The following is a 140,591-nucleotide window of genomic DNA, read 5'->3' on the forward strand; positions in this document are numbered from 1 at the left end:
CCCCTGTACCCAGTGAGGAGGAGCATCAATGGGACAGGCTGCAGGAGAGCTTCAAACAAGCAGCCGGCTGTGGCGAAGGAGTGTGAGCAGGTGGGACATGGCATGCGCTTTACCCCTTGCTGGCCCTGTATCTCCGTGCTCAGCAGTGAATGGTGCTTCCTGCAGGCCCAGAGCCCCCCGGCTCCAGGAAGGCCAGCCAAGTCAAGAGAAGAAGCTACACTGCTGCTCTGAGAGCTTCCCCCTTACCCCCGTTCTTTCATTTCCTTTTTTAAAAAATTAAAATACTCCTTTTTAGAGCAGTTTTAGGCTGGCTTACAGAGAGGTGATTGGGTACGGAGTTCCCACACACTGTTGCCTGCCCGGCGTACTCCCCATGCGGGGCTGCATTTGTTACAGTGAAGACCCTCAGGCTCTTAGCTTAGCTGACACAACATGACTGCACAAGTCCAGTCGACTCTAGGGTCCCCACTCGCATAGTGCAGTGGCACCCACCCACCCACCAATACAGTGTCACACAGAGCACAGGGTGTTTGTTTCCCCACCTGGTCAGTCCTCCTCCACTCTCTGCCTTTCCCAGATTGCTCATTGGATCGGCTCATACACTGCTCCCTTCCCACACTGCTTACGGTCACTCCTCCCAACAGTGTGGCCATTGCCAGGTCACAAATAAGGAAACCTAGTTGTAGTGAGGTGACACAGCCTGCCTGGGGTCACCCAGCTCGCAGGTGTTAGAGCTCGAGTCCAAGTCCTTTTTATTCGGCCCCTGCCTCTTTATTTTCCCTGGCCAGGAAACAGTGGAGGGTTCCCCAGGGTGCAGTCTTGGCTCTGTCTTCACAGCTTCTGGCTGCAAACACAAGACTCCATGAGGAAGCAAGAGGTGTGGACAGACAGAGAGACATGCTGGGCCAAGAATGCTGGCTCCCCAGCTGAGCAGGTGAAAACCCTTGTGGATCTGTTGGCTGGGAAGGGCAGTCAGCTGCTACAGGCCTGTAACAAAATGCCAGATTCCCCACTGGGATCTCAAAGCAATGGTAAGTCTTCCATGGAGGACGAGGGAGGCCGTCGGGGAAGTGCCTGAAACCTCTCACCTTGTCCTGTGCACCTCTCACTTTGCACCTTACCTCTTTTGTCCTGTGTCCTGCAGAGTCAAGGCTACAAAAGCACTGTGAGGCCCTGTTGAGCAGGGTGGGAAATGACCCAGAACCGGGCAGCCCCTCACACCAACCGGCCAGCCTCATTCTGGTAGAGGGTCTGACAGACCTACAGCTGAAGGAGCATGACTTCACACAGGTGGAGGCCGCACGTGGGGTCTGGCTCCCTGGCAGAGCCATCACCCTGGATAGGCTCTTCTTACCTCTGTCTCGGGTGTCTATCCCACCTCGGGTGTCTGTCACCATTGGAGTGGCTGGCGTGGGCAAGACCACGCTAGTGAGGCATTTTGTTCGTTGCTGGGCCAGAGGACAAGTGGGCAAGGGCTTCTCATGGGTTCTGCCCTTGACCTTTCGAGATCTGAACACCTATGAGAAACTGTCTGCAGACAAACTCATCTACTCTATCTTCTCAAACGCTGGGGAAGCTGGGGCGGTGGCAGCTCCAGACAGAGCCCTCCTGGTCCTGGATGGCTTGGATGAGTGTAAGACACCCCTGGAATTCTCCAATACCGTGGCCTGCACAGACCCAAAGAAGGAGATCCAGGTAGACCACCTGATCACTAACATTATCCGAGGCAACCTCTTTCCAGAAATTTCTGTCTGGATCACCTCCCGGCCCAGTGCTGCTGGTCAGATCCCCGGGGGCCTAGTGGACCGGATGACGGAGATTCGGGGTCTTACTGAGGAAGAGATCAAGGTGTGTCTGGAGCAGATGTTTCCTGAGGACCAGAACCTCTTAGGCCAGGTCCTGAGTCAAGTTCAGGCCAACAGAGCTCTGTATCTGATGTGCACCATACCAGCCTTTTGCAGGCTCACAGGGCTGGCCTTGGGTCACCTGTACCGCACCAGGCTGGCTGTCCAAGACGCAGAGCTGCCGTTGCCTCAGACCCTGTGTGAGCTCTACTCCTGGTACTTTAGGATGGCACTTGGTGGGGAGGGGCAGGATAAAGGGAAGGTAAGCCCTAGGATCGAGCAGGTGACCCAGGGCGCTCGCAAAATGGTGGGGACACTGGGCCGCCTGGCCTTCCATGGGCTGGTCAAGAAGAAATACGTGTTTTATGAGCAAGACATGAAGGCGTTTGGAGTGGACCTCGCCTTGCTACAGAGCAGCCTGTGCAGCTGGCTCCTGCAGCGGGAAGAGACCCTGGCCTCCTCAGTAGCTTACTGCTTCACTCACCTGTCTCTGCAAGAATTCATGGCGGCTACATACTACTACAGTGCGTCCAAGAGGGCCATCTTCGACCTCTTCACTGAGAGTGGCATGTCCTGGCCCAGGCTGGGCTTCCTCACCCACTTCAGATGTGCAGTGCAGCGGGCCACACAAGCCAAGGATGGGGGGCTGGATGTGTTCCTGCGCTTTCTCTCTGGCCTCTTGTCCCCAAGGGTCAATGCTCTGCTGGCCGGCTCCCTGCTGGCCCAAGGTGAGCACCAGAGCTACCGGAACCAGGTGGCCGAGGTCCTACAAGGCTTCCTGCATCCCGACACCGCAGTCTGCGCACGTGCCATCAACGTCTTGTACTGCCTGAGTGAGCTGCGGCACATGGACCTGGCCCGCAGTGTGGAGGAGGCCATGCGGAGTGGGACCTTGGCTGGGATGACCAGTCCGCCACACCGCACTGCCCTGGCCTACCTCCTGCAGATGTCTGATATCTGCTCCTGGGAGGCCGACTTCTCCCTGTGCCTCAGCCAGCGTGTCCTCCAGAGCCTGCTGCCTCAGCTGCTGTATTGTCAGAGCCTCAGGTGGGTGTGGGGTCCGCACAGGGAGTAAGGGCAAAGGAGAAAGACCCGGAGTGCGTCCTTGCTTCATCATGCCCCGGTAGCCTGCTGAGATTGCTAGAGTTCCACAGCTGGGCGCTAAACCGTCGTAGCAACTGGTCTAGTTCTAGAAGCCACAAGTCTGAGGTCAAGGCATGGGCAGTGCTCCCATGAAACCATGTCAGGAGGGCACATCCTGCTTCTGGAACACCTGTGGGCCAGCGATCTTTGCTGATCCCTACCTCTTCTGTCACGTGACCATCTGCCCCAGTGTCCTGTCCACACCCAGCACTTACTTTTTCTATATGGCCATTATCACACTAGATTATAGGTCTGCCCTATGTCGGTGTGATGTCCTCTTAGCTATTACATCTGCGGTGAGCTTACATCCATGTAAAGCTACATTCTTGAGACAGCAAGGTTAGAATGTCAACATGGAAATACAACCTGACTGAGGAGACCCTCTGAGTCCAGGCATTGTGACTCATACATGCAACCCCAGCAGTCAGGAGGCTGAGGTAGAAAGACTGCGGAGTTCTAGGACAGCCTGGGCTACACAGCAAGATTGTGTGTGTGTGTGTGTGTGTGTGTGTGTGTGTGTGTGTGTGTGTGTATGTGTAAAACAAAGACCGTGTGAGCCAGTCAGTGTTGACAGAAGTTTCACCCTCAATCATACTTGGAACCAATGTAGAGGAACAGATGTAGAAGGGTCAGTTAGGACCTGAGAGTCCTGAGAGTTGACACCCTCAGAAGTAAAGCTAGCCAACAGTGTTCCACACAGGTACATGGTGTACAGAACTGCCGTGACAACACACTGCAAGTTGCCACCTAAGAGGAACAATACAGCTCCCAGGAACCACCCCAGGCTACCTCAGGTTACCTTAGGTTACCCCACAGGGAAGTCTGGGCACCATGAGTGCGCGAGTCTATAGGTCTGAGCTGAAGCAGTAGGACAACAGTGGGGTTGAGAGGCGGCGGAGGTCTCGCCCTGCTCATGGGCTGCAGGACCACTCACTGTCACCGTTCCTCTGCCCAGGCTGGACAACAACCAGTTTCAGGACCCTGTGATGGAGTTGCTGGGCAGTGTGCTGAGTGGGAAGGACTGTCGCATTCAAAAGATCAGGTAACACAGCCCCCAGCGACCTACCTGCTGCATCGGCTTAGGGCATCTCATCCCTTTCTGCTCAGGTAACCAGGGGCACCCCAGGAACGGGTAGGTTTTAGTGCGTGGCTTAGAAGGCAGTCTGCCCTTTTCTCCCCCTTTTTGGAAGTGCCAAGGGATGGGGTGCCCGGCCTGTGAGAAGAGGGGAGTGACCAGGGAAGGCTGGGACTCTGTCAAGTCCTCAGTACGCTTTCCTGGCTCAGGTATCAGTTTCTGGATGCTTCTCTCAATATTTACTCTCTGATAATATTCTGAGCACAGGATTACATTGTAGGCAAGACTTTAAAAGCTTAAGGCTTAACTTTTAATTTAAATACATTTTAAGTTGAAATTTTAAACATGTTCTTAGGCTTATGTGTACGAGTGTTTGGCCTGCTTGTTCTTTGTGTCCACAGGCGTCAGAAGACAGTGTCAGCTCTCCTAGAAAGGGGAGTTGAGGATGGTTGTGAGCCATCGGGTGGATGCTGGGAATTGAACCCAGATCCTCTGCAAGAATAAATGCTCTCTCTTACTAGCTGAACCTTCTCTCCAGTCTCGAAATCTTTTTTCTTTTTTGACACAGGGTTTCTTGTAGTTCTCTTTGCTTCAAACTCACTACATAGGTAAGGTGATCTGGGCTTCAATCCTCCCGAGTGCTGGGGTTACAGGGAGGTCCCATCAGACCCAGTCTGCGCCATGCTGGGTGTGGAACCCAGGTGTCCTGCATGCCAGGCAAGCGCTTCACTTACTTGAGCTAATCCTCAGTCTGTTTTCAAAAACTTAAACGTAAAATGTTGTCTTTAACTGGGTGCGATGTACATGTCTATGATCCCAGCACTCTCGAGGCTGAGGCAGGAGGATTGCCTGGACTACACACAGTGAGGTCCTATCTCAAATAAAATCAAGTCGCATTGCTTACATTGTAATCAGAGAAAAGTCTGTATGCTGACTTAAATGCTTGTGAAATGTCTACACTTTCAGACCTAAGCAACGCTTGGGCTCATGGATAGGTCAATGTGGAGATGGTAGGAAGGTTCTGGAGAACTGTGGAATAATTTAGAGAAGAGGCTTAGGGAGTGAGGTCGGGGCTGGCTGTGTCCTGTGAGTGAACAATGAAAATGTAACTTCTGGGAGAGAGATGGCCTTGACGGCTTCTCACGCCGGTGCTGTGTCTTCCATAGGTAACTCTAGGCCCTCAGCACAGGACAAAATAGCCAACATTTAGTGCTGCTTAAAACGAGGCTCAGAAGTGACTCTGAAGGCAGCCAGGTGTCTCTTCTTTGCTTATGCTTTTTCCTCAGTGACATGCGTTTGCAACGTCCACGTCACTGCAGAGACACACGTAAGGCTGCTCGTGAGATACTATTTTTACAGGATATAAGTCCTGGGCCAACAAGAGTGCACTGGTCTTCAAACATTTTGATGGTGGAGGGCAGGGAAACGAGGCCTTCTGTAGTCCAGGCTGGCCTTGAACTCAAGGTCCCAACCCTCCAAGTTCTAGAATAGGTGTCTACTACTGCACTTGGCTAATTCAAATTTATTTATTTATTTATTTATTTATTTATTTATTTATTTATTGATGTATGTATGTATGTATGTATGTATTTATTTATTTATTTATTTATTTTTGGTGTCACTATGCAGTCCTGGCTGGCCTAGAACTCACGTGTAAACCAGGCTAGCCCACAGAGACAGGTCCGCCTCTGCTCTCCTGGTGTTGGGGTTAAAGGCGGGCACACTACGCCTGGCTCAGATTTATTTTTAAGTGGTGGAGTTCATTGAAAAGTAGCGAATAAAATGCACAAAGGGGGAACTGTTGGCACTCGGGGAGCTTGGTCCACTTAGCTTCCCTTCGCCTTCCTGGCGGCCCTAGTACCAGAATCTCAGACACTTTTGGAAGAGACTTGATGCAAACACTGCAGGGGTTGTCGTGGAGAGCTCTATCCTAGGCTGCTGCCCACAGAACTAAATGATCTCAATTCCTGCCCCACTTCTGACAGCGGACACGGGAAGCAAGCATCCACTGTGTGCCTCGGAAACCTTCCCAGGCACAGAAGGACGGACCTTTTTTAAGATTGAAAGTTAGTAATTCTGCCACGTGCCGTTTTGTCCTAGAGGAAGGCTAGTATCGATGGTCTGCTCAAACCAGGTTGTGCTAGGTTAAGGAAACTAGTTTGTGCTAGATTCTCAGCACTGTGCATTTTTCAGGAACTTCATAAATGGAGGATACCTGGAATTAGCCATGGCTTGGGGTATTTGAACCACAGAAACCTGCACCGGCATTCGATATTTTGTTTTTTCTTGAGGGCCACATGGACATTATGCCACTAGATAGGGTCTATATGGAAGAACTTTTTTTAATATCAGCAAATCCAGTATAAAAAATTTTACTGCCTTTATTGCACCCCTCTTTTTGTATCATTCAAACTGTTGTCTGTGCATCTGTAAAGGAGGCGTTACGCAGGGTGTCAGGCGGATCTCCTTTGGGCCCCTTTGTCAGGTGAAGGCCACCTGGCCCACTCTGAGTCCATCTTCCCAGGCTCAGGTCTTGCTGTTCCTGACTTTCTGCTCCACAGTCACCTCGCCTCTGCTTACATCCACGAGAGTGATGCTGGGAAAGCAAGGGTTAATCGAGAGCCTCATCCATAAAGAGGAGGCACTGGGTCGCAAACCTGAAATAGGCGCTCTCCCTCTTCTCCCGCAGCCTGGCTGAGAATCAGATCGGTAACAAAGGAGCCCGAGGTCTGGCCAGATCCCTCCTGGTCAACAGAAGCCTCGTCACACTGGAGTAAGTGGGACACTCAGGGCATAGAGTGAGGAAGTGGGGCGGGCACAGAGTTTTGATAAGGGAAGAGAGGGGAGAACCAGATGGAGGCGGAGAAGGACGATCCCAGATCCGTGTGGCCTTAAACAGCCGCAGGTAGTTATGATTATTTCTTAAGGGATGGATTTCATAGGTCAATGTATCTTATCTAGGTGGGCGGTTTATGTCATTATCAATTGGCTGTGAGTTTATTGTGTAGACGTTTTGTGGGGTTTGAATTTACTGATATAAATCTGGTTGCTTAAAAAAAAAAAAGAATTTTAAGCTGTTTCAAGCTGTCTCCCATCTATGGCATGTCTTGAATTTTCTCCCTCCTTTCTCCCACTCCACACTCCGCCCATTTAGAGCAGTCCGTGGCTGAGCTCTTCAGACCCGGTGCCTGAAGGACAGCCGAGAAAGTGAAAGTCACTGACGTCTCTTGGACTTCCTTTCACCAAACACTTGATTTCTGACCCTGACCTGGAATCGTCTTTGTCATCCCCACGCTTAGCTCACTAGACCGTCACATCCTGTTCCTTTCCCTCATCATGGGGGGCTACTTTGGGGAACACACACACACACACACACACACACACACACCATGGGCTTTTCTACCCACACCGAAGTTCCTGAAATAACGACACTGAGACTTATTATTTAGGAACAATTACCTAGGCCACAAGCTTGGGCTCATTCTCTGACTATCCCACAACTTAATTAGCTGTTTATTCTAGTCTAACTCCTGCCACGGTACCTACAACTGTCTCTTTCAGCATTCTGGGTAAAGCTTTCTGTACCTAACTCTATCCCAGAATTCCTCTCTCTCTCTGCTGGAATCCCCCACCTATTTCCTGCCTCAGCCAATAAACCAATGACTTTTTTATTGACAGGTGATGGTTCCACACAGCACACAAGAGATGCTCTCTACAGGATCTCTCTCGCTCTCACACATGCACGCACGCACGAACGCACACACACACGCCCATACATCATCTCTGCCATGGTTTCATCAAATGTGAAATCCTTAGTCCCAGTTCATTCCCTTTATGATTACAGACGTAACATGTCAGTGCCATGTTTATCGCTTTTCCCACCTCAGTAGTCTTTCCCCGTCTTGCTTCTGCAGCCTCCGGAGTAACAGCATTGGCCCACAGGGGGCTAAGGCTCTGGCAGACGCTCTGAAGATAAACAGAACTCTCACTTCTCTAAGGTAGGCGGCCCCCGCTCCTAAAGTGGGAGGCGATTGAAAATGGAGGCTTTGGGATGTCAGCAAGTGTCAGGTTCCAGATTCTCCCAATTCTGTGTGCTGTTGTAAGTCCCCAAGATTTCTTAGGGCAACAAAAAGCCTGCCCTCCAGAAGATGGCATTGGGTATGGCTTGCTATGTGCCTTTTAGGAGCCTGTGGATGTGTCTGTTTACTTGAGGTTATGTATACTACTCTTCTGTCTTCTTTTGTTTTGCTATTTATTCAAAGGAAAATTTCGTTGTTATTGTTTTAAAACAGGTCTGGCTAGGTAGCCTTGGCGGACTGTCCTGGAACTCACTCTGTTGACCAGGCTGGCCTTGAATGCAGAGATCCACTTGTCTCTGCCTCTCAAGTGCTGGGGTTAAAGGTGTGGGCCACCAATGCCTGGCAAAGTTGTTTTTATTTTTTATTGAAATTTAATTCTATGCAATTTCATCATTTTGAAGTATATAGTTCATTGGCACTTTGTGCATTTGCAATGTTGTGCGACCACTACTTCTGTCTAGTTTCATAATGTTTTCGACTGTTAATACTTGTTTTCTTTTTCCTTTTCTCCCAGCCCTTAGCAAGTTTTCTACTGATTTATTGGTTCTGGGCATTTCATATAAATAGAGTTATACAATAAGAGCTCTGTGCCTGTCTTCCTCAACTAGCATAATGTTTTCAAGGTTGTCAGTATTATAGTGTATTGATACTTTCTTGCATTTTGTAGCTGAATACTATTCTACCACATGGGTGGAGCGGTCTGCTTCTCCATTCCTGTGTGGATAGACATTCAGAGTGTCTTTTTTTCACACTCCTATTCAGCTTCTAGACTATTACGAGTAATACTGCCTGCAACATTTGTGTAGACGTATTTGCGTACCTGTCCTTAATTCTTTGGGGGATATATCTAGAAATGGAATTGGTAGGGCACACGCCAAGTCTCAGTTAAGAACTGCCAGAGTGTATTCCACCAGGCCTGAGCCTACTGACATTCTCCTCAGCAGCGTGAGGCTTCCGTTTTACCACATCTCCACTGCTGTTTGGGTACTGTGGCTCATGGTTGTAACGGGGACTACGGATGACCTCATCTTAATTGATGTCAATGGCATGGGCACTTTGTTTCTGGTTGGTGAGCAGCTACTTAAGAGACTCCACACAGGGCTAACAGTCTTTCCTGGCTGATGGACCGTGAGAAGGTCACATCATCACTGGTAAATCTCCTCACAGTCAATTGCTTCCCGTCTTAGGCCTCTAAGGCAGGTGTCCCCACTGGAGTATGAGTCTAGGCCACTGCCCGGTGTCTCTTGTTCTACTGCTAACTTACTCCCTCTTGCCTCTGTAGCCTTCAAAGCAACGTGATCAAGGATGATGGTGTCATGTGCATGGCTGAGGCCCTGGTCTCCAACCAGATCATCTCTACGCTACAGTGAGTGGACGTAACTCTCACTGCTCCCCCTTCCTTCTGCTGGCCTCTGCCTTGCTCCTGACAGAGAGAGCAGACGACCACCCGGAGGCTTCCCGACCTACCCATACAGTTCCCGACCTACCCATACAGTCCCTGACCTACCCATACAGTCCCTGACCTACCCATACAGTCCCTGACCTACCCATACAGTCCCTGACCTACCCATACAGTCCCTGACCTACCCATACAGTCCCTGACCTACCCATACAGTCCCTGACCTACCTACCCATACAAGCCCTGACCTACCCATACAGTCCCTGACCTACCCATACAGTCCCTGACCTACCCATACAGTCCCTGACCTACCCATACAGTCCCTGACCTACCCATACAGTCCCTGACCTACCCATACAGTCCCTGACCTACCCATACAGTCCCTGACCTACCCATACAGTCCCTGACCTACCCATACAGTCCCTGACCTACCCATACAGTCCCTGACCTACCCATACAGTCCCTGAAAAGCATGGTGTTACCTGCTTTTGCAGAGAATAGGTGTAGCTTTGGTTTTTCGAAACCTACTTTTTTTTAAATTTTATTTATTATTTTTTTCTTTTTTTATTCTTCAAAACCTACTTTTAATAAGGGTTCTCAAGTGCTTTAACCTCCCTTCTGGCCCTCTACCCACCAGAGGTAGTGGAAAAGGAAGGTTATTAGGATATGGGGGAAGTGGACCTGTTTAGAAATTGTTCTTTGCAAAAAAGGAGGAGGAGGAACAGGAGGAGGAGGAAGAAGAGGAAGAGGAGGAGGAAGAGGAAGAGGAGGATGAGGAGAAGGAGGAAGATAAGAAAGAAAAAAGAAAAAAAAGAAATAAAAAAGAAATTGTTCTTTCGAGCAAATCCTATCTACATTGTCAGGAATCAGCAGTTGAGTTCACAGGTTTCAGCAGTGCAGCTTGATCCACTTGCAAATACGTCACCAATAAATCAGCAGTCCATAGTGTCAGGATAGCAGGCATGAATCAGCAGTGTTGGCACAGCCCAGCAGAAACAGCCAGGCCTCTGCAGAATCAGCATGAGTCAGCAGGAGCTACCAAGACTGCCAGGGACGCCAGGAGTTCTGGGCCGTGCCTCTCTCCACAAAGCGAAGATCAGCGAAGAGGAGAGACTGAGAAGCGTTGCAAAGCTAGCTATGGGAGCCCCTGTCGCTGTCCATTGAGTCCTATCTGTGCTCCCTTCGAACATCACAAGTCCTCCGTGGGTCTTGCTTCACCGCAGGTCTTGCCTCAGCACATGAGTCTGTCTTAGCAAAACTCCACTTGAGTCTGTATCAGCTGGCATCACTCTGCCAATCGGTCAGAGTCCGAGGACACAGCAAGAAGCTGCCAGGACGTCACCAGAAGGTTTTTGTGCATTTCTTTCTATGGAGTCAGAGGAGCTCAGCCACGCAGTGTAAGGCGAACCAATGTGTGCTTTTCACTAGTGAGGGGTCCTTTACGATGTCGTCCTTTCACGTGCTTGCTTTAGCAAAACACCATCCAACACAACTGACTTTCCAAAGAAACCGTTAAGTTTCCACTTCAAATCGGTATGAAGAATTACTGAAAACAAAAAAAAACTCCTGCCAACCCTGAAAATCATCTCCATGGATGTGGGAAAAGAACACTGCACTCTTTTATTGAAAAGGCAGTGGTCTGACTATAAAAGCAACATCGTGGACAACTGCCGGTGAGGTTGCAAAGGCAGCTCCCACCCTCCATCAGCCCAGCAGAGGTGACTCCTTCCAGTGTGAGAGCTGGCAGCTTCACTCTTCAGCAACGCATCCTATGCTCAGCAGATGGGTGAGGAGAGGCCACGTGCCCCTTAATTGCTTTTGTCTCAGGAACAAAACTGCTCCTGCCTTTGTGACGATCAGGAACTTCACCACGTGGAACCAGGTGCCCATGGTGGTGGATACCTTTAGTCCAGGACTCAGGAGACACAGGCAGGTAGATCTCTCTGAGTTCAAGGCCAGCCTGGTCTACATAGTGAGTTCAAGGCTAGCCCAGGTTACATAGAGAGACCCTATCTCGAAAAACAAAGACTTCAAAACCCATACTCCTGGGCTGTGAAGCCAGAGGAGACTCTGCTTGTAAGAAGACAGCACACATCTCAAAGGGACAAAGTAAGGATTTACCATCCATGGTTTCAAGAAAATATTCCAGAAAAGGAAGATGCCTTTTCCTTTAAGAAAAGATGTGTGGGTTGGGGATTTAGCTCAGTGGTAGAGCGCTTGCCTAGCAAGCGCAAGGCCCTGGGTTCGGTCCCCAGCTCTGAAAAAAAAGAAAAGAAAAAAAAAAGATGTGTGGGTGTGTACAGGACAGGTGCAGTATTTTTGTTTCATTTATTTAATGTGTGTGTGCGTGGCGTACACACGTACACACCGTGACAGGAGTGTAGAGGTTAGGGGACGACTTGCAGGAGTCAGTTTTCTCTTCCCAGCACGTGCATCCTAGAGACTGAACACAGTTCTCCGGGCCTGGTGCAAGCACCTTTGTTTGCCGAGCCATCTCATGGGCCCGAATCCTTCCAACATGAGGAGGGCGTTCTAACTTTACGCAGGAGAGGTCCTTCCTCACCTGTCCTGTACCTCTTGCCAGGGAAGTTCCTCGAGGTGGGAGGCTGATGGGATTACATCCATCTTTCTGGCTGGCAGACTTGTGCATGGAAGTCTCTCATACGGGGGGCTGTTGAGGACTCAGCCTCTTGCTCCCAGGTGCACGTTCCCCTTAACTGTACCAACCAGATCCTTTGTGTACACTGAGTGGAAATGGGGATGGCCCCCTACTTGTCCTTGATCTCGGACCTACAACCCAGACCGGCTTTGGCCTGGGTGTGACTGTGGCCGGCTTTGCTGACAGACCCTTCTCACCTCCCACAGGCTACAGAAGAACCTAATTGGGCCCAGAGGAGCCCAGCAGATGGCAGATGCCCTGAAGAAGAACAGGAGTCTGAGAGAACTCATGTGAGAAAGGCCAATAGGCCAAGCTGGTATTCCCAGCATCACGCAGGAGGCCGCCCTCCCTTCATATTTGTGGGTGGGGGTGGATGGTGGAATGGATGATGGTGGGATGGATGGTGGGATGGATGGTGGGATGGATGATGGTGGGATGGATGGTGGGGTGGATGAAGGGGTGAGATGCAGGAGTGGTTGGTTGGATGGAGGAGTAGATGGATGCGTGGGTAGGTGGATGTATGAGTAGATGGATGGGTTGATGGCTAAATGGGTAGAAACAGGGATACGAGGGTTTAGAGAAACTGATGGCTGGTTAGCTGGCTCAGCTGGATGGGCCTCAGACCCCACAGGCATCCGTTCATTACTGCTCCCCTGTTCTCAGAAGGAAACATCATCTCTTGGCCATCTTCACACAGAGTCCCAGACGTAGCTCTAAGGGCGAACCCTTAGTTCTTTCCAGAGTTCCAAAAGGGGTCACCTGCAGCGACTACAGATGAGCACAACTGAGGCCGAGCTGCACTGGACACCCTTGAGACAGAGGTCGTCTCCCCTGAGCTCTGACGCCGAGGCGTGGCCCACCGTTATTTGTCTCTTGCAGGTTTTCCAGTAATACAATTGGGGACAGAGGTGCCATGGCCCTGGCTGAGGCCCTGAAGGTGAACCAGGGCCTGGAGAACCTGGAGTGAGTCTGCCTGGGAACCACCCTTGCCTGAGCCCATTTCCATGAGAGAGCCCTACCAACCCTAGCCCCACCACTGTGCTGTTTCTGCCCCTCCATCCACCTTTTGCCCTATTCAGCCTACAGCTCTATTTCTCGGCAATTTTTAGGATGATAAGGTCTAAATGCCTTGTCCTAAGTGAGCACCAGTGGCTGAAGTAAAGCTTTGGAAGGTAGGGTGGGACTGGCTGCCACATTAGGATGATTTTGCCACTTTACTCTCTCCGGAGTGTGGCAAACATGTTTGCAGCCCCAGGTCAAGGCAGCTTAAACCTCAGGGCTTATCTCCCTAAGGAGATAAGGCAGGCTAAACCTCCCTGGCAGGAGCTAGAAAGTGGTGATGGGAGAGGAAGGAAGGATGAGGAGGACAGTTCTTAGGTCCCCAACTCCCTGTTGAACCCCATGGACATGGTTCAGGCTGGATCAGACAGCCCCCTCCAGGTCCCAGGACAGCCACATCAACAGTACCTTGTCCTGTGTCTGCAGCCTACAGAGCAATGCCATCAGTAACACGGGAGTGGCAGTGCTGATGCGAGCCCTCTGCACTAACCAGACACTCTCCAGTCTCAAGTAAGCCTTGACCCCAGTCCTCGAAACCAGGATGCTGTCCCTTTAACAGGTGGGAATATAAGGCCTCTGGGACTTGGAGAGAAAACTGGAGAAATCTGTGGTTGGTACAGGCGTGGTTCTAGAACGTTCCTTTTCCTACTTGTCAGTTGTGGCACCAGAGGGTTGCTTCTGGAAGTGTAAGTCCTTCAGGTGCTATTTGCTCCTCCTAATTCAGACCCTGTGTTTTTCCTCCCCTGTGCTCTACACTGTTGGTAGTCCCGAGTAGGACTGAAACAGGTTCCTTCATATTTTGTCCCAGGAGGCCCAGGGTCTGTCTGTGGTTTCCTGGGATGTGAAAAACCTAATCGCCTGGGCTTGCTCTGTCAGAAGACTGAATGCTCAGAGTCTTATGTTTCCTCAGCTTAAGAGAAAACTCCATCAGCCCAGAGGCAGCCCAGGCCCTCGCTCAAGCTCTCTGCAGGAACACCACTCTGAAGCACTTGGAGTACGTGGTAGGGTCTGGAGGGATGGAGGACAAGGGGAGATGTGCTTCTTCACCTACCCAGCTCACCATTATGATGGGTCAGACCCTTGGCATGGTCACAGTTTACAATTTGGACAAGGGCTTGATTTGGGAAGGGCCAGCAAGGAGATCTACTGGCAACCCTGATATAAGAACTCTCCAGCCTTACTCCTGGAGAGGGATATGCACATGGGAGAGGACCCTAAAGAGTTGGTATGGGACCATGCCAATAGGCAGTAAGTCCTATTCTTAGTTATGCGTGTCCTGGTTGCATAACCTGTGCCCATACAGAGTATATTTGGCACACCAGAGTTCTCCATAAGCATGAACCACACAAACTCAGTATCAGTGCTGACTGTGTTTTGGGGAAGATAGGGAACTGGACCCCTAGTGACCAGGATGGGGGTGGTTCATGGTAGCCCCTTACTAGCTCCTGTTCCCTTTTGCCAGCCTGACAGCTAATCTCCTCCATGACCAAGGTGCCCAGGCCATTGCCACAGCAGTGGGAGAAAACTGCTCCCTCACACACCTTCAGTAAGTCTACCCTCCCTCGTCTCCATTCTCCTCAGCTGAGGGCTACTCAAAGTACAGTAGACGGAACCTGGATTCAGGACAGGTATCCTTATACTGGGTTTAGATTCCTGAGGTTATCCTCAGATAGACCTAGATTATGAGGCAAGTGTCATGGCTGTGACCCATGTTTCATGGAGATTATCTGAGCTTGTCCCCATGGCCACACTTGGGAAAACACTGGCCCTCTGGGGGTTGAGCCTGAAGGGAACTTCAGGAGTCCCCCTGCCATACCCTACATAGAGTCACCCGGCCACCAGAGTCACCCACTCTCCTGGATCCCCCAGAGTCTCTCTAGTCTATTCTTGTGCCATGTGGTCATGAATCTGTGTCTTTCCAGCCTGCAGTGGAATTTCATCCAGGCTGGTGCAGCCAGGGCCCTGGGACAAGCACTCCAGCTGAACAGGACCCTGACTACCTTAGAGTAAGTGTGGCCTATGGGGATGAGGGGCGGTCTCCAGGCATAGGGCTGGCCTGATGATCTTTAAAAATAGTCTCCTTTACCATAAGACCACAGACCTGTTTCAGTCCTCACTTGGAGGAAGAGGGGAGGTGGTGTTCATCTTTAATCCCAGTACTTGGGAGGCAGAGGCAAGTGGATCTGTGAATTTGAGGCCAGCCTGGTCTATAGAGTGACCAGGACATCCAGGGCTACACAGAGAAACAAAACAAAAAGTGTGTGTGTGTGTGTATATACTTGCCCTGACATATGCATGGAGATCAGAGGATTCAGGAGCCAATTCTTTCCTACTCTATGAGTAGGAGACTCAAACTCAGGTCATCAAGCACCGTGACCTGTTGAGCCATCTCACTAGTCCTCACCTAAAAAAAAAACAACTTTGTATATGTGTTGGCCCTTGCTTTCAACCTTGTTTGAGACAGTTTTTCCCCCTTGCTACACATGCCAGGCGATCTGGCTGTAAGCTTCTGGGGTTTCTCATTTTGCTTCCAATCTCCCTGTAGGAGAGCAGGGGTTACAGACATGTGCTACTGCATCCATGTGGGCTCTGGGCATCTTAGCTCAGGACCTTCTGCTTACAGGGCGAGCCTTTTACCCAGAGCCACCACCCCAGCCCAAGGCTCAGGTGTCTGGGCCTTCTTTGCATCACCCTGTGGTTTCTTCTCCATCTTTCTTTCTTTTTTTTTTTTTTCTTTTTTTTCGGAGCTGGGGACCGAACCCAGGGCCTTACGCTTGCTAGGCAAGCGCTCTACCACTGAGCTAAATCCCCAACCCTTCTCCATCTTTCTTACATCTTCTCTAGCTGGTATCTCTCATTCTTTCCTACTGTTTTACTGTTTGACACTGGTGCTCCTCAGGGTTCCAACTGCTCAACTCCTGATGACTCCCACATCACCAGCTAGGTGGTTTGAATGAGAATAGCCCCCATGGGCTTTTATATTTAAAGTTGGTGGCCACTGGGGGTGGACTGTGAGGTTTCAAAAACGTAAGCTATTCCCAGTTAGTTCTCCCTGTCTTACGCCTGTGGATCCAGATGTAAGCTCTTAGCTACTGTTCCAGCACCATGTCTGTCAGTTGCCTGCTGCCATGTTCTCCACTATAATGGTGGTGCTAGCCTCTCATCCTCTGAAACTGTAGGCCCCCAACAAACTCATTCTTCTCTAAGCTGCCTTGGTCATGTGCTGTCAAAGTGATAGGAAAGTAACTCAGAAACTAACCCAGCGGTGTCTCCTCAACTCCAGCACAGGAATCTACGCCCAGGTTGCCTTGTGCTCTCAGTGTCACAGGCATTGCAAGTGGCTGCATCCTCTTGCACACAGGCCTGCTTCTTAGTTCTCCCTCTGACTACTGGGAGCAATCATTGTGCAAGCTTGAGGCACGAGCTGGGCTCCCACCCCCTCCCAGCTCATCTGTAGGTCCTGCTGACCTCTTCTCCACTGCCCCTCCCACAGCTTCTGTCAACTGCCACCATCCAGGCTATGTCACCACTCACCTGCCACACTGTGTGACCTCCATCCACAGCTGGGCAATTCCCTTCATGCTGCTCGTCAGAGAGCTTTCCAAAATATCCATCTGTCTTCATTATGAGTGAGCTCTTTGCCTGTACCTGTGGAGTGAGGTGTAACCCCGAAGCCTGGATTCCAAGGTCTGCCTCCTCATTCTTCCAAGCTCCTGCCCTCATCACTCTGTGAACTCAGCTGTCTCCCAGGTTTCTTTGGATGTTCCAGCTTTCTTTGTCTCTCGGTCCCTGATTTGGCTTAGTTTATCTCTTCGGGGTACCACACTGGGGCAGGGACTCTGCTGGTCTCCCTTGCAGCTTGGACCTGACCTATCAATTGCTCATTTAATAGTGCTTTCCCAGCTGGGAATTAATCCCCATTAATTGTTAATTAATAATTAACATTAATAAGGCATTAATAAGTTACTTGTCTGTTGCTGTAATAAAATATTATGACAAAGAGTGACTTGGAAAGGAAAGGATTTATTTCACCTTACAGTTTGTAAGTCAGTCCGTCACTGAGGGAAGCTAGGACAGGAACAGGACAGAAAGTGGAGCGGAGACCACCCAGGAGTGCTGGTCACTGGCTTGTCTTCTTGGCCTGCTCAGTTTATCTTCTTATATGCCCCAGGACCACCTACTCATGGTCAGTATCACCCACAGTGCAATGGATCCTCCACTTCAACAATTAATACATAAATCGGCCACAGGCATAGAGGCGTTTTCTCAGTTCCTGGTCCCTTGTCTCGCAGGACTCTAGCTTGGGTCAACTTGACAAAACCTAGCCAGCACGGGGCAGCGTGGTGCTTGTTGTTTTGGACCCCCCCCAGCACCCGGCACACACGCAAACTGCTTCCTGACACATGGCAATGTCCATTTGTCCCAAACTCATTTATTGTCCCAGAATTTGCTTTTTTCTTCCAACTGGAAGTAGGAGAAAAGATGCATAAAGCCAGCAAGAACGGCACGGAGCAGGGTGGTGCTGGCACTCAGAGGGCAGAGGGAGGAAGATCTCTGGATTTGAGGACAGCCAGGGCTACACAGAAAAATTCTGTATCAATCCCCACCCCCACCATACCCCCCACCCCCGGCCGCCAAGAAGAGTGGACTTCAGGTTAATCTTCCTTTTGTTCTCAATCCTGTTGATGACAAGTCCCATGTCTCTTCTCTTGTCTGCCTTGGGCACTTTGCTCAGATACACGCAGACTCTCTAGGTTCCTGTGCATTAACTATGAGGCCAAGGGCACAGTGGCTGCCCGACAGGACAATAATCTAAGGTGACTTGATGTAGTGAGTGTAAAGGCCCCAACCCCATGGGCCTTGCCCAGAGTCGTCTTGTGCTCCTTTTATACTAATAGGTCACACCGTTTAGCTTACAGGAGAACGCCATAGGGGATGAGGGAGCTTGCTCAGTGGCCGGCGCGCTGAAGGTGAACACAACCCTCACCGCTCTCTAGTAAGTCCTGTGGGTGTGGGCTCAGTAGATCACCCCCTTCACCACCCCCTCATGCCACAGCCATCTTTATCAGTCTAAGAAAGCTGTTTGGCTTTTCGAGTATCAGTGATTGGGTAATCAAACCTGTAGGAAGGGCTGCAGGTACCACAGCTCTTCCAGAGACTTCCCTGTCTCCCATCCACATCCAGACCTTGCTCTTAGGTGTCAGAACAGAGCTGGGAGATGCCGTGTTCTTGGAAGGATCACAGGAAACCATCCTTAGTGCTGTTTCTCAACGTTTAGCCCTAAGGGGTACAGAGTATGGAAGGGAGGCCTGGCGCAGGGCATGGAGGGACCAGGAGCACAGGAGGCCCGCTTACCCACACTGATTGCACCCCTCCTATATATAGCCTACAGGTGGCCTCCATTGGTAGTCAAGGGGCCCAGGCACTTGGGGAGGCCCTGGCTGTGAACAGAACCTTGGAGATTCTTGAGTGAGTATTCCTGGCGCTGTTGACAGTTATTTGCTGAAAAAAAAAAGAATGACTGTCTTCTCCATTCCCACTCTGTCTTTCCCTGCAGTCACTATGGCACTCTCCCCTGGGTTGGGCCTGTACCAGACAGACAGGTCCAAAGGCTCTATTTAGTGGAATCACCCCAAACCCCACACCCTAGGAGTCAGCAGCCAGTTCCTGGCGTGGGTGTGGGTCAAGCTCTGCGGGTCTTCCTGCCTTTGTCACTGCTCTCCAGGAGCCCTGTGACCGCAGTACACTGTACCTCTGGATGGAGAGTCAGCGCTCCCATCTCAGCCTAGGTCCTCCTTCTCTGGAGTACAAAGACAGCTTCCATTAAGTGCTTAGGAAGAAGCCACCCCCAGTTCCTAACTGGTAATGTCCAGATAAGCCTGTACCCATCTGGAGGGACATTAGTGTCACCCCACAGCCCATCCCTGCACCTCAGGCTTCTTGCTTGCCCTGACAGCTTACGAGGAAACGATGTTGGGGTAGCTGGAGCCAAGGCCTTGGCAAATGGTCTGAAGTTAAACTCCAGTCTCCGAAGACTCAAGTAAGTGATCATGTGACCCCACACCAGCCAAAGCAGCCAACTTCTGCCAGCACTTCTCAGATGAAGCACACGATTTCCTTTAGTTGCTTTCTAATACATATTAACTGACCGCAATGTTCTGACCATTGCTGACCACATCCACCGAAGGTGGCTTTGTTCATTCTCCTTAAATAACTTACTTAGAATACAAAGTAATGGTCTTGGGTAGAGTACCTGGCTACAGTTTAGCAGTTGCTATGGTGCCTGTGGACAATCACCCTCAGAACCACTCATGCCACCCTCCTCTCAACAAGGCATTGCTGCCTCCTACGTCTTTTCTGTCCTGGTGGCTCACCATCCGTCTGTCTGTCTCTTCTCTGTCCAGTCTCCAAGAGAACTCACTGGGGATGGACGGGGCCATATATGTTGCCACTGCACTCTCTGAGAACCGTGGTCTGCATCATATTAAGTGAGTACACTCATCTTTTCCAGCGACTTTTTTTTCTTTTTTTCTTTCTTTTTTTTCCCCCGGAGCTGAGGACTGAACCCAGGGCCTTGCGCTTGCTAGGCAAGCGCTCTACCACTGAGCTAAATCCCCAACCCCTTTTTCCAGTGACTTTTGCTGAGCCCCAAAACTGCTCCCAGACCAGATTCTGCCTTTTGTCCAGTTCTGGGAGTGAGGTGATCTGAAGAGACTCCGACAACTCCATGGGGAGACGAGGTCTAAGAAGGATCATGCCAGAGTGGCGTGTCTAGGAGGGATCCCAGAAGGGCAAATTCAATAGGGTCCTGAATTCATTACAATGACAGTCGCACTACTGAAGACAACTGTAGATGCTGAGGTGCCCTAACTCTTCTGTCCTAGTCTCCAGGGAAATCCCATTGGGGAATCTGGTGCCAGGATGATCACACAGGCTATCGAGAAGAACGCTCCCACATGCACCGTGGAAATGTAAGGAGAGCAAGTTCCTGGAGGACCATGCAAGAGACTCAACTGGAAGCTTCCGATGGAGGACCTCTGGTCTCTGCAAATCTTCCTGGAATTGGAAATGCTGCCGGGCCAGCTCTCAAGCTGGTCTCCATAGAGGAAGGGAGGGCACTCCAACAGAGTCCACAGGCACCTTTCCTGCCCAGGGTCAGTCAGAGGAAAGTTGGCTACTGTGATGGGATAGAGAAGGGAAGGCCCTGCCACCAAGGGGCACTCAGGGGCAAAGTCTCAAAGCTCCACAAAATAGGAGGCTGGTCCTGGCTGGTCCTGGCTGGTCCTGGCTGGTCCTGGCTGGTCCAGGGCCTTCGCCATGCCCCAACTTAAAAGAACAAAAGGAAACAAAACAACGATAGCAGTGTTCCTGCCCTGCACACTCACATGGCTGGCATCAGCCTCTGCAGTGTTCCTGCCCTGTGCACTAACATGGCTGGCATCAGCCTCCACAGTCTTCAAGCCCACTAAGCACATTAGCTTGCCAAAGGTGACAAGGGGTCCACTTTTCCCTTTCTCAAGAGAAGAAAGTTTGGGGTGTGACCATTAGATACATATGGAGAAATATGAGAAATCTGGGAAGATAAACAAAGGTTAATGCTAAGACTCTGGAGTCAGAGGTAAGTCTCCAGGCAAGGCTCTGTGCTCTTCTGTAAGATCTGTCAGACATCTACCATGCCCTGCTGCAGTTGGAGTCCAGCACACTGGTTGCCAATGAGAATTAACTGTTGATACCTTGATGCCATTATCCTGAATTTAAGCTTTCAAAACCTCTACAGTGGCTGTAGCCTCTCCATGGAGACAAATGAGCTGTGCTTCCCTGTGGCAAATTCCTTCCATTGTCTGATTGAAACAGGAAAACCTACATGAACTTCACAGGTCTCAACTAAGGCTCTGAGATAAATGCTTATAGAGACCACAGGGAAGGCCAGGTGTGGGGGTGCAGACCTGCAATCTCAGCACTTGGGAGGCAGAGGCAGAGAGGCATCTGCGAGTCTGTGAGTTTGAGGCCAGCCTGGTCTACATAGTAAATTCCAAGATAGCCAAAACTACATAGTGAGATCCCGTCTTTAAAAAAAATAAGTGTGCAGAAGCTGGACACGTAGCACACACCTGCAATTCTAGTGCTTGAGAGGCCAAGAAAAGAGAATCATAAATTTGAGGCCGGCTTAAACTACATAGTGAGTTTTAAAACAAAAACATAAAATCACATACTCAGAAGAGTTGTCATGGCAGTTGACAGTTGATGGTGAGAGTGATGCTGTTTATGTAGGAAAAGAGGCAACATAGCAAGGCAAATGTGGCCTTGACAGAGATTGGACTTGAGTCAGGAATAGCCTGCAATCCCAGCGCTCGGCGGAGGCAGGAGGGAGGACCAGGAGCTCAATGCTGTCTTCGGATGCACAATGAATTCAAGACCAGTTCGTGCGACATGAAACCCCATCTCAGGAAACAAAGGAAAACAAGTGACTAAGTTGGGACAAGTGAACACCATGTGTGACCGTGGGCCACAGCACTGACGGAGTATTTCTGCCAAAAATGTCTACCTAAGCCTACTTGTAGCTGTATGGCTGCACAAAATTCAAACGCAAGGGCCGTCTACAAAGTGGGCCTGCCTACAGGAAGATGTTATAGCAGTTTGGAGATTGTTTCAAATTAAACAGTTGAAAAAGACCTAACAATGAAATACGAGATCCTTAATTGTCTCCCAGGCTGGAGCAAAAATACAGCCTTCAAAGGACATTACTTGGGAATGGAAAGTGTGTTCATTTTGGTTTCGAAGGGTACTGTATCTGGGTATAGGATTTATCTTTCTTTTGGTATTTTTGTGATGTTGCTCTCAGCCTGGGGCTCCGTCTGGCTCAGTGGAGTAGCCTGGGTTCCTTCTCCTGCTCTGCCAAGAGCAGCAGCCACATGCTGCTCTACTCTTCTGACTTACATTGTTTCTGGCTGAAGCTTTCAGGACAGCAGTCAGCCAGCAATCAAATGCCAGGCAAGCTGTACCATATAGAGGCCTGGTATGTTGGTGTGAGGGCCAAACATTGTAAGGAAAAAGGGTGCTTGCTCTCTAAGGATCCTGAGAGCAAGTCCCACCACACCTAGAAGGGCCCCCTTTCCAGAAGTCTGTCCAGAGTCTGCTATTGAGGCTTCCCAGATGTCTGGCTGGCAAGGTCTAGCTGCATCACAAGCCAAAGTGTGAGTCTGGACTGAGGTAAACTGCTGACTGGGACAGTGGTTTGGCTTTCTTCCTACTCATTTTGTTTGATTTATTCTGGACACTTTCTGTTGCTGTCTTCTGCCTTCCCCCTGCAGCACATCCTCTGCTAAGTGCATGTTACTACTTTGCATCTCAGACTTCTTTCCACACCACTGAACAACCTGTCATTCACTCTGGTCTCTGCTGTGGTCCTCGATGGCCTCCTGTGTTTACCCACTATAAAAATTTTCTCCGCTTCCTCCTCCCCGCTTCTCTTCATTCTTCCCTCTGTCTCCCTTCCTCCCTCTGGTTTTACCAGAATTCCACACATAGATAAGTGTCCATAGGTTTATCTGGAGCGCTCCCATGGTTGTGCATTTGTCAGTCATGACTAGACATATATACTATACATGTGTCACTACTTCCAGTGTCCCCAACACTTGCTATTTGTACCTCCTGATTGGTTGAGGTACTCAACTCGGATGCCTCACAGAGCTCTAAGCACTTTTCAGTACAACCTTCCCATAATGAGTAGTCCCCAGAGCCTTTTTATCCTCCCAGTATCCCTTTAGACACTTGAATATAGTTGAAGGCCATCACCTGAGCTCTTCCTATAACACTAAGCCTTGATGGCCCAGAGCTTTCTGTGCAGACCAGACTGGCCTTGAGCTCGCCTGGCCCTGTCTTCAGAGTGCTGGGATTAAAGGTGTGCAGTATCATGCTCAGCCCAGTGATCTTTTCTTTTCCTTCCTTTCTTTCTGTGGTGGTTTGAATGTTTGGCCCAGGGAAAGGCACTATTAGGTGTGACCTTGTTGAAGGAAGTGTGTCACCGTGGGGGTGGGCTTTCAGATCCCCCTCCTAGCTGCCTGAAAGCAGTCTCCTTCCGCTCTCTTTAGATGAAGATGTAGAGCTCTCAGCTCCTTCTCTAGCACCATGTCTATCTGCACACTGCCATGCTTCCTGATGTGACTGTAGGCTTGCCCCAGTAAAAATGTTTGCCTTTATGTCTCTCTTCATCAATAAAACCCTAACCAAGACTTGACTTTCCCTTTTTGCTTCTCAAGATAGGTTTTCTGTGTGGCCCTAGCTTCCTGGAACTTAATCTGTAGACCAGGCTGGCCTTGAACTCAGAGGTCTGCCTGCCTATGCCTCCTAGTGCTAAGATTAAAGGCGTGAGCCACTGCCGCCCAGGCTGAGTGATTTTTTTTTCCTCCCTATCTCTTGAGGTTGCCACTCTTGAGCAAAACCCAGCCAATTCCTTAGCAAAACACAGGAAGCCCATTTTGCTGTTCCCTTATTACATACCAAGCATTTCAGTCTATGTGCCTGTCATTTCAGCCCTTGGACACCTCTATGTTGTTCTGATTTGTGCATCTGTGTGAGGGTACAAGCTTGTGAGTACAGGTGCCCAAGGAAGCTACCAGAATGTACCAGAGGCCCTGGAACTGGAGCTAATAGTTGGCTGTGGGTCACCTCGTGTGGTGGGCACTGAGCTTAGCATGCTTCCTCAGCCTTGGAGCCATCTCTCCAGCTCCAGTGTTTTGTTTTGTCAGGCCTAGAAGAACTCTCTGAGCTTTTCGTACATGTTTACAATGAACTATGATCATGTACACTGCCTCCCTTTTCTGCTCTCCCCCAAAATACTCCTGCCCTAACTTTGTGTCTTTTTTGTTTGATAATCTACTAAATCCAGTTAGTGTAGTCCAAGGGAGAAGCAGATGGATCTATGTGAGTTCAAGGCCAGCCTGGTCTGCATAGGAGTTCTTGGCTAGCCACTAGTTACATAGTGAGACCCTGTCTCAAAAATGAAACAAAATAAAATGCCAATTTGGGCTGAGAATACAATTCAGCTGACATAGTCTGTCAAGCAAGCATAAGGGTCTGAGTGCTGTCTCCAAAACCCTCCTGCAAACCCTTAGTGTGCACTTGTAATCCCTGGGAAGCGGGAGATAAGGCTGGAGTTGACCGTCTAGTCAGTCTAGGATAACTGATGAGCTCCCAGGCCCCAGTAAAAGACCCATCCCTACACCCTCCAAAAGGTGGGCAGTTCTTGAGGAACAAGCACAGAGGTTATCCTCTGGTCTTCACACATACATGTCTACCAGCACAAACAAGTACCTGCTCACATTAGAACATGTGCACATATAACATACAAATGCATGCTTGTGCACACACACACACACACACACACACACACACACACACACACACACACACACACACACACACACACGGATCCCTTCTGGCAGGAGTAGGTAACAGTAGACATTGGAGCTGCATTTGTTGAGGGAGCCAGGCTGGGGAACTATGATGGTGGCATGTAATTTGAAGTGAATCCCAGAACAACACTCTGGGAGTAGAACCTCTGAGAGAAAACAAAACATTCATAGTCTGGAGCCTCTCTGTGGCCTGATCATCAAGGAAAACTAATTTAATAATAACAGCAGCCAAGACTTACATGGTGTCAAGTCTGTATTTCTCCTCAGGGGCTTTTCTTACAGATTGAATTACTTGGAACACAAGTATGGGGATCCCAAGCGTTAGGAGATATACAAAGAAAATCTCTGTTGGAGTCAGTATGGATAAGCCCAGATGGTGTAGTGAACAAAACACGTTACCTTTCCAGCCTGCTGAGTCCCTGTTTACCTATACATCTGACGCTCTTAAGCTGTCTGGGTCTCTTGGCAAGAAGGTCAGAAGTCATTGTCACTCTCGTCCAAGGGCTCGGGTTTCCGGACCCTTCGACTGGGTTTAGCTGGTGAGAGAGCAATGCTCTCATCTTCCAAATCATCGTCATCTTCTTCATCATCTTCCATGTCAATTTCGCTGTCCTCTGAGTCTTCCTGAAGCAAAGAGATGGCAACTGTAACTGAGGTGCTGGCTCACCATGACATCTTGTCCTTAGAGACCCCACCTTACCCTTGCCAGGGCAATGACCAGCCACCCCACGTGGTGGAGGGTTGTGGGAACACAGCACACTGCCTGTTGAACGAGTCCACTCGAGAGGCTATAACCAGTAACTCTTTACCAGGGCTACTGAACAGGGGTTGGCTGTATGTGGCAGTCTCAGGAACGCCCTTAACATGTGCTGAGGAACCTAGATCTGCATGGCTCCTACTGTCCAGAGACCCAGTAGACAGGCAGACAGCAGGGGAAGGGGAGGCCTATTCCTGCTGGAGGTGGAGAGCGGTACAGATGTGGGAAAGAAGGCAAGGCGGTGGTGCCCAGCTCCTTTATGGTCTGGATCCAGGGAGCACCAGAGGCTGTCATTCTTACAGCAAGTCCTGTGTTCCATGGGTATCTGCCAAGATGGCTGGCTACCCAGTCTACTCCCGAGTAGTCGTATGTGTTAACATTTTCTTTTTTAGAGAACTACCACCTCCTCCAGCCACCCTGCTCTGTCTGCTTCTTTCTAGCAGAAATCCTTGAGAAGGCCAGACCTACTGTGGTACCACACTTGATCTTAGCCAAATGCTGAGAAGCAATTCCTATTGTGGCACAAGCCTCCAATTTCAGCATTGCAGAGGCTAAGGCAGGAAGGAGGATGACTGAATTTGAGGCCAGCCTGAGCTACATAGAAAGACCTTGTCTCACAGTGAAAAAAAGAAAGGATAAACTCCCCGGGTAAATTCCTGTACTCCAGCGTTCCCGTGTTACCCCGCCATTGCCTAAGCACAGCAATCTACCCCATAGCCCAAGACCACTGTTATGAAGACGGCAAAGGATATCCAGTGGGGATACGACTGTTTCTTAAATTCCAAACTCTAATTTCAACTGGCTGCTGCACGTGGAACATGGATGTCTAATAGGCCACACACTTGAGAATGTCTAAAACCAAATTCCTGATTCACCTTTTCAGCCTCTCCTCCCCCAACTCATCTGTCTCAGGAAGTTAAAACCTTGCGCTTTTAGTCAGTTACACACAACCAAAGCAGTCTGCATGCTCTTCTGTTCATCACACTGGTGCAGTCAACTAAGGAAACAAGATGGGTCTGACTTCAGAAACACCCAGAAGTTCAGCATGTCTCAACAGCACTGTCCTCACCTCCTCAGGCTACAGCACCCTCGCCTCCAGCCTACACAGCTGCCCCTGCTGCCGTCTCTCCTGGGCTGACAACTGCACATCTATCTTACAAGGGAGGGGCTCATCAAATCCCATGCAGGTCCACTGCCTGTGCCACCTCTCATCATTCTCAGCCCAGTTCCTCTACCCTGCCACTGCCTAGGCACTGGAGGTGTTCACCGTCCCTGGGCCCAGGGGCTCTGTCCACCCTAACATGGCTCACCCTGTCCCTTATTCAGAGAGGCCTTGCCTGACCATGAGGGAAAAAAAAATCCTGTGTCTCTGTCATTTCTCGCCTCCTGAACTAATTTTATTTCTTCCCTAGTAACCGTGGCCATGGTATGCCTGCTAGATTGTTCCTAGAACACATGTGTCCCAAAGGCGAGGCCTGTTTTTATTCCCTGCTGCATTCAAGACCCGGCATTGACAGGACTCAACAGATTCATGCTGGACAAACATAAAGCTGTGACAGAGGGGCTGTGTGAACACAGCCTGCATGAGATAAACAAACGGGAAGACCCAGGCCATTGAGGATGTATCCATTCTGAAAGCATGCAAGCAAGTAAAACAAGCCAGGCACTTTCCAGGAGGCACAGGCTCTCTAGGCCAGACCTGTGTGTCAGCCTCGGGGGCTGGGGGTGGGTAGAGGGAGCTCCCTTATCATAGGCACCCTTTGTGTGTCAGCTCAGATGGGGGGAGCAGATGGCAGCTACCTTATCATATGCATCCTTGGGATTAAAAAGAAAGTCACAGCTGAGTGACTTCCCTGACTCTCTAGTGACTGTCCTAGGAATTCAAGGTGAATTCAGGACACGTGTCTCTGTGTCCTGCTCAGCCAGACTAGGTGCTAGCTTGCTCCTGTGACTCTAAGTAATACCACACTGTAGTAAGCCAGGCACCATACAAGAGCATAAGTTCCTGTTTTGTCCCAGTGAAGGTGCTGGTGCCAGACCCTAGACACAGGCCCATACTTTACAAACTGACCTTGGATTGGTGTCTCTCCAGTACCTTTGGGCCCAGAAGCATGGCCAGGGACTGCAAGAACAGGGCTCAGAGAGCCTGGCAGTGCAGAGTCAGCCTGCCATTTTGAGAACCCAGAGTTCCCTTTTTGGTTAAGTTCTCTAACCATTTATCTATGTGGTGGAGTTCAAGGCACCAGCATCCTGGTCTCAGCCTCCTGTCGGGTGTCTCCAAGGCTCTGGTCTAGGAAAAATATCTTTTCTGTGTTCCTGCTCCAGAACTGCAGAGGGTGCCGAGGACAGGCTGGTTTGAAACTAGGTTGAAACTCAGAGTTGATGACTGCACACGTCTTTCTCACCTTTGGTCTTGGTGTTTGACCCTGTTTAGTATGGTAATGCAAGAGGATCTATTCCCTTCCTCTCTTGCAATGGGATCTATTCTGAGGGCTTCCTGCCCAACAGAGGAAGCATCACCACAGAGGAGAGGGTCTGCTAGCCCTGAGCAGGCCAACACACAGCAACAAACAGATGAGGCAAAGAGACCAACCTGCGTCCTGGAGCTGGAGGTCCTGCATTTACCTAAGAGGGCTGGTGCTGCTTGCGTCTTTGAAAGTGAGAATGGAAAGAACTGTGAGAAGGTGACAAAGCAAAGAAGGGCGAAGGGTGTGCATGTTTGTGTGAAGCGAGAAACAAGCTCCTGAGAAGCGAGGGAGAGCCAGCCCTTCCCAGATCGAGCTCCAGCACTGTCACGCCATGTGCTGAGTACGAGCAGTGCCCTGACCTGGGCAGCACCTGAGCTAAGCTATGCGCCCGGCCCCAGCCCCAGGCCGGGAGGCACAGGAGGCACAGGAGCGTCGGGAAGGCATGGACTCACGTCTTCATCGGAGTCTCCACCGTGCATTGTGCCCACGATGCGTTTGCTGGGCCTTCCTGAGGAAACAAACCACAAAAATGGTGAGATCCTTGGAAAATATGGCAGGTGATGGCATTTAAAACTTGTCCTGGGGAAATGCCAACATACACACTAACATATGTACTCAAGTGAGCGCCAGCTAATTAGAACTGTCAACAAATCATAGGTGCAGTCCTGTGTCTCCCTTCTCTCTACTCTGAGAGAAACTCACTGTACAGTCGAGCTGGCCTCAGCCTTTAGAGTGCTGGGACTACAGGTGAGAGCCACCATGCTGGAGCTCTGTACTTTGAAAATTGAGACAAAGGCAGTAAAACACACCAGGGTCTGATAACACACCTGCGATCTCAGCACTCAGGAGACTGAAGTAGGAGAATCACTTCGAGCTCAAAGCTAGCTTGAGCTCCACAGTGAGAATGTCACAACCACCACCACCACCACCACCACCACCACCACCACCACCACCACCACCACCACCACCACCACCACCACCACCACCACCACCACCAAAACAATAAAATTAAAATGTGGGCTTGGCAAGACGGTTCAGTAGGTAAGGGTGCTGGCTACAAGCCTAATTATCGGAGTTCAATCTCCAGAATCTACATGGTAGAAGGAAAAAACTGAGTCTCAAAAGTTACCTTTGAATACGTGCCCAGGTGTGCACGTGTGTACACACATTAATTGAATACACACACACACACATTTTACATGAAAGCTGGGGGCATAGATTAGTGGTGGAGAATTTATCTATATGTTTAAGGCCGTGGTTTTAATTTCCAGCACCACAAAACAACCATGAAAAGAATCATGAGTATTTGAAAACCATAGCCTCTGTTTCCCTGGCAATGGGCAGAGGGACCCCTTGTTGGTGGTGCTCTTATACCAGTCAGGGGCAGAGCACACAACATTCCTTTGTTCATCCTGGCTTGATGCCTGGCTTGGTGGCCAGATCTGTCATCATATGCCTAGGACCCATAAAAATCCAATCCAATCCAGGCAGCACAGCATGGGAGGAGGAAGGCAGACTTGTGGACAGCCATGTCACCTACAGACCTGCCCTCCAGTGCATGACAGACACCTGCCTGCCACCATGCCACACAGCACAGATGGAGGATGTCACCCAGGGGCCTGCCGGCCACGTGGACAGCCTGCAGTGGGAGCCACCACAATGTGCGAGTATGTGGTGGTCAGATGGGAGAGAGACGTGGAGCAGCTTGAGCGTTATGAAGAGACATGGAAGTAGAGACTCCAGGGTGGAGGGTGGGGCCTGTTGTGAGCGGGCAGAGCTGCCACTGAGGGCCATGTCGAGTCCATGGCTACACTGAGGCAGGGGTCCATGTTGGTGTCTGTGGATCATATTACCACTAGAGAACATGGGCAGCTGCTGGAAATGTCCAGGGCTGAGCATGACTGGCCTACCTCTCACTGGATGTGGTGCTCTGGAGAGCTGGTCCCACCTCTCAGAGGCAGCACTTGGGAGAGCTGGGTTGCCCTTGGCCCCCAGGCAGCACAGTAGATAGAGTTGGACCTGGCAGCAGGTGTGTGGATGCGCCTGCCCCAGGGGCATGAGTATGGGAGAGCTGATCCTGTCACTTGTCTGCCTTGGGGTGGCACAGCCAGAGGGAATACATCCACCCCCAATGCTGACTGCATGGTCATGACCCTACCAACAACAACATTCAGGACAATAGGCACTGCATGTCACCTGCATGTGAGCCAGCCTGGAGGTCGAGAACTTGGGAGAGCTGGCCCTGCCATTTCTCTGCCATGAAGTAGCATAGGTGCCTTGCCCCCTTTGCAACTCACCATGTGTGGCAGTCAGGAGAGCTGGCCCTGCCCCTACCAGGTGAAGCACTTGGGGAAGCTGGCCCTGCACCCCACCCAAGCAGCATAGTAGTGCTGGCCCTGGTTGTGGGGGAGTGGGTGAGCAAGCCCCATAGACAGTGATGAGATCTGGCCCAGCCACTAGCCCTCTGCCCCTTCCCCCTCTTGCCACTTAAGGCAGTGAGGGGTGCCAGCCCTGGGGTTATGAGGGAAGGTGAACTGGCTCTGCTCCTTGCTGGTTACAGCATTCTCAAGAATGGGTCCTGCATCTTGCCTGGGCAGCACAGTGGAGCTGGCTCTGAAGGCATGGGAGCAGGTGAGCCAGAGCTGGCCCCTAGGGCATGAGAGCAGGACAGCTGACCCTGTCTCTTGTTGACGGCCACCGTTGATATGGGCTCACCCTGGTGTGGGGATAAGGGGAGCAGGGGGCTGACCAGCTCAGCTGCCACCCAGGCCAGACCCAGGGCTGAGCTGGCCCATCTCGAAATCTGTATGAACTGTGAATGGTCAGATGCGTGAAAGAACTGGTCCTGCAAATCCCAAGCTTCAGGATCTCCGTAACCCAGGGCAACAACAGGATAACCAGGAGGAGAGGTGTGTGGACACAGGGATAGACTGTAGGACATACTGACACTACAGCTTCCATGACGAGGTGTTTCCTATGCTTTGTTTTTTTCTTTGTGTGTGTGTTTTATTTGGGGGGAGGTTGCAAGGGTGAAGGGCGGATATGAGGGGACAGGGAGATGAGTGGGATTGGGGTGCACAATGTGAAACTCATGAAGAATCAATGAAAAGTTAAAAAGAAAAGCACATCTTCTCAGTATTTGGAGAGGAAATATCCCTGAGCTCCATTGTTAGTTCACACGCAGAGAACTTCATTACTCTGCCTAGGCCTCACAGTGCAGGAGGAGCGCTGCTCAGGGCAGGCCCAGAACTGTTTGCAGAGGCCCTTTTCTTGCTTAGACAAGTGCAAAATCGTATGGCATTTGAAGGCCCTAGCTGTAGACTCTGGAATTGGGCTACACGATTTTACTCTGCAAGTACTTACGCACGATTTGAAAGGCTAACATTGAGTAAGTTACACAGCTTTTTCTAGTGTTGGTTCCCATCCATCAATTGAGTTTTGTAAGAGGTACTTTCTGTGGTAATTCCTTGGTCATAAGAGATGTAACTGTACTGACAAAAATGAATAAAGCCCAGAGCTCAGCTACAGAGGCCATTTCTGAGTTATCTGTGGGAAATATGAAACCACGAATGTGAGTCAGTTATTCCCAGGGACACAGATAAGAATATTACATGTGTGAGACAAGGTGGTGTATCCTGTCATTCCCATGCCTAGGAAGAAGCAGAGGGATCAGGTTCAAAGTTCAAGGTCATCCTGAGGTACACAGTGAATTCAATACCAGCTTAGCTACATGAGTGCAAGCAAAAGGACTACTAGAGGCAATGATTTCCCATGAGCAGTTTGAGAGACAGAGCCTGAAGAACAGACTGAGGCAGGGACCCCTCACTGTGCACTGTGCCTTGTAATACTAAGCCGCTCTCATCCATGCCCTTGGAGTTCTGAGAGACAGGCGCAAGGAGCTGGGTGACACGAGTTACACTACCTTGCATGAGCACCTCCATGGCTGTCCGAGGCTTAGACAGCCGTCTGTCCTCCAGCTCGCTGTCCGATTCATCGTCCTCTTGAATGTCTATGTCCGAGTCGTCATTGCCTGGCAGGATACCACAAGGCAGAGTGAAAGAGGAAGCCTTCCATCATAGTCGGCATCTGCCTACTATGGCTTCAGTGCAAAAGCATCTGCCTTTCTTAACCCTCTTTTTATCCATTAGATTGTATGAGACTCCCTGGATTTGTTCAGGTACTTAGCAAAGTGTTAATGCAGACCATAATATGCTGTATTTGCTTTGAGCAATTTTTTCAAAGTAAAAGAACATGGGCCAGGTGTCTTAGAAGCATTATGACCACTTGAAACTTTTACGAAATTGAGTTAACTTGGTTAACGGGGGAGAACTCCACTCTGTTCTTTGTCAGGCTGTGTTACTAACTCAAGCCTTGACCCTAACAAAGACAGAAGTGGATGAGAAAGAACAAAGCAGGGTGGGGGCGAGGAGGGAGCCAGGCTTAGGCTGCAAAGAAAGTGCTGAAATGACATTCTTACTGGGGAAAATTCTGGAATGAAGGCATACACTGGTGGGGTTGTGGCTCAGCGGTAAAGCATGTGCTTTTTTTCTTTTTCCTTTCTTTTCTTTTTTTGCAAAGCTCTGGGTCCAATCTCTAATACCACATACCCAGACAATAAATACTTTTCTTTTAGAAAATTTGTTTTTTTAAAAAATAAATTTTATTTATTGTGGGAGGCATTCAGGCATACACTTTATAAAAGGCTATTTTCAGTGCTATCATTTAAGAAATATTAAGTGTGTGTGTGCGTGTGTGTGCGTGCGTATGTGTGTGTGTGTATACATGCACATGCACTCAGTCTCCCAGAGTTAGAATGAAGACAGCTGTGGGCTACCTGATATGGGTGCTGGGAACTGAACTAGGAAATTCTAGAAGAGCAGCAGTGTTCTTAATCACGGAGTCATCATCTCCAGCCCCCATCACTCTGTATACATTTCTTGAATGGTTGTTGTCTTTGCACCTGAAGCTAAGCATTTCTTAGACAGAACCATCAGAGACTATAACGGGAAGGAAAAGCTCTCTGCCTAGTGCCTCACTGCACCCAGGGAGTGACGGTTTGGGAAGGAGGGTCTTGGAAGGGTTTGTAGCTGCTGGTCTGACACTGACTTAGGAGTCAGCCAAGAAATCCAGCACTTGTTGGTCTTCCAAAAGGCCGTGCCTGGTGCCTGCATGTGAAGGTGATGTCAAGGTGTAACTGGGTATTAAGGGACGGTCACTTGCTTTCTTTAGCCAAAAGAAGCAGAGCTGTGTTCTTCAGCTCAGGACGCAAGCCTTAGTGACACAGTAGTGTCACTAAGAACATCCTTCAGGGGGTTGGGGATTTAGCTCAGTGGTAGAGCGCTTGCCTAGGAAGCGCAAGGCCCTGGGTTCGATCCCCAACTCCGGAAAAAAAAAAAAAAAAAAAAAAGAACATCCTTCAGGACTACCAACACAATTTGAAAACTACATCTTCTAAAAGTCTTTCTACAGAAAATGAATCCATATTAACATAATTTAAAATCACTACTCAGTTTAGTTTCTCTCCAACCTCATCCATGAAAATTATGATATTAAATGCTTATTCCAGGAAATATAGAGGCCACTGCCCCACCTAGTCTCTGTCTTGACTGACCCAGCACTATCCACAGGAGCCTGCTTCGCTGCAGACACCATTCAGGCTTTCTAATCCTGCTCTTAGAGGACTCCTAGCAGCTCTCTCTAGAGCTCTCTGAGAACAGGTACAACAGGAAACAGACAAAGGGAACAGGTAGGCGCCCAGGTGTACTGTTTTGCCCAGGAGAATGAAGACATTTCATCATGAGAACAGCTGAGTGACAGAAGTATGGTGGAGCAGGAGGACCACACACCACCTCAGTTCCTTGTGTGCAACTGCTGCCTCGGTGTCATCCTGGTGCGCAATGACGGCTCATCATGGAGAGCACTCCCTCCAGAGTCTAGGCCTGCGTTCAGTCTTTTTCTACAGGTGGAGGCCTTGTTGAGCACTCGGATGAATGTGGGAACTGCGAGTGGGCGAGTGCCTTCACTAACACTGCATGCAACAGCACGTTTTTCAGGCCGCCCTAAAATATGGGGCCTTCCAAACTAGTAGGGATAATTTTCTTTCATAATTATTTATTACCTAGAGTTCAAGCTAACTGTGGCATTTAAACAAACACAAATGCCATAAGTATCATAAGAAATGAATGTTAGCTAGATGCTGTGTAATTGGAAGCAAACTTTATCATTATTATTATTATTATTATTATCATTATTATTAAAATAGATTCTTCTCTCATATACTACATCCCAACCAGTTTCAGTTCCCTCCACTTCTGTTAGCTGCCACCATCTCTCTCCTCTCCCCCAGATCCATTCCCACTTTGTTTCCTCTTTGGAAAGGAACAGGCCTCCAAGAAAGGACAGCCACGTAGGACAAACAAGATACAATAGAACAAAGCAAAAGCCCTTATACTGGGGCTGGACAAGGCAACTTACTAGGAGGAAGAGTCTTAGACAGACCCACTTCCATGGTTAGGAGTCCACAGAAACACCAAGCTAAGGGCCATAACCTTGAGGTAGAAGACCTGGTGCAGGCCCATGCAGGCCCCATGCTTGCCATTTCAGTCTCTATGAGAAGCAAGCTTTCTGAGTAAACTCAAATGGCACTTAGTATAAAAGCTGTGAGAAAATTGCTCTCTGAAAATATTCTAGTACTTCTAGTCAACAATGACAGATTTATTAATAAGAGGGCAGATATCTATTGTTCCTACCACAATTAAAAAATAAATATTAAGGGGTTGGGGATTTAGCTCAGTGGTAGAGCGCTTGCCTAGGAAGCGCAAGGCCCTGGGTTCAGTCCCCAGCCCCGAAAAAAAGAAAAAAAACAAACAAACAAACAAAAATATTAATAAATATTTTTAAAACTGTAAGTAACTCTACTAGAGAAATGTAAATAACTCGTTGCATACCTGTCATGCAGAGCTGTTGGCCTGAGTTTGACCTCAGAACTCATGAAAATGTGGAAGGAAGGAGAGAGGACCAACCAGAAAGCTGTCTTCAGGCACACTCACATCAGCACCTATACATGCCTACCAAATGCACACACACGAGCACGTGAACACACATACACATCTGCACACACACAGACACACGCATGGACATACACATGCACGCATACACAGTCTCCCTGTCTTCCTCTCCCTCTCTCTCCCTTCCCCTCCCTCTCTCTCCCTCTGAATGAAAACCCTGAACACACAGTGGCTCTCACAGCTGCACACCCCAGTCAGGACAGAGCCTTACTTCCGCTCTTGAGCAGTCTCTTCTCCTCTTCCTTCAGCTTATTCTGCATCAGACGCAGAGTATTCTCAGCTTCCTGGAGGAGGAAAAACCAGATTCAGAATGATGACCTTTAGTGGATGATCTGATTCTTCACCACTGTGTGAATACAGAAGTGTGTGTCATCGACAGCAAAATCCACAACACAACAAAACAAACAAAAACCCTAGGAAGTTGTTTAAAGGGCAGAATCGCTCAGTGGTTTGGGTCACCAGCTGCTCTTCCAGAGGACCCTGGTTCAATTCCTAGCACCCACACGGTGGCTCGCAACCATCTAAACAGCAATTCAAGAGATCGGATGCCCAGTTTTGGCTTCTGAGGGCACTGCATGCACACGGCACACAGACATACATTCAAGCAAAATACAAGTATACAAAATAGACGTACATAAGTCTTTTTAAAAAAATTCAAGAGAGGAGGAGGAGAGGCCCAGAAGCCGTGGCAGGACAATGGAGGCTGACGTAAAGATTCTGCTCTGTGTATTTACAGGTTATCAATGTTCTTAAGGGATGGATGGTACTGGGCTTTGTATGTTTAGGTGGGCAATTATATCTTATCAATTGAATCTAAGGTTATTGTGTTGTGTATTCTCTTATGTGATGATTTGAGTGTAGCCAAGTGTGTGGTGGCAGGAGACACTGGGCTGCCGAGGAGTTGGGATGTGTTTCTGCCAAGATATCTAGCAGACATCTTGGGGCACGGTGCCAGACCTAGAGAGGTAAAAGACAACTGTGCCTTTATTTTTTATATTTTACAACAACAGATGGCGAACCAATGATGGGCAAGAATCCAGTAGTAATCCTAAAACTTGAGAGAAAGTTTTTATTTTCTAAGAGGAGGCCATCGCCATGTTAAGTCATGTGATCTCTCAAGGGCGGGGAATTTAACAAGAAACAGGGAAGTAGCCTGGGCTGGCAGGCTGTAGGTCCCAGGCTGTGTGATAAGTAATGGCAGCTCAGAGAGTTAGAGATTAAAAGCTGCTTTTTAAAGAAAATCTTTTAGGGGTTGGGGATTTAGCTCAGTGGTAGAGCTTGCCTAGCAAGCACAAGGCCCTAGGTTGGTCCCCAGTTCCAAAAAAAAAAAAAAAAAAAAAGGAAAAAAAAAAAAAAAAGAAAATCTTTTAGAAAGTCTTTCAGGATACTCACATTCTTTTTAACGTGGGCTCCACGGGAATTTTGAGTTGAAATCCTAGTTAGACAAGCTACTTCTTAATTACAGGTATTATTAAAAGGTGATTAAGTTTGTTTTTAGAAAGAAGAGAGTAAAGGGATTACCCAAATCACGTGGAGATTTTCATCTATGGTTCGGAACTTAGATAGGGAAAAATTGGTCACTAACTCCAAGTAGAGACTTGTGATAAATGTCTGTAACACCAGGGAGAGTGAATGCAGACATATAGAAGTTATTAAGGTTAAATAAAAATCTGTGGCTCTGGGTAGCGAGCTTAACAGATGGATATATTTTGGGCTAAAGTCCTGGTTTGATATGTTGCTTATTGATATTGGAATTGATAGAAGGTATTTGGTTTGTTTTATGAATTACCCCGCTAAAGGCCATATGGCTCGTTGATGCCGGCTAGCGAGGGTTTGTGGTTACTTTTGATATTTACCACAACAGGAAGCTCAGATTCTCTTAACATGGGCTACATAGGAATTTTGAGTTAATTTCCTGATATCACAGAGTACAAAAGCCTATCAGTCTCATTGTTTAGCTTACTTTCTTTTTCTTTTTTTTTTTTGCTTACATTCTTTTTTAAAAAAATTGTTTAATCTTCATAATGGGTGTGACTTTGAGTTTTATGGTTATATTATTACTCTGGGAGAGAGTGCAAGATACAAGCTTTTCTGGTTTCAGACTAAGGAACACAGTATTTTGGGAGAAAGATTTTTGTCTTTGTGTTTTTAAAAAGTGTGATTAGGCTCTGGAAACCTCACAGAGTCATACTGATCAGATTTGACAGAGGTAGACCGCCTGAAAAATTTATTCAGGAGAATCAAACAAAAAGATATCTCGATTCTAAACTTTTGTCTTGACAGTTGTATTTTACAGAGTGTGCCTACTTGGAATCCTGGTCTCAAGGACTTTCAGCTGGGTCCAGTCAGGACACATCGGCTACAGCATTTGCTTCATTCTTCCTACCCCCTACCCCCAAGGATATCTCAACGCCCATGTACAGCTTGAAGAAATTATAGAGGAGTTGTCGCCCCAATTCCCTGGATTTTGTGGGGCTGGAAATGGTTATTCTAAAGTTGTTTTTATGAGGAATTTAAAATTGGTTGTAATTTAACAGGAGGAATTAGCTAGATTGAGTTATACAGTCACAATCTCATTTGTTAACTAAGCTAAAATCATATCTTTGCTTAGATATAGAATTTATTTGTTAAAAGTTTAAAAGTACAAGGTCTAGAGCCAGTCCTTCTATTGATGTCATTACAAACTTCTGAGTTGATTACACATGTGAGTTAAGGGTCAAATAGCAAACATATTGCTGACTTTGTGAGAGTACTTTCAAGATATTATTAAGATATAAAGACAATAGTACTGATTGTCTTATATAGGTAGATAGTTTTCAAAAATGTCAGAAATCCACAAAATTTGAGATTTAAAGTTATTTATCTTTTGTTGAGACATATCTGCTCCTAACAGTTCCCCTTTGGTGGATTTAACGAAGAATTTGAACATCTCTACCTCCAGATGAGACAATACTTTGTGGCTAGGCAGCCACTGGAGTAGCCTGTTTTATCTGCAGACTAATACTGTCCAGAAAAGGACAAATTATGTAGTATAGTTGATTGATAAACTCTGCCAAGACAGGGTTATCAGTCCTTCAAAATCTGCATTTCAAGAGTCTGTCAGTTGATTTTGGGCCAGAAGGCTGAAGACTTGCACTCACATGTTGCTAACAGGGGACTGTGCTAGTAGAGATTTGTCTCTACAACCTCTCAGTTCTGGAAGCCATGTTAGGCTTCCTATGTGTATAGATATTTGGTCATTCTCAGATTCCTGACACGGTTGAAGACTGATTATAGTCTCATAGCCTATCAGGCTGTTTAACTCTGAATATGCATATTTTATTAGTTATCAGATAGTATACAAACTAGCCAAGATATAATATAGATTTTAAGCCTTTCTTAAGCTGGAACGGATAACTAAATGCTCTGTTTAACTGATATAGTGATGGACTGGGTGTTAGATATATTTTATGCTTTTAATTACAAAATGATAATAGTTGTGCTCAGCTTATATTTGAGAGAAAAGTTGTTTTTCTTTTTAATTAACAAAAGGGGTGAAATGTGGGATGATGTCACAGGTGAGGCAGGCACAAGATAGAAGGAGGCCTGTCATTGGACGAGAAGGAAGGATGGGCGGGAGAAAAGTTTGAAGGAAGAGGAGACTGGAATGAAGAGAGAGGAGGAGAGGAGGAGGAGAGGGAGAGAAGCTGTGGCAGGACACTGGAGGCTGACGCAAAGATTCCGCTCTGTGTATTTACAGGTTATCAATGTTCTTAAGGGATGGATGGTACTGGGCTTTGTATGTTTAAGTGGGCAATTATATCTTATCAATTGAATCTAAAAAAAAAATCAAAAGAGTTTGTTTGAGCAACCTATGAGGCCCCTAAACCTGTGCTCTTCCTCGGCTGTCTCCCAAGCAGCCTGTGGGAGTGACCCTGACATTTGATGCTCTGGCTCCGTGCCTTCCTCCCATTTCCACCACAAGAGAAGCCAGCGTGTGTGCCGCGAGGACAGTGGACACAGGAAATGTGTCTGGTGCAGATAGCCACAGCTCTCCTGCTCACAACCAAAGAAAGCAAAAGTATGTCCATGTTTCTGCCATACGGCTTCACCACTCATACTGGAGATGCTTACAGAGAGGCCAGGATGGTAAGATAATGAGGGAATCCTGGCCACACTTCCTGGTGTAGGGCCAGGAGGAGGTAGTATGTCAGGCGTGTTGGCAAACGGAGCCCTGACTAAGCTGGGTATGGCAGTATGTATCTTATAGTCCCTGTGCGTGGAGGCTGAAGCTACAGGCTGGTCTGGGTGACACTGAGACACTGGCCCGCTCATCCCCTAAAATACACAGGAAACAGCCCTGATTACTGCCCGACCACAGTGAGGATCTGGGGAGGTGCCGCAGGCATCGAGTGCTTGCTGCTCAAGGTGAGCCACACAGCTCAGGTCCCCACAGCCCACGCAAATGCTGAGCACACATGCGGCTCTCCTGTCACCTTGGCACGGGTGAGCAGCCCAAGCACTTACTTCAAACCGCTCCTGCTCCATCCTGTGATGGTCCTCAAGCTGCTGCTCCAGGTAAGCCAGGTTCCGGAACTTCTCCAGGTAGACGTCATACTGCTTTTGCAGCTCTTCCTCAACCTTCTCATACTCATCCATAAAGGCTGGCCTAAGATGAGCAAAGGAAAGAAGAGTGAAAGTAGTCACTCCACAGTAGTTTGACATTTGTATTTAAGACTCCCAACTTGCATCATGCACCTGAAAACTGCTTAAAAACAATTCATCTTTACCCCTCGCTACCCATCAAATGAACAGGTTTTTTTTTTTTTTTTTTTTTTAATATATAAGTTTTATTGTCCCCAAAGAGCCCAGATCCCACTTGTGATCAGGATCTTGTTTCTGGAGCTGGGAAACTGAGTCTCACTCGTCAGCCTGCTGCACAGTTCCCTTCCCAGACACACGGATGCCATCCCCAAACTTCCTGATACTGTTTTAACTGTTGTTGGCTGAATCAGAGCCAATCCTTTTCTTCAAGGATTAGTTCATCCTTCTGGGCTTGAGAGACAGAACAGGCAATACCTGTCCTCATCTGAATCCTGTGGATGTATTTCTCATCCAAGGAATTTCAGATTTCAACCACAGACCTGCTCTCCTGAATAACGACATTGATGGGAAGGGAGCATCCACAGACCTCATCTTGTAATGGACACCCAGCATTACACCCTTGATCATGTTCTGAACATGACTGCACATGGTTCTGACAGTGGCCAGTTCCTTCCTGTTACCCCACCATTTGTCAACCCAGAGCTTCTTCTTTCCAAGGAGACTCAGCTCTACATTGACGTGATTGAAGTCCCTCCGCAGAGTTCCCCTGGGACCCTTCACAATGGCTGTGCGCCCCTTCAGGGTGACATCAACAGTCTGACTGCTCAGAATGGTCTTCATTCTCACAGTAGATGGGGCAAAAAGTGAACATAATTATCTTTTTTTTAAAAAAATTATCTTTAACCAATATAAAAAGCTAGAAAAAAAACTCCCTGAAAACAGGAGAATTAAGTAAAAAATTATGTATACATTACCAACTACATGCATTGGATGTAACCTGCATCTTCCCAGTTTTTTAGTAGGGTCTAATGTAGCCTAGACTGTCCTTGGTGAATTCCTGATCAGCCTCCTGAGTGCTGGGTTTCATATGTGTGCCATCATGCTAAGCCCCTAGATATAGGTACAGATAGGAATGAGTGTGTATGTGTATTTTTTTGAGACAGAGTTTTACTATGTAGCCCTGACTTAGTCTGGAACTCACTATGTAGGCCAAGCTGGCCTTGAACTCACAAAGATCTGTCTACCTCTGTCTTCCGAGTACTGGTATTAAAGGTGTATATCATTACATCCAACCAGGAATGTATATTTTTAATAAAAATTAAATTGTACTTGGGAGGGTGGGTCCTGCACAGTAGAGCTGGCCCTGGTGACGCCGGTTCAGGTGAGCCGCCCCAAGGGCAGGAGAGCTGCCTCTGCCCCTTGCCAGCTGTGGCACTGGGTGAACCAGGCAAGGCAGTGCTGGAGAACTTACCCTGATGGTGTGTTCAGCCATGTTGAAGACATATTAAAAGCAGTATGCAGTGAGAGCGCGCAGCAGTCTGCTTTTAGGACAGGCAGCAAAGAAACTGTGGCATGTGGTCTCTGCTTTTTGATGTCTTAACTTCCCTTCCTCCAACCTAATGACCGCCGTCCACATACACTCTAGTCACTCTACCTGACACTCTGCAGGGTCTGCAATCGCTTCCGATTTCTTTCCAGCTCCAATTTTCTCTTTTCAATTTTGGCTTCTAAATTGGCTTCGTCAGAGGCCACGTTGTTGAGCAGGTCTTTAGTCTTCTGAACCTGTGCCTACAGTGAGCAGGGAACAGTGAACTGAGGTGCCAGGGACGGCTGTCGCCTGCCTCTGAGCACAGAGCTGCTTAACACTTTGTGTAAAGCAGCATCACACAAACCACGCACGAGGGCAACCAACAAACCCTCCTCCACTGTAACTTATTAACCAAGTATTTTCAGTGACAGGAGTGGAAGGAGGGCATGAGGACAGGAACGGGTACCATTCTTGTCATGAAAAGTGCGTGTTTCTGTCCATGGAAGCAGGCAAAAGTGGAGAGAAGAATGTCTCGGAAGGACAGAGGTCATAGGGTCTGTGTCCAGCCCGCTGGGTTAGGACTGGGCCCTGGTCCATCACTTTGAGCTATTAACCTTCACTTGGGCTATTCCCTGGTTACAAAATACCAACCCAGGGAGTGGGGACACACACACGCACGCACGCACGCACGCACGCACAGAGATATGCACACACACATACACACACACAGATACATAGTTACACATACAGTCACAGATACAGAGACATGACACATACGCACACACGAATACAGATACACGTACACACATAAGACAGATACACATACACATGCACAAGACAGACAGACACACACATGTACAGACACACATACTTATGGCACACACACAGATGCATACACAGTTACACAGACACAGACAGATATACAGAGTCACAGATATAGACACACACACATATACAGATACACATACATACATAAGAGATACACATACACATGCACCAGACAGACAGACAGACACACACACATACACATACACACATAAGACAGATACACATACACATGCACCAGACAGACAGACAGACATACACACAAATATACACACACACAAAACAGGCCTAGGTACAATGGGACAGAAGCTCTGGGCTGTTGGCACTACAGGGAGTCAAAGACCCCTGGCTACATCCACAGACATTCCTCTCTTTCTAAGAGCATATTTGCTTGAAGTGGGCATGGTAAGAGCAAATGTGCTAGCTTCATATTCATGCTATGAGAAGCTGGCTGTTGGGAGCCTCGTGGTTCAGAGCACCGAATGAGCTACACCAGAACCGGGAGCACAACCCGGGTGTGTATGAACCTCTTCCCTATGTTGTGACTGTCTAATCCTGCATGAAGTTCTTAACGGCAAGGTAGGATTCCTCTCTGGTGCTCTGCATGTATGTTAATACACCATAAGGGCTTTTCTGGTTGTTTAGCTGCAGGTCTCTGCAAAGCCATGGGATCCACAAAGAAATTACTTTGCAAGAGTAGATACTTGCCAAGATTCTCAGAGACAGGGCATCTTTTAAAACTACAATTATTGTCAGTGAATTTATGGCCATGAGTGAGTGACTCTGTGTGTGTGTGTGTGTGTGTGTGTGTGTGTGTGTGTGTGTGTGTGTGTGTGTGTATGTGTGTGTGTAAGCAAAACCAATCATTTCTGTGGAATTTTTGTGTGTGCCAAGGGATCAATCTCAAAGCTTTACAGACGCTAGATAAATAACTGTATAGTGAGCTGTAGCTCCAGTACAGACACTACTTTTCTGATTCTTCCTTTAGAAAGCACTAAGGAGCCAGGCATGGTGGTGCTTGCATTTACTCTTAGCACTCAGAAGGCAAGGGCACGCAGATCTCCAGTTTGAGACTAAAGTGTTCTACAGAGTGAATTCCAGGTCGGCTACAGCTACATTGTACGCTCTATCTTAAAAAAGAAAAAACAAATAAACAACAAAAACACCCAAGTGACAAGAGCAAACATGAAAATCTTAAAAATATATATTCATACATTCATTTATTGCAAATGCATTAAAAATTCTAATACAAGTGTAAATGCATTCCAACAGGAAGGTGGTGGGTCCTAACTCAACAACTCTTTTTTTTAGATTAAAAAAAAAAAGATATACATTGTATATGTATAAGTCTATTTGCATGTGTGCAGTGCCCACAGAGGACAGAATAGAGTATCGGCTCCTCTGGAATCCGAGTTTCAGAAGGTTGTGAGCTGGCTAATGGGTGCTGAGAACTGAACTTAGGTCTCTGGAAGACAAGTGCTCCTAACTATGAAGCCATCTCAATAAATAACCCTTGCTGATAATGAATATTTTCTGATTAAGTCACATTAGAGCTTAGGGACTTTATCTGACCTGAACCTACAACCAGGCAGGAGCACAGCACATGGCCACTGTCATGTACTCTCAGGGTCATTGCTGTCTCCCTGTCTATCCTAGGGACATTTCTGTAGCCAGCAGGAGCAGCAGGCAGTGCTGTGTGGCTCTGGGTCTTCTTCAGTCTGGAATACTTGCCAGCTCTCCTTGCATTGCATGACCTCACATTTTGGTGTCAGTCAGCTAACTGACAGAATGCTTCTAGTTTGTCTGATTCAGATTATACATCTCTGTCAAGAATACCACAGAAAGACTTCATCCTGTAAGCTTTCGTAATGTCAAATTATGTAATTATGACACCTTATATCTTCCCTTGATTGAGGGGTGATGCTAGAATTGCACTTGCTCTCTTTCTCTTTGTAATAAGTATTGTATTGGTAGTGTCCTTGACACATTTTTTTTTCATTTGATAACTGTTTCCTATCTCATTGACCCATACTATAAAACTGACTGCTGTAATTCATTTATTTTGAGGTTACGTTCCTCCTAACCAGCTCTGGCATGAGCCGTGTTTCCTGGGTGCTCTGGCTCGCACTGGTAAAGAATGGCATTTAAAAGCCAAGGCCCAGGTGCTCTCTACACTCAGAACTTAAGAAAGCATGATGGTAGCTCCATATATGTGGACATCCATGAAGAAACGGTGCACCTACATGTGTGCATCTTAACAAACTTAACTGACAGTGGGCGAGTGGGAAAAGATGGTGACCATACTACCTGTTACAGGGAGGTTTAGAGTTAAGGGTTGGGGTATAGCTCAGTGGTAAAGTGTCTAGCATATACAAGGTCCTGAGTTCTAACCCTTCTTCATACAGAGACAAAAAAGGAAGCCTGGACTTGTTTAAATGCCTAACAGTGAGTAATTGGCTAAACAAAATAGGATAATACTTACCAAATATCAAAATAAGAACGGCTTTAAAATTACTTTAAAACTGGTGCATGGGGGGGGGGTGTTGAGAGAGTATCTCTGTGTAGCCCTGGCTGTCCTGGAACTGGCTTTGCACACTAGGCTGGCCTCGGACTCAGAGATCCACCTGTCTCTGCCTCCTGAATCCTGGGATCAAAGGAGTACACCACTACTGCCTGGCAAAAACTGGTGACTGTTTAATAACTTGAGAAAGTGCTTTTACCTGTGACAGGAAAGTAATCTTCATAACGTAGGAATCCTAAACACCCTCTAAGTTCCTGCAGTTTCTCTTGTTTCTAGTCCCTCTTACTCTATCTGGTGCACACAGAAAATCATATAAAAGCAATGTAATCTTACCAAAATATCTTTGATTGCAATTCTCATCACCTTTTCAGTCTCGTTTATTTCTAGAGGTCTAGCAATGGCTTCCGTTCTCAGTTCCTAGGAGAAATAAAATCACGTATACATTTTGAGACAGAGAGTTTAGTTTTTGATTTCTATTAGTCGCCAATTTAGAGCCTGGTGTTTCCTAACTTGAACCTTTAGCCATCTCCCATCCTCAGACTCCCGAGCTGCTGGGATTGTGGATGTTCCCTTCATGCCCAGTGACGTATGTGATATATATGTCACACTAATCCTCCAAGTTTAACTCAGTGGTGGAGACTATGGCTCAGCGAGTGTGATACCTGGACTTCAATCTCTGACACCATAAGAAATTAAAAAAACAATGTTTACAACAGAGCATACTTCTGTGCAAAACATTTCCTATAAATGTCCTCCAATGCTACCCGGGCTCTCCTGAGACTTAAGGTATTCATTTTCAGCTCAAGGCCCCATGTGCCCCTGGCAGACCTTAAATTAATATCCATTACTTTACTCCTGAACTTCATGTGTGAACCACATGATCACTCAGCACAGGACAGTCTGCTGTCTGTGTGCCCACGGACCCTGTAACCAAGCCTTGTGTTTCCGCTTGTCCTTAGAATAGAACGAAAGTTAGGTATTACAATGGAACAGTGCAACGGGAGAGCATTGGACAGTGACACACTTGAAAGACAGCAAGGAAATACAATCTGTTACAGTAATAACTGTTACACCAAAGTGCATGCTTTAAACCCCTTCCTTCCGTGTGTACACGTCAGGATTCAATAGTTCTCTTCTTTTTAACCTAGTGCTTTCCAAACTGCTGTTTTATCAAGACCCTGATGTTGCCTGTGGCATTAAAGCAGCCTGGGTATGGAGGAAGTCCAACGTTTAGCAAAGTTGGGAACCATGCTTAAACAGCCGCTTTAAATGGGATGGGTGGAGCACACTGTGTAACTGCACTGGACGGCAGGCTTCCTAACAACGTCTTCCTCCAACTACCTGGAAGTGCTACCTAGATCACTGGTCACATTTATGTTATCTCATCTGGTAAAACTTTGAAACTCCCAATGCTTAGATCATACTCCATATCAGTGACATTAACATGACAGCTGGCTTAATAACGACGTCTAGGAAGTCTGGGGGGCAGTGAGTTCTGGGAGCCATGAACTGGAGGTACACTATTGATAGCAATGCAGGGTAGAGGCAAGGGAGAGTTCACAGCCTCAGGCTGTACATCTGCCAATCCTGAACTATAAGTTGATGATATTAACCACCACGGTGCAAAGCCCCATTCCTAACCAAGGGGCCATTTGCGATTGATAGCTGCTAGGGGAAGGGAAATCAGTTTCCTTCAATGGAATGACACCTAGTTATTAATAACCACATGGTAGGCAGGCAGGCTTATGCTCATGAGTGGTTGGCCAACACAGAATGAACTCCATGCTTTTTTCTTTTGATTGTCTTTTATTTTTTAGAGAGAAAAAAACCATGGAGTTGGGTATGTAAGGGAGGGAAGATCTGGGAAAAGTTGGAGGGGAAAGAATATGATTAAAAGATATTGTATGAAAAGAACTTTTAATTAAAAATGAGTAACACCAGTGGGTAGTGTCCACTAGGAGCAGAAAAGGATTCATGCTCTCCACCAGTTTCCCACACATTAGCCCACTCAATCAGGAACAGTTGAATATAAGTTGGAGGAAGGTCAGGGCAGGCAGTAAGAGAGGCTTTTCATTCCTAGACTGAACACTACTTACCCTCAGCTCAACCTCTTTGCCCAGCAAGTCATACAGAGAAGCTCCTTTAGCAGTGATTTCAGAAGCAAGTTGTCTGGCTGCTTTCAAATCTGCAATCTGGACAGAAAATTGCACATACAGAACCCTCATTCTTCAACAGGCATTCAGCTCCCGTTCTGCTAGCGCCCAGGCAGTCATGTAACTCGGAGCACACGTCTCAGCAGCCCTTCTTACTGCTGCAGGACAGAGCTCCTGGACACCACCTTAGGAACACTGACAACACTCAAATGTGACCAAATCCAGGACACCTCTGTCTCAGAAACCCAGCTGTAATGCCAAACTGAATTCACAACTAGAGGTATGAGCAACGGAAAGCAGACAAGCCTCCTATCTGGACTAGGTCACTACTAGTAAAATGACCACAGGGGCAATCTGAGGGACATGCGTTCCACGGCCAGCACCTTAAACTTTCCTCCGAAGAGCTGCTAGACCAAGCCCACTAAGCACTTAGACTCTCCCGGGCTCCCACAGGCCGGTGCCAACAGCTCTGATGAGGACTCAGCACTGAGACTTTCTTGGGCTTTGCACCCCTCTTCCTTCAGTAAGTTAAATCGCCAAGGAGTGCAAACACACTCACAGGCATCCCCGTTCCCTCTCCTCTTGGAGTAACACTTACCTTCTCTCTTTACTTTCAGCCTACCAGCAGCACTTATCTCAATCTCAGCAGATTCTCTCTCCTCCTCTTCCTTCCTCCCCCACTCCCTCTGCCCACTCTGTGCTCCTATTACAGTTCCAGCTTCTCCTCTTGAGGCCCAGGGTTCCACTCTCCAGTTCTACGTGCTTTTCCTGCCTGACTGGAGCAAGTACCCATTTCTCTCTAAGACTCACCTCGCTGCTTCCGTTTCTGTACAGATCAGTCTCTGGCCTCTCTTTTCTGACTCTTCCTTCTCACCCGTGGTTTTAGTCCCCTGCGTGCTGGCGCCCTCTAACTGTCAGCCTTAGCATCACATGCAAATGCTTCCCGGGCTTCTCTACTTCCACATCCAAAACCTTAACAATGTCTGCGCTGAAACTCAGAACAAGTGTTCACTAGCCACAGTGGTTATTTCTATGTTCAGATTATTTAAAAATTAAATATTAGAGCCTACTTCCTTGATTATGCTAGCCACCTTAACCAGTGGCTTCTGCAGACTGCAGCCCAGATGCAGCTCTCGCGCACCACTGATTAAGTCTGGCAACACGACTTGAGGATTTCATGTGGTCTCCTCTTCCCACTCATTCATACCCACACCCACACAATCTATCATCCACGTACAACTGGGTCTGGGCTGGGGAGACGCCTCACACAGTAAAAGGTGCCTGCGGCCAAACCGATGATGGGGACCTACATGGTAGGAGAAACAGTTCCCACAATGGCCTCTGACCTCCTTGCCCACTGTGACGCCGTGTGCCTATACACAGACATTAACTTTGAACTCTGAACCTCACTCGTGACCTCTGGCTCCTGGTGTGTGCCTCTCAGGTAAGCATGATGACCACAGTGCTTTCTCTGGGGCCTCAGAGGAAGGAGCAGCCCTGGCATCAGGCTCATGTGTGTTCTTATCTGGGGCTTTTTCATTCCTCCGTGCCGCTGGGCTGAGAACCTCTTTAGTTGCTTCTGCTGAGACCCTTTAATGGCATTATATGAGAAAACCCTGAAGATACCTTCCCACCTAACACAGTGACCTGGTCATTCTCCATTCTTTTGTTTGTTTTTTCAATACAGGGTTTCTCTGTGTGGCCCTGGCTCTCCTGGAACACAGTCTGCTGAAAACTCCATTTTCTACCCCAGAGTAAAAGCCAAAGGCTTCTCTGAGGCCAGAGGGTTTACTGTATTTACCCCTCTAGCTTCCATCAGAGGGCTTCCTCTGCTTTTCTCAAATGAACAACACGCACTATCATCCACTCTCACCTTCATGGCCTAATGGCCTGTCCCTTTCCTCTCACTTCTGCTAAGAGGCCATGTATACACGGAGGCCTCCGATGGCCCTGCTTATGATAACAACCCCGACCCTCAGCACACTCCATTCCCAGCCAGGACACTGACTGTATCAGATCTTCCACACCTCTGTCACTGTTGTTCATATTCTAATTCCTCCGACTAAGCAGCAGGAACCCAGAATACACACACACACACACACACACACACACACACACACACACACACACACACACGAATATATATCCATCTCCTCAGTGCCTGCACAATCTGATGAAACTAGGCTGTGCACTAACTGGATTTCTTGTGGCCTGCTTTCATCCCAACACTAATGAGGATTGAAGAACCACCCTCAGTCAGCCGGCAAGGAAAGACAGTGCTGCAGAGTTCACGTCCTCTACTGCTACATTTGAGATGACATCTGCGAGCCACAGTCGTCGTTGTCCTTACCTTGGAGCCCAGATCAAACTTGAATTTGCTGATGTCTTCCTCTCCGACATTGGAGCCCTCCATGCCTTTGGTCTTCATGGCGTTATAAAGAACGGATGTGATCTTCAGCAGCTCCTTCACTGCATACCCGTCCGCTTGATAGAGTTTCTTGGTGTTGAGTTTTATATGTGCCTTTGTGGCCTGTTTTGGGACAGACAAAGCTCTGCCTGCTTCCTTCCTTCAGACAGGGTCTTACTATATAACCCAGGCTGGCCTGAATCTCACGGTGCAGCTGCTCAGGTTAGATTCAAACTCTCAGCTCTCTGTCTTGTCCTTGTAAGCACTGGCATGCAAGAGTACACAGCCATACCCTGCCTCAGACATTCTCAGGTCTAGTCTACACCCACGTAGGAGACTTGAAAGTGTCTCTGCCAGCAACTGTGACACAACTCTTGCTGAGTTGTTTGTTGGTTTTGTTTCTTTCAAGACAGGATAAAACATGTTGTAAGTATCTCATATTGTGATAAAGAGCAATTTGGCAAAAGACCCCAAAATTACGGATGCATGTATCTTTGGCCCAGTAACTCCAGCTCTAAGAACTACCCTAAGCATAGACTCACATTCAATGAAGACCATAGGCCATTCAATACAGCATTGTTTCAATAACACAGGTGTAAAGGACCTAAATACTCATGTAAATAACATAATTGTGGATATTTATGTAAACAATATTAACTCAAGTGTAAGAGGAAACTCTACACGCATTTGGAAAGTTCTCTAAACTATTCCATGGAGTGAAGAAAGCGGACACTATACAGCATATGTGAAAGAGAATGCATATATGTTATTTACATGTTATTAGCTTAAATATGCATAAACAAACTTTGGGACCAATCTGAAATAGTGGATATTATGACTGTAACTCAGCCCAGGGAAGATGTGGCAGAAAATCATTTTATACTGTATAAGTTCGTGATCTAAAACTTTTCAACCATCAAACATATTACTTATCCAAAAATAAACAAAGAAAAGCATACAAGTAATAAGTCAAAAACCAAATAAACATTTTGGTGACACAGTTCCAGAGACGCCTGGCAGTGGGATGGTTCTAGAAAATAATAATAATTCAAAAACAGTCGCACCAGGAGTCATCTGTTTCTTACTTGTTAGTGCTGTAAGATAAATGTGAACTAACCATGAACTGGGCAATTGCCTTAATGAAGAAAACTCGGTCTTGTTCCGTCTCAGTGTCAGAAGGGATGTCGGTCTGCGGCTCATATCTATCAGAAAGAGAAAAGCGTGAGCTGATCCAATAGGAAGTCCCTTCAAGTCAGCTGTAGTGGTGCACTTGGGAAGAAGCAGAGGCAGGCGGAGGCAGGCAGATCTCGGTGAGTTCCAGGACAGCCTGGTCTATAGAGTGAAATTCTATCTAAAATATAACAAAGTGTAGCAAAACCACCAAACAAACAAAACAAAACCAAAACCAAGAAGGTGCACTGAAGAGAAAGCAGATGATTGACTACTGATAATGTGAGGTTCTCCAGACCTCGTCCACGGCAATACCACTAAGCACAAACTTCAGGAGCAAACAAAATACCCAGGGAGCAAATTCCAACCTACACGCGAGGTTCAGTGACCGGGAGCACGGCGGCTCAATGGGTGAACAGGTCTTCTATCAGACCTGGTGCTCAGGATTCAACCTCCAGGACTTACAGAATGCAAGAGGCGAACCAACTACCAGTTGTTCTTGAGCCTCCATGTGTATGCTGTGGCCAGCATGAATCCATACGTGTATGTGTATATATGCATGCTTGGCAGGTAAAGGGGCTTGCTCTCTAAGTCTGGAAACCTGAGTTCAATCCCCAGAACCTGTATGAAGGTGGAAGGAGAGAATCAACTCGCTACTGTCCTCTGATCTCCACATGTGTGTATATGCACACTCCCACAGTAACAGTAAAGTGTAAACAAGCCAAGTACAGGACCCAGATCACAAACTAAATCTAGCTCAGATTTCTAGCATTTGTGAAAATAACCAAGACTGTGTCTCAAGCTGATAGCCCTTGGCCCAAGAGGGCCTTTACTTTAAGAAGTGGCAGAGTTGTTGAAATTACTTTGCTTTACTGACAGTTCAGCAAGGCTCAGAAGACTGAGCCTCTTACCAGTGTATCTGTACAGTCCGAAGGGTAAAAACAGATTTTACATTTTAAAAGCAAAGAAAAGGGTTAGGAGAGTCAGCTCAGTGGTTCTTCCGCAGGACCTGTGTTCAGTTCCTAGCACCAGGGTCAGACGGCTAACTCCTCCCTGTAACTGCAGGATGTTCACAGACATCTCAGCCTGAGTTCTAAGTGTAACAACTCATACAACATTTACTCTCTGGTTCTTAACACAAAAGGCTGCCAATCCTAATACAAGACTTTTAACACAATGGAAAAAAAAATTATGTCTTGTTTTAGGTTTTTAGTTTAACTTTAATTATGCGTATGTATGGGTCTGTGTGTAAGAATGTGCACATGGCTACCAGTGCCCAGTGAGGTCGGAGGTCTAAGGTCCTTCTGGAGCTGGAGTTATACACACCTTGACTCATCCAACACGAGTGCTTAGAGTCAAACTCGGGTCCTCCTCGAGAACTCATAACCTCTGAACCAGCTCTCCGGCCGTGGTTATATCTGGTCAGAATGTCCTGAGTGTGCAGGCAGGTCGCTGGGACCGTGTGAGGGGCTGACATGGACGCTGTACCAGCACTCTAATGAGGACAGTCACCTCCTCCATGTTCTTTGAACTCTCATGATTTCTTTCATTTCTTACAAATTTGAGACATAGTCTCTCACTGGCTGGCCTGGAACTTGCTATGTAGGCCAGGCTGACCCTGAACTAAGACCACGCACACTCATGCCTGGCCTTTTTACGAGTTTCTGCTAAGTCCGCCCTTCGCAGACTGCACTGCAGTTTCCTTCCCAGTTAGCCACTGAGTGAAACAACGATCCGCACTGAGGCGTGAATAAAGCGCGTTCTAACCTTTTCACAAGCCACAGAAGCACTTCAGAGACAAGCCCGAAGTTGGGTGTGCGGAAATTCTCCATAGAAATGTGGCGTGGGTACCCCAAGGCTCTCATCATCTCTGTGAAATCTGTCCAATATAAAACATAGTTCAGTCAGTCCTTGTCAAATAACACCTCTCTTTGGAAAGTAGCTCATCTTAACGCTTTCCCTTCTGATCGGGTCTTCCCAACTTAGTGACATCGATTCTAGAGTGGGGAAAGGAAAGGGGAGAAATGGAACAGTATCTAATCTATCACCGGAAAAACACCCACGTTCAATGGTAGTGGATTTTCTTCAGAGAAATGGGGCCTAGTTATTAGCTAGGGCTTTAGTTTCTCTGATAGCTGCCTCTTTGCTATCCAAACTAAAAACTACCTAGCCTCATAAAACACCCCGAGAAAGCACACTGACAGGTCAAGACTGTACATTGTCTTATCTTCTCCAGTGACCATATATGATTTTCATGACAAATTTTAATGATCAATTACTTCATATTCAGAGAAAATTTAAGAGAACGGTTAAACTATATGCAGTATTTAGATTTGCCCTAAAAAAAAAAAGGTTGGCAAACAGTAATATCATAAGATGTGAACCCCTGAAAAAGCCATACTGCTTGAAAGGGGAAAACAGAACACTAGAGCGAGACTTAGAGAGGAACGCAACCAAGCCTGGTGTCGTGGTGCACTCCTTTAACCCAGTGCTCAGGAGGCAAAGGCGGGCAGATCTCTGTGATCTTGATGCTAACCTGGCCTACAAAAAAAGTTCCGGGTCATTTAGGACTGTTGTTCAAGACAGGAAAAAAACCTTGTCTCGAAAAACAACTAAACAAAAAGAAAGCAAGAAAACAACCGACATTTCTGAGTTCTCACAATATGCTGCGATCTTGAACATGTGTCCTGGCTGTGTAATGTCTATTCACGCTTATTAAAGACAGGTATTCAAAATGTGCTATTGAGCACTCCAAATAATCTATCCAGGCCACACAGCAGGGCAGACTGTGTTGGATCATGGGAGAGAGAGATGGTAGAAAAATAGGTAGCAGCCTTCCTTCATTTTTTTCCCTTTACACACACACGTGTGCGCGCGCACACACACACATGCACACATACACACATACACACAGTGCACACACCCATGCACACACACCCATGTACACACATGTGCACACACACACACACACACACACACACACACACACCTCCCTTATATAAGAGCTTTCCCTTACACCCCTATGAAAGGAGTCAGGCTTTGCTGAAACACTCCCTTTAGCTAAGTAGTAGCTGTCAAGTTCTCTACTGCTCAATGGGGACAGTCTCATAAATTACAAGATTATATAGTACTTATTTAAGGTACACATTCTGAACCACTCTTTTTAAATACTCTTTCCAGTACAATGATAGCTATTCAATGACCCAGCAAAGTGCTTGCCTCATCAAAAACAATGTGGGACAGTCATAATCACACTGTTTCAAAGACCCTTAAACCCCAGATAAGACTCTACCAGCTGCTACACTTCTGTAAGTCACACGGCCTCAGCACTCCTCCTAGCTGTGTGAACCAGGGGTAGTTATACTACTTAACTTGCAGTTAAAACTAGGAACAATAACAGCCGGCCACAAAAAATGATGCTTCCCCCAAGGAGTAGTAACAAAAAAGAGTATCCCATTTTTTTGTTACTCTCCGGCAAAGTTCTCTGCTCGGTATTTAGTGTTCAGGCAACCTGGATTCAAACTCTAAAGCCACTCATTCTATACATTACTTGTCCAAATTACTTTGACCTCTTGCTGCCCGTTTCATCGCTAAACCAGGGCACAAGAACTGGCTAGGAGTAAATGAAATGCCGCCCACATCGAGAACAGCATTGACAGATTGTAACATACAAAACAACAAACCCTCAAAAATTAACAACAACAACAACAACAACAACACCTAGCAGCAATAGCCAATCCATCCAGTCACTTCCTCGGTTATTGGTTCTTGCTACAAACTCTAGCACAGAAAAGGCCTCCATTTCTCCATGACCTTTCTACCGCGGCTGCGAATGTGGCTGTGACCAGAAATAAAATGAGGTAAAATTAAACATTCAATTCTTCAGCCGCTCGAGACACATTCCCAGTGTTCTAGCTACACGTGGCCAGTGACGGACAGAACTTTCCAAAGGTGCTGTAAAGTTCTGTCAGCCCGGGGCTGGCCTAGGGACCACCGGCCTGCCTGAGCCTACCGCTCTAGCAGAGGTCCTGCAGGAGAGCCTCGAGTCCCTGGGAAGCCCACTGGGAAGCCCACGGGAAAGCCCGGTGCAGCCTTACTGCGGAGGTCGCGGAAAGACATGGCGCTGTGGTCCCCAAGAGTCCACTGAGGCGTCGCTGCTCGTCTCTTTAGAGTTCGCAGGCCTAGCGCTCTCCGGTCTCTATAGCAACACTCAGAGGCCCTGGACAGCGTGCGGTCCAGGCCAAACAAGACAGGAAGCGAAGCGGTGAGGTGCGCGCAAGCGCAAGACACAGACCAGCAGGTGGCGTTCGCACCTTACAAGCTGCGCAGTGTCATAGCCATTCGTTGAGCACTTTTGGCTCCGGTCCCGTTGTAACTCTCATTGACTCACTAATATATAGAGAGCACTATCACCTTTTGTGACTGAGTCTCCTTTGTATTTGTAAAAGCGTAGCTAGACTCCGGAGTCGAAGCCGCATAAAGTATGCACAGAATGACAGGAACGAAGATACCCTACCCTGGGCAGAATTCGAGAATTGTACCCGGAAGGATTTCATGCACGCACAGCTGGTCAGTATTCACGACAAGCCGGAAATTGGCGCCCAGACTCGCGCGCCAGAGGTTGCCCCGGAAACGGTGGTTAGTTCTGAGCCCGGAGCCGTAGTGTTGGCGCACTACGCCTTGGTGCTGGGGTCAGCCCAGGCTCAGAAGTGAACCCTCCTTGGTGACTGTTACGATTCGAGGACAACCGCGACAAGGAAGGGCTGGGGAGAGGAGAGATGAGCTGAGCCAAGAAGGGTGGGCGAAGAGGAAGGAAAATGGGTAGGCACAGGATGTAAAGGTGCTCTTGGCTAGGACAATGTGGTACAGACAAGAGTAGATATTTAAGGACTTAAAAGTATGTGGAGTAGGGCCATACATTTGTGGCTAGTCTAACATGGGAGACGGTGCATTTGGATAGTCTTTGCAACAAAAGGTTTTGAAAAACGAGCAAATAAATGAAACTCTATTAGCATCTATGTACAAAAACAATGGTTCATAAACCTAGCTGTAAAACCTAGAACTAAATTTTCTATAATGAAGCATAAAATGCTTGTGACAGAGTTAAGATTCTAAAGTACCTGTAGTTTTGTATTTCTACCAGCAGAACAATTGTTCGTTTGTCCACATGCACAGGGGAAAAAAAATCAGCATTATTATGTATTGCTTAACAACCAATGAGAAAATGGATAATTAGATAAGTGTCACCCAGAACCATCTTCTCAGCATGATTCAGATCTCTCCAGGTTTGTTCTTGAAACTCTCAATCTCCCAACCACAGATGAGGAGGTCAAAGCCCCTAAAAGGTCATCCTAGAGAACAACTTTCCAGCATACCAAAGCCAAATTTGTCTTATGTGGCTTCCTCTGAATCTGAGGATCAGTGGATTTACCCTGGATTCTGGTCCCTTCCCTTGCCCTCTTCCCACCTGACCAGATACCATCGTCTCCCAAACTAGGAGGTCCAGGGAGACTAGAGTCATTACTGTGACATCATAAGGACCAGTTGCTATGGGAGACCTGCAGACCCAGCCCCTAGGCAGGGGAGAGCAGGCTCTACTGCACAGAAGGCCTGGCCACTCCTCCCCCACCATACTGGCCCTCCATGGAAGCCTTGGTCTGTGCATTCTCTGAGCTTCGAATAAGAGAAGGTGCCTGGCTGCAGGGAGGAGCAGCAGCAGAGATGCCACACTGTCCCAACCTGGGCCCAAAGCTACTGGGGAGATCCTAGGGACGTGCATGCTTGGGAAGGGAGTAACTCCTCATCTAGGCTATATGACTGGGCCAGTCATGTCCTCTTGAACCCACTGTGCTTATACTGGTGCCAGCATACTCTTTCTGGAGTAAAGAACACAAAAAGGGCTTTAAGTGCTCAGTGGGATCTCAGTGCCAAAGTCCTGGGCTGCTTAGGTCCCTTTGTTAAGGGGAGCAAAGAAGAGTAGTGGGAATAGACAGGAACTGAGGCTGGGTAGCCTGGGGGTGGAGGCCAACATATGAGCTGGTACTTGCATTTCCCCCAGATGCTGGGCCTACTGGCCATCACCCTCCTGCTCTCTCTCTTCTTGCAGATGCAGTGAGCTGGGCCCCAGGACGCCCCAGCCACCCTGACACACCACCTAACATCTATGAGGGAGGGTTGGGGGCCCAGCAGCAGCAGGGCCCCAGTGCCCAGGGAAGCAAGCCCAAGAACTTCCGATTGCGACACCTCCGGAGCCTGGCTCTCTACCTGCCAGGCCACATGCAGCCTGCCGGCCAATGCGGAAGCCACTGGCTAGGCCGGCTCATGGCTGGGGGCAGCCTGACACGGCCTGAAGGCTCGCCCTGGCCCCTGGACCTGCCACAGGGGACCCTGGGTCCAGGTAACGGCCATTGCTCAGCCCTCCTGGAAGCCCGCCTGCCCAGGGACAGCCTGGGAAACACAGGTGAGCTCTGTTAAGGCAGGACCGGAGACATGAGAGACTGAAGGGAATTCAAGTGGGCCTTTCATTTCCTAGCTTTCTGCCAAGAACTAGGAAAGGACGCAGTGGCCAGGACACACTAAAATAATGTCATGCTACAGGGGCCAAGATCTTGTTTAATTTTTTTTTAAATTCGTGTGCCCCACTATCGATTCAGAACATCCATGTACACACTGAGTCCTGTGAAATCTCAGGGATAGTAATATACAAGTGGACTGCAGCAAAAGCCTGTTGGGGTGTTAAGGCAGAGATCTAAGAGTAGGAGTTCTGGGTTCCTATCCTCAATCTGGATTTTGATAGACCTTGGACAACTTTGTCTCAGTTCCTTCATTTTACAAATGAAGGACTCATGACATTTCAGCTCAACCCCCGACATCTCTTCCTCACCCTCACGGAAATAGTGCCAAGCCCTTCAATTGTCTTGAAGGTTATAAGGGCCGAGGACCCCAAGGTAGTGTGTTAGATTGGGTCCCTCTGAGTGACTTCTCTTTCCTTTTTCCTCAGCTTCCAGTTCCAGCATGGACCCAGCCAAGGGTGTCCCCTCCCAGTCTGGTCCCCCCGAGGGCTTGGGACTCAGGCCCAAGAGGTCCTGGAGAGCCTTGGAGGAGACCATGTGTCCCTTGTGCAAGAGAACCCGCTCTGGGGCCTTGGAGAGGACATAGGAGGCAAAGGGCCAGGGCTGGGGAACAGTAGGGGAAGGACGGCCGAGGAGGAGGAGGCCAGGGTTACTGAGGAAGGGTTCAGTCCCAGCGGCAGCCCTCCCCACTGAGATGGCCCCCAGAGTTGCCTAGCACCAGACCTGGGCTAGTCTGGGGAAAGCATGAGGAGGGAGGGAGGGAGGAAGAAGATCCATGAGAGGGACAGAAGAAATGGAAGCATGTCAGTGCCCTTGCAGCCTGCCCAAACTCCGGTCAGCCATTTGTACCTGGGAGGTCAGGCCGAGCAGAGAATCGGGTTCCTGAGAGGCCAGGGAGTCCTCAGGTCTAATCTCAGTAAAAGCCAAGGCCTGCACCTTCTTGTCTGTTTGTCATTAAGCCAACCCAGTCAACATCCTGCATCCATTCCAGGGGTTACATGGAGAGTCAGGAGCCAGGTCCGGGGAGGCTTTGTGGATGAGAAGCTGCTGAATGTGACAGCTCTAGAAGGCAAGCAGAGTCTCAGTCCAAACACAGGGCGAAGGGATGAAGCGTGGGCTTAGTTTAAAAACGGAGCCAGGACACCAACCAATGCAGGCACGTTGGCTTGGACTCCAACTGCCCCCATCAAGGGTTTAGATGAGTCTATGGCCCCATAGGAGCCCATCAGACTGGCACAAGTATTCTTCCAGCTGGACTAGAGTTCAGGTACTGGGACCAAGTCTTTGTTGTGATGTTCTGCAGCCTCCCAGTAATGCCTTCCCCCAGGCTGTGACCACCTAAATTAATTGTCTGCAGACAACGTCAACATCCACCAGGGACATTCCCACACTGGTTGTGAACATGACCAAGGCCTCTGCTGACCACGTGACTTCATTACCCTTGAAGCCTTCCCTAAGCTTTACCAGCAGGCGGAGGACAGGGGGGTTGGAGAAGAGAAATATAAAGTTGCTCATGTGGACCAGGCTCTAACTCCAAGCTGAAAGCTGCCAGTGCTGGTGCCAGTGCTAAGGACCTTTAAGAAATGGGCCAGTTAATGCTTTCAGCAGCAGAAGCCTTCAAGTTCACAGTCCTAAGCAGGACAGTTGCCTGCATGCTGAGCCGTCAAGACAGCAGCAAGCTCCCAACCCTCAGCCCTAGCCCACAAGGGCAAAGCACAGTGTGGAGAGCCAACAACTAGAAACAGGATGAGACTAGTGAAAGACTATTTATTTGTAATGAGACTACACACTACAATTTGTTCAACACTGGGCTGGACACTGCAATAATTATGGGACTGAAGGGAGACAGGTCGAGAGGCCTTTGAGTTGGATTTATGAATGCCCAAGTCAGAACCTTCTGGAAGACTCTTCCTTGACTACACAGGGCAGAAATGAAAATCACATGATCACCATTGACTGAAAAGGGAGAGGATGCGGGGCTGGGGCCTCAGCACACAACCCAAACCAGTCAGGACTGGCCACCTGCTGGCTAGTTTTCTTGAGGAAGGGGGGTACTTAACTGCCTTGGCCTTCCTTGTGGGGGCCCTTTCCTCTCTGAGGCCAGGCAGCCTTTGGCTGGCTCTACAGCCTGAGAGGCCTGAGCCAGGAGACGCTGAGGGAGGGAAGCACTCAGTAATGAGGCCTGTCAATAAAGCTGTTCTTCCTCAGTCTGGCACAGTGAGGGGCTGTGAGGAGACCCGGCAAGGGATCCTGTAACACTGCAGCAATTCTGGGCAGGACTCTGACAGCAAACACATGGGGGCACAAGGGAAGGGATGCTGGAAACTTGAGATGTCTGCTGCAAGCACAATTCGTGGTGCTGACAAAGTCTCTGCCTCAGAGGCTGAAGGCCCAAAGGCAGCAGCTGCCCTCTGCTCCCAAGGCCAGGTGCCATGGGTCCACAGTAGCAGAGATGCCAATACAGAGCTGAGCTTCCTCCTGTCTGCATAGGCCCAGGCCTTGAAGTTTCAGCTTCTATAAGATAAGCAGGGAAGGAACCCAGAAGCCAATAGCTACCAGTCCTTAGCCCAGCTCCCAGTGTAGGTCAGCTACGTGGAACATGCCAGGATTCAACAAGCAGGATGATCCTTCTGGACAGGAAGAAGTGGACAGTAGAACACTGGGAACAGGGGACTGTCCATCTGTCCATGGAGAGGACTGATTCCTGAAGTTTTTAAGTTCTTGTGAAGGGCCAGCCCCTCTTTCTCTTTCCCCAGTTTCCAGCCTTTCATGGAGGAGTAAGAACCGTTTCCATCATCTAAGCTTCTTTAGGGCACTCCTAAACAAAAACTGACATTCTCCTTGCTGTGCCTCTTTATTCTAAGGTTCCTGTGTCTTCAGGGTCAAAAATGTCCACGTTTTCAGCAAAGTTCAGTCCATCTTGTAGGAAGGAGCTAAAGGAGCAGGAGACAGAGGAGAAGCCTGGCAAGCCCTTTCCCAGTGATGTAGACACCCCTGCCAGGCCATTGGGCGGTGCCAGGGCATGGAGGCAGGGCAAGGACTCCAGGTGGAAGGAGAGCCTGAGGGGAAGAGAGCATGGCACGTGAAGGCACTGCAGAATGCTTACCCACCTCTCTATCTGGCCTATGGGATTTAGCTGAGCCGGGGTATACCAGAACATGAGGATTTCTCCGGCCCACCAGGTTCCCCTGCGACTTTATACAAATGCGATCCCTGTCAAGATTCACATCTGGATGTGCATCAACCCTCTGTGGATGGCCAATGGTGTGGATGCTGCCACACCCACATCTCTTCCAGATCTGCAATTCTGTTCTCTTGGCCTGGGATTCCAGCTCTCAGCAACCAAAATGGTTGCATCCAAGCACAATCTTCATTTAAAAGCTGTCAGACTGGGAAGCCCACTCAGGACTTTGGAGAAGGTCACTTGGAGATGCACTGATGTCAGAGTGGAAGTCTAGGTGGAATCTGAGGAGCAGCAGGCACGAATCAGATCAATGGGTGCCTCTTGTAAGATGAAGCTGAGTAACTGGGGCCTCTAGTAGGAGTTACTTGGTCTTTCTGTACCTTTCCAATGTTTGAATCATGTAAATCCATTTTAACAACAACAACAACAACAACAACAAAACCCCCCAAAACAAACAAAACAAAAACAAGAAAGGAAAAAGAAAAACCTTTGTCGAGGGCCTGGGGAGATGGCTCAGTGGTTATGACCATTTGTTGCTTTTTCCAGAGGACTTGGGTCACACTGCATCTACATGGTACAACTGTCTATTTCTCTAGTTCCAGAGGATCCAATGCCCTCAAATTCTCAAAAGATATTTAAAAACATTTCTTCTTAAAAACAAAAAAACAAAGAGCCACTCGTGCTGGAGAGATTGCTCAGTCAGGTGACTGTAAACATGCAAGACACGAGGATCTCTCAGGCTCACTAGCTGGCCCAGTTAAACCAGTGAGCCTCAAGTTCCAGGAGAAGCCCTGTCTCAAAATTAAGGTTGAGGAAGTAATTGAGGAAGATACACCAAGTTGAGCTCTACGCTCCACAAATGTGCACATGTGTATGCATGTGTACACGAACACACAAGTCCAGGGAGAAAAAGAATTCTGGCAAGTGCTTTGAGGTCTTTGGTCCCTCACTCTTCAGAAAGCTTCTGGATGCACTGTGAACTGTTCATGGTGCCTAGAGACCTCTTGGTGCTGCAAGAATCAGACTCCCCAGGCCCTCCCGGTTCCTCCCGGTTCCTACCTGTTGACGACCTACCCGACCAGTGTACATTCTGCTCCTGAGCCAGCATAGCACCGGGCCTGCAGCTGAGGCAGCCAGCATAGCACCGGGCCTGCAGCTGAGGCAGGCTGATGGGCCGGCAGGTGGCCACCAGCTCCTCGAAAAGGACAGCAGAAGTCAGACAGACAGGAAAATAGGCTCCACAAAGTGCTGAGGACAGAGGCCTGGTGGAGGCTGCCCCAACGGCATTACATGGTACGGCTGTATTCAATGCCACCTTTGCTGGAAATGCTGGACCACGGCAGAAAGCTGCAAAGCAGGCTGTGGGCCTGGCGGTAGATCCTGTGTGGGATGGAGCAGGGGCTCAGGTTGGCTAGTGCTGAGCCCAGGTGCTGGATGTAGTCTGTGGGCTCTGTCAAGGAAGATATGCCATGTGCCCCATCTGCCTTGCCTGCATGCAGTGTCCTTGGATCTGATCAATGACTACAGCACTGTACCCATATGGCACAATGTACTCAACTGGAGGCCAAGGGCCTATTAAACCCTAGAGAATACTAGGAAGGCTCTTTAAATAGACCATCAATTTGGGAACTAGTGCACAGTGGAACCATACAGGGCAAGCATCATGAGGTAATTGACAAAGACTGGGGTAGGATCTATAAGTGTGTCTAGCCCACCCCAACAAGATGTTTCAGTACTAACCCTGCATGCCTATTTGTGCCTGACTTCATGTGAACAGGGCCTATGAAGCTTTGGGTCACCTCTTTCCTGTTTTACTTTCCTCTAAAACGAGTCATTTCTACAACACAGATACAGACACATGTGGTATATTTCAGGCTATTACCCTTTGACTGTTGGGACATCTGATTTCCTTCCCCGCTAACAAGGACATCATTAGCGGGAAGGATGGGGATACACCTTGGATCACGCAACTCTAAGGTCTGAACTTGTGATCTTCTGCCATTGTTTCCTTTCTTCTCTGCAGCACAGGCTGCACAGGGGATGCTTGTATCTTCTAGGTTTACTGCTGACCTCTAGAACAGGGCATTTTCCATACTGAGTGGATGAATTAATCCTGGGCCCAGAGAGTTAAAGCTTAACCTCCCTGCTGGGCTCTAGCTGCCAGGGACTGCCAGCTTTCCGAATGTATGTAACCAGTCAGTACACCCCACCTGCCCACAATGTGAACTAATCAAGGAACAATGCTGCAAGCTAAGCCAGTGACTGTCACCCAAAGGTGGTCACAGTTCCAGCTGACTCTCTAGCCCTCTAGACAGCAAATCACAAAGCCTTCTCCTGCTCCCTTCCAGCAGTAAAGGATATAAGATGGTCCAGGGAGGGTGGCCGCCATTGATGTAGAGGACATAGGTGAAGCCATCTTTGAGGACCCCTCGGATGGAGTAGTAATAGGGCAGATAGTGATGCTGCCTAAAGTCTCTGTTTTCATAGAAGTTTATTGCTGTGTTGTTGGTGGTGAGAACGTGCAGGTAGATGGCTTTGCAGTGGTCCTGGGCGGTGGTTGAAATATGATCCTTTAAACTTTCTAATAAGAGGGAACCTGGGGAAGGAGATGAAGGTCCCACAGCAGGGCAGTTAAGAGAACAGAGAAGTAGCCAAGCTTCTGCAGAAGCCTAGAGGGCTACACTCCCAGATCTGAAACCAGCCTCTGGTTACCTCCCACTGTTAAAGATCCTAGCCAGACCGAGCCCATGAAATGCATGCAACTGTGGGCCACAGATGTATCCTGGAGGTGCTCTGGGACCACAGTGGACATTTACCAACCTTTCAAACAGCAAAAAGTGTAAACCAGAACCCAGAGAGTGTGGGAAAGGCAGGCCTGGGTAAGAGGACTGCTGTTCCCTGCTGCGTGCTCTATAGAGCAGACAGGAATCTGATGACTGATGAATGTGGCAGAGTGCTGAGACTTTTTATGTTTGTTTTTTTGAACTGAGAAAGTTTGCCAATACACATGACTATGTGTGGCAACAGGAGAGGTAAGGGAGGTCTACTCCCTCCTGAGGCTGTCCTAAGGAGAGACACTGGGAGGACAGGAGGACAGGATCTGTCCCCAAACAGGGATAAGGAAGAAGAGACTGAGGGTCCTCTAAGCTGAAGACCTCAGAAAAAGTGATTGGCTTGGGTTACAAGGGTGTTAACTGGCTAGGGGAGGGGTGGTTTAACCGTGAACTCTCTGCTTCTTACCTATGCCGTGTTTCCTGAACTCTTTCACCACTCCCAGACTGAGGATGTATGCAACTTGTGTATCCACAGAGAAGCTGGAGGCTAGAATATCTCCATCCTAAAGAGAAATTATGAGAAAATCAGGGCAACGCGGTACACAGGCTCAAGGCAGACCCTATAAGGGTTCTACGAGTCCACTCTGCATATCCTGAGATCTGAAGCCACAAGGTGGGCAGGGGAGAACAAAGAGGCAAGGACAGTCCCACCGACCTACAGAACAGTTGAGTTCAGAAGGCTGCTACATACAGTACGTATACCTATGAGGAGCATCTCAGCGATGGTGAACTGGAGCTTTATGCCAGAACCACTCATTACAACAGGCTAAAAGATAATGGCTGGGAGTGGGGACGTAGCCTAACAGAGCAAATGTCTGGCATACATAAGGTCATTGGTCTGATCCTAGCACCCCAAGAGAGAAACAAAAAAGAGTATGATTGTCCAGAGTGGTCACACATAGTCTGTCAACAAGAGTGCCAGCCACCACTGTGAGACGTGGACTAGTGGAGAGTTGTGTGACATTTATCTGTGAGTCGGGGAGAGGGCACAGGTGCAGCCCCACTCAGAAGACGACCACAGAAGTTGGTTCTCTTCCTCCTCCATGTGGGTGCTGGGAGTTGAACTCAGCTTGTCTGGTTTTTACTGCCGAACCATCTTGCCAGACTAGGTGCAAAGCTTTAAAGGTCTATAAAGAAAAATATGCTGTCCCTGGTGCCCATGCTGGGTAGAGCAGCACAATGAGATACACTACAGCATGGTGCTCCAGGAATCTCTCGTTCTGGACAAAAAATGTCTCCTGAGAGTCATGACTCTGCCCATGAGTTTCTCGTGTTATTCCCACCTCTTAAGAATGTGAAAAACTTCGCATTATAAGGCTTTCCCTTCCAAGAAAGGACACGGGCACCTGGCTTCTCTGCTCCCCATTTATCAAGTAGCTCCTGTGTGTTAGGCATGGGCTGGGCCAGGACCTGCTCCCTGCTCCCTGTTCCCCGCCTAGAACTCTATGCTACAGTGAACCTGGACAGAGCAAGTGTTGGGAGGGGGTAAATTTACTTCTCTAGTTAACAGAAGGCCTGGCTAATGATGGAAGCCAAAACAGAGAGACGGGGAAGGGTCCCCCCAAGTCTGTGGAAAGGGTAAACACAGCCTAGAGACCCTCAGGCAGTGTGCATGGTGAGGCAGGCAACCTCTAGGAAAAAGCCTCAGGGAGGGATCATGAGGAAACAAGGTGTGGGCAAGCGAGACAGCATCTAATACAGGGAGAGTCAAGGGATACGGCCTGTGTGTACGTGCACTGTTCAGCAGTGAACACTGGGAGGCAGTGGCTCAGGAACAGGCTGGGCTAGACCAAAACACCCAAGAACCAACTCCTCCAACCAAACGGTGTGCCAAGACATAAGTACATGCATGGGGTCACCTTCAGTGGTCTGGGTTCTTAGGAAGACATGGCTCTTCCTCTTCCTGTGGGAATGGGACTCAGGGCCTTCTGTGTATTAGACAAGTACTCTGCCCCCAAGCTGCTGCTTCAAACTCACTTCCTGCACTTCTAAAGAAACAACCCCAAGCAGCCCGGGTGTGGGTGCACAACCTCGGATTCCAGCACTTGAGAGGCAGAGGCAGGCGGGTCTGAGTTTCAGGCCAGCTAGGACACAGTGAATCCCTGTCTAGAAAGATAGGAAGGAAGAAAGAGAGGGAAGAAAGGAGGGAGGAAGGAAGTGGGGGGGGACAAACAAGAATAACCTTAAGCCATACAAAACCATTTGCTGATTGGTTGCATTTCCTATCCTGGGTAAAGTAAACACTGATCCATTGCTGTGACCAAAATCCACAGGACACTCCCCACTGTAATCAACACAAAGAACAGAGCCTTTTAGCTGCACTTAAAGTAGCTGCCCAAACCATTAAGGGTTCTGAGGTGGGTAAGTCTTTGAGTAGTTCACAAAATTGAGCAAAAAGAAATACATTTTCACCAATCCCTGACTGAAACCTAGCATATTCCTCAACAAACTACAGCTTTATTGGGGCTCATGAAACAGTACCAAAGTACAAACCACAGGCAGGCCACACAGCAGTGGGCAGGTTCCCAACACATCTGTCCCTTCTGCTTGTTCTCACTTCAACATGCCATCTTTATTAAGTCCACTATCGCTCTTACTCATTATATTACTGCATGAACAAAACACATGCCCTTGGGCTGGAGAGAGCTCAGCAGTTACGATCACGCTCTTGCAGAGGACCCGAGTCTAACAGTGGCGTCTTACAACCACTACAATCCTAGCTCCTGGGGTCCTCCGTGGTTTCTGTGATTATGCACCCCATACAGACATACTCTGACTCCTCTGGTCACAAGCTGCTTAGAACAGAGGCCAGAGCTGCAATGTGACCCCATTGCAACACCCCTTTCAGTCACCACAAGGGCCAAGCCTCTGATACAGACATACCTCTTTATGTATTTTGGTCCTATTCTTTATTTCAGCTACTATCATTCCCACAATGGCACCTCTGTAGGTTGCAGCAAGGGAGAAGAACTTCTTGTTGGATGTGATATCACGATACCATGAGTCTGGGTACCTGAGGGAGAGAGCACACTCAGGTGAGTCATAGGCTACCCTGCCTATCACTTATAGTCTCAAAGAAGCTACCTGTCCACATGGGAGGTTTTTATGTAAAAGATGTATGAAAGGGGGGAACCCTCCAATAAAATTATCTCTGTAGAATAGTTCCTGGAGGGACAGCACACAGCAGTGTAAGCTGAAACCTTAGGGCCTCAGTGACCTGTGAACTCTTGGGTGGTCTGTGAGGAATTCTATGAGGGCTGGTGAGATGGTTCAGCAGGTACAGGTGTTTGCAGCCACAACTTCAATTGAGTTCAATACCCAGGACCTGTGTGGTGGAAGGAGAGAGATGACTACTGCAAGTGGTCTCTGTGAGTCTTTCTAGCCCTGAAGACTAGGCCAGGTGATTCAAGGAAGAGTCAAAGTTCGTGGGTGTGTAGACTAGGGCTTAAAATACCTTACTAGACACGGGTGGGGATGGGACACATGGCTAAGTAATAGGAAGGGCTGGCACTTGAGAGGTGTACAGGCCTACAACTCAGTGCAGATCCACACACCTCAGCCGTCCCTCAGCAGGGCCTCATTTCTGTGCTTATTGCACTCGTATTATTTCCTGGGATTACTTTTTAGGAGTGGGTTTGCTAACACACACACACACACACACACACACTCTCTCTCTCTCTCTCTCTCTCTCTCTCTCTCTCTCTCTCTCTCTCTCTCGGTAGCAGTCTTCAGACAGCAGAAGAGGGCGTCAGAGTCCATTACAGATGGTTGTGAGCCACCCTGTGGTTGCTGGGGATTGAACTCAGAACCTCTGGAAGAGCAGTCGGTGCTCTTAACCACTGAGCCATCTCTCCAGCCCAGGATTGCTAACTTGAAGGATAGTTTATGTTTTATCTTATAGAACACTGTTAGCTCACATTCTTCAGAAGCTGGCAATTTATATTTCAACATAGATGCAGAATGTGGGTGTGTAACCCTACTTTTCTGCTGGCACAGAGAAACAAGTGCGAGGCTAGGACTCATGAAAAATGGACAATTTAAATACAGGACCTTGCCTGGCCTTGATATTTTAAAGGTCATGTCTGTTTTTCCTCACAAACAAAACAAAACCCAAACCTGTATTTTCAATATCATAATCTAGAAATAAGGCAAGTAAAAATGGAGGAACCGACAGGTATTAATAATCCACTCCACTTAAACTGCTGACAGTAATTAATTTGGTAATATTTTGAGGGCTAGTTAATGATCCCCACCCAAAGTGAAGGTCCAGAGGGAAATCTCTCAGAGCTCCTGCCTCTTGTTTCTCATTCTCTCCCGAGGTAAGGCATGTAACCTAGAATTCTTCTACTCCAATATGGACCACAGGAAACAGAAGAATCCCTTTCCTCTAAAGCCAATCTGATTCTCTGCATAGGAAGAGGTAGCCATGAAAAAATTCTCTGTCCTGTCTTGTCTATCTGACAGTAGCTCTAATACCACTGTTAATCTTGAGGGTCAGCTTGCTTAAACTGAGAAGTGCCCATGAATTTCATTCCTGGGTGTGTCTGTGAAGGCACTGACAGTTTCACAGTCTGCATTGGGAACTGCAGGCTCCCCGGAAGTGTAGAACCACGGAAGGTGGGGCTTGGCTAGAGGAAGTGAGTCACTGAGGGTGTTCCCTTAGGGGCAACAGTTTGCTTGTGGCCCTCTCTGTTACTACTCCCCTCTACTCCCTGTCCACTGTAATGTGAGCTGCTCTCTCTGTCACAATGTCCTGAAACCTCTGAAACTGTGGGAAATAACCCTTGTCATCCCTAAGTTGTTTCCAGCAGGTATTTTGGTCACAGCAATTACAAAACTAACACAATCCTCATTCCAGAAGGGTCCTACCCAGTGCCAGGAAGAGGGACTGCTGCAGAGTCCACGAGGAATCTAAGCAGACGGGCCTCACTGTGCCTTCCACCTTCAATCCATCAGGAGAAGATAATACTCTCTGTCAGACCATCTCTATACTACAGTTCGCACTTCAGGGAACCCAATTCACCATGGGCGTTTCCATCCCGAATCTGAAGGCTTCCGTGACAGAAGACCCAGGTCAAATAAAATTGTTATTCTCTTCTCCTGCTAACCCTGTCTCTTATTAAAGCAGTATCAGCCATGGTTCTCATGAAGGGCAGGATCCTTCCCCTTCTTGTACAGTATATAGAGGTTTTCATCCTCTAGATGATATTTTACCCTCTTTTATGAGGTTTTTTAATGAACCAGAATACGGCAAGCACTGTTCTCTAGTCGGCTTTCATTTTATACTGAGTAAGAGAAAGAGAAAGGAAAGGGAGGAATTCTCTGTCAGTAAATACACTTCTTTAACAGATTTTTGTTCTGGATAACTAACAACCCTATTTAAAGATGGGGTCTCTCTTGCACAGCCTAAGCTGACTTCAAGCTCACTATGTAGCTCAGGTTTGAACTCCTGACCTTTTTCTGCTTCCACTTCCTGACTTCTAGTCCTCTAGGCATAGGTCACCTCATTAGCAGCACTGCACTTGTACATGGACATATCCTAATACAGCTAACTGACTGCTTACACTGATGTTGTTCCTAATTTCCTGATTACAAGCAACAGTGACATCTTTGAAAGTGAAATTTCTCACAGAACCTCTTAAGGAAGGTGAGCAGCAGACAAACAAAGAGGCCTGAGGTCACTGCCTAGCTGACCAACTTTGGACAGCAACTTGGGACCATTATGGTCTGCCAGGCCCAGCCTTGCTCCTTCCAGTCTCAGGAATGACAGATCTGTGTGTGCAGCCTCTGGGAACACGACGCCCGGCACTCACTCAATGGGGAACCAGTCGCCACACAGGTGCTTCACAGTGTCTATGTCATCGTGGCAGAGGAGGCGCAGGCTGACCTCGCTGAGGGCGCTGGAAGGCACCACCTCTGTCATTCACACCTGTGGGGAGAGGAGACAGCATCACCTGGAGGCCTGCTTACCCGTTCCTCTAAACCAACCCAGGAAGTGGGTGAAGGGAGATGGCTAGTGGCTTCTGGTGCCTGAGAGAATGCTCTCCTTGTGGGCCTTCACTGCAGATGGAGAGGAGCTGGCTGCCTCTGGTCCATGCCTCTCTCCTCTCCACTGGAGCAGCACTCATTCTTCAGCTTTCTCCCAGGAGTGACCACCTCCTGCCTGCCTGGTCTTTTATTTCTTAACTGCTGTTCCTTCACTTGCAGGAGGCAAAGGATTCAAAGAAAGACCTGGACACAGCAGCCCGCTTCAAGCAGCCTGCTGGGTGGAAGCCAGTAAATGATCAGCTATTCAGGGCAAACAGCACTGGCTACACCACCGGAGGGCAGGTCACACAATGCTTCTCCTCCCTGTGTAGCAAGAGAAACTTGGTGACACTGAAAATAACCAGATGCTAATGAGCATCGGGAGAAGGGAGGGCTGAAGCTCACACCCACAGGCCTCATGCATGCTCAGGCAAGCACTCTATCACCACGCCATGCTCCCAGTCACCTCAGTTTGAGACAAGGTCTCCCTGAGTTTCTCAGGCTGGTCTGGAACTCACTCTCTAGGTCAGGTCTGGGGAAGACAAGAGCTGAGCTCTACCAAAAGGGCAACCTGCCATTCTTTTTCTTTTAAGTTGGAAGCAGGTCATTTAAAGGAAAAGGACTTTACATTTAATTCTAGCTTTCTGGGAGGAGCTGTGCTGTCCATCTCCAATGGCTGAGATGAAGGACTTTTTTTTTTTTCTTTTCTTTTTTTCCGGAGCTGGGGACCGAACCCAGGGCCTTGTGCTTGCTAGGCAAGCGCTCTACCACTGAGCTAAATCCCCAACCCGATGAAGGACTTTTTTACAGAATCACCACTATGTAAAAGTAAAAACGTTGACAGACTCAGTGTCATAACTGTGGACTCTCAAGAGGAAACCTCCAAGTCCAGAAAGACTCCTCAAAGAGTAAGAGACCAGCAGGAGAGGGCTGCGGCAGACAGGTGTAAGGCCCAGACGTAAAGTACTTAGCACCCAGGACTTAGCCTGTGCAAACACGGAGACTTCTACCATCAGGCTGGCCTCTCCAGTACCTGTGCCTCCAGCTATGGCAAGTGAGAGAGCCCAAACTTTTGGGAGTTCTTCCAAAACCTGCTAGGCCCGGACCTAACCACAGCCTTTAGACATGGCTTTCTGGTTGCAGAGGGTCCTGAACATATAGCAGTAAGGGAAGTGGCATCGACAGACGGACATGGAACCTTTTACATCCGGGCTCTCCAAAAGAGCAATCACATTAAAGACACAAAACAAGTGAGAGAAAAAAAGACAAACAAAATGGAGAGACAAGGAGATCTAGAACCAAACGTAATGCCTAAACCTATACATGAAAATAGAATGAAACATTAGTGAAACTACACCGCAGGCTGGCTAGTACATGGAAGGTACGAAATAGCTGTTAATTTCCTTGCAGATGGAGGCCCTCGGGTCCAGGTCTTCTTCAGGAGATGCATGCTGAAACCTTTTGGAGTGAGGTGTTCTGGTTTGTACTTTAAGCCAGGTTTGTTTATTTTGTTTTGAAGTGTAGTGGAGTCACAGCACTCCTAGTCAACATGGCATCCCTAAGCCTCAGGGCAGCTGTCTGCCTCAGCTTCTCAGCCATGACTTCAGGAAGATTCTAAAACCTGAGTCATGGAAAGCATCTACAAGGTCAGCTCCACATCCCTCTCCTGCCTGGGCAAGCTCCTCTCATGCTGACAGCATCTTTCACACAAGCGCCTCTCAGACAGGCTGTAAACATGTGTGGCACCTCCTCACTTCAACAGTGCCAGAGTCACTCAATGTGACACCTGTGATGCATCTCACACATCGGCCTCCACATCCCTTCAGCGCCCGCCCCTTTCCTACTGTGTCCAACTTCTACCTCTGCTGCCTCCTTCCCTCCTCAGACTCCATGCCACTCCCTGCAACACTTTCTCAGACCTTCATCTCTCCTCTGTCTACAGAGGCGGGCATTATCATAAACCTTCCCTCAAGCAGAGCATGAGCAAGATTATCAAAAGCTCCCCCATGTGCAAGGCAGGAATTACAGGCCCAAAGGCTCTTGAGAATGCAAGATTTCACAGACACAAGGTTTATTGTTTTGAAAGCCAACAAAGATGAAGTCTAAGCGCCTTCCTTCAGGGAAGGTGGAGAAAAGGAAACACACCAGTGACAGATACAGGCCACTGCCTAGTGTATTCGCAATCTGGCTCAGGGCCTCAAGTGTGTGTGGGGTGAAGGCCACAGCAAACATGGTTCACAGCTTGCTTGTTCAAATGAGCAGCTGCCTGTGGGTGCGAAGCCATCTCCATAGCTGCCTGTCTGCTTCCAAAACTTCAGAGCAGGAAAATGAATAATTTGCAGAGTGACAAGAAACAAACACCCACCTCTCTATTTCTAAACAGCATCCCTCTTAAAAACCAAGTCTCCATGCTCTGAAGGGAGCCTGTACCATATGTATTGAGCATATACGATTTGAGACACATTCCTTCAAATCCAAAATGATATAGGATACAGGAGGATTCCACCTGTGGGAGATTCTAGAACTGGCAAAAACAAAAAACAAAAAATGATACTGGCAATCAAAAAGTGGTTATGGGGCAGGGGGGGGGCTGAGGAAGGAAGAGGGTTTTCAAGTTAAGGGATGAGGGTATGGCTAAGTCAGCAGAATGCTTGCCCATCAAGTAGAAAGCCTGGGCTTCTATCTTTAGTGGTGTACACTAACTATAATCATGGCATTCGGGAGGCAAAGACAGGAGAATCAGGTGTTCAAAAGCATTCTTGGCTACAGAGTGAGTTTGAGGCCAGGAAGAAATACATGAGAATGTTTCAAAAACAACATACACCCATATGAAAGCCAGATAGGATCACGAACAGCTGTGACCCCAGGACCTGAGGGGCTCAGGCAGGATAATAGTGAGTTTGAAACCAGAAGTGTTACACAGACAGACCTGCCTCAATACATCACATAGTATAAACCAGCCTTCCCCTGCACCAAATCCGCATAGCTCTTGCTTATTTTTTTTTAAAGATTTATTTAATGTATATGGGTACACTGAAGTTGTCCTCACACACATCAGAAGAGGGCATCAGATCTCATTACAGACGGTTGTGAGCCACCATGTTGTTACTGGGAATTGAACTCAAGACCTCTGGAAGAGCAGTCAGTGCTCTTAACTGCTGAGCTGTCTTCCCGGGCCCCAGATCTAGCTGTGTATTTGGCTACATGTTCATTACATCTCAGGAAAAACCAGCCTCAGATGGTGAGGCCCCAAGTCCAGTCTTAATCTTTTATCTCTGAGTCAAAAATTCTCTTTCTTTCATACTAAAAACCTATTTAACCATTAATTTCTCAAATTTGTGTGACAAAGTCAGGCTTTGCTCAAGAGACTAGAGCAGAGGTCAGAAACTGCTGGCCACACAGAGGAGGGTGGCACACTGCGGTATCATTTCTATACAGTAAACTAGCTTTCTACAGAAATCCTGTGACAAAAAGTACATTAGACAATGTGAGAAGTGCTCCCAACTGGTCTGGGGAGGGCACTGCTCCCCCCCCCCCGCCCCCAATCACAGGGACAAGGACAGAAGAACCTTCTCTGAGCACTCCCGGCCCTGGAAGTGCACTGAGACATTCTGAGTTGCAGTAGCCGTGGTCTGAATGGCATCCATCTGCTTAGCTACTTGGCAGCCCTTTTCATATCCAGCACCAGACTGAGCAGGAAGCACAGAGACCCTGGGGGAAGGCTGAGGCCAGACGTAGGTCAGAGATGGAACCCTACAGTCCCATCACTGAAGCGCTCTGCACAGGTCTCCTATCTTTGTTTTTTTATGGCTATGATCATACTTTATGGCCAAAAGCAATCTGGAAAAGAAAAGAAGCCAGCACTTGGGTTAGAGACAGAGGCTCGGAAGTTCAAGATCATCTTGGGCACAGAGAAAGTCTGACGCCAGCCTGGGCTACACAAGACCCTGTCTGAAACAAACAAAAAGAGGAAAATGTCTGCTTGGCCTACTCCACTAACATCAAAGCTAGACTAGGGTTTATCCAGTCCAAGAACTCTTCTGCTACTGTATAGAGAACGGCTACAAGATCCCTTCCTGTTGGTGAGGAACCCAAGAGAAATAGAAACCAGACTACTCAGTTCTGGGGACAAAGCACAGGGACAGAGGGATTTGGTTTCAGCATCTCTCACCACAGCCTTCCTGTGGCAGGGCAGACCCAGGCAGACCTCGGCATAAGACTGCTGCAGACCCTCCTGGAGGCAGCCCACCCTTCTGCCTCACCAATCTTTCCGTCCCTAATGCTTTTAAAACGTTTTTTTTTTTAAATCTCTCTATTGTTTCCATTTACATTGTCCAGAATTTAAAACAAAACAAAACAAACATGGAAGTTTGTATGAATATCCACCTGATCATGAAGTCAACTTTTTGGTGTTCAGGATCAGAGCCAGGCCTCCCTCTGCCACCCCACCCCAGGTAACCATCCTCTCAGTGGCGGCCATCACTGAACATACTATCCTCACTCCTGTCTGAATTTCCTTGATAATTCTGGCAGATGTCTATGTCTTCCACTGTTAGCTTTCATACCATTTGCGCCTTCGACAATGAGCTTGGTTTATTTTATTATTAAAAATATAGACTTTGAGTATGAAAATTCCTAACACATTTTGTATTAAAATAATCTCACTGGTTGTTTTAACAAATAATGACAAGGAAACTTAACAGTGTCTTCAAATTACAAGAAGAATTAATACCCATCAAGTGCTAAAATAGGCCAAGCGCTGACTTCTGTAAAACTCTGCAAGGCATCTATGCACTGATGCTGGAAATAACTGCTCTGGGCACAGATTAAAGTTGTAAAGAGGCACCAAGGAGGCCCTTGGAGCTGGGCTGGAGACGCCTTGCAGAAACACCTTAAAGGGCTGGTGTGTAAGCAGCAAAGTACACACATTGGTGCTTACATAAATTCCAAAATCAAAAACGCTGCAAGTTTTAAGGCAACCATTTCATAAAAGGCTTAACAGCAAACAAAACCTCTATACGTAGAAGGAGAGGGATGTCCTTAAACTGCATGTGAAGATGGGTGGGTCGCAGGGTTGCTCACCGCTGAAGCACTCGCTTGGTATGCATAGGGCCTAGGTTCCATCCCTACCACTGCCAAAAGCAAAAAAAAGCAAAGCCAGGGGCGGGAGAGATGGCTCAGTGGTTAGGAGCACCGACTGCTCTTCCAGAGGACCAAGGTTCCTCTGCATCCACACATTGGCTCGCAACCCCCCTTAAGTCCAGTTCCAGGGGATCTGATGCCCTCTTCTGACCTCTGCTGGTACCACACCTGTATATGCAGACATACAGCTCTCTCTCTCTCTCTCTCTCTCTCTCTCTCTCTCTCTCTCTCTCTCTCTCTCTCACACACACACACACACACACACACACACACACACACACACACACACTAAAACCCTCTTTTAAAAGAAAAGAAAAAGTACTACAGAAGGCAGAAATTTGAAATCCTGTGCTCATCCCACCTCCACACAACTGTTACTAGTTTCTTTCGGGTCCTATGAGGGAAATGAGTTTACATAAGGAAAGGGCTTGCCCTGTAGGCAGCTGACAGGCTGCACGTGTGCCCGGACCGTGCTTATTCGCTAGGTGGGGCAGTTTTTGCACACACTTCAATGAAAGGTTAAAAGGAGAGGCCAGAGGACAGGCCAAGTAATCTGACACGCTGGGTAGGAGTGCAGCAGCAAGACCATGGGGTGAGGCACTATGAACAGGCTACAGCTGCAGTTCCCGGCATCTTCCAGCCACCTAAACGAACTGCATCCACGGAACTCTGGGAACACCCAGGGAATAGAAGAAACCCCATGGCATCACCATCTTCTAGAAAAGAACCCCTATCATCAGCCCCTATTTCCAAGCCTCTGTGCCCAAATCAACCCCATTTCAGGAACAAACGGGGAAAACGTCTTTCTCAGACAGTCCCGCTAGCACACACTGATAGTCAGCACAGGTCAGCACCAAACTCTTGAAAGGAAGAAGGGAAGGATTCATCTTTATTTTATGTGTGGGTATTTTTCTGACATGTATGCCTGTGCATTTCGTCAGCACCAGAAAAGAGCAATGGATCCCCTCGTTACAGGTGAGTGTGTGGATTGGCATGTGGGTGCCCCCCATCCAGTGGGGTCCTCTGCAAGAACAGCAAGCACTCTTAACTACTGAACCACATCTCTACCCCTACCCCAGCATCAAACTCTCAATTCTTCAGCCCGAGCCGCAACAGTGTTGGGATCACAGGAGCCCCACACCAGCTTCACTGAGTTTATCGTGAACATTCATTTATTACTGTGCGAATGCCTGCATGTTTGTGCTCTCTACTGGGTGCCCGGTGCCCATGGAGGCCAGGAGAGGGTATCCAAGAGCCCCTGGAGCTGGAGTTTCAGGTGGCTGTGCGTAGCCTGTGTAGATTAGGAACCAAATTCAAGACCTCTGAAAGAAAAGCAAGCATCCTTAACTGCAAGCCGTCTCTCCAGCCCTTTCTTTTTATCTTTTTTTTTTTTTAGTAACAATAACTATCCCACAGAAATCAATCAATCAATCAAGCAAGCAAGCAAGCAAGCAAGCAAGCAAGCAAGCTGGGAGCTTTGAAAACCAGTCCATTTGCTTGGGACATGGTCTTGCCCACCCTTACTTGAAAGTTCATTGTATATCTCAGGCTGGTTTCAGACTTAGGACAATCCTCCTGTCTCTGCCTCTAGAGTGCTGGGATTAGAATTGTGTGTGATTGTGCTCTAAAAATAGTCTTTTAAAATAACAAGATACCTTCCATCTTCTCGTGGAAACAAAGGAACAAGGACTTTCTCCACTATTTGTTCCTTGTCTCTACTCACAACCATCCCCTTCTCCTCCTTGGAGCTCTGAATTTGTGTTTGACATTTATTTCTAGTGTCAGTGCCCGGAATGCCATGCTATTCCTCTGGTGCTGGGTTTAAAAGGCAATGTTACAAGTCTATGATCTATTAGTAATTCAAAGAAACATTTGAAAATCTTGATGCTGTAACACAATTGTTTCTCATCTTCTCGATTCATCCTTCACCTTCCTCAAACTTACTACAATGACGAGGTTGGTTTCGAACTCACAGAGATCTACTAGCTTCTGCTCCCCAAGCCCTGGGACCAAGGTGTGCACTAGCACACCTGGCTGAATCTCACCAGCATTCTGAGGGTGCGTAGTTCTCTCCTGACCAGGTGGACAATGACTGAGGCAAAGACATGAAACAAGGTCTGAGCCAAGATATGGGACAAACAGTTAACCATCACTTGCTGTCACATTCCTGGCCATTGCACCTCCAGACACCAGGATGATGTCCAGGAAAGGCCGTCTGCCTTGGAGTTACAGAAGGTCCAACTGTCTGCGGAATCAAGTTCAGTGTCTGCAGCAAACCCTTCACTTCCCGCATCACCCGGCAGACTGGCCTCGTACTTGAAAGCCCTTCACACCACAGAAGCAGGACCTGCTACAAGATAGTCCGTACCCTGGCCTTGCCTGCTGCAGAGGATGTGCTGAGGTGTCAAAACCCTTCCAGGAGGTGGTGGAGATGAGCTGTACATACGGAGGGGCCGTCACATCTGAGAAGACATGCCTGGTGAGCGGCATACTCTACTCAAGTCCACGGGACCACCATCTTATTTGAGCAGAGCAAGGATATTCCTCGCTTAGAACTCAAGTTCTAACGACTCCTGTCTCCATCTGTGTGTTTCCTGTGACTTCAGTGTAGGACTCTCTCCACACTGCACTAAGAGGTGCGCTGAGCCGACACCATCTCTACTCACGAGCACTCCTTGGTCACAGATAACCTCTGCTCCCTGGTGTCAGTTCAGGACTAGCTTTAATCCCTCAGATCTGACATGCAGAAATCTCCCATTCTGGTCAGAAGCATGTTGTTGCTATGCAACTTGGACCAAGTCAAATCTAAAGATACTCTCCACACGGTGTGTGGGTGTGGTTAAACAGTGACAAAATCTCTTCAAGTTACAACTGAAAGAGGCTAAAGATAGTAAGGACAGGACACACACAGACTTAAAAAAAACAAAACCCCAAAACTGTATGTTTTATGCTGGTGCTGATGTGCTGACACCAGACCAGACTTAATTTTGTGACAAGCTGTAACAATTTTCATAGAAATCCAGCCCAGGAAGCCTGCTGTGAGGCTATCTAGGTCTGTAAGATGAAATTCTAGCAAACTGAACCTGTTTTGAGAAGCCAAGGCAAACCCCACTCAAAGGGGCGTACGTCCTGCATTTTATACTTGTTGTGTACAAAAGCCCTAAAAAGAGGTGTGCAGACTTATGCTCCCTGCCATAACCAGTGTACTACTTTGCAGTGATGGCCCTTAAGAATCCTCTAGTCTTTAATCCCATCTGTACTAGCTCGCAGTTCACTGGTGGGTAGATCTCTCTGTATGTGTATTTATATGCTGCTTTTGTCCCAGACCTTCCTCTTCCTGACATCTCAGCTGGTAACAAGGTCACAGGAGTTCTAAACCTCTCCTCCATATCACATGGTTATGTCGTTTCAAGTCTTTGCATACATGATTTCTGGAGTAACATGACTTTGCCTGCTGGGTCACACAAACCAGCAGACAAGCCAAGACTAATTCAGGGGTTTTATGTTTCTAGTACTTTGAAAAAGGAAAAGTTCTTTGGCAACTTCCTTAATTAGCACTCCCGATACCACAGGGGCCACATTGTTAGGCTGTTTAGTCTCTTCTTTCAAGACCAAAGGGTGACAAGAATGACCCAAGAGCATGGCTCTGGGACTTGGCAGAGTTAAGAGATCAATAAAGGAGCCAAAGTTTATGTTTATTGCAGCCTGGCTCCCCATGCCTTGGGTTTTGACATCAGCGAGGTAGGCAGGCATTTGCTGGAGGTTCAGGAAAGGCCCAGGGTACCCTCTCCACAGCCCCAGCCAAATTTTCTCAGAAGACAACAGCATTAGCCGTAGATCCCCTTTTCTCCTTGGCAAGTGTCTTTTCCAATTCAGAAGAAATAAGCCAGAGTCGCTTATGGAGGGTCAGCTTAGCTTCGCAGGAATATTAAAAGTACTGCTGGAATGAAAAGACGCGACGGACCTAAAGCAGGGTCCTCAGTTTTCACAGTGCAAAAAGTCGACGATTACCCCCTAGCGCAACAAGTCCCTCAGGAGAAGCTGGAGCTAGAAGAGTCGACCAGACCCCTCACCTCCAGCAAAACCAGGGAATGCCGCCGTTCCATCTCCCGATTCCTGCAATTACTGGCTGGGGGTCCCCAGAAAGGCCAATTCCCGACGCCCACCGCACCCCTCGCCGCCTCCGCCACGGAAACAGACTAGGCGCCAAGAAGCGCGCCCGCGCAGGGGTGAGTAAGGGGCGCGCTCTCCGGGAACCCTGGCCACCCACGGCCGGCCAGTGCCCTCGGGATCGCGACTGCGACCTCCCCACCGCCCGACTTGCACCCGCCGAGGCCCCGGCTGCCTCACCTCGGACGGGAGCCGGCGGCAGCGGACGGTGTCGCAAGGCTCAGCGCATCCTGGGGGAGCCGGGAAGCCGTACGTGGGACTGCGGGGTCCCCCGCGACAGATTATGTAACCGGCAGGGGCCGCAGCCGGGACAGGGAAGGCGGCCCCGCGGCACTTCCGCCTCTCGTGCGCTGCCGGCGGCGGAGCCGGAAGATCATTGGCCACTGCTCCATGTGGCACCGCCCTCCCTGACGACGACGCCACCATCTTGGGAGCGGGCAAGCCTCGGGCCGCTGGTGGGGCCGGCTCCCGAAGCTGCCCGCACCGGCTGCGCAAGTTCAAAGACTGCTGCGAGCCGCCCAGCCACCCTTGCGTGTGTGCACGGACGCCAGCGGCCAGCCGGGATTTCTGCGCCTTTCGGTGATCAAGCCAGTCAGAGGGCCTCCGAGTTCCTGAGACGCAAGACTCCGCCACTGGCCTTCTCTTCCCCGGCTGGAGGTTAGTAGATGCGGGCGCTGGTGGTTGCTAGAAGCCCTGGCGTGGCACCGCCCCGCGCTCGTGTTGACAGCCACAGAAGGGTGGTCCTGAGCTATCACTGCAGTGGGCAGGTGACAGTGGCCTTCAGGGTGGGGTGGTGGTGGGAGTTCTATATCCAGATGTAACTCAGATAATTTCAGTTGTTACCAGAGAAAGCTTGTTTAGCCTTTGCTTTCGGGAACTAAAATGATCCACATAACATAAACAAAAAACAGAATATGTAGTCAAGGGCTCAAACAACCTTTAAAAAGATGTAATATCAAAGATATACATCAATACATTTTTGTTCCTCAAACTGCCTTAGAAACCTCAAAGCCATATTCTTTTAACATTTTGAAAAGTAAGGCGTACCTCAATTTTAGAATTTTGGGGCTGTGTATGTAGCTAAATGGTAGAGGGCTGCCAACCTTGTGCGTGTAGCTGGCTGGGTTCCATCCTCGGCATGATGCAAACCGACCGTATAGTTAACCATCTTGCCTGTCAAGTATGATGTATACGGCCAGCAGAATCTACGTAAAGCAACCTTTGTCTTTTCTTTTTGTGTCAGCATTGTTAATTTTTAAGGAGGGATGGAAAATCACTCGGACAAAATGAAGACTGTTATATAATTTACAGCGCTAGACTAACGTATGCTGCTGTATGCAGGCAGCTGTGTGAAGCATGTTTGGACCCATGCAGGCATTTTGAGCATTCGATACGATTATGCTTTGTGTGTCTTTACTGAAATGATTTCTAGTTAAACTTGCTGCAGATTGACCTTGGTGTGTTGGCACACACCTGTGATCCTAGCACAGGAGAGGCTGAAGGAAGAGGGGATAAGTGCAACTTGTATCACATTCTTGAAAAAAAATTGCTAAAATATCAATGAGGAGCCTAGGTTAAGTGTATACTCTGTTGTCCAAATGTTCAGATTTGAAATCTCAAAGTAAGAAGGTGAGGCAATGAAAAGGAAATAGCCCGTTCTCCACTCCCACCCCCTGCATTTCCTACGTGGTACAACAAGGTGGCAAACCCATTCGGTGACAGAGGAGAGGCGAGCCCCTACCTGCATCCTCATTATATCATGTGGGCCAAGGTCTGGCTTCAGCATCACCGTGGGGTTTGTCAGATGCTCACTCACAATTTGCATTATCTCAGAAGCGGCTTCCAAGGGGACTCCCAAGTGAATGGAAAGGGATGGAAAGGTTGAGAAGCACATTGTGGGTGATGACAAAATGAAGACATTTCCAGGGTTCTAGAAGAAATTGGCAAAGCCTTGGCTACACAAACTTGAAGAATTCAAAACTGACGGGATCCTGTCTCGAGTGCACGCGGGCCCAACTTTGTACGGCACATGCGTGTGCAGGTCCATGTGCGCGAGTGGAGGCTCAGCGTCCATGTCAGATGTCTTCCTTGATGGCTTTCCACGTTTATTACTGAAGCAGGGCCCCTTGGTGAAACCAGAGTTCACCAGTCCCAGCTAAACCAGCAGACGGCTTGCCATGGGGACTCCTGCCTCTACTTCCCATGTGCTGTGATCATAGGACCCGACCATAGCTGCCTAGCTTTCATGTGAGCTCCAGGGACCCAAGTTCCACCTCTCAAACTTGTGCCATCTCTTGGCCCTAAAACCACACTTTTAAACACAATTGAGGAAATGGTTACTATTTTCCTGAAGCTTCCTACGTATTAGATACTGTGTTAAGCAAATCTCACTTGTCCTCAGGACAAGGTCAGCACTGTGGTATTACAATGACAATAAAAGTAGCTAATCACTAAAAGACAAAACAAAAGCTCCTGTGGGATCCTTAACCTGAGTTAAGTTCCAAAGTCAGCCCTCCAAGGGTCAGTCCATTAATACTGTCCTGCTCTGCTCTGACACGCTGATTAGTTCAGCTAACCCTAGCCAAAGCAGGACGGGTTTGGGGGACAGACATCTTCTGGTCACTGTGATTGATCTGAATCAGCAGGGTGCACTACTGCCTAAGCATCCACGAGTCTTCTCTGCCTCCTAGTTTCATTATCTTTTGATGTCCTTTATCATATCTCCTCCACTTTATGTAACAGGCTATAGCTTTGTGATGACTACCCACCCTCTCCCTTAATCTCCTGAACTGAGTTTGCTACAGCTCAAACAAAGCTGCCCTCTCTCTCCTTCGGTTGTTTCATCGGGAGCCCCATGCTGAGTTCTGCTTCTTTTTCCTTTTTCTCCAAAGTTCTTTATGAATGGTTTACCCTGGCTTACTCTTGGCCCCTTTCACCTTCTGGCTCTTGGTCAAACAGATTGCTAAAGGTACTGCAGTGGGGGCAAGCTAGAGAAACCAAGCTGTCAGACAGGCATGACCCTCAGAGAGAAACCTAATCCTGCCTCAGCTACCCAGCATTTTCTGAGCCTTGGAGACTCTGCTCACCCAAGGTCAGCAGCAAGCTTTGAACAACATGCCTAAGCTCTTTACTCCTCTGAAGTTCTAAGACACTCCAAAGTCAGGATCTCTCCAGGAACTAAGGCATGGTAATACTCCCCTGGTCCTCTTCTTCATGGTCTTCATGCTCTATCTGGCCCGTAGGAGAACAAAGTATAGTACTGCTTTCTAACTCCAATCCTAAGTGATTCTAAGCACCCACTGTCTGGAAGGCGCCAGCCCATGGCCTTACTACTGATCTGTTTGAGGAAGGTAGTCAGTAGACGGGTTGGGGAAAGGGTAGATCAGAGACCAGTATCCTGTTATCCTAACAATATTTAGGCATTGATGAGGAATACTGAAAGGCAGAAGACACACTTTGTTTACAGAGGCCGTTCCATTCACAACGAGGCTTACGTCCAGATAAAGCTACTGTAAGATTAAAAATATCATGGGCCATAAATGCATTAAGGGCTAGAGAGGAGGCTCAGTCAGTAAAATAAATGCTTGCTGTGTAGGGATGAAGACCTTGCATATTCCTGGCACCTACATAAACTTGTGTAGTGTGTGGGGTTCCAAGACAGGCAGATTTCAGGGTCTTGCTTGCTAGCCAGCTTAGCCAAAGTGACAAGCTCTAGGTTCAGTGAGAGACCTTGTCTCAAACCAAAACCACAAAGTCACTGATTTGTATTCTTAGCCTCTACAAGCATGAACATAAAAGTATGTGCACTTGCACAAGTGCTTGAGTGAACACACACAGATACACACACACACACACACACACACACACACACACCATTACAAGTTTGGTCATGGTGGTACATGTCTATACTCCCAACACTTTGGGAATTGGAAGCAAAAGGTGTAGGAATTTAAGGTATTCCTTAGCTACATAATACATTTGAGACTCGCTTGTGTTACATGAAACCCCCTCTCAAAAAACCAAAATAACAAAAAATTGAATTTATTACATTTAACTTACCAAACATCATTGCTTTACCTAATTTGCATATGCTTAGAACAGTTACATAAGTCTCTAGTTTGGCAAAAAAAAAGGTCTAACACAAAGCCTGTGTTAGAACAGAATACGGACAGCAATTTGTTGACTACCTATGTCCTAACAATCCAGGCAACACAGTATACTTCCGAGTGCTGGATGACTCTTCTGCTTGAATGGTTGACTGGGTGCTGTAGCACCCATCCCCCACACCCCAGGACAGTACTGTACCACATATTGCTAATTTACAAAACGATCAAAAGTTGAGATATGGTTTCTACTAATGGGTAATGATGTATCATTGAAAGGATGATTGAGTGTTATGTGGAGGCTTGCTAAGTTGGGGACCATCTGTATTTCTTTAGGAAAAGTTCCTAGAATGTTGGTTAAAATTGGTTTTAATTAAGCACATTGTAACTTTGGAAACAAACTCAACTGCCTGCCAGGAAGGTGTTAGATGCTCTCACATTCTAAGAGTGAGAAGACCCTGCCCTTGCCTAGACAACTGAGGCAGACAGCACCATATCGCTTTCTGCTTTTTTGATTTTGTTTTTTTTCACAATTTCTTCTTGAGACAGGGTCTCATGCAACCCCCAGCCTTGAACAAGTCATCTAGCTGCGGCTGGTTCTGACTTCCTGCCTCTACCTCGCAAGGACTTGTACTATATACTTGCTAACATGCTCTGCTCTGTTTTTGTTCTGATTTAAAAGAACCATCTACATTTAAACTTTACATGATTCTCACAAATGTATCCGTTTGAGTCTGACTTCACAAAAAGTGATTTTCTAACATTAAAGCATTCTTTTAAAAAAGGATAGTGTGTGTGTGGCAAACACTTTAGACAGAATAAAAGGATCCTGACTGACTGACTCTAGTACTAGAAGTCTCAGGAAAACAGTCACTAGTTTCTTGTTATTTCTTAGGGATTTAATTCTCATGGTGAGACACTATCTCTTAAGAAATAAAACCCAAGTTGTATGCTTGGCTGAGAAGGCACACATGCCTGTAATCCCAGGACTTCTGAGGCAGGGAAATCAGGAATTTGAGCCCAGGCTCCAGCTTAATAGTACTTTCTAGCGTGGCCTGGAGGACCCCGAGGCCCTATTTCTAAAACAAAGTGGGGCAGGGAAATGGCCTGATGCATAAAGTACTTGCTGTGCAAGCAGAACCAGCATTTGATCCTTCGAACCCACATAAAAACAAACAAGCAAACCAACAGTGCGGCATGCCTATAACACAGCACTGGGATACAGAGAAGTGAATCTCCGGAACTCATGGCAGCCAGCAGAGCTAACTTTACAAGTTCTAGGCCGGGGCAGACCCTATCTTAAAGAAACCAGACAAACCAAAATGTGGAGAGCACTTGAGCAGTGACATCCACAGGTAGTCGAACTCACAAGTGTACACACACACACACACACACACACCGGCGGGGGGGGGGGCGTAGAAAACAAGGATCAATCTTTGAAGTTCAGCTCTTTATTTACAGAGGAACAAGGCACTGTGGATTCAGAACACTCTGCTTTGGACTGTGTGTGTGTGTGTGTGTGTGTGTGTGTGTGTGTGTGTGTGTGTAAGAATTTCAACAAGCATTTATTGTGGAAACAGGATTTGTAGAACTGAGTATGAGAGTATAATATATTTGTCATGTTAAATACTGTGGTAATTCTTCAGATATATTCTTTTTTTTTCAACAACCCTGAAAGGTGTTCTTAACTTTGCAAACACCCACCTAAGACCTTTGTCACATGCCCGCTGACAAGGACAAAAGCGTGACAGCATGTGGTTCATTGTTAGAAACAAGTCCTTTACTTGGATCATAATTTTCCTGACATACCTGGATAAAAACTTGGTTTTCAAAACCAGCCTTTCCATGAAGACATCTGAATACATCTTCCCCAGGGTCTTGTTAAAAAAAAAAAAACAAACTTTAAAAATAAGTCTCTTCATGGTGAGCTCAGCAGACACTCATTGACCAGCATCTGCTTCTGCCTTGGGAATCCTCGGGAGAAGAATGGCTCTGTGAGGCTGTTATGAGATGGGATTATCCAGCCGTGTGTTTCCAAAGGGTTTATTACTATTTGCATGGATCAAAACGGGGACAGGTTTGGGAAAACAGCTCAGCACAGTGTTTGCAAGCATGGCATGAGTTCAATCCCTGAACCCATATGAAAATGTTAGGCATTTGTGACCCAGTACAAGGGGTGTAACGATCCCTGGGCCTCCTTCATCAGCTATTCTAGCCTAACTGGTGAGCCCCAGCCAGTAAGACCACCTCAGAGGAGGTGGACAGTGGTCCTGAGGGTGACACTTAGAAACCATCCCTGCCTCCAAAGGCATGTGCATTTACACGCGTGTTCATGAGTGCGCACACACACATCTGGGACAAACAGGAGCCACATATTTCACTTCCAAAATCCGAAGAAACTTTTCTGTTATGAAATAACATAAGTAGGGCTGAGGAGGTGGCTCAGCAGGACGGGAGATTTGTTGCTCTTCCAGAGGATCCATGCTGTTCCCAGCACCCTTAACTCCGGTTCTGGGGGATCTGACACCCTCTTCTGACCTCTGTGAACACCAGGCATACGTGTGGTATAGAGACATACATGCAGGAAAAACATTGACACACCTAAGATGGGTCAGCATGGATGATGTCACTTCTTAGAGTCAGGACCACAGTAGGTAGACTAAGTTGAGCAGGTGGCCACAGAGTGTCTGGTATCAGAACGTTAGGGCAGTAGCAGGGAGGGCCCGGTTCTCTATTAACGTTGAGACTGGGCCTGGCAATGGGACAAGAGAGGATGCATATACTAAATACTTGTTTATTTCTTTATGATCAGAGTAATGGGAATAGTCAGACACCTTTATTTAACAAAGAATATACCTACTAACCTCTGAGTCTTTAAAATCCCCCTCTATCCTTTCAGTAACAACTATTTAAAAATTAACACACAGACTATTTGTTTGTTTGGGCTTTTTTTGAGACAGGGTTTCTCTGTAATAGCTTTGGCTGTCCTGGTCCTCTGTAGACCAGGCTGACCTCAAACTCAGAGATCCATCTGCCTCTGCCTCTGCCCCCTCAAGTGCTAGGATTCAAGGTGTGTACCACCATGCCTGGCTCACATGAACTACTTTTATAATTGAAAACACGTATTTGTGTGCGGAAGGGCAGGGGGAGAGAGAGAGAGATTTGCTCTTGCTATGTATGGTTTGCCTCAAATTCATCCTGCTGCCTCAAACGTCTGAATGCAGGGAGTATAGTTATATACCACCACACTAGTCTCTATTTCTCTTTTTGATGTATTTCACTGTATCACTGGCTGGCCTGGAACTCAGTATGAAAACCAGATTGGTCTTAAATTCACAGATACCTGCTTGTTTCTGCCTCCTGAGTACTGGGATTAAAGACCTGTACCATTATGCCAGACCAGGCCAGTCTTATTTTAATTAAATAACATATAATCTTATTTAATATATAAACATTTTGTATATTATACATCATATATTTATTTACAACTATATAAATATATTAATATCTAATATAATAAAATATAATCTTGATTAATATCTTCGGAAAGACACTTGACTAGAGAGATAACTTCCATTCATATAGATTTTACTACTACCATTGATATATTAAAGGTGACAATGGAAAATCTTGCAAATTTTGTGTATGTGTCTGTGTGAGCGTGTACATAAAGTACATGGGAGGATATTTAAGTGACTTTTTTGTTTGTTTCAGAATTTATAAGCTTGGGTTGATATTTGTGTTAGTTACTTAATACACTAACAAACAATATAGTCATATGCCATAGGGGAAAATGCATCCATTTGTAATAGGAGCTCAGCGGAATGAGAGTGTTTTGCTATTACAATTTATTGGGCATCTCGAGGGAAATACAGTGCCACAGGACGTAGATATGGGTTCATTTAAACTGCATATATTAGGTAGCCAGGACAAAGTTCAGAAAGGAAACATAACTGACAATGGGGAAATGGTTCATAGATTCAGGTCATACAGACGAGACAAAGATGGGGGTGGAAGAGAGCAAGACAATAGTAAACAGTGCGGCAGATGCAGGAAGTGGCCTGAAAACTGCCAGCGCATAGTGTTTGTTTTGTTTTTAGATATCATCTCATGGTAGCTCAGGCTGTCCTCAAATTATGGAATTGAACTTGAACTCCTGGCTTTTCTACCTCCACCTGGGTTTGTAAGGCTTCAGCTGGTAGAGGGCCTGCATGGATGTGGTGCTGGGGACCAAACCATGTTTGGCAAGTGCGCCACAACTCATCCTCCCCTTCCTTGTTTACCTTATACTTTCAGCAAGCTCAAGCTTTCACGTTTCGTTCGTATTTCTTGGTCCACCTGTTTGGCTTGGTAGTTAACGCCTACGTGAGCCCATCTCAGGGCTCACCTTTTCTCTGGTTAGATACTAAGCTATTGCTCTAGGCTTAGTTTCTGGACACTGGAATTTGCTCATCTCTGTAATAATCGAAACAGGGTCCAAAGTACAGAGCCATACGTCTGTGTCAGGAGAGTCTTAGCTCCAATGAGACGTCTATGAGAAAAAACCAGCAAGCACAAAACTGGAGGAGAAAGATGCTCTCATGCACTGCATCGAGATGTGGTAACACGCCTTGGCTTTAGGATTATGTACCGCTCCTCTTCAGGATTTTGAAGTGGCCTAGGTCTGTAGGGAAGTTTGTTCTTCTCATTCTGTTCAGACAGCCTCTTTAGTGATCATTTCCAGACAACTTAGATAACAGTGGATAGATAGCTTCTCCTTGTGAGAAATGTCATACTTTCTGCTTGCATTTTTCCTTTTCCCAGAGTTTTTAATTTTGTAGTTTGATGGTTAGGCTATGTCAGAGACAGAGTACTGCATTGATGCATGATAGGCCAAACCCTAATGAATCTTTATTCTTGATAAGCTTGGGAGGGGTCCATTACACAAAAAAAGTTAGCATGCAGTATTTGCATTCCATTGGCATTAGCAATAGGAAACACTGGGGCCTTTATGTTGCCACTAAGCCACAAAATGAACACAGCTGCCCTGCTTTTAAATTGTCCTGTTGGATTCTGTTATTGGGTGGGTGAAACTATCCTGCCATCCTGTCAAATCCCACTATTCTTCAACTCCAATGTTTTAATAACCATGCAACCAATCCCTGAGTAACCTGACATTAGCATAACAAATTATGTTGGCACTCAGTGGGATGGCCTTGACTTTAATCTCAGCACTTGGGTGGCGGAAGCTAATGGATGTCTTCTATGTTAGAGGCCAGGCTGCTCTACGTAGCTAGTTCTGGAGCAGTCAAGGGTAGAGAGTAAGACCCTATCTCTAATGAAAAAGAGACCTGGGGTTTAATTAGAATTTTCAAAGTACTAATTCTGTTTGTTGTCCTCCCAAACTCTTAAGTGAAAAGGCAATTCTTTTCATTTAACATCTTACAATGTTTTAAATTACCCCCTGTATGATCAAAGAGAGGCATTATGGGCTCTTTGCAGCTGAGGAAACAAAGTTAAAAGGTGTCCAACTGTGGGTCTGTGTCCAGCTACTAAGGGATACCGAGGCAAGACCTTAAGTGCAGGGTCTGCTGGGGCAACACAGTTGAGTTCAGGGTTAGTTTGGGTCAACCTCGTTTCAAGGTAAAGTCCAAAAAACCGGCGAGGAGTCAGAGTACAGCTAATGGTAGGGAGTCTACTATGTGTGAGACCACAGGTTCACCCTCAGTACCACAAAGGAAAAGAGTGGCAGGATCATCCAGTTAGTTCTAGAAAGAGCTCGATTTTATGATTTTGAATCTTCAATTCGCTGCTCAGTGTTGGTTATAAGAGACATCTGCCACTGGGGCAGGTCCAGAAATCCTGCGCTCTATCTAAACCAGAGATCTATCCTAGCTCGATGTCCGCTATGGGTCCCAATCATTCGGTTGGAATACACCTGTCGAGTACAATGCTTCGTGCCCCTAGAATACTTTGGGATAGGACACAAGCAACCAGGCTAACCTGGCCTGAACTTGTGGTTGCACAAGATAACCTCTTACATACCGTGACCCCCCAATCCATCTGAGACAAGGGATTGGGCCCAAGCTGAACCTGGATCTCGGGGCCTCTCATTCATCTCACACCATCCGACAGAAAGCTCAGGCCTCCCTGAGTCTGTGTGTTCCCGCATTCCGTAACCAACTCTAGGGTGGTCCCGCCTCTGTTTTTGGTATCACCGGGTCCCTCAGGAACCATTCTACAGCTCCGGCTGAACCCATCAACAGGCGGGGCACTCACCACGGAGACCCAGCCAGAGGAACCGGAAATGGGCTGCTTGTAGAAGCTCAGGAATAACTACGTCTCTCAGTTGCCAGGTGCGATTCAGGTCCTCGGGAAGCTGCTCAATTGGTCCATTAAGGAGGGACCGCCGCCTCGGGAGTACGCTGACCAATCAGGATGCAGGATGGCTGAGCGGGGGGCGGGGGGCGTCGCTTCCGGCGGTTTCCCCGCAGCTACTGCGTGGGGAGCATGGGAGCGTGGGAGTTTTGTGGTGGCCTCCGCCTCCTTTGTAGCGTCTCGGCTGGGCGTGGCTTCATGCTGCTTCTGCCGGGTTGGGCGAGGCTGTCAGTGCTCCCGGGCTGGTGACTGGCCGCTTCAAGGCTGTTTTGGAGAAAGAAGCCTTCACCTCAGATTCTCAAAGGAGCTTGAAGGTTCCGAGGAGCCTGAGGGTGGAGTGGAAAGGCCTGGCAGCGGAGTTGGAGACTCTCTGCTCGAAGTGTTGTCCCAACGTAGGGACTTGAAGGAGCCCTTCGTTTCCCCAGATGGCGTCCACGCTCCCCACATCGGATGAGCAGGTGAATTCTCTCGCCGTTTTCCTACAGGTGCCCTGACCTGGCAGCAGCGTTAGACGCGCAGGTCCTGAGGCGCCTTCTCAGATAGCCCTTTGACCAAGCTGTCCTCGTTCCTTGGCTTACCAACTTCCTCATTTCAGAATCATCAGGTGGAGGAGAGCCCTGGCAGGGGGTCTGTAACAGTTTCTCAAAGTGTCTTGCTGGAATGCGTCTCCAAGTGGCAGGTTCCTAGGCTTCACACCTGTTGAATAATGATTATTAAAGCTCTATGGGTTTATAGGAACAGTAAACGTTAGAGAACTAGAGCCGAACGATCACTGTGATGAAGAAGAAACACGGACTAGCAAAGGATGATGTTAGGACACCTCCTGAAAACTATTTCTCGGGATTCTTCTTCCTGGGCTGGCCAGTCTTCCCCACCCCTTTCCCCCTCCCCTCTTAGAGAATCCTTAATGATTTCTCTCCCCAAGAATTGTTCACTTAACTTTTCAGGAAAGACTACATTCTCACAGTGTACTGTCTTGATTCTCAAGCCACTGTTTGAAAATTTATGTTAATGGTTTCTCTCCTGATCCTGTTCAAGCCATAGAGTCCCCCTCACGGAGGAATATTTTACACCAAGCCTTTTCTCGCTAGTATGCGGAGGGATTTAGCTCTTTTCGGCCTTCGTAGATAGACACTCAGCTGACCTGCTGGTTTTTGTACTAACAGTGCTCTCCTGTTTCAGGGACCACTGCTCTTTGAAGATCTGGATGTGTATTTTTCTCAAGAGGAATGTGTGAGTCTGCACCCTTCCCAGAAGACCCTCAGCAGAGAAGCCCCATTGGAGTCTTTTGAGGATTTGAACTTGACAGGTAAGACAGTTGTTTCTCCTGCGTTATGGGACTTCATCAGTTCTAATGAAAATGTTTTGCCTTGTTTACACTGGTGGTGGATTGAGACCTGTCTGTGACACACACGCGCATGCACAATGTTGTATCATGTGTATATGTTATGCATGTATGTATATATAAACATATATGTGGATTTCTATGACTACAGCAAGAACTATATGAGAAAATAAGTTTCCGAGTCAGATGATGCTTTCCCTTGTGTGAGCATGAGTGCCAGTGCACATGAATGGTTGTGTGCAGGCCAGCAGTGATGTCAGGTAACTTTCTCATTCGTTCTCCACTCTGTTTACTGAAATCTAGATAGGCAGCTTGCTTGGGTTCCCATCTCCACCGAGTGCCAGAATAATGGGTGGGCCACCACATCTATCTGGCTTTTACTGGGTGCCAGGGATTTAAATTCCTGCCCTTAGCTTCACTGTAAACATTTTATATGCCAAACTATCTTTCCAGCCCTAAAATGATTTCTTAAACCCAGTCTACAACAGTGACCACGATCTCACATAGTCATTGACACCTTGTAATTTCCTTAAATAATCATTGGAGTCAAATTAATTTTACTTGGGAAACTTCATTAACATAGAAATTGTCATTTGCTAAAGATTGGAAACTGATTTTCTCTTTTTTTTTTTTTTTTTTCTTTTTTTTTCCGGAGCTGGGGACCGAACCCAGGGCCTTGCGCTCGCTAGGCAAGCGCTCTACCGCTGAGATAAATCCCCAACCCCTGATTTTCTCTTAAGGGGGGTATTCTGTCTTTCTGATTTAAGGGTAACCATATGCAGTATCCCCATGCCTGCATAGACATTATGTCTTATCTAGGTTTGGGCATCTAAACTGTTTTTCATAATTCATGGCTTATATTTTCCGCTTCTGCTATGTTCATGTTTTCTGTCTTCTTGAATATACAAGTATATATTTTGTATTTTAGACTCACCGACCCAGGGTCCCCTTTGTTCTCTCTTGCCAACTTTCTCAGTGTATCCTTCTAGCCCATCTCCATGTCTTTGTGTCATACATGAATTCACAGAAACACTTTCTTCCTTCATTCGAGTCTCTCCAGAATTACTCTTATCTTCCAGTAGCCTGCCTACAGGAGCCCCTCCCCCACCTACCTCCACCCGCTCTGCACTCTGCTTTCCGATGCTGACCCTTGTCCACCTAGTTCTTTCCTGCTGCCCCTGTCAGACTCACTGTCACCTACTGCCCTGCGGAAGAATTCTCCACCACGGAAGCCACAGCCACAATACCTGCATAGGACCCAGCATAGACGACAGTAACCAAACACATGTTTATAGACATTACAGTATAATACAACAGATTTATAGGTAGACAGTATGTTTATAATAGCTCTTTTGCTACTTTGTTTGCTGGCTTTATTTATTTATTTATTTATTTATTTATTTATTTATTTGGTTTTATGAGACAGGGTCTATGTAGTCCTGGCTATCCTGGAACTCCCTGTGTAGACCAGGCTGGCCTTGAAACCACACAGATGTACCATCTCTGTTTCCCAGGTGCTGGGATTACAGGCATATAGACACACTGATTTTAAGTATTTGCTTCATTTCTGGGTCTATTTGTATTGATTGGCTTTTCTTCTTAGGAGTTTTGATTCCTATTCCATATACACCTGGCAAGGTTTGACTGGATTTTTAAACATTAGTTATTTTATATTTTTTTATCTTGTATTTTTTTAAAGATTTAATTTTTTGTGTGTATTTGAGTATTTTGCCTTCATGTGTGTCTGTGCATTATGTGTAAGCCTGGTGCCCTAGGAGGTCAGCAAAGTGTGTTGGTCCCATGGATCCAAAGCTACAAACAACTGTGAGTTGCCATGTGGTTGGGAACTGAACCCAGATTCTCTGGAAGAACAGCTGGTGCTCTTAACATTCAAGCTGTCTGTCCAGCCTCTACAGATGGGATTAAAAAAAAGAAGAAGAAAAGAAAAATTTCAACTTGCAGTTAATTGAATCTGTAGCCACACACCTATGGGTATTTAGGGATGGCTATATTTGGAAAAATATTGAAAAGGAATTGTTTATACATGGTTTAGGTTCTGTCAGCTCTCCTTGAGAGGAGACAGTATTTGCCTGCAGTCCATATGTACACAGCAGCTCTGTTAGGGCCATTTTCCATGGGGCATGGAAAAGTATTTCTGCTCCGAGGAAAGCTCCTGGGACTTGGGAGCCTGGAACCACACAGCTCTGAGGGGAGAAGGTATCCCAGTGGAAGCACATCCTGAGACACGGGAACCACACAGCTCTGGGAGGAAGCCTCCTCAGCAGAGGGGTTGCAGCTCCCAGGGAGGGGAGCCCCAGCTGAGCTGAGGAGCTTGGGAGCCTCATCCCTGCTCCTTCTCTTTGCCTCTTCCTTGCTTCCTTCCTTCTTGGCTTCTTCTGATGAAAGAGTCACACCAGGCAGGAATCTCACGAAAGAGAGATTGGAGGGTTCAGGCTATGGAGGGATGAGTCCAGAGATGGCTGCCTTTGCTCCCGGGAGCACATAGCAGGGAATTGGACCAAAGGGCAATGCTAATGTAGGATTCTGAGAGGGTGGAGCTTCTCAGGGCAGAGATTTCTAGAGTGGGGATTGGCAGGGTTTCAAGTTCTGAACTTGGGGGCCTAGAGAGGAGTTGCTGCCACTGTGGTCACCTCCTGTGGGGACAGCCCCTGCAGTGGCGTCTCATGAAAGCTGTAGGCTAAGGCAGGAAAAGTGTTTCCAGCATGGACAACTTCTCATAAAGGCAGTAGGCTGAGGCAGGAAGAGTCTCCATCGTGCTCCTGCTGAGGTGAGAAAGGAGATGAGCCACTGTGGTGCCGGCTGCTGCCCGGAGCGTCCCGGCACCATTTCGATAGACACTGCCAGGGGTGGGGCAGAAAGGATCGCTGGCCTCCACTTCTGCAGCACACCACTTAGGAACAAAAGATGGAATTCCAGAGACCTTCTAGGGATATAGAACTATTTTTGGTAATTTGTTTATTAAAGTAGTCTTCTTTTCAGATAAATATGTCTAATTTCTATTCCAGTTTTGACTACTAAACTCACTTGCGATAAAGAGAAATTCCTAGAGCCTAAATAGAGTAAGCAGAAAAATTACATTTCTAGGTACTGCCTACCTATCAAGGTCCTTAGTACCTATTCCACTGAAGCCTGTTTTAGAGACGTTCTCCAGTCCTCCTTGCAGATTGACCTGGAACCTTGCAGTGCACCCACAAAGATAGACTTGTGGATAACGTGAAGACACACAGGCGAATCCACGCCGGTGAGAAGCCTTACAAGTGTACCGAGCGTGCTGCCAGCTTCCGACAGTTGCCTCCTAATCTTGTTTATGTAATAGTGTTCAGTTTCCTGGTCTTCTGTGTAACTACTTTAACATGCTCTTTCTCTAATGTCACTTAAGGTGGTGTCTGGGTTTTGTTTTTATCAACAGGGGAAGACCGGACTGAGGCCAGTCAGAAGTTAAGCCTAGAGCCTCTAGAACTTGAAGAGCTGTCCCTAGAAACGTACTCCACTGCTGTACCCCTTGTCCGCTACTTGGAGCAGTCTGAGGAGGATGTTGAAGTACATGAAAGGAAAATGTCAGGCGGAACTTTGACTTGCAAGACCAAGCTTGTAAACCTCTTGGTTACTATTGACAACCAAACTCCATTAGAAGAGTTATCTCAGTGTTTAGGAGTCAAAACACTTTCAGATATTATTGAAGTTCCCTGGGAAGAAGCCAAAAATGTGTACCAGTGTCCTGACTGTGACCAAAGCTTCAGTGATAATACATACCTTGTTTTGCATCAGAAAATTCATTCAAGAGAGAGAAAGTATAAATGTGGTACCTGTGAGAAGACCTTCAGTCACCGAACCAACCTGAAGACACACAGGCGAATCCACACTGGAGAGAAGCCTTACAAGTGTACCGAGTGTGCTGCCAGCTTCCGACAGCAGTCACACCTGACCCGGCACATGAATAGCCATTTAAAGGAGAAACCATACACATGTAGTGTATGTGGGAGAGGTTTTATGTGGCTCCCCGGATTGGCAGAACATCAGAAGAGTCATACTGATACGGAGTCTTATGAGTGTGCTGACCATGATCAGGAAACAAGTCTGGCTCTGCCTGAAGAAAGAGGCTCTTCAGACACACCATCCCAGCATGCACAGTGTGTGGGGACCTCGGAGCAGCCCTCAGAGCCTGCTCTCCCTGACAAAGACAACCATAAGGAGAACGCTAAACACTGCAGCATTGATGATGAAGACTTCTTTTCCTTCTCCAGATTCAAACCCTTACAGTGTCTTGATTGTGACATGACTTTTCCTTGTTTCTCGGAGCTTGTCTCTCACCAAACCATCCACGACATGGAGAAAATTCATAAGTGCAAAACATGTGCAAAGACCTTTGCTTTAGAGTCCGACCTCGCGAGTCACGAGAAGAGCCACAGAAGAGAGGAGCCCTTTAAATGTACGGTGTGTGGGAAGAGCTTCAGCGTGAACGTGCAGCTCGTCGCTCACAAACGAGCCCATAGGAGAAACAGCAAGTAAATACAGGCTTTTGCTACTGTTGGGCTTCTCGGTGTCTGTCTGATGGTAAACTGCTCTGCCTCTGTGCAGGGCCCTGTGCTAAGCAAGCACTTTACACACATTCCACGGAGTGTCGCAGTATTACTTACTACTGATTAGATCTGAGGAGATAAATCAGTGTTAATACATAGTGGGCGAAGCCGGGATTTGAACCCGGTTTCTGATCAAATTCCATTTATATGAGCCAGAGAAACATCAAACTTTAAAATTCAGTATTCGACTGCTGGGCACGGTGGCCCACACTTTAAATCCCAGCACTCAGGCAGCAGAGACAGGAGGGTTTCTATGATATAGAGGCCAGCCTGGTCTACATGATGAGTTCTAGGCGAACCAAGGCTACATAGTGGGACTCTGTTTCAAAAAACCAAAATAATTCAGTTTTTGTTAAGATGAAGGCTGTTTTGCAGTTCTTTTTTTTTTAATTGTAATTTCTAAAAATATTTTTGGAAGAAGAAATTCATTTTTTTTGTCAGTTCTATTACATGATGTATCTAGGAAAATGAATGTTCTTATATGTGTTTTTTGTTTGTTTTTGTTTTGTTTTGCTTTTTTGCTTTTGTTAAAGCTATTTCAGTGTAATGTTTGGGGTTTTTTAAAATGTGAATTTCTAGTTTGGGACTCCATATAAAGTTACCAAATTTGCCAACTTTTTTAAAAGTGGGTGTGGAGATCAGGGAAGCCGGGGTGGAGAGAGAGCCTGTGTAGCGCAGGATGGCCTCAAAATCGTCATTTTTCTGTATTCATCTCCCACATGCTAGGATTACTGGTATATACCACCATATCCAGCTAGTTAACAGCTTGCAGACAGTATTTATGGATTTCCCACTTTCAGACTTGAGGGCAGGGGCAGTCCTGACACTCTGTAGACGTTAGACTTTGCAGAGGCTACTTGTTCCTTTCCAAGGGGATTTCCTCCAGATCCCACTGAAGCACAGTCCTGGCTGGTTATGAATAGTTGGAACTACTTTTTAGAGAGCATACTAAATACTGTGGTTATATTATTTTGTTTAATCTTCAAAAAAAACAAAAAAAAAAAAACAAAAAACAAAACAAAACTGAGAGAAGGGACTGTCCATGTTTTATAAACTTTCAGAGGGTAAAGTCTGTCTTTTGCTAGGCACATCAAGTGTCACACTGTGACGAGACTGACGTCTAGATTCAGTGACACTGCACTACCACTCGTTGGCTGGCGTTTGTGCCCCATGTTCATCCTACTAAGAGACAGGAAGCAGGGAGAGGGAGGGAAGGACAGTCCTTGTGGTGGCCGCCCTGGGACTGACTTCCCAAAGCCCATATGTCCTTTGTTTTATCCGGAGCTTTATCTCACTGCTCTTAAAAGCAACAGAAGACTGTATGGCTTCATGCTTGAATTCCGTGTCAGCGTATTAAATCTGAACTTTTTCATTAAATTATAACTCTTCCCCATCTTCAAAGAAAAATACATATAGCATTGTTGAATTTTTAATGAAAATAATTGATAACGTATACTGGTACTGTATACATACATATAATAGGTACTGGTATTACAGAGAAATATTAGAACAAAATATTGTCATACAGTGTGGTTATTAAGAGAGCCAAGAGTGTCGTAAGTGTACATTCATATAGAACTACAGTTTACAACAAAATGGATTAGATTCCTATTAGTAAAACTATCTATATGGTCTTTTGGTTGGTATGCAAGGATGAACTGTTTAATGAAATAACTTCATTAAACAGTTCATTCTGTTTAAATGAACTCTAAAAACACAGTATTCACTAAAATAGAATTACGGTTGGGAAATTTCATGAACAAAAATAAAGCCCTCTTGAGGACCAGTGACTGAAACGTAGTAACTGGGCAGTGTCTCTTCTATAGAAGTGCAGATGGAGAAACAGATAGCAGCCAAGTGTCTAAGTTCTTAATACTTAACTAGAGACAAGAAGAGCACTGTTGCAGAGTGGGAAAAACTGGTCAGCGGCCTTGCCTCATCCTTCCTTTCTCCTGGCCATTGCCCCTCTCCTTGAGGTCACTGTTTCAGTTGAGACTCTATGTCCTGTATGTCAAGGTCAGACTTGGCTGTTTCTTCACATTTAGGATGCAATGCATCATTCCGTTAGGGAGTTGGGGGTCTTAATGGCCTTCAAGTCTCGTCAGCTCTCTGTCAGAGATGCTTTGAATTGTATAGAAAGGTAGCAAGTCTTTGGCTAGCCCTCGCAGTAAGATCATTAGCTCCCTACTCTGTTTTTCCTGAGAGGGAGGAACTGCTGTGGTGCCTCATAGGTGTAATGTTTGAATGAAGACTGAAGAGCTGAAGGTCGGGGAGGGAAACTGGAAGAGGCCCTTATTCCTGAGAGTTGGTACCGATAGAGAATTGTCAGGAGGGACTTGGACAAAATGGCTGATAGGAAGGTTGGAAGTTGTCACCCTCTTTATTTGTTTTTTTGCTCCTAAGGGGATACCAAAGAAGGTGAGTTTATGCTGCAGGTCCAGCTGTACATCTCTGTTTGTTTTGTTTTGTTTTTCAAGACAGGGTTTTTCTGTGGAGTTGTGGCTGTCCTGTGTCTGGCTCTGTAGACCAGGCTAGCCTCAACTCAGATCTGCCTGCCTCTGCCTTGAGTTGCTGGAATTAATAAAGGTGTACACCACCACTGCCTGGCCCTACTGTACATTTTAACATGGAGTTCACAATTTACCTCTCGGTGTTTGTGATTTTCTGCATTCTCCAAATTTTGAAAGACCACTCACAAAAGATTAGAAAAAAGGGGGACTTTTACAGAAATCATTAATATATGTGAGAGTTATTAAATAGCCTTTGGTATAATAGTACTGGTGATTAGTATGGAGAAAAAAATGAAAAAACTACATGTCAATTACTGTGAAATATTTTTAGCTATTTCCTTTTCTTGTGCTTGTTCCTAAAAACATAGGTTGGTTATGTGTTATTCTCAAGCTGCTCTGCCTCTAAGGAGCTGAGGAAGAAACTGTGGTTTGGGCTACCTTTATGATAATGGCCCTTTCCTCTTCATAATATTGCCAAGTATGGTCAGTTCCACACAATTGCTTTTAACCTGTGGTATTAGCAAATCATGTAGGTGCTGGTAACAGATCCCGGATACACTCAGCACAGGGACATATGGGACGTAAGAGCCATTGCTGTGAGAGGTTAGCTATCAGCTAACTACATGTTAACAAGGAGTGCCGACGTCACAACGTGGAAACTTGGTGCTGAAGATGGGAACTCAAAGCTTTGTGCATTTCCTGATGCTGTGATAAAAATGTGAATAAAACTGTTCCTACCGTGACTGTGGGATACCAGTTTCTGTTAAACTGTCATTACTGATGTCACAGCACTTCCCGGTGGGGTGCAGATGCTCGCTACTACTTGCACTTTGTATTTAAGAGATGTTCAGTTGTTGAAGGAGTAGAACACAAACTAGTTTTGTGCTGCTACAAATAATTTGTCTATATATCGCTAGAGCACTGAACACAGCCAGCCCAGTAGCTCAGGCAGTTAAATAACATTTTTGTCTTTGAAGCCTGAAGTTCTATAAAATTAAGTAGCAGTGTTCTGGTGACTGTGATATGTCAAACAGTCTAAAAATATAGATTTTTCTTTAAATAATCTGTGATTTACTGTATACAAAGGGAGGTTTAGGTTATAGCTTTTATAAAAAAGAACTTATTTTAAATGTTTTTTGAGATTAGGGGGTAGATCTCAGTAGGAAACTGCTTTTGTTTTGACTGTTTAAAAGGTACAGATGTTTTTAAGTATATTTAACTGGTTTAGTCTTGTATATTAGAACTATTTATGTGATATAAAATTACCTATCTTTCCAAGACCTGCCTAACTACAGGTGTTTTGTCTCTTCAAATTGAGAAAAGAAGATACAACATGTTCATTTATATAAACCTAAGAATATTCTGCCATGTCTAGTTATTTTGATGCCTAATTAATTTCCTGTATGCACTTCTGTTTAATGTTTCAGCTTTACTGTTTTTTGATGCATTCTCTTCGGTCTTAGCTCAACTGTGAATCTGTGCATCTAATGTGCAATTTATCATCCAATAAATGTTATGTTGTGATGACAGCAGGTGGTGAACTTTTAAAATACATACTTCAAGGATTTTCTGTTGCAGAAAGGTAAATTTGAAACAGCTGGTTGGATAATAGTTTAGAGAATATGAAAGAATGAATGAATATACTTCACATAAGAAAGGAAATAACATGTCCTGTTTCCCGGAATTCAGTATAAAATTCCAGCATTATTCCAAGACTGCACTAGATGTCTGCCCACCTTCCACAGTCTTGGCTGCACGGTAGCAGTACGGGAAAGGTACTGCTGGCTTCTCTGGGCCACTGTTGTCAAATAGACAGATTCAGTTGGAAAGAAATATGGTAAATAGTTGTACCTTACGGTTTCCCCTGGCTTCAGAGCAATCATGGACTGGCCAAGCAGCCACCAGGCATACGGGATGGCGCTAATGCCTACCAGATGCCATTTGCTCCGCTAGCCGGTCAAGAAGCCGGAAGTTGAGGTCACTTCCGGTGTTCCCTTCCATCAGCGCATGTGCACTACTCTAGCTGTTGGGGCTGGACATCTAGCGGTACAGTTTGGTGAGATAGGTGTGGTCTGCCCCATGGCCAGCCCACACCTTTAAGGTCTCAGCAGAAACTGGGCTAAGGACAGAAGACATCTGCCCTGAGGTTACTCAGGACTGCGTCTGAGTGAGAGAGTAAGATGTTGAGGCTACAGAGACCTTTATTTCTATAGTATGCTGGGAAGCGCTGACCAGTGCTGGGCCAGAAGAAACCACCACGCTGGTGTGCTCTTCTCCCTGGTTAGCTTTGAGATTGTCTCTATATGTTGCCCAGACTAACTATTGCCATATGTGCTCAAGCAGTCTTGATACCCCGCGTACCCCTCCAGAGTAGCTGAGTCTGGAAGCACAGCTGGTTCCTTGGAGCATTCTTTTATCTAAAGTGCTTCCGGTTTGTGTGTTCTTGGCTTTCCTTAAGTAAACGGTTTTGAACATTTTTGAAAAATCCAAATACCTACCCAAAACTGCATGCGTTTAGCCTCTGTTTGCCTCCAGGACATGGTATTCTATCCACACGATCACACCTCCTTCTCTTCCCTCTCACTGTGATTGCAATGCCTCCCCAAATTCATACGCAAAATCCTAGCTCCCAGAGGATAGCATTAGAAGGCGGGGGACTTTGGAAGAGTCATGAATGTTTACCTTATAAAAGAAACTTCAGAGAACTAGCCAGCACTTCCCACCAGATGAGGACCCATCAAGATGGCCCTAACTATTAAAGGTCCTTTGCAGATACGGGGTCTGCCAGTTCACGAGTCTTGGACTTCTCCACGTCTAGGAATACGAGAAACCAATCTCTTATCTATAAACTATCCTGTCCCAACTCCTCATCCATTCTTCCATGACTTTCTGTGAGTGATATCATATTTCTCAAACATGCTGGGGATATAACTCAGTGAAAAAGTACCTGTTAGGTATCTGGGAGGCCCTGTATGGGTCCTAGCATTACAAAACTAAAAAGCCAAACCAAAAAAAAAAAAAAAAAAAAAAAAAACAAAACAAACAAAAAAATCAAAAAACAAAACAAAACAAAAAAACAAAACAAAAAACCCAAATATTTCCCAAACTTGCTTCTCTACTTAATTGTCTTTACCTTTATCCAACAGTAACTAAACTTTATCCATCCAGTTAAGTAAAATAGGTACGGTCTGATTATGTCACCATTCAGACACTTTCTACTGACTTTCTCTTGTCCTCGGGATAGTGACTAAAGTCTTCAGTGTGACCATTTCTGTTACTTCTCTAGCCATGCTATCTGGCTACATGTGGATTTTCAGTTCAGTATACCAATTTCTTCCATGCAAACTGTGCATATGTCCAGGGGACACACGTTGCTCAGTTAGAGACTGACCTTAGGGCTTCATTCATTGCTAGGCTAGGCACTCAGTTCAGGCACTATTTTTTATGCATTGAAACCACATGTCACAAAAGGAAAGGTAAGACTGTCTAAAAATCTGTGACGGTTTGACACCCAGAGACTCATATATTTGAATGTTTGGTGTTCGTTTGGTAGACTGTTCAGGAAGGATTAGGAAGTGTGGCTTTGTGAAGGTGTCGGTGGGCTTTGACGTTTCAAAAGCCCACACCACCACCACCACCCACTACCCACCACCCAATTCAACCCCACCCCACCCCTGCTACCTTAGATGTGAACTCTGAGCTCCTGCTCCAGACCATGCCTGCCTATCTGCCCCCATGCTTCCCACCATGATGGAAATGGCCTAACCCTCTGACCCTAAGCAAAGCCCCAGTTAAACGCTTTCTTTTTAAAATTGCCTTGGTCATGGTATCTCCTCACAGCAGTAGAACAGTAACTAAGACAGAAACCCAAGAAAGATAAAACAGTAACCATGTCAAGTGTTTTCTTGTCCCAGAAACTCAGGAGGCTGAGGCAGGAGGATTGCTTAAGTCCAAGAATTTGGGGCCAGCCCAGGCAACAGTAAGACCCCATCAACCCACCCCAACCAGAGACCCAATTAGTAAATTAAGAGACAGCAACAATCTGGAACCCAGACCTGCTGTTAATTGGCTGGCTATTTGATGTAGTCTAGAGCATGTGGATTCTGAAGATTTGTGGGGTTTTTTCCCTAAAATAGTAACAGCAACAGAAAGTCTCCTAAGTCTGCTGCATTAGATGCGCTCAGTCCCCACGACGTGGAAAAAGATGTCTTGTGTGTCTAGTACTTACCAACATCTGTTGCTTGTAACCAACACCGTCTTTATTTCAGTAGGAAAATGTTTATTCCAAAGACTAGTCAGCAGGACTATTTTAATAGATATTTCAATTTCCCATAGGAACCATGAGCCATGCACGACAGGTGTAAGGAAGTCTGCAGGTGATATGGTCCCACGGGTTTGCAGGAACTGGTGTAAATTGTGCTCCTTACTTTCACTGTTAATTCACGGGGATGTCCGGCTGTTTTTTACTGGCAGTTTGGAAACTGAGAATTTGGTCCCTTGCATTTTGACAAGTGACAGCTGTTTTCATTACACACGTGGTCTGCTGGGCATGGGTGTACATGAGCAATCCCAGCATTCCACTGGTTAAGACAGGAGGATTGCAAGTTTGAGGCTAGCCTGAGTTATGCAGGAGATTGTATCAACCCCCACTGCAAAAAGAAAACCAACAATTACACAAGAATGTATTACAAAAGAATGGGAGAAACCGTTTTCAAGTTGTATCTCATAAGGACTTCATCCCAGAATATTTAAAGAATTCTTACAACCCAGCAATAAAAACGACACTCTGTTTTAAAAGGGCCACAGAGATAGTCCTGGTGGCTCAATCTGCAACCCCAGGAAGCCTGCAAGCCTGACCAGCCTGGCCAGCCTAAGCTACAGAGCAAGACTCCAGCTCGAAAACCACAAAGATCAAAGAACTTGGCAAACAGAGGTAGGAGCACTATCTCAAATTCATGGCCAGCCTGTTCTATGTGGTGAGTTCTAGGCCAGCCAGGGCTACACAGCAAGATCTGTCTCAAAACACCAGAGGGCAGGGGAGTTTCAAATAGCCATTTCTTCAAAGCAAATATAAAGACAAGAAACAAATACACTAGTCACCAGAGAAGAGAGAATCGAGGTCATGGGAGACCACTTTACTGGGACTGTGATAGCAGCGACCACAAAGACAGATTCCACAAAACTGGACAAAGTGACACATGCCTGTAGTCCTGATCCGAGGAGGTGGAGGCAGGAGGATCATCAGCTAGGACTGTGAGTCCTATGCCAGACACAAGAGCCTGCCTCAGAAAGCTAAAATCTGTAACAAGACAATAATAAGTTACGTTGAAGGTGTGGAGAAACTGGAACGCTCGTACACTGCTGGTCAAAATGAAAAGTGTAGCGTAGCCACTCTGGAAAACCGTTTGATGTTTCCTAGAAAAGTTTTAAAAATTATCATATGACCTAGCGATGACCTTTGCCCAACCTCAAGACATGTACCTGTGAGGAATGAAATACAAAGACTTGAGTACAGTGTTCACAGGCACTACTCTGTTCACAGTAGCCAGGGTGCAATTACACAATTCCATCAACCAATGGATGGAATGAAGGCCCCTTCCTACACAACGAGGGAGCGAAACGCTGACATGCGACATGGTGTGCACAGAAGATACTGTGCTCCAGTGGCATAAGCTGTGACAGGAGCAGGCAATGACTACCAACGTTTAAGGGTACTTCTCTGTGACACTGACAATATCCTGAAACAAGACTGTGGTGACAGAGGCACAGCTTTAAATACTGTATAGTAACCACTGAACTGTGTACTGTAAATGCACAAGTTTTCTGATGCATGTAATACTTCAATGAAGCAATAAAAAGAGACATTTCAGTTTTGGGAACAGTTGGAGGGAAAATTGAACAGTCTTTGGCACTGTGAGGAGACTATGCCAGTTTTATTGGGAGTGACAGTTGTATTGTGGGATTGGTTTACACTTACCTGATGGATAGGAAACAATGCCCTTTTTGGTGCATAGACCTCCACTACCTGTCCACGTTTCCTTTCTCCTTGGGTCTCCCTGGGGCTGACTCAGGGATCAAACACCAAAAGCAGGAATAACCCCTAAGCTGACACCAGTATGTGCTAGGCAGGACCCAGAAATATGGCAGAACCAATGGGATGGGCGGGAGCCAGAGCTGATGTGAAAGGAGAAAGGAGATTTTCTTATGTTGGGGTCCAGCAAAAGGACGCTGGCCACAGGGGACTAGGTCAAGACTCTGTGCAGAGGCTCTGGTGAAGCATGAATGGGGGAAGGAGATGAGGGAACGCCTGCATCTGAATACAGTACCCAAGAGCCTTCCGTGCCATCGACCCTTATGCCATCAGTTGTCGGCAGGTGAGCCCCATGCAAAGGAAAACTGGGCTGGGGACAGGCAGGCGAGGCAGCAGCATGAGCTTGACACCTTTGGGAAAAGAAAAATGTTCACTGTGAGCTTGTCACATAAAGGCTTGAAGAGGTGCCCGAAGACGCTAAAGGATTACTGATGTGTAAGCTGAAGAGAGGAGACATACTATGAAATATCCCAAGTAGCAAAACTCTACCAAGCCTTCCTCTGCCAACCCTCACAAACAATCCTAGCTTCCATCTTTTTGGATGTCCCATCCTGCAGGACAGTCAACGAGGCTCCAGAGGGTACCTGGGAGAGAATGGGGGACAAGAGACATGAAGAAGGACGCCAAGACAAGAGTCTGATCGAGGTGACGAGTTTAATGCTTGCAGGCTCTGGTTATGTACAGTAGCAAGGCAGGGGGAAGAGGAAGTCTTCAGGGGGCCGGGAGACCCTGATGTACTAGCCAATAGGGTAGCTGGCTCACCCCTGTAGGATGTTGGCCTAGGTCTGGTAGGAAGTTGACCCTTAGCAAAGGTCACAATCTGTGGGGTCTGTGGAAATTGGCTCTCAAAAAGGTCACAAGCCCTGGGTCTGTAGGGGTCTGTAGGGGTCTGTAGGGGTCTGTAGGGGTCTAGGGGTCTGTAGGGGTCTGTAGGGGTCTGTAGGGGTCTGTAGGGGTCTGTAGGAAGCTGGCTCCAACAAAAGGTCAGGAGCCTCCACTTGGCAAACCTGTTGGAACACCAGATTGGTATCAGCACTTCTGTAAGTTTAGCTAGAACATTAGGTTTTTTCCACTGAGCTTGTCCTTCAGGTGAACTGTCATATATTCTTTGTGTGTCCTAATTAGCTCAATGTTGGGGTCTCAGGCAAGTCGGCTCCCCACATTTGGAGATCCCCTTTTAGTGACCAAGTTGACCCAAGACACACAGACATAGTAAGTTGACCAAATAACGGTCCTCCACAAAAGGAACGTTTTATACTACTGAAGATCTTGAGATGTGGGGATTACCCTGCCATACACAACATGAGCATCAAGAATGCAGGGGGCTGCTAGCAGCTGGAAAAGTCAAGGAAACCAGTTCACCTCAGGGAATATCCTGCCCAAGGAGACTTTGGCTGAAGCTGATTTCAGACCTTTAACCTCCAGCAGTAAAAGAAATGTTTTGTGTTAAGCTACCAAGTTTGGACTCAACTGTTATAGCACCAGTAGAAAACAAATTCAGACATGACTAAGAAGTTACTACAAGGCAGCAGAGAAGGTGGCCTAGAGGAAAGTAAGTGTGTGTGTGTGTGTAAGGCCAGGCTGAATATTGAAGATAAAGGCAGTGACTTGATATTGATGCCTTCAGAAGAATGCCCACCATGATATATAATACATTTATGTATGTATATATGTATGTGTATATATGTATACACACACACACACACACAATCTGCCTGGATGGAGAAAGAGGACGCCTTCCCCAGGGTGACTACTGACTGGGCTCTACTTTCTACTTTAAGAAAACAAGATTTTGGTATGGAAAGGTGTCCCAGACCCCGTTCTGGAACTCTAACATTTTATATAAATATATTATTCTGTCATTTAAAAAAGGCTATGGAGGTACAATTCACCTATCATAAATTAATCTATCTCAATAACTTTCCTGCAGTCCTTAACCGTATACCCACCCCATGATCTAACTGTAGACACTGAGCATGCCTAGTCACGGTGTTAAAGCTAATGGCTTACTCAAGAACGGAGAATCCCCTGCCCTCCAGAGCCGTACTTCCTTCTCCCGGGGGCTCTCCCTTATAGCCTGGGCTAGAGTTGGGACGCCTTTTGTAAATCAAAAGATCCCTCGAATATAACTTAAATGAAAGTGCCATCTACTTACTTAGGAACTGTTAATCACATAAATACATCCCTATTCTCAAATTGTCTTTTGTTAAGAAGTTACAGCAGGGTGTGGGGTCACACACGTTTTTACGAGCTCTTGGGAGGCAGAGGCAGGTAGAGCTCTGAGTTCCAGGCCAGACCGGTCTACAGAGTGAGTTCCAGCACTGCCACGGCTATGTAGAGAGACTGGTCTTAAAAATAAGTAATGAAAAGCCACCACCACTAAAAAAGTTAGCTGCAGAAAGACTATGAGAGGACTCTCCGGGGACTGCTTTCTTGGCATTCTCGAGCACTGCTCAAGTGTGCACATGAAAACAACTCTATTTTAGAAGAGAAAGCAACAAGGAGAATTTAATTAAGGATTAATTAATTAATTGAAGCCACCTGCAGCTCATCCTGACCGTTCCTCAGTAACCGGCCTTCACTCTGCCGAGACCTCAGCTCTGCGCGGCCCACACCCGGATCAGCTGTCCTTACCCAGAAGCCCCCTCGGCCTCTTTTTGAGGTCCTTACCACTTGATTATTCACCCATCACTCCCCACGGGCCGCTCGCTCTGTTGTGAGTCACAAAGATACTCTTACAGGCAAGTGAGAGAAGGGAGAGACCAGAAGCCTTTCCCTAGGACTCTACAGCAAACAGCATCGCTTCAGTTCCCGTGGTGGAGCCTATGGTGCTGGTGGAGGTTTGAGCTTTGGCGAAAGCACTTGCCACAGTGGCTGCACTGGTATGGTTTCTCCCCAGTGTGGATTCTCTGGTGCAGTTTCAGAGTTGACTGCCTCCCAAAGCAGTTTCCGCACTCCCCACAGATGTAGGGTCTCTCCCCGGTGTGCACTCTTGTGTGTCGCTTCAGCTCTGAATTCCACGTGAAGCTTTTCCCACAGTCGTCACATCTGTAAGGTTTGGCGGAGTGGGCTGCCTGGTGACCAAGGCGCTGCAGAAGGCTGCTCAGGCTCCTCCGGCCTCCTCTGCTTCTCCTTAGCTCTCTCAGCGGGGGTCCCCTGAGGGGGTTGCTGATGTATTCCAGCTCTCTGCAATGTCTCTGGTAGTAGGGAAGTGGCTTGGGAGACTGTGGGGGTCTGACCTGCCATTGCAACAATCGGAGGTCACTTGCGGTCACTCCTCCTGGCTCAGGGCTGTGCAGGGTACCCCCTTTAGGTCTTCCACGTAAGACTGTGCATGCCTTTGCGCCTCTGGCGCCCTCCGGGTGTGGATTTTCCTTGTCATCACTTCTCATTCTGGAGGACTCTGTAATTAGAAAGAATATGCTCTGTTTTCTGCACTTAGAAGAAAGAACTCCAGGAAAAGAAGTTTTAATATGTTATGAGGTTTGTCAGAGGGTCGGCAGCCTTCTGCTGGTGACACGTGTGCATCAGCCTCCCCTGGACCCATCAACAAGGGGCTCTGTACACTTGATGTTGGTAAGCCAGAATCTCCGAGGCTTAGGCCTGGAAATCTGCAGTTAGCTAGTGCCTGGGAGTATCCCTAATTTATAGTAAAGCTAGGGACCAAATTCTCCTTCTGTCTCCAATCTTTAAGAAAAGGTATAGAAAAACAGAATAGAAAAAGAATCAGAACGAAGAACCAACAGTGAAAAGGAAGACAATCGACCGGTTATTATTTATTGACAGCGTCTACCGTATCACCTAGGTTGACTTCAAACTCTAGGGCCGAAGTGACCCTCCAAGTAGCTGGGGCCACAGACGTGCACTGCTGCACCTGGGTAAAGTCGGGTTAAAACCCCAATACTCAAAACAATTATTTGAATAAATACCTCTCCCTTACATGGACAAAGATGGACAGCCTCCTTCCCTTGAAAGGATGATAAGTCCAGGGACTATGTTGTTTTTCTCATTACACAGTTGACAGCCTAAGTATTTAGAAAATGGAATACAGACTAGATGTGTATCCTAGTTAGTCCACCTTCTGACAGGACTGAGGATCAAGATGGATCAGAGCTAGGCTAGGCCAGGGAAGTGAAGAATCAGTAAAGCATTCAGCAACAGGGCCTGCAAAGTGCAAAGCTTGTTCTCATGAGCTGTAAACACACTCGCTGTGGCAGCCACCAGAGAGACGTGACTGCCTAGCACTCAAAGTGCTTCATGGGGCTGAGGGGCTGAGTTCTAACTTTTCATTCACTTAACACGCAATGAGGAGCTCAGACAGTATCGCCAAGTGATTTCATCAAGGTTTTGCTCTGTTCACTTTCTGAGACGGGGGTCTCGCACGGCCCAGGCTGGTCTCAAACTCACCGCATACGGGAAGATGATGGTAAGCCCCTGACCTTCTGCCTCCGCCTCCCTGGTGCTGAGATCCTGGGCTCTCATCACCACGCCTGCCTTCATCAAGGTTCTCAAGAACAATCACTGGATTCTCACAAGAATCTCAGTCTGACTGAACATCTACCTAAATTTATGTGCTGTCAGTCCCCAGTGTAGAAGTATCAGGAGGTGACTGAGTCATAAAGATGGAGCCCTCATGAATAGAACTGGTGCCTCAGTTGCTGTTTTTCTTTTCAGCCACATGGGACACATGGCAGGTGCTACCTTGTGGTTCTCAGACACTGCACCTGGTGGTACCAACTTTGGGCGTGTGTGTGTGTGTGTGTGTGTGTGTGTGTGTGTGTGTGTGTCTGTGTGTGTGTGTCTGTGTCTGTGTGTGTGTGGTGTGTGTGTGTATGTCTGTGTGTGGGAGGTGTGTGTATGTCTGTGTGTGGGAGGTGTGTGTATGTCTGTGTGTGTGTGTGTGTGTGTGTCTGTATGTGTGTGTCTGTATGTGTGTATGTTGGGGATGGTTGTAGGATTGTGTGTGTGTGTGTTGGGGATGGGTGTTTGTGTGTGTGTGTGTGTGTGTGTGTGTGTGTGTTAGAAGACGGTTGTAGGATTTGTGTGTGTGTTTGGGATGGCTGTTTGTAGGATTGTGTGTGTATGTGTTGGGGATGGTTGTTTGTAGGACAAAGCGTGTGTGGAGGTCACAGGATACACCTTACAGGATTGATTCTCTTCTTCCATCCTGGGGGCCCCAGAGATTGAAGTCAGGTTGTCACACTTGGTGGCAAGTGCCTTTACCCACAGAGCCATCTCACTGGCCGAGACATATAATTTGATTAACATATGGAATAATGCCAAACATAACTCATTAGGGAAATGAAAATCAAAACCTCAAGGGATATTACATCATCATGAACCAGCTGGAAGGAAGTGCTGGCGAGGAGATGGAAAAGCACCCTCCGTTTTGTGGACAGGACCCTCAGACGGTGCAGCCACTTGACAAATGAATCCAGCAATTCATGAATTCAGTAAACAAACAAGCAAGCTAAAAAACCAAACGGGCCAGGTATGGTCATGTAGGCCTTTAATCCTGGTCCTTGGGAAGCAGAGGCAGGTGGATCTCTCTGAATGCAAGGCTAGCCTGGTCTACATAATGAATTCCAGACCAGCCTGAGCTGCACAGTGAGATACTGTCTCAAAAAAAGTTATCATATGTAATTTTAAAAGGCCAGAAAAATGGGTTAGTAAGCAAAGGCTCTGGCTACTCAAGTCCAGAGACCAGGGTCTGATCTCTACAACCCAAGGAAAGGTAGAAGGACAGAAATGATTCCACAAAGTTGTCCTTTGACCTCCATATGTGCACTGTGACACCCCCCAACACACACACACACACACACACACACACACACACACACACACACACAAATAATAAATTTTAAAAGACGTGTATATGCAACACAAATTGCATTTGCAGAACCATGAGAGGCCATGATGGAAAAAGGCCGCTGAGAGGATCCAGAGTGTTACCTGTCTCAGTCAATCTGAGGGCTGGTTCCTGGAGGAGAGACTTCTCCCAGTGGTGGGGACTCAGCTGCTCATGAGATCTTTCCCAGGAAGGCTCTGCCAGAGAGTTCTCTTGAATATCTCTGCTAGGAGTCTGGGGTTGAAAGTCTCGAAGTTCTTGTTCTATAAGCTGAGCTCCTGTTTTCTCCAGGAGCACCTTCTGCCCTTGCATACAAACGGTCACCTAGGAAAGGGCTATCCATTAATTCTCCATTCCTTGATGGACTGGGAGCAACATGCCACCCACTGCTACAGAATGACAGACCTCTTTACCCTGGGAAGACCTGGTAATGACCTAGAGTCCAAATTCTGTAGAGACCCCCAAAAGCAGGTGAAGGGAAGAGCATACAGAGCAAAAACAATGAGGTTGCCTCACAGTCAGCCCAGCACACTCCCCAGGTAGGTGCCCACAGCTTGAGCCAAGATCGTCAAAAGAGGGCTGGCAAAAATACCAGACTCATGAACAGTGCTCCCTGGATCTCCCACCCCTCTCTACTTCTGCTAGAAATAGGCCTTGTGGGAACAGAACCAGTATGGAAGGGGCCACTGAAAACCATTCCAACTTGGTTTTTCTGTCAGAGGGGACCAGGATACTCAGCTTTAACAAGGCTGCCCCACTTGCTTTCCCTCAGTGGCTCCAGCTGGGGTTTCACTTGGGGGAGGGGGTGGGGCCAGACGGCAACACCAGAGATCTGAGCTGAGACTTCCCCATTCAAAAGCAATATGGTGGGGTTGGGGATTTAGCTCAGCGGTAGAGCGCTTGCCTAGCGAGCGCAAGGCCCTGGGTTCGGTCCCCAGCTCCGAAAAAAAAAAAAAAAAAAAAAAAAAAAAAAAAAGCAATATGGTAGGCACTTCACTGGAACAAAGTCCACAGAGCTTCACCAAAATTAGTTTCTTAGGGAACAGGCTAGACCTGTGGGCTAAGAATTCTGATTGTAGCAAAGCTTCAAGATGTGGGCCAGGGAAGATCTGACAGGAGAGATTCCTTAAAGCTACGGTCCCGGGGTCTATGAAGGAATAGCTTACTCCTCTGTTTCATCACTGAGTGCCAGGGGCTCCGGTTTTCTGAAACTCTGTTACAACTTTGTGGGTCCGGATAAGGGAAGTTCCTCCAGGCTGGAAGAACTTTTGAAGCCATCCATTCCTCTGGAATCTCTAACTAGGGATTGTGAGACAACAAAGACATTACCTAAAACCCGCAGAGAAAGGACCCTCCTTACCCACTGCTTTGGTTTTTTAGACGCTGTGTGCAAATCTTCCACCAGGGTCACAATCTCCCTGCTGCTCTTTGGATATCGATGCCAGACCTGTGCCTGGATCTCTGGAGGTAGGATGACCAGAAACTGCTCCATCACCAAGAGCTCCAAAATCTGCTCTTTAGTGTGTAGTTCAGGCCGCAGCCACTGTCTGCAGAGCTGTCGAAGGCAGGAGAGCGCTTCCTGGGGCCCAGACACTTCTTGATAACAAAAGTGTCTGAAGCTCTGGCGAGAAAGCTCCGGGTCAGGACTGGCTTTTCGCTGAGGTGGGGCGCGTTTTTCTTCCAGCTTCATTATTATGTGTCTGTCTTGCTTGTCAGAATCCTCAGTGGGGTTACTCAAAGTTATTTCCATTTTAGCTGCCATCTTGGGGGCTCTGGGAACAATGTCACTCTAATCACGAACTGATTACGTCTTCTGGGTCATTGCTCTGGAGAAATCTGATGGCTAGAAAAATGTTAGGAATGAAGCTCCTTGGAAGTGTTAGGGAAGGGCCACAAAGACATACTTTTATCATCTGCTAGTCTTTATCCCAGACTCTGAAGACAAGATAGTTCCTGGTCTTTTCGTCAGTTTTTAAGGAGAAAAGTCATAACGTCCCAGAAGGGCACTGGAAGGAATATTTTATTTTGGTATCTGGCGAAATTCACAACACGATCTAACAGGCTGGTAGAGGAATCCCCAGGGAAAGTTTAAGATATCTTGCAAGTAGCTCGCACCAACTCTCCCGCATCTGGCAGACACCGACCTGATCCAGTACCTCAGAGCGAAGCAGAGCCAAGGCCACACCGCGGCCACAACGTGGTTAGGGGTAGGGAATGCGGTTCCGCGGCCCAGCCAGCTCCGCCTGGCGAGGCTGCAGCAAGGGGACACGCAGGTCCACCGCAGTGTTGGGTGTCAGCTCCAGTAGCCACCTGCGACACCAAGTTCTGAGGCAGCTCAGAAGCCAGCGCCAGCCTGCAGGTGACCCACCTTTCCAGAGACTGGACACCGGGAACCCTAGAGCACAGTCTAGGGGCGGGGCCGGAGCCCGGCCGCGGAGACGCCCACTGGCTCCAAGAGCTACCCACGGAAAGGCCCGCCTCTCCTCTACAGGATTGGGTCTTCGGGACATCGATAATCGTTTATTAGCCGTTTGATCTATCAATCAGTCGCAGTGCCTCCTGGGAGTGGTAGTCCAGTGGCTAGTCCAGGAGCGTGCGCAAAGTGCTGCCTAATTCCTAGATAGTTGGCTATCGCTCTGTTGGTTGAGGAAATTTGGGAGAGCAGGAAGTGCGGGGCTCGAGCGAGTCCTCCGTATGGAGGGCTCTTCAGGTCAGGTATCACATTGGCTAGGAGGCCCTGCCTCTTAGGACAAGTCTGTGTGGTACTTGAAGCAGGACCCAGGAACCCCTGAAAACTTTCTCTGATCTCACCTCTAAGGTTTTTCCTGCTCTGTATGGTCTAAACCTCTCAAATGACTCAACGAATGCTAATAAGTGTGGGGGGGGGAAGTAGTCTGCCCACCACAAGGGCTGTCAACCTGGTACCATCTACGATGTGCAAGGGCAATCCCTGTCTTCACAATCAACGAAGCAGTAATTCAGTGATGAATGGAACATAATGTGGGAGGCTTTAAACCAGGAGAGCATCTATTAGACTTTCTTGAGTTTCGCGAGTTACGGAATATGAGAGAAAGGGTAAAGCAACTATAACTTGTATTACTGAAGATCGACCTTAACTTTTCCACACGTCTTCCTATGCTTGGAGACTTTAGACCCTCTCCCCACATACTAACGGCTTAGCATTTCCGAAAACCGTTTCTCTATGGTTTTTGCCTTTCTTCCACAGTTCTCTTTTATTTTAAATTTATTTTTAGGTGTATGGTGTCTTGCCTGTATGTATGTATGTATGTGAACCACATGCATGCCTGGTGCCCATGAAAGCCAGAAGAGAATGTTGGAATCCCCTGAAACCGGAGAGTTGTGAGCTGTCTGTCATGCGGGTGCTGGGAATCAAACCCCGATCCTCTAGGAGAGCAGCCAGTGCTCTACACAGTTAGAGCCACCTTTTTTTTTTTTTTTTTCCCGGAGCTGGGGACCCGAACCCAGGGCCTTGCGCTGCGCCTAGGCAAGCGCTCTACCACTGAGCTAAATCCCCAACCCCGAGAGCCACCTTTTTTTTTTACTTTTTATATACAATCTTTTTGTGGTTCTGAGACTTCTCACAATGTGGCCCAGTGTATAATCCTTCCATCTCTGCTTCCCCAGTACTGGATGATAGACACGTGCAAGCATGCTCTAGAAAACTCTTAATTATTTTTTTTTCTTGAGGCTGAGAGACAGCTCAGTTGATATAGTGCTTACCACACAAGCAGGAGGACCCATGTGAAAAATCTGGATGTGGTGATGAGCTCTTGTAATCCTGATGCTGGGGGGGGGGAGGTGGAGGGAGGGCAGGTGGACCATTGGAATTCCACCTACCCTAGCCTAGGTACTAATTTCTAGGCCAATGAGAGGCTCTGCCTCAAAATAACAAGGTGGAAAAACCAAGCAAGCAAACTAAGGTGCCTGGAGGCAGGTGCTTGCTCTTCCAGAGGACTTGAGTTGTATTCCCAGCACTGGGTCAGGCAGCTCACAATCATGTATAACTCCAAATCCAGGGGATCCATCACCTCTGGCCTCCACTGCCACCTCACATGTACATACCCACACATAGGCACACATACCTACATATAATTTAAAGTAATAAATCTTTAAAAAGCAGCCGGGCATAGTGGTGCATGTCTTCAATCCCAGCACTCAGGAGGCAGAGGCAGGCTGATCTCTGTGAGTTCGAGGCCAGCCTGGTGTACGGAGTGAGTCCTAGAACAGCTAGGCCACATAAGACTATGTCTTGAGAAAAACAAGAGTTTTAAAAGCATGTAACAAACCGTGGAGCCCAGCATGGCCCCGGTGGGGACATAATGACATGGTACCTGCCCCAAGTTTATTGTTTGTGCTTAACAAAGGCAGACAGATCTCTGAATTCTCTTGCACTGTTAAGAAAAAAAATATGCTTGCTGTCTCTTAAGAATCAAAGGGCTAGGGCTGGAGAGATGGCTCAGAGGTTAAGAGCACTGACTGTTCTTCCTGAGGTCCTGAGTTCAATTCCCAGCAACCACGTGGTGGTGGCTCACAAGCATCTGTAATGGGATCTGATGCCCTCCTCTGGTGTCTGAAGACAGCTACAGTGCACTCATATCTATAAGTATTTTTAAAAAAGAATCAAGAGGAGAGCAAGGAGTGCTGACTCATAAGATAATCAAAAGGAAACCTGGAGTAAATGACTGGATTGATATGCAAAGTAAAAGACTGGACCTGTGTTCTGCAGGGGATGAGTTAGGTAGAGAATTCTTTTGGATAAAAAGAGAGGACAGCTGTGGGTGTGTGAACCTCGCTAGGACAGACAGAACGTGCACTTTACTCTATGCTCATTGTGGAGAATAGGTGCATACCACTTCCTCAGGGTGAACCAGAGATTCAGTACCTTTTGCTGGAAGGAATGTCCAGAAGGGAAGCTCATTGGCTAAACCCTCAGGGCTTCTAGACTCCTCATTAGCATGGAGAACTCTGCCTTGTGTGCTATTAGTGGCCATGTTCTTTATGTGGGGAGCTGTGGTCACTTGTTCCAGGTCAGGAATCTGGTCGGGAGTAAGTGAAACACCTGCCGTCCTCAGGTATGAGGGGACCGGGGTTTCTGAACCCACTCAACCTTACCATGGTTTTAAGCATGGTTCACTGCCTCACAAATTGCTTGAAGAACTGGCAGACAGACAGACAGACAGACAGACAAGCAAGCAGGACATGGACAGAGAGATCTCTTAGAATAGCAGTTAGAACACATGTTGTGAGCTTGGATTCAACTTAGTGTCTCTCAGAACCCATCTCCATGCCGAGGGGCTGTTCCTTGGCAACAAGCAAAAACCTAATCAAGATGTCTGCTAAGAGAGTGTTTAAAAATGACTCTTGGCCTTTTCCCATAGCACCAGGAGTGAGAGAGGTGGAGCACGGGTGTCCTAATGGAGGCTGCCTCCCTTTCTGTGAAGGTGCTGGGGTTGCAGTTGCTGCAAGATCTCCAGGGGCTCCCCGAGTAATGTTTACAGCCCCCTTCCAACTCACCCCCACCTGGCAGTTGCTGGGCTCTATTCCTGGAAGGAATCCACTGAGGCAGTGTTGGAGAGGTCTGAGGGCTGTCGGTTAAACACCCCAGCCCTCAAGACACCTACAGATTCATTTTCTCATTTATTGAAGTAGTAGAGATCGAATGGAGAGCCTCTTGCATTCCAAGCAAGCATCTGTGCGGAGGAGAGCTTTTGGGGCCACTTGGCAGGAATTAGACATTGGGCCAGGACAGGGAAGTTAGCTCAGGCAGGAATCTAATTTTAAGCTAGAGTAAAGAAGTAGGCTTCAGGCAAGAATATGACTTTGGGCTAGGACTGGGAGTTAGGCTCAGGTATGTTGGTCATCCCGATGAGCCTTAGAAACAGTGACCACAGGGCTTTGTTTATTGTTTCACTCGTTCCTTAACCTAGAACTGACCTTATTACTTGCATGTATTAAAATGGTATAAAATCAGACTAGGGAAAAAATAAATTCACCTCAGCCTCAGAACTGGCTTGAGTCATGCTACAATGCTGTCTAACTGTCTTTTTTCTTTTTAATCCTCACTCCTGCACTGGAGAACCTGTTGACTGACTTGAGCTGGCTTGGTCAGTCTGTCCTCTCACTGAGTTGCACACCATTGCTTCAACCATTTTGTTTTTTATAATAATTTTTGAGAATTTTTTTATTTAGTTAATTACTTTCCATGTATTTGGGTGTTCTGTCTGAATGTATGTCTGTGCACCAGGTGCATGCCTGGAACCTTTGGAGGCCTGAAGAAAGCATTCAATCCCCTGAGACTGGAGTTAAAGACAGTTGTGATCCACCATGTGGGCACTGGGAATCAAACCCGGGGCCTCTGGTTTGATAGCCTCTTGGCTCTCCAGCCTCCATTGTTGATAATTTCATACTGTGGGCATGAAAGCGTGATCATATTCATCCCTCAATTTTTAAAGGAAGGACAAGTGGGCTTAGTGGAGCTCACTTCTAATCCCTGCACTCTGAAGTCTCAGGCAGGAGGGTTGCCATGGGCTGAAGGCCAACCTGACCTACAGCAAAAAGTACTAAGTCATTAGGGATTCTTTGCAGCAGAGACCCGTGATGACCTTGCTTCACTCCCAGGGACTTTTTCTCCCCTTCCCCCATGGCTTCCACTCCAACTCCTAGTCAATTTTAAGGAGTCATACTTTCCAGAAGGACGTTCCGAACTCCAAAATGTTTAAAGAATGGCTCTATTTTCTCCCTGTATTTCTTGTAGTTATTTCAAAACTCAAATGAATTGAGCAGAGGACACAACTGCCCTGTCTATTTGTAATTACGACTCCCATGAGCCAGCCACATTCTGGTTCCAGATTAATTGCAGGAGCTTGGGCACCAAAAGCTTGAACCTGATCTGATCTGATCTGATCTGAGTGTGCTGATTGGCATTTTGTGCCTTCAAGATGATATACTTTGACGAGATCACCAAGGTACTGCTAGTTGGCTCATCCCGGAGATTTGGGAAACTAAGTTGTGGCTTTGATCTGAACTGGAGAAACAAATTTAGGCTAGGATAATATTGTTAGGGGAATTACGAAAAATTGGAAGGCAAAAATGTATCATCGTTTGTTCCATTCTATCCAAGGGACAAGACAACCCAAACCAGCAAATGTGAAAATGGTCTGCATGGAGCGTTGGTTCTTACCATAAGAAGGTGATGGATAACACTTAGTATAATTTCACTCACTAGCAATCACCAAGCATAGACTTTGTAACAGGTGTGCAAATAAATAACAGATATGGAAACGGAGCCAAAGATCCTTTGAAATGACTCCTAAAACCTATTGATTTTCTTTTTTCTAATAATGTAGTCGCTGAGCAACTGTCCCATGTTAGGGTGGCTTCTGTTAGGGGAAAGGGTGTGTGAATTGTATGAGTTTTTTTTTTTTTAAATTTTTTTAAAGCCATTCTAGTAATGAGCAGAGTCATTTAAGATAATACAAGAAGATACAAGAAAAGGAAAATAAAAACTGGAGAGAATTCTTAGAAGAAATTTTATGAAAGATTATAAGTAAAGTTGAAGTGTATACTAAGGTAGAGACAGAGGAGGAAGCATGATAGAGACGAAGAAGTCATCACGAGGGGAAATGGACCTGAGCACATGACCAGAAAAAAACAGCAAGAATCTGGGGTACATGACTGGAGAGGTAGCAAAGCCAGCAGTTAGAAGAATAGATTGAAGATAACCATAGTCCGAGTGTCATTTATTTGTAAGCTAGTCCAGGATAGGCTTAAATTGGTTGTACTACAGTGTAGGTGTTAAGGTGCCAACGCACAAGTTTCTTAAGGTAAGTTTTGCTCTAAACCGATTGCTGGGACAGTGGTGCTGGAAGACTAAAACTTGAGGCAGAGGACATGCTTAACGGACGGACTACCCTCCTAAACTTGCTTGAGAAGTCATAGCATATCCCACAATCCACTGAGCAGACTGGTCGCAAACCGGATGACTCTGGCTGTTAGCGGCAACGATTCAAATAAAGTCAGACGGAGACATTTTGGGTTAGCATTGACAGGCAAATGGCCTTGCCTAACTTTTCTCACTAATTATCACATTGGGTAGAAGGTAAACTTGGATGCAGACATACAGAAAAGGGTAATCAGGTGAGAGGGAGGTGGGAAGCACGAGTAGTTAGCCTGCAGTGTTGAGAAGAGACAGAGAACTGGACCACGATGATGGACGGCTAAGACGCCAAGATGAATTCTATTTCCATCTGAGGTTGATACTGCCTGCGTGAATTCATGGAGTAATAGCAAAATTATACAAGAAACGTCACGTTTCTTTCCTTAGAAAATAAAAATTCAGCGGGATTATGTTATAATACATAATGTGGACCTCAGAGTCTGGGACCGTGAGAGAGATCTGTGCTAGGTCAATAGTCCCTGGACCCACTACGATACATACCTGCCCTGTTATCTGTAGCTCATACAGTAATATTTCTGGAAAATAAACAAAGAAGGTTTCGAGTAACACTAGCCATCTTCCAAAAGTGTTGTATTGTCAGGAACACGCCTTGGCTTTACTCATGATGGAACCCCTCATAAAAAGAATGCAAGACGGAGAGGCAGTAAGTGATGGAGAAGATTGTGTTTTCCTCAGCTGGTTCCTCTTCCTTTCCCCAGCAATCTTCCCAGGGCCCCCTTCACTTCTTTATTCCTTAGAGTATAGATGAGCGGGTTCACCATGGGCGTGACCACAGAGTAGAAGAGAGAAATGAACTTTCCCTGGTCCTGATTACTGCTCTTAGCTGGAAGCAGATACCCATAGATAGCAGAGCCATAGAAGAGAAACACTACCACCAAGTGGGAGACGCATGTATTGAAGGCCTTCCGCCGTCCCTCCACAGAGCGGATCTTCATCACAGCCTGAGCAATGAAGCAGTAAGAGACCAGGATGATGCTTAGCGGGACCGCAGTGAAGAAGGTACAAACACCATTGAGCACAGCCTCATTGAGACTCGTGTCCCCACAGGCCAATTTAATCATGGCGGGTACCTCACACAGGAAGTTGTCCACCTTCCGGTGTCCGCAAAACGGAAGCTGCAGAGTGAATGTTGACTGAATCACGGAGTTGCCTAAGCCACCCAACCAGCTAATAGCAGCCAACACCCAGCAGAGCCGAGGATTCATGACGGTCATGTAGTGCAGGGGCCGACAAACTGCCACATACCGATCAAATGCCATTACCACGAGCAGAATGCACTCAGTAGCCCCCAGCCAAAGGAAAACATACAGTTGAGTCACACACCCACCATAGCTGATTGTCTTGTCTGGCCCCCATAAATTTTTCAGCATCTGAGGGACTGAACTGGTAGTAAAAGCCAGGTCCAGGGAAGAGAGGTTGCTGAGGAAGAAGTACATGGGTGTGTGGAGCCGCGCATCGAGGCGGGAAAGCAGGATGATGGTCAAGTTCCCAACCAGCGTCAACAAGTAAGAGGACAGGATGACAACAAAAAAGATGATCTCCAACTGGGGATGGTTAGAGATACCCATCAGAATGAAGCTCCTAGAAGAGGTGTTGCTGCCCACCTCCATCGCCGGCTGCCCCGGTCACCGGAAGTCTGCTCTGAAAATCTCCAGGGCAGACAAGGGAGGAGGGGGCTACTGCCGAACCTGCGACCAGAATGCTCTTCAGGCTCCGCAGTTGAAGACCAATCCGCCCTTTCTGGCCGCGGCTTTCATGCAATCCCTGGCTGTCAGTTGAGCTGGGATATCAAAAGGGACCTAGCACAGAGATGAAAGGAGTGTCTTGTGAGGACGGACTACAGTTAGGGCGACAGGTCAGAGGGGAGCTGGCAAGTTAGATTAGATACCGACCTTCTCAAAACACCAGTTTCCTCAGCCGAGTTTCTCTATGCTCTGAGAAGTGAATTTGGAAAATCTCCCCAGAAGTTACTGATAGACGCCCCCCCCAACCCCCACGGGCTTGAAAGAGGGCTCAGCAGTTAAGAGCACAGACTGCTCTTGCAGAGAATCCATTTTTGGTTCTCACTGACCTTTTCTTGCAACAGCCTATAAGACCAGCTCCAGGGGATCTGACACATACTTCTGGCAACTTCACAGATGTGAACACACCACCCCAAATTCCTGTATACATCATTTTCAAAAAAAGTTTTTTTTTTTTTTTTTTTTTGAGGCAGGCTCTCATTATACTTTCTAAGCCAGACTGGAAGTTGCTGTGTAGACCAGGCTAGCCTTGGTAGATCCCACCTCCTCTGTTTTCTGAGTATTGAGACTAAAGGCATGTGTCACCATGCCCATCAAAACATAAAATCTTGAAAGAAACGTCTTTTCTCTGTCTTTGATAGTCTTCTCTTCTTGCATTGAAACTCCTGGTCTGGAAAGGTCATCACGTGTCTATCGAATCACAGAACAGCGAGATGGTAGGGAGCTAGAGAGATGCTCAGCTGTTGAGAGCTTTGGTTGCTCTCCCAGAGGACCAGGGTTCAGTTCCCAGCATCCACCCGGAGGCTCACAACTGTAACTCAAACGTCAGTGAGTCTGATGCCTTCTCCTGCCCTCCGTGGGCACTGCATGAATGTGGTGCACACACACACACGCACACACACACACGCACACACACACACGTGCACATAAAATAAAAATAAATTTAAAAGACTAACAAGAAGACTGAATATTCACTATATACAAGAGGCATGAATTTGTCAGTGAAGAAGAGGGGTGAATATACAAATAAAACACACGTGCCAAGAAAGCTTAAGTAAAACGTGTGGAAGATGAGGTGGGTTTCCTGTAAGGAAGTTAAAACACTTTACATGTGTCCGTAGTCATGGAAATTGAAGTCTATGCTGTTTACTGCTAAACCAAGGAACCATTCTTAACATCTCAAAAGCAGCAAACAGCCTTGTCAATAACAGGCCAATTAACATCTCCTTTCTTTGTGCAGTGTGTGTGTGTGTGTGTGTGTGTGTACAGAAGTCAACCTTTGGTGTTACTCCTCAGAAGTGGTAGTCCTTGCTTTTTTATTTTTTAAATTATGGTGACCTGGGCTCGTTGATTAAGTTGAGCTGGCTGACCATCAGCCTCAGGGAGCCACCTGTCTCCGAGCCCCGCCCGGTTCTGGGGTTACATGGTGTACTGTCACATCTAACTTCTTGACAGACCATACCCGGCTTTTTATGTAGGTGCTGGGGATTGAACTCAGGTCCTCAGGCTTGTGTGACAAGCACTTTACCAGCTGAGCTATTTCTCCAGACTGCTCTTTCTGCAGGGGTTTCTACCAAGGTCTTTTCTCTTCTTTAGCCTACTAAGTAAATGGATCTAAACAGGAAACAGAAATAATCCGTGGGTCATCTGGAAACCAACAGTTGGGAGAGAATTCTGTCGTTTCTCTGAACTGTGGCCTGTCTGTTCCACAAGGAACCCCAGCTACTGGCCCAACCAGAAGACACATTGTTATTTAAGGGAAGTGCGTGGGTGAGCTTAGGGACTCTTCTTGCAATTGTCAAGGGCCGCTTGACTAAAGATCGAAACTGCCCTCTTTAAACAACATATAACAAAATATTGGTAATCCTGGTGCTAGAATGCACATGGGAGTCCAAGAGGATTTTATGGATGTGAGTGCATGTGCAGGTGCATGCGTGTACATCTCTGGAGGCCAGTGGATGAACTTGGTCATCATTTCCTCTCAGTTACATTACTGTATTTCCTGAGACCCGAGGCTTACTCTTGGGCACACCTAGACCCAAGGATGAAAGCACACAATACAGAGAAACGATACAGAGAAACGATGGGCCCAGACTGAGTCTGAGGACCTGGCAGTTGAGGACAAGGGATCAGTTAATAAGTACAGAACAGTGCTCACAGTTGATTCCCTGGGTACGAGACTTACAGGATGAATGGCACGATCTGAGCTGCCCCACAAGGAGCAGGTCCTGTTAAGTTACATTGACTTGATCCCCTCTGCCATACTCAGGAGCATACACTGAAGGAATCAGGATGGCTCGGCACACTGGAAAAAGGGTAAGATGTCAGGACGTCCCTTTGGGGACTGCGTGAGGAGAACGGGCCATATTGTAGGACCGAGGCACATAGGAGCCCAACTAGGAAACAGCTCAGTGCTATTGTGCTGCACGGTGCAAACCTGCATGGCACCCTGAGGAGTGGAAATTGCTTGCATGAGTTTGTTTCTCAGAACTCAATACCTGGTTCTCATGACGCAGGCGGACATGTAGACGGGTACCTGGTGAGGTCCTGGACCTCAGAGAACAAAAGGGAGTTAGATGTTTGCTGAACTTACTGCTTTTGCTTCAGAGAAAAACACTGTAATCGAGTTGATGACCTCTTTTATTCTGGATGTTGAAAATAGGTGAACAACAATCTGTGGAGAAATTATACATCTCTGGGAATCCCTAAGCCTCATTTCAATGTTACCTGTGGCTAAGCTGCTAGGCAATCACAGAGTACAAAAGGTGTAGCCTTATTTTCAATGAACACATGAGCTATGGATACAGTCTCCTTCCTCTGCACCTCCTCTTTGGGACCTGCACCCCGCTGGAGCTGAACTCCGGCACCAGGGATCCACCCGTCTTGACTCCCGGTATATCAGCCCGTGTGGCTCTATTCACTGGGGCTTGAACCTAGGCCCCAGTGCTTGTGTGGTAAGCACTTCACTAACTGAGCTATTTCTCCAGCCTCAGGGAAGGAAGACTGCTTTTGCCGTGAGCAGAGGAGTCCTACCAGTCAGGGATGACAGGCTGTCAGAGCAGCTCCCAAGTCATCCTTGCATATTCATGTAACAATGGGGGAAAGGATCGCGTCACCTCTGCTTCTAAGGGAACTGCGGGGCTCAGTTGCCCTGACTGTCTGTTTGGCAGTCCTCTTCGATGCATCCCTCTCTATTCTTTCGACTGGAGTGTTAACTCTCCACAGGAGATGAACAACATTGTTCTTGGCCGTTGCTCAGCTGCTCAGTCTGTGGAAGGCCAGAGGACTGTGGCTGCTGGGAAGTGTCCTACCCCCTTCTAGGCTCTCCTCTGCTCCTAATTGAGCAATTTCAACCTAGAGATAACGGGCAGAAAGAAAAGTGAAAGGTTGCGGCTACTCTAGTTCAAGAGGAAATACCAGACTGACCCCATTCCCGGCCAGAGCTCGGCCGGAGCTCGGCCGGAGCTGGAGAAAGCCCCACGCTTGGTTAAGGGTCCCTCCACAGATACATCCAGTGACTTGACTGTTCCTCAGGGCCCCCTCTTCTCCTTTGCAGGGTCTTTTCTTTTGGTTCCTAGTTTCCTTACAATTTGGGAATGTATTATTTTGTTTATTTTTGAGATGGTTTTATGTTGCACTAGCAGTCCATACCTTATCATGTGCTCTAATCTGGAAGTATTAAATTAATCCAAACTTATTTACATTTCAGGAAGAGCATACAGGGGATAATATCGAACTTTCCATTCTGGAAATGATGCACTATGGGTGTTTTTTGCTTGTGTCGTCCCTCCCGCCTCCCAGCTGAGGACCGAACCCACGGCCTTAGAGCTTGCTAGGCAAGTGCTCTACCACTGAGCTAAATCCCCAACCCCTCTCATTTTATTTTTTTGAGACGCAATCTTACAAAGCCTAAAACTCTATATAATCAAGTATAGCCTTGGATCACTTCCTGTACCACCACGTGTGGATTTATGCATTACTGGGGCTTGAACCCAGAACTTCACACATGCTAAACGAACATTCTACCCAGATCTACACCCTAGGCCTGGATATATCATTTACGGTATACATTAAACTCAGAAGCACCATGGTATAGGATTCTGTGAGGATAGATATAATTTCGAGGAATTGCTTACATGAAACGCCGCTGGTCCTTGCCTTTGTTTGTCTGTAAACCTAATTTGAAAATGCCATGTACTGGGGGGTGGGGTGGGGGGTAGCTCAGGGCTGTTTCCAACTGCAGCTCCAGGGGGTCCAGTGTCTTCTTCTGGCCTCTTAGGTCACCGAGCAGATATTCACATTTCCCCCCATATTAACATAGTTAAAAATAAATCTAAAAACAATATGCCACTTACTGAGAGAAGCAAGCAAGATGTGCTTCTTCAGGGGAATCCTGGGGCTGGGAGTGTAGCTCAGTGGTAGAGAACTTGCTTACCCTGCCTGAAGTGCTGGGTTCAATCCCCAGCATGGCAAGGAGCGAGGAGGGACACACTGTATTTTTTTCCCTTTCCCCCCATTCCCTAGCCTCTTGCCTGTTTCTTTCCCTAAAGATCACAACTTTCTTTTGCCCCCTGTGGACTAGCTGCCTCTAGCCCGACGTTTGGGCTTGGCTTTCTCCTAGGCACAGGTAGTTCCTGGTCTGTCCCCACTTCATGAATGTGGGTGCCTGGCGTTAAAGTCCAAATGTCGCACTGACATTATCCCAAGCGAAAAGATAATGGAATCCTTAGAAATAATTAAAAAACAAAACACAAAAACACCTAGGCAGACCTGGTGGCAAATGTCTATAATTCTAGTACTTGTGGGAGGAGGCAGGAAGATCAAGTTCAAGGTCAAGACCAGACTGGGCTACAGAGACCCTGTATCAAAAAGGAAAAACCACCACCACCACCACCAACAACAACAAACCCTAAAGGCAACTAACTAACCAACCGTGTTCGCTACTCCTAGGACTGCTAGAGTTTTAAATTATGCCTTATTTTTATTTATTCAAGAAATGGGAAAAATTTAATAAAAAAATGGATGATGGTGATATTTCCAAAGAGCTTACCTGTACCTGACTATTTCGAACAAAATAGTCTAAATTAATGTTTCTAATTGGTCAGAATGAATATATGTCTTTCAAAAATACTATTTTAGACAGGCAGGCAAGATTCACTAAACCCAATAAAATCTTTTACAGGAGGGACAAAGTCTGCGCTAGACTGCAGCCAATTGGTTTGCAGGTCCGAAGGAAACCTGATAATTGTGTTGCCTATTAGCATGCAAAGCGCTCACTCGCCTCCAGGCTCCCGCATACGGAGTGGCTCCTCTCAGCTCCTCTCACCCCTCTCCCTCCCTTTAACTTCTCCAGCTCCTGGGCTTCCCTCCTCCTGCTTCTCATTCCTTTGTAACCCTGCCATTTTGGTCTTATGCTCGATTACTTTGTCCTCCTGCCCCTCATCTTGGCCCTCTCTTCTCTTTGCTCTCTCCTCTCTTCTTCTCCCCCTGTCTTCTCTCATGACCCGCTCCATTCTGCTGGCCAGGTTTAGTTTGCTGCTTTTCCCCAGATGACTCATGCTGTACTCTCCCTCGAGTCTACAATAAAAACCCCAGCCGTACATGGAGCCGTCATGGAGCCTCACAGTATATACCAATCACCCCATAAATAAAAAAAGATTTAAGGCATGAAACAGAGTAACTATGAATTTTCTTCCTTAAATCTTAGAGTAGGGAAAGTTTGGGTCATAAAAGAGATCAGGTTAAGACCAACAAGAGAAAAAGAGTTTGCTATCGTTATTGATAGCAAACTCACAGACTCGATCTTCCCCAGCAGCACTTCCGCTCCAGTTATTTACATTTAGGTGACAATTTACAGTGGGTACTTAAGGGAGGCAGCCTGTTTGGAGGGGAAGGTTAGTGAGGCTTCATTAAAATGTGTATTTTCATTTTACGGTTGATGATAAATCCTTGGCTCAGTGGGTAGCGATGTTTGCGACCCTGAAGACCTGAGTTTGATCCCTAAGACTGATATGGTAGAAAGAGAACCTATGCTCACTAATTGTCCTCTGAGTTATGTGTGGACATGGTAAAATGTACTCCTCCAAAGAAAGAAAAAAAGAAAGAGAGGTAGGAAGAAAGAAAAGGAGAAAGAAAGAAAGAAATGTAGAAAGGTAGAAAGAAAGGTAGAAAGGTAGAAAGAAAGGTAGAAAGAAAGGTAGAAAGAAAGGTAGAAAGAAAGAAAGAAAGAAAGGTAGAATGAAAGAAAGCTAGAAAGAAAGAAAGAAAGGTATAAAGAAAGAAATAAAGAAAGGTAGAAAGAAAGAAAGGTAGAAAGAAAGAAGGGTAGAAAGAAAGAAAGGTAGAATGAAAGAAAGGTAGAATGAAAGAAAGAAAGAAAGAAAGGTAGAAAGAAAGAAATAAAGGTAGAAAGAAAGAAATAAAGAAAGGTAGAAAGAAAGGTAGAAAGGAAGAAATAAAGAAAGGTAGAATGAAAGAAATAAAGAAAGGTAGACTGAAAGAAAGCTAGAAAGAAAGAAAGGTAGAAAGAAGCTAGAAAGAAAGAAAGGTAGGAAGAAAGGTAGAAAGAAGGAAAGGTAGAAAGAAAGAAAGGTAGAATGAAAGAAAGAAAGGTAGAATGAAAGAAAGCTAGAAAGAAAGAAAGGCAGAAAGAAAGAAAGGAAAGAAAGGCTAGAAAGAAAGAAAGGCAGAAAGAAAAGAAAGAAAGGCAGAAAGAAAGAAAGGCAGAAAGAAAGGCAGAAAGAAAGAAAGGTAGAAAGAAAGAAAAAAGAAAGAAGAAAAGATGGGGCTGAAGAGATGGTTCAGTAGTTTTAAGACAACAGACTGACATTCCAAAGGACCTGGGTTCAATTCCCTGCATCTATGTAGTGGCTCACAGCCATCTGTACCTCTTGTTCCGGAGTATCTAACACCTTTTCTGGTCTCTGCAGGCACCAGGCATGCATGTGGTGTACATACATGCAAACAAAACACCCAAATACATAAAATAAAGTTTTAAAAATCACAGGTGGAGGGCCCATGAGCTAGCCCACTTAGTTCTAAGGAACGCTGGGCTTCCAAAAATAGGAGTAGTAGTGGATCAGGTAGGAACGTTCCAGGGTACAGACAGCAGGATAAGCCCTGCTTTCTCAGGAGCGGGTCTCCAGGTTAAACTGTAAGCAATTTGCGAAGGGTGCCCCCAAGAGAAACAACCATGAGGATTGTTCTGTGAGCCACTTTAGCACGTCCTCCTTCAGAGGGACATGCCTGGCTTGCCATTAGGAAAGGGACACAGAGTCCACCCTGACACAGTGGGACAAACAGCCCTGGCAGGAAGGCCAGACGGTACAGTTCTGGTAGGTGGGTAAAGTGGGAGTTTGTTTTCTATTTTTCCTATGAACGTCTTCACCATGATGATGGGATTTTAAAGATCCAAGCTTGCTGAGCAGTGCCTTCCTGCTTTATAAAAACAAAACGACAGACCGAAAATGAGGTGAGGCCGTGACTGGACATTCTGAGGTTTCAGTTGATGGCACAGCGGAAACTCTCCTTGCTCAGTCACAGGCCTGCCAGGGGCTGCTGCATTCAGCCTTTGAGTCTTTGCTCCATAGCTGGGGCAGGCTTTTACCGTCAAAAGGCACTCTAACGACTACTGGGTTTTGTTTTTGCTTTTGTTTGTTTGTTTGTTTGTTCATTTTTATAGATATTGTTCTTCAATTTCTTTCCTAGGTTAGGAATTTCCTAGTCTACAGATGATTATTGCTAAAGGCTTCTGAACAATGCCATGTTAAAATTTCCCTTGTTCAAATATTTTTCCTTCTTGTCTCTCCCCCTTTTTGTTGATGGAGAGAGACCTCTACAACTCTGGCCTTCCCCCTAAAGAGGTGCAAAACAGCTTATTAAAAAGCCTGAAAGCCTTCAACTCCTTTGCTTTCTCTCTCCCAGACCCCAGCCCACCCCCATCTATCTCTTCTCTTCTTTTCTTCCCTCCTTCCCTCTCTCTCCCTCCTTCTCTGTCTCTTTCTCTCCTTCCTTCCTTCCCTCCCTCCCTCCCTCCCTCCCTCCCTCCCTTCCTTTCTTCCTTTCTTTCCTTTTTCTTTCTTTTTTTCTTTTCTCATTTCTCTTTGCCTCTCTTAGAGGATTCTCCAGTAATAAACACTGAGGGATTCTGTGCAGAACTATACCTGTGATTTCAGGATCCCCCATTCTTCTGCCTGGCGCTCAGTGGATGAAGAGGCCCAGGGTGTGAGTCCGGAGCGCTGCGTGGTTGTCCACTGTGCGCTAACACTGACTGAGCCATTAGCTTTTAAGCTGACACTTTTGACCTTGGAGCAGCCCGCATCTGCCACCTAGGGCCTGACTCATGGGGCTGACACTGGAGGACCCAAGAGGCAGGTGCCTCAGTCCCCTCTTATCCATACCAACCCCCAGCCCAGGCAATTAGCACATAGGGCCTGTGTGGCCAGAACACAGGAAAGAGGTGTCCCTGAAGAACCAGCTTAGTCTTTCATCTGACCTCTCTCCCCAAACACAGAGAACTAATTGAACTTGGAAGAAGAGTAATTGTTTCCCATAAATAATTAGTGATCACGTACGGTTTGGCTTTCCTTCTTTCTTTCTTTCTTTCTTTCTTTCTTTCTTTCTTTCTTTCTTTCTTTCTTTCTTTCTTTCTTTCTTTCTTTCTTCTTCATGCTATTTCTTAGGGAGGCAGATGCCCAAACCCCACTGGCAGAGAAACAGGGAAGCAATAAAGTAGCGATGTGTCTTGGCTGGCACTGGGTAGCTGCTGCCCATTCAAGGCTTTTTAAAGTAGGTACCAACCAGCCTTCCTATCTGTAAAGTGCGCTTCTGGGATTTTGATCCAGGACTTTTTTGCCCATTTATATTGCGCTATGGAAAAGCAATGCTTTAAAACCACCACTACAGAAACGTTTGGGATGTAACTGGGAACTCGGTTAGGTCCTTAGATGTCTTGGAAACTGAATTACTTCAGAAACAGTTGAGAAACCTCATTCTTTCCAGAAATGGACACGGGGCTGAGGTCACAATGCAGTGATGGACTTTTCCATTTGTGGAAGATCTTGGAGTTTAATTCTCAACACTAGATGGGAAAAATGTTGAAAATGTGCGGTGGAGGGGATCTAACCTAAGCAGGGTTAGCCTGACCCTGCCCAGTGGGATTACTGTCCCGTGGGCAGACTGTACGTCTCAGAATCCTAAGTAGCATCTACCAGCTTCCAGCGACAAGCAGGAGCACAACCATACATCCCCAGATAAGCATCGTTCTACCTTTTCTACAAAAGAGGAGCCAGGTCTGGGAGGTTTATATAACCCATCTAATGGCAAACAGAGTTACTAAAGAAGTTACTAAAAGAAGGTGGATGGGGCTGGGGAATTTGGTTCATTTGGAAAGTGCCAGCCATGCAAGCACAAGGGCCTGAGTTCATATCCCCAGTACTCATATTAAAAGCCAAGTGTGGAGACCAGAGGCAGAGTTTAGCAGTTGAAAGCACTTGTTCTTGCAGAAAAGTCATCTACACCATGGCTCACTACCATCCGTAACTCCGGCTCCAAGAGATCTGATACTGTCTTCTAGACTTTATGGGTGCCAGGCACATATGTGGTACTTGTATATATATGCAGACAAAACACGCATACAGATAAAAAATAAAATAAATAAATCTAAAAATTCATTAAAAAAATTCAAGCTGGGAATGGTGGCACCTTTGATCCCAGCACTCAGGGGGCAGAAGCAAATGGATCCCTATTAGTTTGAGGCTAGCCTGGTGTCAAATTCCAGGACAGCCTGGGCTACAGAGAAAGAGAGCTTGTCTCAAAACTAACATAATTAAGTTTTAAAGTAAAAAAAAAAAATCCAAGTGTTGTCACATTCACTTATAATCTAGGGGAAAGGGTTGCAGAGATAGGTAGATCCCTAGAGCACAATGCAACCAGTCTGGCCGTTCACTGAGTGCTGGACTGAGTGAGAGACTCTGTCTCAAAGGCCACAGTGAAGAGCAGTCAAGGAAGATACCGATGTCAACTTTGTCCCCACCACACTTGCATGTGCATGGCCCTGCAAGCACATGCGAACATACTTTACATGCACATGCAAACATACTGTACATGCGCACATACATACACTGGTGGCTCACATTATAATCCCAGCACCCAGGAGGCTGAGGCGGAAGAATGTGAGATTAAGGTCAGCCTGGGGTCATAGTGAGACTCTGATGGTAAAGAAAAATTGGGTCCATTTGATTCTAAAGTCCATACTGGGAAGAAATTGGCGAATGTCTACATCCGTCATCAGGAAATTAAAAAAAAATATGACATCTGTGCAGAATCCTGTGCACACTGCCAATGTTCTCCTCATGAAGGGACTTCTGTTAGTCAGTCCGTATTTCATTTGCCTTTTCAACCTTGTTCCCAATCCCTACTCTCATTCTTCCGTACTCCTGCTTAGGTATCGACTCCATGGACTGTGTTTGGTGTCTCAGCATTCATCCTTGAACCCAGGGCCTTGCGCTTGCTAGGCAAGCGCTCTACCACTGAGCTAAATCCCCAAGCCCGTGTCTCAGCATTCTAACACATGTACCTGTGTAAAATATACAATGTTTTGTGTTGGCTGTTATTTATCCCAAGGGCACTGTGTCTTCTCATCCTTGAATGCCTTTTGCAACACCATTTTATTTTTTTTTAAAAAGACATTTATGCTGTTGTAATGGTTAAAGTTTTACCTCTTAAAAATGTTGTGTGTATATAAGGTTTTGTGTGTACTGTGTGCACATGTGAGTGCAGGTTCCCACAGAGTCCAGGAGAGGATATCAGATCCCCAGAGCTGGAATTAAATGCTTGTGAGACACCTGATGTAGATGCTGGGAACCAACTCAGGTCCTTTGGAAGAGCAGTAAATGCTCTTAACTGCTGAGCCATCTCCCCGGCCCCTAATCTTTTCTTTTACATTTTATAATTTATTAACCGGGGTGGGAGGGGGAGGTCTGTGTATAATGTTGCATGCCTGGGGGGTCAAAGGACAACTTGGAGAAGTCAGTTCTCACCTATGTGGGTTCGAGGGACTGAACTCAGGTCATCCAGAATGGTGTGGTTACCCAGAGCCACCTCAGGAGACTGTGGTGGTCAATGCTAATTGTCAACTTGACAAGATTCACAGTGACCATGGACGCTTACTCCTGGCGAATCATCTATGACCGTGTTTCCAGAAAGGTTTAAATGAACAAGGAGGATCCTTCCCGAATGTGGGTGGAGCATCTGGTGGGGTAGAGTTCTAGGAAAGTAAAAATAATGAGAACTGAACACCAACACGGCTAGCTGCACCGTGCTCCTGCTGGTGTGCTCCCCACCCACGATGCATTGTGCCCTCAAGCTGTGAACCAAAACGGGCCTTTCTTCCTCAAGCCTTAATAAACGTAGTGATAAAACGCCATCAGGCGCAAGACTTTGTATATCAAGATAGTTCTCTACTCCCTCAAAACACTCATCTTCTTTCATACTGTTGGGTTTGAGGCGGAAGCCGAGAAACTCACTCCAGGTACGGAAGCTTAAAAATGAAAGCTTTATTTTCTGAGCGCTCAGGGAGGCGGCCAGCTCTGGATCTGAACCACATCCCTGATGGGAGACTGTACATTTTTAAAGGATGGGAACACAAGTGAGGCAGGAACTGGGGGGAGCTGCAGTGGTACCCCATTGTGTTTTGACATAAAGGATTAAGTCTCCTGTTGGAGACTGAGCTGTATCCAGGCCACCTGGCTTCAAGGTCCTTAACTCATTCTCATCAGGTCCAGAGCTCAGGGGTGATAAGGGCACAGAGAAGTGGGTCATCTGCGTGTAGATAATTAGGGCACAGCAGGCAATTGTTATGTATTACTGTAACTTATGCACCTTGGTTTAGACAACAGCAATTTCTATAGTCTTTACTGGTTAACAGACAATTAAGAAAATACTTGGAGAACTGGGATAGGCGTGCCTTCTAGGCCTGAGAACACGAACTTGTTTGACCCTGACAGTAAGATGGGGGAGTGGTCCCCAAGATGTCTGGACTCAGACAACTGTTTCCAACAGAAGAGTTTCAGCCAATGGGAAGTCCCCAGCTCCCCTAGGGCCTGGGACCCTGAATTCAGTTTCTTCCTATGATTAGAGTCTGAAAAGGAAAAGGTAGTACTTAGAATAAGTTTCTTTTGCTTCTTCCCAACAGGGTCAGCAGAGTTTTAAAAATTCTCTTTTCAGGAGGAAGACGCGTCTCAGTGGTAGAAATGAGGAGTTCGGTCTCCAGCACCTAAAAGTGGTGATGACGTCTCCTAGTGTCTTCTTTCCCCGGTTAATTCCTAGACATTGTTGTGACTCTGGCAGTCTGGTATTCATAACTATGATGGTAACTTACTTTCTTCCATTTTTAGTTGACTACTAATGTAAGAAGTGAATATTATCAATTTTTTTGTTGTATGACAAATATCTGAGAAAATCATCTTTTTTTAAAAAAGATTTATTTATTTTATGTACAGCATTCTGCCTGCATATGTGGCTGCAGGCCAGAAGAGGGCACCAGAGGGCATCATTACAGGTGGTTGTGAGCCACCATGTGGTTGCTGGGAATTGAACTCAGGACCTCTGGAAGAGCAGTCAGTGCTCTTAACCACTGAGCCATCTCTCCAGCCCTGAGAAAATCATCTTAAAGGGGAAAAGCTTTCTTTTTTCTTTGGTTCAAAGTTTCAGACATTTCAGCCCATGGTCACTTGTCTCTATTTCTTCTTTCCCCTTAATGAAAATGAAGCAGGACACCATGGCAGAAGGGCAGTGCAGAGAAAGGGTGACTATGCCATGGCATCCAGGAAGTGGAAGAGAGCTGGGTACACACCGTCCGTGTGTGTGTGTGTGTGTGTGTGTGTGTGTGTGTGTGTGTGTGTGTGTGTAGGCACGAGTACCCATGGAGCCCAGAAGAGAGCACTTACTGAATCCCCTGAGGTTCAAGTTATAAGTAGTTGTGAACCATCTGCTGCCTTGGGCGCTGGGCACTGAATTTATGTCCTCTGGAAGAACAGCACATGCTCTTAATGGCTGAGCCATCTCTCGGGTCCAGGCCATATTCACTGGCACACCTCTCCTAACCTACGACCTCCAACCAGGCCTTACATGCTAACAGCCTATTCAGCTATGAGGAAATTGATGTGTTAACCCACTGATGAGTTTGGCATCCTCAAGTTCCAATCATCCCCTCAAAACCCGTTACCTGGCAACACTCCTGTAACATAAAGGCTTTTCAGGGTCCTACCATGGTGAACAGTTGTGGTCACTGCAGGTGTATGCTTCACTGTACAGGAGACTTGCTAACCTGTTTTCCACAAGGGCCGCACCATTCTACATCCTGCCAAAGGTGAACAGTGGTTCCAGCTGTCCTGTGTCTTCTCTACTGTCTGGTGTTTGTAGGCACACATTTTTCTTAGATCTATTTTAATAAGGGTTTAACCTCTTCTCTACCACCTGAGGCAGTGGAAGAGAAAAGCTATTAGGGTATAGAGGAAGTGGACCTGCTCAGCAATAATTCTTTAGAGATGAGCTCAATCTTCTTTGTCAGCAGGTCAGTCCTGTGGCAAACACCAAATACAAATCAGCCGTTTCAGTCCGTCCTCTCAGCAGGCAGACACCACGCATGAACCAGCAGCTGTAGTTCAATCCTGAAGAAACTGCAAAGGCTCACCAACCGTCCAAGGCAAGGTTGTGGAAGTGGCGAAGTCGTAGGAAACTCACGAACAGTTCTTGGGTGAGTTCTTTTTTTTTTTTTTGGTTCTTTTTTTGAGCTGGGGATCGAACCCAGGGCCTTGCGCTTTAGGCAAGCGCCCACCACTGAGCTAAACCCCAACCCCGGGTGAGTTTCTCTTAATGGCGGCATTGCCACAAGTGGAGCTCAACAACACTATGTAGGTGAACCAATTCATGAAGCATGCGTTAGGGAAGGATAGCAAGGTCGAAAGCAAACCAAGCCAATGCTGGGTGCTCGTCTCCCACTGTCTGTGGGGTCATAGTTATACTCCTTCATCATGGCTCCTTTCCTGTGTCCGCTGTAGCAAGACATCCTTTCACCCGTGTGCCCAGGCAGAGCATCATTTGACATAACTGACTTTCCAAACAAACCAGAGGTTTCCGCTTCAGGTGTTGCAGTTAATCGTCTTAGCCATTTATAAGAAATAGTCAATCTTGCTTAAAGCTTACATTTGCCCAATCATTAATGATACGGTACAGTCTACGGCATACCTGTTTGCTCTCCCCACACCCGTTTTGTGAATTGCCGGTCCTAACTTTCATCCTGTTTTATTTTTGACTAGGTCTTACATATCTTACTCATACTCACCATATGGCCGAAGCTGGCTTTGAACTCCTAATCACTCTGCTTCTACTAATTTAATAATAAGTGTTTAGTAAGTGTTTTCATTTCATTAATTAATGTAAGTAGAGTTTTATACTTTATGTCCTTTTATCGTGTAACTCACTGTGTGTAATCTAACAAACTTGCTTCGTGTACCAATTATTCGCTCTTTTTACTGCTAAGTATTATCCCAGAGAATAGATGCGCCATGTGCTTAAATAGTCATCTATTAGGTGATATTTAGGACGTGTCCCACCTTTGATCATTATTAATACAATTAGTATGGACATTTACGTTCTAGTTTTTGTGGGAATATTAATTCGCTGGGATAAAAGCCCAATTGACGATGGACAGTCTGCATGAAAAGTGTAGTGGTTTGAGTAATAGTGGCCCCCAGAGACTCATATATTTGAATGTTTGGCTCCCTGTTGGTGCACTGTTTAGGAAGGATTAGGAGGCGTGGCCTTGTTGGAGGAGGTGTGTCACTGAGCGTGGGGTTGAGATCAAAACCTCACTTCTGGCCCAGTCTCATTCTCTCTGCCTCTAATTTTTGGATCAGATCTGGACTCTCAGCTACTGCTCCAGGGCTGTGTATGCCTGCCTTTCACCACAGTTCCCTTTGGAACTGTAGGCAAGCTTCCAATGAAATACTTTTATTTTATAAGTTGCCTTGGTCATGATGTCTCTTCATGGCAATAGAACAGAAATTAAGACAAAAAGAAAGGCAAAGGCTTTTAATTAGAACATTAATTTAGTTCTGTTGACCCACACTTTCCATTGTAAGTACTTGGAGGGTAAGTCAGGAAGATCACAAGTTCAAGACCAGCTGGGACCTTAGAGACAGTTCAAAATCAGCCTGAGTAACTTAGACTCTTTCTACCTCAAAAACAAACAAACAAACAAACAAACAAACAAACAAACAGGACTAAGGATTTATCTCGGTGGCAGGGTGCTGTGTGTTTGTCTAGCATACGTGAAGCCCTGGGGTCCTGAACTACAAAATATATTTAAAATAGAGAAATAATAAGAAAGGGGAGGCAGTGATAGTTTGGAATGTTCATCTCGACCCTAAACTCTTAGGAAAGAGGAGCTGAGGATTGAGTTACCAATTGATTGTGCCTACGTGAAGGAACCTAGGTGACAATGCTGTAAGGATGGGGTCAATGAGCACATCTATAATTTGGAATGATGGGTATCCCCAGCTCCATGGCAAAACATCTCTGATGTTCAGAACTTCCCAGATTCCCCATGTGTGCGTCTTCATCTGGTTCCTCCCATGAAGCTTCTCAAGAGCCTTGGGAGCCAATAAATGTAAGCTAGTGCCTTACTGAGTTGTGAGATATTGTAGCACATTTCTATATCCAAGAGGGTTACAGCTGGTTAGCCAGAAGCCTAAACAGCCTCTGCCGAAATTCAGGAAAATAACACGTCAGTCCATTTCCCAACTGGCATTCAGCTCTATCAAGTCTTTAGGAAAAAAGGCTGGAAGGGGACTCATCAGTGCAGAGCCGTAGAAAACAGCATTTCTGTTCTCAGCATTCACATCAGGAGGCTACAATTGCAGTAACTCCAGCTTCAGGATTCCAGCAGCCATGAATAACTATAACACACACACACACACACACACACACACACACACACACACACACACACACACACACACACACATACATACCACACACACATATACACACACACACACCCACACACCACACATACACACACCCATGCACGCACACACATGCACACACACACACACACACACACACATGCACACACACAGACCACACACATGTACACACACACACACACACACACACACACACACACCGCACATATGCCACACATACACACACACACACACACACACACACACACACATGCACACACACACAGACCACACACACATGCACACACATACCACACCACACACACATGTACACCACACATGCACGCACATACACACATACACACATATACACATACACATACATCCACACACATACACATACACACACAAAGACACACACAGACACAACACACACACACATACCACACACACACACACACACCACACACACACCCCACACACACACATGCACACACACCACACATGTACCACACATACACACCACACACACATGCACACACACACCACACACGCACACACACACCATGCACACACATACACACACACACCCACAAACACACACACACACACACACACTCGAGTGCACACACATATACACACACACCCACACACACACACACAGTCACACACACATGCACACATACACACACACACACATACACACACATACACACAAACACACCACACACACATGTACACATAACACACACATGCACACATACATACACACACACCACACACACACCACACACACACATGCACACATATACACACCATACACACATGTACACATACATACACACACACGCACCACACACACCACACACACATGCACACATACAGACACACACATGCACACACACACGCACACGCACGCACACACCCACCCACCATACATAGGGCAGGGAGAATAAATGTAGGGCTGGTGAGATGGTTTGGGGGTAAATGTGTTTGCCACATAAGCTTCACAACGTGAATTTTATATCCTATACCTTTATGGTAGAATGTCGCATGCCCAACGTCTCGCCAGTAAGAACAACGCGCGGCAACAGGATTCTTCTGCGAACAAGCCTTTACTGTACAGCTCTCTTGAACAGGGACAGGGGACCACGAGCGGCAAAGTCGCTTGCTTTATATACACAACAGTATGCTAATAATCTCTCAGGGATTGGTGGGGCACGGGTCACCCCACTATCACCCCACTACTTGTCCTCCAGGGATTGGCGGAGAATGAATCACCTCACTAGCATGGTACCGCCCCCTCATTAGCATATTACTGGCCAACTGACACCAGGTGCAAAACATGCGCATGCGCAGTACCGTTGCTCACCACTGGAGGGCGCCCTACAGTAGAAGGAGAAAATCAGCTCCTGCAAGCCATCCTATGACCTCCCTATGTGCTTCACAGCACACAGTTACACAAATAAAGTCAACAAAAGATGAAGACAACATGACTATGAGAATAGCTGCTCACATGTTCATGTACAACTTAGGGTTTCACATCCAGGAAATACTTCCCTTAAAATGTAAAATGACAACTCAACTTAAAACTTAGCAAGGGTCTGGGACGTAGCCCAGTTTTACCCCTTTACTTGGGAGGTAGAAATGAGAGGGTCAAATGTTCAAGGCCATCCTCAGCTATTGGGATGCTTTGCATATGCTTGGCCCAGGGAGTAGCATTATTGAGAGGTGTGGCCCTGTTGGAGTAGATGTATCACTGTGGGCGTGGGCTTTAAGACCCTCACCATAGCTACCTGGAAGTCAGTATTGTGCTAGCAGCCTTCAGATGAGGATGTAGAACTCTCAGCTCCTCCTGCACCATGACTGCCTAGGTGCTGCCATGCTCTTGCCTTGATGATAATGGACTGAACTTCTGAACCTGTAAGCCAGCCCCAATGAAATGTTGTCCTTATGAGAGTTGCCTTGGTCATGGTGTCCACAGCAGTAAGACCTTAGCTAAGATAGCTATGTAGGGATTTCAGGGTCACCCTGGAGTGCAAGATGTTTTGCTTTGTTTGTAATCAAAGTGTGAGTCGGAGAGACAAGGGTTATGTGTCCTTGCTGCACTTGCAGAGATCCAGGTTTGGTTCCCAGCACCCACATACAAGCTCATAACCATCTATATCTCCAATACTAGGGGATCTAATGCTCATTTCTGGCCTCCAAGGACACTAGGCCCATAAGTGGCTTGCAGACATGCATGTAGGAAAAAACACTAATAAATATAAAATTAAAATAAAAAATGGACATATGATTTAGGTAGCAATTTTTTTGAAACCAGAGAAACAACTAACAAGTTCTGGAAAGATGTTCCACATCATTAGAAATGGGGAAATAAAACTGGACGCCATAATAAAATGGTATTAAAATAATACAAAATAAGAAAACAGTGATTACCTGGAATACCGAGAAATCAGAACTCTCACTCATTGCTGGGGAGATTATAAAACAGCTCAGCCGTTCTTCATATGTAATGGTTACATATAACACAGAGAATAAACAGGTACAGTTATATAAACACTATACATAACAGCTAAAAGATGGAAAGAATCCAGAATGTATCAATAGATTAAGAAGGAACAAATTGGTCTCTCACTGTAGCAACGCCAATGGGAGCACCCGGAGCGCTGGCTTGGAACGAGAACCCGGGAGTTGTAAGAAAATGACAAGCCGGATATGGGGGAAACCGCCAGCTTCAATAAGGCCAAGCTGAAGAAACCGAGACGCAGGAGAACAAAACCCGTCAATTAAAAAAGACCTAGAACGGGAAAGAGGCGAAATTCAAAGGAAGATTTCCCCCCACCCCACCCTGTCATCTCCAAACCTCTCGTGATGTGGAGGAAGAGTTACCTGCAAGATGGACGCGTGCCACAAGCTGCTCCGTGAACCCAGGTACTCTGTGGGTGTCTGAAGGCCCACCCCAACTAAATCAGGCTGCGAATTTCACCAGTTTGTCCCTGGGATATTATAGAGAATTATTTGTAAGGATTGATTGATGAAAAGAAAAAACACCTCTTGGCAAAAAAAAAAAAAACCAAACAAACAAAAAACAAGAAACAAAAAACAAAGGGAAGAACCAATTATGTTACATCAATACAATGGGACGACTACTGACACATTCAGAGCAGATGAGCCTCACAGACACCACACTAAGGAAAGAAGCCGAACAAGAAAAATCACACACTGTCCAGGGAATAATAGACTTATTTGGTCCACAACTGTGGGTTTGCAGGCAGGAAATACCGCCTAGTGAGTATGGAATTTTTTTTTACAGTTGATTAAAATGTATGGAAACTAAATGGCCACATTAAATATTGCGAATAGGAGGTCATTGAATCGTTTAGAAACAGTTTTGCCTTATGTCAATGTCACATAAAATGTTACTTATAAAAAAAAAATCAACTGGCCATATGTATGTGGGTCGGTTTCTAGACCCTTTATCCAGATTGTTCCACTGTTCTGTGTGTCAAAATGACGCCACATTATTTTTATTAAGATATCATTAGGGGGAAAAGGGTATATAATCAAGTAATATGATTCCTTACTCAATTCTTATTTACCAAAACCATTTAGGCCATTTATGTTACTCCGGTTTCTCACCTTGTGCTAACTGTATCGATCTGTCCTGGGAGAGAAGACTCTTCCCGTTTATGAACATGGTTTATGGCCGATCATTCACAGCCTCTTGTATTTTCCCGACTGGTGTTTCAGACTTCTTGTTGGACCTTTTCTCCTGTTATGTTTGTAGCTCTTTCATTTTGGAAAAAAACTTATAGCTAGTACTCCTTCTAGAGTACAGAAATATAACTATTAGCATGTGTTCTATATTCTGGCCAATATGACTCATGATAGAAATCTTGGCACGCTCTGAGAATTTTCTACATTGGCAATCATGTCATTTGTAAAAAGAGTTTTTCCCTTTCCAATTTACAATTTCTTTTCTGTCAGCCACAGCTTTTCCTTAGAAGATCTTTGACAGGTGGAAATGTTCTATTCTACTCCAAGTTTGCTTATTTTAGGTGCATTTACCTTTATGTGTGCGAAGGCTTGCCTACATGTATGTACCGTGTGCATTCAGTTCCCATGGAAACTCAAAGAAGGTATTGGGTTCCTTGGAACTGGAGTTACAGAGGCTGTCATTCACCAGGTGGGTGCTGGGAATTCAACCCGGGTCTTCTGAAAGCAACCAGTGCTCGGAACCTCTAAGCCATCTTGCCAGCCCCTCACTCAAAGTTTTAATCAATTTAATTTGAGCACATGCTTACTTTTCTCTCCACCTTCACTACGGCATGCATTCTGAGTTCTGAGTTGTGCTAAGTTGAAGATTCTCATAATTTGAGGCCACCTCATCTGCATAGATATCTATGAGGACAAGGCTGTAGAGGAGACCCTTATCTTTTCTTTAGAAAAGAAAGAAAGAACACAAGAAGAAAAAGAAAAGTGAAGGAAGGATGGAAGGAGGAGGAGGAATTTTAAAGACAGTAAGCCATGACTGTTTGAGACTTCTGAGTGTAGCCAAGGATATCCATGCTTTCTGCAATCAGCAGTTTTGTGTATCCAAGGCCGTCAGACTAATTTGCAAACCACACTTAACACACTTCTCACTCTGTCTTTCGCTTTGGCTGATCCGTACTGTGGAATGCATAATGTCGATAAAGTAGAAATGTCTTACCTTCAAGTAAAAATAGTGCTATTCTTTGTTTTATGTTGGAAAAAAAAAAAAGGATGAGGTAAAGAGACACAGAAGAAAATAAAGAAAAAATTGAACCAATTCAGTAATATTTTGAGTTCTGATGTTCTTTCCATAATCACTTACTGTCTCCACACAGCTGCTTCATGCTGCTGCTGTCCACATCTTATAGCTATTTTCAGTGTAAGGGCAAAGGCAATGAGGGCAGGTACACCCTCTCTTATCCAGAACTCGAACTTCAATAGCATTAGTTTTTTCCCCCTTGCCTTTCGATTCTTTACACATTATATTTCCTTCCACACTTCTGTACATTACCTAGGACATCCAATAACGTTTATTAAAAACCTACTATGAGCAGGAAATGATGGCATACGGCTGCAACACCACCATTGTTGGGGCTAAAGTAGGAGAACTAAGAATTTGAGCCTTGTCTAGGGTACACTGCAAGAGTCTGTTTTAGAAAAAGACAGGGTTAGTAGAAGGAAGTTAAGGTGTTAGCAAGAGGACTATTGATAAAGGCTTGTCACCATTCCTGATGACCTGAGTTGATTCCCAGAGACCACAGGTGGAAGGGAGATGACTCCAAGAAGTTGTCCTTTAGTCTCCACCTGTGCACAGTGTGTACCAGGGCAGTACCTCCTTAGTTACTTTTCTGTTGTTGTGGTAAAATACAGCCAGCGGCTAAGGCAGCCACACGAGAAAGCATGGAGGGTTAGAATTCAAGACCATCACGGTGGAGAGGCATGGCGCAGGCAGGCAGGCAGGCAGGCAGGCGGGCGTGGCAGGCACTAGAGCAGAAGCTGAGAGCCAACATCTGAGACCAGGCAGAGAGATAAAATATTGGAAATGGTGTAGGCTTTTAAAAAACCTCAAAGCTCAATAACCCTGGGTAACACACCTCCTAATCCTTCCTCAAAAATATCCATCAACTAGAGACCAAATATTGAGACACAAGAGTCTATGTGGACCATTCTTATAAAACCACCACACCCCAAAATAAGTAAAAGTGATAAAGAGGAAGTGAGGACATTGGGGGGTGTTCCTTTATAGAGAATACTAGGGGGATACTGGGACCCAGCCCATTCTTGATCTCTCTGCTTCCTGACCACATGGTCAGCAGCACTGCTTCCTTTGACGTTTCTCAATTACGTATGTTCTGTTACTTCACCATGGTTCCAAAACAACACTTCATATCACCATGGTAAGCAATACGTAACTGAATGGAAGTACACTGA

General features: G+C 46.8%; 7 protein-coding genes and 1 non-coding gene across 9 annotated transcripts; 4 read left to right on the forward strand and 4 right to left on the reverse strand.

Annotated features, from left to right (window-relative positions):
• The first annotated feature begins 843 nt into the window (after positions 1 to 843).
• Positions 844 to 20,527, forward strand: Nlrc3 (NLR family CARD domain containing 3). Its single transcript, XM_032913889.1, has 17 exons — positions 844 to 1,031; positions 1,145 to 2,891; positions 3,943 to 4,029; positions 6,752 to 6,835; positions 7,977 to 8,060; positions 9,424 to 9,507; positions 12,406 to 12,489; positions 13,079 to 13,162; positions 13,685 to 13,768; positions 14,169 to 14,252; positions 14,721 to 14,804; positions 15,181 to 15,264; positions 18,171 to 18,254; positions 18,644 to 18,727; positions 19,215 to 19,298; positions 19,663 to 19,746; positions 20,143 to 20,527. The coding sequence occupies exons 1-17, from the start codon at positions 863 to 865 to the stop codon at positions 20,231 to 20,233; spliced, it is 3,186 nt and encodes a 1,061-aa protein (XP_032769780.1). The 5' UTR covers positions 844 to 862; the 3' UTR covers positions 20,234 to 20,527.
• Positions 20,528 to 24,856: 4,329 nt separating this feature from the next.
• Cluap1 (clusterin associated protein 1) lies at positions 24,857 to 54,650 on the reverse strand. Its single transcript, XM_032913881.1, has 12 exons — positions 54,250 to 54,650; positions 51,920 to 52,031; positions 50,100 to 50,184; positions 48,926 to 49,105; positions 46,519 to 46,614; positions 44,756 to 44,839; positions 41,203 to 41,336; positions 39,471 to 39,612; positions 35,176 to 35,248; positions 31,820 to 31,927; positions 28,350 to 28,405; positions 24,857 to 25,296 (listed from the first exon to the last, which is right to left on the reverse strand). The coding sequence occupies exons 1-12, from the start codon at positions 54,269 to 54,271 to the stop codon at positions 25,147 to 25,149; spliced, it is 1,242 nt and encodes a 413-aa protein (XP_032769772.1). The 5' UTR covers positions 54,272 to 54,650; the 3' UTR covers positions 24,857 to 25,146.
• Positions 29,223 to 29,366, forward strand: LOC116910700. The gene has a single exon (XR_004389228.1). It is a non-coding gene; the product is annotated as a small nucleolar RNA SNORA48 (small nucleolar RNA).
• A 114-nt stretch (positions 54,651 to 54,764) lies between the features above and the next one.
• On the forward strand, positions 54,765 to 57,659 carry C9H16orf90 (chromosome 9 C16orf90 homolog). 2 transcript variants are annotated; one of them, XM_032913880.1, is made up of 3 exons: positions 54,765 to 54,973; positions 56,259 to 56,612; positions 57,153 to 57,659. In XM_032913880.1, the coding sequence occupies exons 1-3, from the start codon at positions 54,970 to 54,972 to the stop codon at positions 57,308 to 57,310; spliced, it is 516 nt and encodes a 171-aa protein (XP_032769771.1). In that variant the 5' UTR covers positions 54,765 to 54,969; the 3' UTR covers positions 57,311 to 57,659. The 2 variants fall into 2 exon arrangements, with proteins under 2 accessions (XP_032769771.1, XP_032769770.1); XM_032913879.1 differs by lacking the exon at positions 54,765 to 54,973 and adding an exon at positions 54,989 to 55,437.
• Positions 57,660 to 58,471: 812 nt separating this feature from the next.
• On the reverse strand, positions 58,472 to 78,432 carry Naa60 (N-alpha-acetyltransferase 60, NatF catalytic subunit). The gene is made up of 7 exons (XM_032913878.1): positions 78,262 to 78,432; positions 68,556 to 68,671; positions 65,626 to 65,755; positions 63,149 to 63,245; positions 62,270 to 62,504; positions 60,983 to 61,351; positions 58,472 to 59,783 (listed from the first exon to the last, which is right to left on the reverse strand). Exons 2-6 carry the CDS (start codon positions 68,663 to 68,665, stop codon positions 61,195 to 61,197), a joined length of 729 nt encoding a protein of 242 aa, XP_032769769.1. The 5' UTR covers positions 68,666 to 68,671; positions 78,262 to 78,432; the 3' UTR covers positions 58,472 to 59,783; positions 60,983 to 61,194.
• Positions 78,433 to 78,746: 314 nt separating this feature from the next.
• Znf597 (zinc finger protein 597) lies at positions 78,747 to 95,920 on the forward strand. The gene is made up of 4 exons (XM_032912841.1): positions 78,747 to 78,866; positions 88,718 to 88,933; positions 89,724 to 89,850; positions 93,317 to 95,920. Exons 1-4 carry the CDS (start codon positions 78,747 to 78,749, stop codon positions 94,414 to 94,416), a joined length of 1,563 nt encoding a protein of 520 aa, XP_032768732.1. The 3' UTR covers positions 94,417 to 95,920.
• Positions 95,921 to 104,784: 8,864 nt separating this feature from the next.
• Positions 104,785 to 111,341, reverse strand: Znf174 (zinc finger protein 174). The gene is made up of 3 exons (XM_032913782.1): positions 110,297 to 111,341; positions 109,041 to 109,260; positions 104,785 to 106,491 (listed from the first exon to the last, which is right to left on the reverse strand). Exons 1-3 carry the CDS (start codon positions 110,696 to 110,698, stop codon positions 105,893 to 105,895), a joined length of 1,221 nt encoding a protein of 406 aa, XP_032769673.1. The 5' UTR covers positions 110,699 to 111,341; the 3' UTR covers positions 104,785 to 105,892.
• A 6,244-nt stretch (positions 111,342 to 117,585) lies between these two features.
• On the reverse strand, positions 117,586 to 118,524 carry LOC116909166 (olfactory receptor 15). Its single transcript, XM_032912656.1, has one exon. It carries the CDS (start codon positions 118,522 to 118,524, stop codon positions 117,586 to 117,588), a length of 939 nt encoding a protein of 312 aa, XP_032768547.1.
• Between the last annotated feature and the right edge of the window lie 22,067 nt (positions 118,525 to 140,591).

The sequence above is a fragment of the Rattus rattus genome, chromosome 9, assembly GCF_011064425.1.
Source record: "Rattus rattus isolate New Zealand chromosome 9, Rrattus_CSIRO_v1, whole genome shotgun sequence".
In the NCBI taxonomy this organism is placed as follows: Eukaryota; Metazoa; Chordata; class Mammalia; order Rodentia; family Muridae; genus Rattus; species Rattus rattus.

Bases quoted from the DNA above. Each gene is read 5' to 3' on its own strand.
- C9H16orf90 (XM_032913879.1), top strand. The intron at 56,613-57,152 runs GTGAGCTCTGTT...CTTTTTCCTCAG, and splicing joins GGACAGCCTGGGAAACACAG to CTTCCAGTTCCAGCATGGAC.
- LOC116909166 (XM_032912656.1), bottom strand. From the start codon at position 118,524: ATGGAGGTGGGCAGCAACACCTCTTCTAGGAGCTTCATTCTGATGGGT.
- Znf174 (XM_032913782.1), bottom strand. From the start codon at position 110,698: ATGGCAGCTAAAATGGAAATAACTTTGAGTAACCCCACTGAGGATTCT. The intron at 109,261-110,296 runs GTAAGGAGGGTC...GCCCTTTCCTAG, and splicing joins CTAAAAAACCAAAGCAGTGG to GTGACCGTTTGTATGCAAGG. The intron at 106,492-109,040 runs GTAACACTCTGG...TTCTAATTACAG, and splicing joins CCTCAGATTGACTGAGACAG to AGTCCTCCAGAATGAGAAGT.
- Cluap1 (XM_032913881.1), bottom strand. From the start codon at position 54,271: ATGTCTTTCCGCGACCTCCGCA. The intron at 41,337-44,755 runs GTAAGATTACAT...TGCTCACTGTAG, and splicing joins TTGCAATCAAAGATATTTTG to GCACAGGTTCAGAAGACTAA. The intron at 28,406-31,819 runs GTAGTGTAACTC...TTGTTTCCTCAG, and splicing joins CATGGAGGTGCTCATGCAAG to GAAGGCCCAGCAAACGCATC.
- Naa60 (XM_032913878.1), bottom strand. From the start codon at position 68,665: ATGACAGAGGTGGTGCCTTCCAGCGCCCTCAGCGAGGTCAGCCTGCGC. The intron at 63,246-65,625 runs GTATGTCTGTAT...ATTTCTCTTTAG, and splicing joins GGACCAAAATACATAAAGAG to GATGGAGATATTCTAGCCTC. The intron at 62,505-63,148 runs GTAAGAAGCAGA...CTCCTTCCCCAG, and splicing joins GTTCAGGAAACACGGCATAG to GTTCCCTCTTATTAGAAAGT.
- Znf597 (XM_032912841.1), top strand. From the start codon at position 78,747: ATGCGGGCGCTGGTGGTTGCTAGAAGCCCTGGCGTGGCACCGCCCCGC. The intron at 88,934-89,723 runs GTAGGGACTTGA...CTCCTGTTTCAG, and splicing joins GCTCGAAGTGTTGTCCCAAC to GGACCACTGCTCTTTGAAGA. The intron at 89,851-93,316 runs GTAAGACAGTTG...TTTTATCAACAG, and splicing joins TGAGGATTTGAACTTGACAG to GGGAAGACCGGACTGAGGCC.
- Nlrc3 (XM_032913889.1), top strand. From the start codon at position 863: ATGAGGAAGCAAGAGGTGTGGACAGACAGAGAGACATGCTGGGCCAAG. The intron at 2,892-3,942 runs GTGGGTGTGGGG...TCCTCTGCCCAG, and splicing joins CTGTATTGTCAGAGCCTCAG to GCTGGACAACAACCAGTTTC. The intron at 12,490-13,078 runs GTGAGAAAGGCC...TGTCTCTTGCAG, and splicing joins AGGAGTCTGAGAGAACTCAT to GTTTTCCAGTAATACAATTG.